This window comes from Polypterus senegalus, chromosome 2 (genome assembly GCF_016835505.1).
Source record: "Polypterus senegalus isolate Bchr_013 chromosome 2, ASM1683550v1, whole genome shotgun sequence".
Taxonomy (NCBI): Eukaryota; Metazoa; Chordata; class Cladistia; order Polypteriformes; family Polypteridae; genus Polypterus; species Polypterus senegalus.
In genome coordinates, this window is record NC_053155.1 from 97,413,228 (window position 1) to 97,557,406 (window position 144,179).

At 39.0% G+C, this 144,179-nt stretch overlaps 1 protein-coding gene across 2 annotated transcripts; it reads right to left on the bottom strand.

Moving 5' to 3' along the window:
* Positions 1 to 10,208: 10,208 nt before the first annotated feature.
* On the bottom strand, positions 10,209 to 82,769 carry alkbh8 (alkB homolog 8, tRNA methyltransferase). Of its 2 annotated transcripts, none has more exons than XM_039744200.1 (11): positions 82,548 to 82,765; positions 70,536 to 70,770; positions 66,247 to 66,378; positions 56,993 to 57,094; positions 55,253 to 55,357; positions 46,462 to 46,532; positions 25,014 to 25,120; positions 23,950 to 24,101; positions 18,387 to 18,652; positions 17,482 to 17,631; positions 10,209 to 10,801 (listed from the first exon to the last, which is right to left on the bottom strand). In XM_039744200.1, the coding sequence occupies exons 1-11, from the start codon at positions 82,683 to 82,685 to the stop codon at positions 10,280 to 10,282; spliced, it is 1,980 nt and encodes a 659-aa protein (XP_039600134.1). In that variant the 5' UTR covers positions 82,686 to 82,765; the 3' UTR covers positions 10,209 to 10,279. The 2 variants fall into 2 exon arrangements, with proteins under 2 accessions (XP_039600134.1, XP_039600135.1); XM_039744201.1 differs by lacking the exon at positions 10,209 to 10,801 and adding an exon at positions 11,874 to 12,294 and having other exon boundaries at positions 82,548 to 82,769.
* Positions 82,770 to 144,179: the final 61,410 nt, after the last annotated feature.

Sequence of the window (144,179 nt, forward strand, 5' to 3'; positions counted from 1 at the left end):
GCTGTTCTATTTCGCTCAGCTACTTCTAAAGCCATCGCACGGGAATTGGTAGGGGTCTTTCCGCGTGACGGCATTCCTAAGGAAGTCCTGATGGACCATGGGATGCCCTTTACCTCGGAGATGTTCAAGAAGACTGCCAAGTTACTTAAAATAAAGCATCTAAAGACTGTGGTATATCATCCCAAACCAACAGTTTGGTAGAGAGGTTCAATCAAACTCTCAAACAAATGCTTCGTAAGGTGGTCAACGAGGATGGAAGGAACTGGGATCAGCTCCTCCCCCTCGTCCTTTTTGCCTACCGGGAAGTCCCACAAGCCTCCACGGGGTTCCTTTTACATTATTGTATAGGCGACAACCCCGGGGCATATTAGATATCCTAAAAGAAGAATGGGAAGAAGAGGCTCTTCCCTCTACAAACATACTGGGGTATATCAAGCAATTACGTGATAGATTTGGTAAGAATCGGCCCCTCCTTAAAAGTCACATGGAAGAGGCACAAGCAGCACAGGTCCAATATTATGACCGTGACACAACTCTCCGGGAGTTCCGCTCGGAAGATTGAGTCATTTTCTTGCCCATTGGCAAGGTCCCTACAAAGTTAAGGAGAGGAAAGCACTTGTCGACTATTTGGTGAGTCAACCCAATCGTCGGCTGAGGGAGCGGGTTTATTATGTAAATCTGCTGAAACCGTGGAAGGACAGGGATTCCGATCCCTCCTCCGTTCAGCCCCACTCACTCTTTGCTCACACGGCTAGCCTTAACTTCGGTGTGGATTTAAGTCCCAGATAACGAGGGGAGCTGGAAACACTTATCCTGTCTGTCCTGGAGGTAGTGAGTGAAAACCCCAGAAGGACCTCTCTGATTAAGCACAACATCGTGACAAAGCCCGGGGTTATAGTCCGAGAACATCCGCATTGTCTTCCCGAGGCAAAAAGAGCTAAAGTGGAGGTTGAGATCAAGCACGTGCTGGAACTTGGTGTAATCGAGGAAAGTCATAGTCCCTGGTCCAGTCCCATTGTATTGATCGCTAAAGCCTGACGGGAGTTAGAGGTTTTGCAAAAACTTCCGTCGACTTAATCAAGTCTCCCAATTTGATGCTTATCCAATGCCACGAGTGGACGACCTCCTCAAGAGGCTTGGACAGGCTCAATATTTGACTATACTGGACATGACAAAAAGGTACTGGCAGGTTCCTTTAACACAGGGTCCCCAACCACCAGGTTGTGGACCGGTACCGGTCCATGGAGCATTTTGTGCCGGGCTGCACCGAATAGATAAGGAGGCTGTATTATTTTGGAAAACACTTCCATCTGTGGCTCATAGATGCCGATAAGGCAATGCACTTGGTGAATAGTTTATATATTGCGAGCTTCATTATCTTTTGTTACACTTCTCGGGACCCTCCCCCAACCCAGTCCGCGGAAAAAATTACACAAATTAAAAAGGTCCTATGTCACAAAAAGGTTGGGGTAATTTTAACCCACAATCTAGAAAAAATGAGTAAAAAACAAACGTCTTTGGAGAGCTTCTTTGGAAAGGGAAAAAGGCCCAATGAGGAGACAGAAGAAGAACCTTCGACTTCCAAGAAAAAGAAAGCTGCATTTAATAGACAATATCAAGATTCCTACATAAAATACGCTTTTATATCGCTTATCGCTACAGGTGATTCTCACGCACCAAGCCCACTCTGCATAATATGTGGCGACATGCTAGCAAATGAGGCTATGAAGCCTTCGAAACTGTTTCGGCACATGGAGACCAAACACCCTGTATTAAAAGACAAGCCTTTGCAATTTTTTGAAAAGAGAAAACATGAACAAGATGGACAGAGGCAATTGCTAATGGCCACCACCTCAACAAATGCGAGTGCACTGAGACCTTCATACCTAGTGGCTAACCGCATTGCTAAGTTGAAGAAAACTTTTACTATAGGTGAGGAATTGATCCTGCCTGCAGCTAAGGACATTTGCCGTGAACTGCTAGGAGATGCTGCTGTTAAAAGGATAGCACAGGTTCCTCTTTTGGCTAGCACAATCACTAGACGAATTGAGGATATAGCAGAGGACATCGAGACACAGTTGTTGGAGAGGATTAATAAGTCACCATGGTATGCAATTCAGGTTGATGAGTCTACTTACAGTGGTGTGAAAAAATATTTGCCCCCTTCCTGATTTCTTATTCTTTTGCATGTTTGTCACACAAAATGTTTCTGATCATCAAACGCATTTAACCATTAGTCAAATATAACACAAGTAAACACAAAATGCAGTTTTAAATGATGGTTTTATTATTTAGGGAGAAAAAAATCCAAACCTACATGGCCCTGTGTGAAAAAGTAATTGCTCCCTGAACCTAATAACTGGTTGGGCCACACTTAGCAGCAATAACTGCAATCAAGCGTTTGCGATAACTTGCAATGAGTCTTTTACAGAGCTCTGGAGGAATTTTGACCCACTCATCTTTGCAGAATTGTTGTAATTCAGCTTTATTTGAGGGTTTTCTAGCATGAACCGCCTTTTAAGGTCATGCCATAGCATCTCAATTGGATTCAGGTCAGGACTTTGACTAGGCCACTCTAAAGTCTTCATTTTGTTTTTCTTCAGCCATTCAGAGGTGGATTTGCTGGTGTGTTTTGGGTCATTGTCCTGTTGCAGCACCCAATATCGCTTCAGCTTGAGTTAACGAACAGATGGCCGGACATTCTCCTTCAGGATTTTTTGGTAGACAGTAGAATTCATGGTTCCATCTATCACAGCAAGCCTTCCAGGTCCTGAAGCAGCAAAACAACCCCAGACCATCACACTACCACCAACATATTTTACTGTTGGTATGATGTTCTTTTTCTGAAATGCTGTGTTCTCATCAGTCCACAAGGTATTTTCCCAAAAGTCTTGGCAATCATTGAGATGTTTCTTAGAAAAATTGAGACGAGCCCTAATGTTCTTTTTGCTCAACAGTGGTTTGCGTCTTGGAAATCTGCCATGCAGGCCGTTTTTGCCCAGTCTCTTTCTTATGGTGGAGTCGTGAACACTGACCTTAATTGAGGCAAGTGAGGCCTGCAGTTCTTTAGACGTTGTCCTGGTGGTTCGCTGGAGTCCCAAAGCTTAAGAAATGGCTTTATAACCTTTACCAGACTGATAGATCTCAATTACTTCTGTTCTCATTTGTTCCTGAATTTCTTTGGATCTTGGCATGATGTCTAGCTTTTGAGGTGCTTTTGGTCTACTTCTCTGTGTCAGGCAGCTCCTATTTAAGTGATTTCTTGATTGAAACAGGTGTGGCAGTAATCAGGCCTGGGGGTGGCTACGGAAATTGAACTCAGGTGTGATACACCACAGTTAGGTTATTTTTTAACAAGGGGGCAATTACTAGACATGGCACGATACCACTTTTTTATGTCCGATACCGATACCGATATTGTGAATTTGGATATCTGCCATCGTCCACAAATCCGATACAGTCATTGAGTCTTTTTTTAAACAGAAAACAAAAATTAATGCTTTCAAAAAAATGTCCAGATACATTTTATATACCTCAACACAAATACAGAAATCATAACTGTGATATAATAAGGAAGAAACATTGCAAAGAGAACATGGTTTAGTAACCGCTTCTTTTTATTTAAATGTCCTCAGTTTTAGCAGCATTTGACGGACCAGCACCATCCAAAAAATCCAAAAAGACAAGAGCAACTGTATACGAAAATAAAACATAAGATGACATAAAAGCTTAGTATCTAAAGAAACATTAATAATGAAATTCAAAGTGCTTTTTAATGCCAAACCAACACAGGAACTGCAATTTAAAATAATGCAACATAAAATATATACTTTAAAAAAATCTAGAATTGACCCTTACTTAATGGTTAACATAAATATACACCTACAGTGGGATGTCTTACTGAACTTGTGGAACTCTTTTCTTGCTTCACTTTAACATAAGGGGTAGGTTTTTCTTTAGAAAGATCAGCATTTCAGCCTTCTCAGCTGTCAGCCTGCTTCTCCTTTCATCAATAATGATGGAGGCTGTACTGAAGAGCCTCTCGCTCTCCACACTTGTTGAAGGTGCACAAAGAAATTTAGCTGCTGTACAAACCAGAGTGGGTAATCTAGGCTGGTTGACTTGCCAGTACAACAGTGGATTGTCTGAGCTGAATAGTTGGCTCACTGAGGTAGGTTTGCACTTCAATACATGCACTTGAGGTGGTTAACTGAGGAGCAGGCTCTACAGAGCTTTCCTTTAGGATTTCATCAAAATACTTTCAAGTCTGCTGTGGCTTGCAGTTTCCATCCGTGGAGTCTTGCTTGCTGGTTCCACAGCAGCTGATTCACAAGATGTCCCCTCTGCTGGCTCTGAGGAATCTGATGTGCTTCTTTTAAACACTTCCTCCATCTTTCTCACCCTACGATCAAAGCTGCTTTTGCCTGGTTTGAGATTTCTACACTTGTGAAGTATCTGAACGATAATAGCCAAACCACAATATTAAGAGATTATTATACTGTTGGCTGATGAAATATTACAATTTAACTTAACTTCCTCACAGTCAAGTGTGGGATTTGTGAGTAAATGTCTTTAGCTCTCTCTCACTGACACACACACACACTCTCTCTCTCTCTTTCTATCCCATTCTTTCTCTCTCTCACCACACACTCTGCCCTCCTCACAAACGCACACATTAAAAAAAAAAATTCCATACCTGTCTTTATATCTTGGATCCAGCAGTGTTGCAACTGCATATAGTGGCTCAGATTCTACATCTTTGAAGCGCCTGTTAACAGCCTCGAGAAGGGTGATCTTCATCGCCCTTATCCTGTCTGTCCTGGAGGTAGTGAGTGAAAACCCCAGAAGGACCTCTCTGATTAAGCACAACATCGTGACAAAGCCCGGGGTTATAGTCCGAGAACATCCGCATTGTCTTCCCGAGGCAAAAAGAGCTAAAGTGGAGGTTGAGATCAAGCACGTGCTGGAACTTGGTGTAATCGAGGAAAGTCATAGTCCCTGGTCCAGTCCCATTGTATTGATCGCTAAAGCCTGACGGGAGTTAGAGGTTTTGCAAAAACTTCCGTCGACTTAATCAAGTCTCCCAATTTGATGCTTATCCAATGCCACGAGTGGACGACCTCCTCAAGAGGCTTGGACAGGCTCAATATTTGACTATACTGGACATGACAAAAAGGTACTGGCAGGTTCCTTTAACACAGGGTCCCCAACCACCAGGTTGTGGACCGGTACCGGTCCATGGAGCATTTTGTGCCGGGCTGCACCGAATAGATAAGGAGGCTGTATTATTTTGGAAAACACTTCCATCTGTGGCTCATAGATGCCGATAAGGCAATGCACTTGGTGAATAGTTTATATATTGCGAGCTTCATTATCTTTTGTTACACTTCTCGGGACCCTCCCCCAACCCAGTCCGCGGAAAAAATTACACAAATTAAAAAGGTCCTATGTCACAAAAAGGTTGGGGTAATTTTAACCCACAATCTAGAAAAAATGAGTAAAAAACAAACGTCTTTGGAGAGCTTCTTTGGAAAGGGAAAAAGGCCCAATGAGGAGACAGAAGAAGAACCTTCGACTTCCAAGAAAAAGAAAGCTGCATTTAATAGACAATATCAAGATTCCTACATAAAATACGTTTTTATACGTTTATCGCTACAGGTGATTCTCACGCACCAAGCCCACTCTGCATAATATGTGGCGACATGCTAGCAAATGAGGCTATGAAGCCTTCGAAACTGTTTCGGCACATGGAGACCAAACACCCTGTATTAAAAGACAAGCCTTTGCAATTTTTTGAAAAGAGAAAACATGAACAAGATGGACAGAGGCAATTGCTAATGGCCACCACCTCAACAAATGCGAGTGCACTGAGACCTTCATACCTAGTGGCTAACCGCATTGCTAAGTTGAAGAAAACTTTTACTATAGGTGAGGAATTGATCCTGCCTGCAGCTAAGGACATTTGCCGTGAACTGCTAGGAGATGCTGCTGTTAAAAGGATAGCACAGGTTCCTCTTTTGGCTAGCACAATCACTAGACGAATTGAGGATATAGCAGAGGACATCGAGACACAGTTGTTGGAGAGGATTAATAAGTCACCATGGTATGCAATTCAGGTTGATGAGTCTACTTACAGTGGTGTGAAAAAATATTTGCCCCCTTCCTGATTTCTTATTCTTTTGCATGTTTGTCACACAAAATGTTTCTGATCATCAAACGCATTTAACCATTAGTCAAATATAACACAAGTAAACACAAAATGCAGTTTTTAAATGATGGTTTTTATTATTTAGGGAGAAAAAAAAATCCAAACCTACATGGCCCTGTGTGAAAAAGTAATTGCTCCCTGAACCTAATAACTGGTTGGGCCACCCTTAGCAGCAATAACTGCAATCAAGCGTTTGCGATAACTTGCAATGAGTCTTTTACAGAGCTCTGGAGGAATTTTGACCCACTCATCTTTGCAGAATTGTTGTAATTCAGCTTTATTTGAGGGTTTTCTAGCATGAACCGCCTTTTTAAGGTCATGCCATAGCATCTCAATTGGATTCAGGTCAGGACTTTGACTAGGCCACTCTAAAGTCTTCATTTTGTTTTTCTTCAGCCATTCAGAGGTGGATTTGCTGGTGTGTTTTGGGTCATTGTCCTGTTGCAGCACCCAATATCGCTTCAGCTTGAGTTGACGAACAGATGGCCGGACATTCTCCTTCAGGATTTTTTGGTAGACAGTAGAATTCATGGTTCCATCTATCACAGCAAGCCTTCCAGGTCCTGAAGCAGCAAAACAACCCCAGACCATCACACTACCACCACCATATTTTACTGTTGGTATGATGTTCTTTTCTGAAATGCTGTGTTCTCATCAGTCCACAAGGTATTTTCCCAAAAGTCTTGGCAATCATTGAGATGTTTCTTAGAAAAATTGAGACGAGCCCTAATGTTCTTTTTGCTCAACAGTGGTTTGCGTCTTGGAAATCTGCCATGCAGGCCGTTTTTGCCCAGTCTCTTTCTTATGGTGGAGTCGTGAACACTGACCTTAATTGAGGCAAGTGAGGCCTGCAGTTCTTTAGACGTTGTCCTGGTGGTTCGCTGGAGTCCCAAAGCTTAAGAAATGGCTTTATAACCTTTACCAGACTGATAGATCTCAATTACTTCTGTTCTCATTTGTTCCTGAATTTCTTTGGATCTTGGCATGATGTCTAGCTTTTGAGGTGCTTTTGGTCTACTTCTCTGTGTCAGGCAGCTCCTATTTAAGTGATTTCTTGATTGAAACAGGTGTGGCAGTAATCAGGCCTGGGGTGGCTACGGAAATTGAACTCAGGTGTGATACACCAGAGTTAGGTTATTTTTAACAAGGGGCAATTACTTTTCACACAGGGCCATGTAGGTTTGGATTTTTTCTCCCTAAATAATAAAAACCATCATTTAAAAACTGCATTTTGTGTTTACTTGTGTTATATTTGACTAATGGTTAAATGTGTTTGATGATCAGAAACATTTTGTGTGACAAACATGCAAAAGAATAAGAAATCAGGAAGGGGGCAAATAGTTTTTCACACCACTGTATATTGACAACAAGGCAATACTACTTGTTTATGTGCAATATATATATCAGGAGACATGTTATGTGCACTGTCACTGCCAAGCAACACCACTGGCACAGAACTATTCAAATCTTTAAATAATTACATATCAGGAAAGCTGGATTGGTCCTTTTGTGTCAGCATATGCATGGACAGAGCTGCTGCCATGACAGAACAGACTTCTGGTTTAATTGCTCGAGTTAAGGAGGTTGCACCTGAATGTGAGTCTACACACTGTGTCATTCACAGGGAAATGTTGGCTTGCCGAAAAATGTTACCTGAACTTAACAGCATATTAAATGATGTCATTAAAGTCATTAACTACATCAAAGCAAATGCCTTAAACTCACATCTGTTCGAGCAGCTTTGTGATGAGATGGATGCAAAGCACAAAAGCCTTCTCTTACACACAGAAGTAAGATGTCTATCTAAAGGGAGATCGTTGGCCAGAGTTTTTGAGTTACGAGAGCCACTGCGGAGATTTCTTTCAGAAAAAAAAGCCACAGCTGGCAGAACATTTCAGTGACATGAACTTGGTTGCAAAACTCGCTTACTTGTGTGACATATTCAATCTGCTTAATGAACTCAGTCTCTCACTTCAGGGGAAAATGACAACGGTCTTCAAGTTGGCAGACAAAGTAGCTGCATTCAAAGCCAAACTTGAATTGTGGGGACAGTGAGTGAACAGAGAGATATCTGACATGTTTCAGACATTAGCAGGGGTTTTGGAAGAAACTGAGCCCAATTCTAAATTCTCACAGCTTGTGCACGACCACCTGTCTCTGCTTTTAAACGAGTTCAAGCGGTACTTTCCAACCACAAAAGACCCCCGAACTTCTAAAGAATGGATACGCGACCCATTTGTGAACAAATCAGGTGAATCGAGCCTGTCCATGCAGGAAGAAGATCAACTGCTAGAGATTGCAAATGACTTACTTACTTATAACCTATTTATGTATTTACTTTTTTATATATACTTTTTAAAATATTTATATATAAAAGGTAATCAAAAGGAACTACTCTGGGCATCTCTCTCCTAAGAGGTTTTGTTTTTTCAATGTGCTCGCCTGCAAATGGTGGCCTTAAAAGTGTGTTTCAAACAACAACTCTGTCAGCGTTCTGGATTAAGATCAAGGCAGAATTTCCAGCGATCGCCAAAAAAGCAGTGAATGCATTGCTTCCATTTCCAACAACCTATCTTTGTGAAACGGGATTTTCTGCCGTGACAGTGACCAAAACCAAATTACAGAGTAGACTTGACATAAGTAACACACTTCGGGTGACATTGTCTCTCCCATTACCCCCAGATGGGACCGGCTCATAAAAGGGAAACAAGCTCAGGGCTCCCACCAATTCTGCGGGATGTTGAGTTGTATTTTTACACACTTTGTTTTTAGTTTTTTTTTATACCGTCTGTGAAAATATTGTTTTATATGAAACTGGTTCATGGCGCAAAAAAGGTTGGGGACTGCTGCACCACAACACACACTTCAATGTGTTTTGTTACACATATATCATCCATCCCCCACAGTTTGGTCCGGTCCGCGGAACTGTGTATGGAATGAAACCGGTCCATGGTTGCGAAAAGGTTGGGGACCACTGCTTTAACGGACTCCACGAAGGTTAAGGCTGCGTTTAGCACCCTGAGTGGACACTGGCAGTATCGTGCCCTTCCATTTGGGTTACACAGAGCTCCAGCAACCTTCCAGTATCTGGTGGACAAAGTGCTCAGACCTCATAACTCATACAGTGCTGCCTACCTGGATAACATGGTCACCTATTCCAGCACATGGATGGAACACCTACAGCAAGTAAAATCGGTATTGCGGACACTTGGTGAGGCTAGGCTTCGGATTAATCTCAAGAAATGTTCCTTTGGATTGAGCGAAGCCAAGTATTTGGGTTACCTTAAGGGTCGGGATACCATGAAGCCACAGTGCTCCAAAGTAGATGCCATTTTGAAATGGCCCTGTCCGCAAACCAAGCGGCAGGTCCAAGCCTTTCTTGGGTTAGCAGGGTACTACCGCCAGTTTGTGCCCCGGTTCTCGGAGAGAGCGGCACCCTTGACTGATTTGACAAAGAAAAGGGCCCCAAACATTTTGGTGTGGACTGTAAAGACAGGCACTGCATTTAGTGACTTGAACCAGGCACTTACGTCCGCTCCTGTTTTGAAAGCACCTAACTTTTCTTTACCCTTCATCCTCCAGACGGATACTTCAGACACAGGCCTGGGGGCCGTGCTGAGCCAAAGCGTCAATGGTGTAGAATACCCCATCATGTTCCTGAGCCGGAAACAGTTGGACCCGGAGACCAGGTATGCGGGGGTGGAGAGAGTGGCTTTGGTTTGATTAAATGGGCAATTACTGAGCTGAGGTACTACCTGTTGGGCCGGGAATTCATCCTTGTCACGGACCATGGACATTTACAGTGGATGGCCCTGCACAGGGAGTCGAATCCGCGGGTCACCTGGTGGTATATACACACACATACACACACACACACACACACATATATATATATATATATATATATATATATATATATATATATATATATATATATATATATACATACACACCAGTACACACACTTTTGAAATATAAATGAAACACCATGTGAATATGATTTCCATCATTCTTTAAAGTTTATTTGGACAATTATTAAAATGTTTTTCAATGATTCATGTTAAAATAGTTCTATAACAATTTACCAATAATGACACACCAATTACCCTGATCATAGTAGCTACTGAGAATCTGAACACATTCAATTTTAGCACATAATTCCTCCAGCTCTCCTTTGCTGAAAACGTGATAATAGCGATGAAATACAGCAGAGTTTTGAGGTTCTATGTCAGATTCAACACTTGGCTTATCAGTTTCTCTGCTATTCTTGGAGATACCTTTGAGATGCCACGGCACAAGCAAATCCTTTGACAGAAATGAAGTCCTATTGGTGTGAATAGTTAGTTCAGCTTGAAAAGGCTCCTCTGCAGTGTCCTCACTGGTATCTTCCATGTTGTGACTGCAGGTTGTGGAAGTCAGCTCGTTGTGCTTGGATTCTTTCATATCTTTTTGGCTTAATTGACCTTTATTTACTTTCAGATACTTAGACTTCTTGTTATTGTACTCCTGTTCCAAAGCCCAGACATAAATCAGAGCTTTTCCTCCAGGCTTCAAAATTCTCATTAGTTCCATAATAGCTGCCAAACGTCGTCCCTAAACATAAAACACAATTAGCATTGTTTTTCCCTAATACATCCGTTTACTTATTTAGATTAGCAGCTTTTGTCAAAACCCAACAAGCCATTAATGCAAAATAAGGCTAAATCTGTACATATTAATCTTAATTTTTTTTAGCATTTTACTAGTGACAGAGCAGTCAAGATGCAATGCAATTTTGCAATGCAAAAATCATTAATGTTGTACAGAATGTTTTCAAGTTACAGTAAATTAAATAATACAGAGATTATACAGTGACAGGTTGCTGCATGAGTAGCATGAAGATGAAACTTGTTAATTTATGTTCAGCATCCATTCACGCAAAAATAAACAAAAAAAGCAAACAAAAGGTGGAGAAAATAGTACATATTTTAGAAGGATAACAGTGGTTGGTGTCTTATTTTTCTGGAACAAATTCTAGGTTACTGGCTTTTCTAATTATCAAACACTCAATATCTTAAGATTTACTATTTGTAAATTTGTATTTACCCTGTTGTTCTATTTTTCTAGGTTTATCTTTTTCATTGATTGATTTTATTTAAATAGTTTCTTAGACTTTCTTTGATATCTTATTAAAAAATGCATGTGAATGGAAATCTACTTTAACTGTACGTTTTTCCCTCTATGATTTTAAACACTTCGAACTTGTCACCTCTTAATCCTCTTTTGCTTAAGCTGAAAAGGCTCAGCTCTTTTAATCTTTCTTCATAATTCATCCCTTGTAGCCCCGAAATGAGCCTAGTCACTCTTTTCTGGACCTTTTCTAGCGCTGCTATGCCCTTTTTGTAGTCTGGAGACCTAACCTGCTCTCAGTACTCCAGATGAGGTCTCATTGGTGTATTATAAAGCTTGAGTATAACCTCCTTGGACTTGTACTCCACACATTCTGCAATATAACCTAACATTCTGTTAGCCTTTTTAATGGCTTCTGAACACTGTCTGGAAGTTGACAGCATAGAGTCGACTATGACTCCTAAACCCTTCTCATCAAGGTGTACTCTTGATTTTCAGACCTACCATTCAAACCTAACATTTTTACTTCCTATGTGTAATACTTTACATTCACTGACATTAAATTTCACCTGCCACAAATCTGCCTAAGCCTGTATTCTGTACAAATCCTACTGTAACGATTTAATGGAGTCCATATTATTTCCCAATCCCCCTATTTTGGTATCATCTACAAACTTAACCAACTTGTTACTTATATTCCTATCTAAATCATTTATATATATATATATTAAAAATAGCAGCGGCCCTAGCACTGGCCCTGTGGAACACAACTGTTAACATCAGCCACGCTCATGCTTCCTGTGTCTGAGCCAATTCTGCACTTCTAAAAACATCACCCTGAACTCCCACTTCTTCATGTGGTACATTTTTTCATTAACTGCCACTTTACCTGAAAACAACATTGAGATCCCTTCTTTATTTTTTCCTCTTTGAGCTTTGATTTGCAGACTTCTGAACAATAAAATTATTTTCTTTTGCTATAAGAATCAGTCAAGGAAAAGATAACACTGAATAAATTTTTTTTGGCATTTGAACAGCAGCAACATTTAAGAAAAAACCATTTAATGTGTCAAATTTTGATTTAATTACACCTTTTCTATATTACTGATCGGGGCCTCATGTATAATGCCGTGTGTAGAACTCACACTATAACATAGCGTGTGCTTGATGCTGTATACCGATAATTCTCTTTCTCAGCTTCTGTAGATCTTTGATTCCCCACTCAGATACAGTGATATAAATACTCTGAGTGGTGCAGTGAGAGTAATATGGAAAAAGATGATCTGCTGTGGCAACCCCTAACAGAAGCAGCTGAAAGAAGAAGAAAGTGCAGTGAAAGTAACAACGCTAAAGCAGCTATTGTATTTAAAATAGTTTGACCATTCCATGCACCCGATATTGTTACTGGGTAATTACAGTAATCCCTCACTATATCGCGCTTCGACTTTCGCGGCTTCACTCTATCGCGGATTTTAAATGTAAGCACATCTAAATATATATCATGGATTTTTCGCTGGTTCGCCGCTTTCTGCAGACAATGGGTCTTTTAATTTATGGTACATGCTTCCTCAGTTTGTTTGCCCAGTTGATTTCATACAAGGGACGCTATTGGTGGATGGCTTAGAAGCTACCCAATCAGAGCATGTATTACATATTAACTAAAACTCCTCAATGATATAAGATATGCTTCCCGCGCGGTGCTTGAGATTGTTTGCTTCTCTCTATCTTTCTCACTCTCTCTGCCTGACGAAGGGGGTGTGAGCAGAGGGGCAGAGGACACGGACGCTCCTCTACAAAATGCCGCTTTATCACGGTGCTTCTGTATACTTATAAGCACGTTTGATTGATTGTTTGCTTTTCTTAGCGAGCGCTCTCTCTGACATTCCCTGCTAATGATGGCACTCCTTTGAAGATAAGATATGTTTGCATTTTTTTAATTGTGAGAAAGAACTGTCATCTGTGTCTTGTAATGGAGCACAGTTTAAACGTTTGACTAAAGGGTGTTATTTCATGTCTAAAGGGCTCTAATAATGTTAACAGGGTGGGAGAGTTTATAAGGGCTTAAAATATATAAAAATAACCATACAAACATATGGTTTCTACTTCGCGGATTTTCACCTATCGCGGGGGGGGGGGGGGGGTCTGGAACGCAACCCCCACGATCAAGGAGGGATTACTGTACTATTAAACTAATAAACAATATGTGGTTAATTTCAGTGTATTTATAAAGCCGCGTCAGGGATGTGGATCTGAAAAAGAAAGGATAACCACACAGGAACTGTAGCACTGCTTCAACGCTGGGTGCCGCCAGTCTGCAAAACCGAGCGGAGAACTTGCGTACGCCAGGGTATGAGGTACCGTGGAAATGTGCGTGGCTTTATGCCAAGTTTAGGTTTTATACATCACGATTTGAACGTGGAAACGTTCTCATACGCACTGTTTATACATGAGGCCCCAGGTGTTAAAAAGCCTCTTATTCAGTGGATGTGCAATGGTTATAATCTCAATACCTTATAATGCAGTAATAAAGCCTATTTAGTTTATTTTAATTTAGTTAATAATACACATTACTAACTATTGGACATAAAATATATAGTTATTTAATAATTACAATAGTAATCATTTTCCTATACTCTCCTCTTTTAGGATATTCTATAAACAGCATATAGCCTAAGTACCAGAAAATGATAAATCAGATTTATTTACAGCACTTCAGGAAATAAGATAGATTAAAACTTTATTTGTGTGTGACTGAGTAAAGATTTAATATCTTTAGTAAGGTTCTCATTAGGTAACCTACAAGGGTACTAATTATAATATACTGTATTATGATTAGAAACTTGTAAGCAGCTTTATCTCAGAATTTAGCAATTCATTTCATGCAAACATCAACTGACTTATCTATTCTACTACTATATTTTCTAATAATGTTTATTCCAGGCTACTTAAAAAAGTTGTTGTATGCTTCATCCAAAGCAGTAGGCCAAAATGAATGTCCCACTGACAAGCTTCTCTGTGTATCCAGCAGCTCATAATTTAAAACATCTCAAGAAATACTGGCATTGCAAAATTCATTTTCTAGGTAAACTGATTTTAGTTTGATATCCTCTGAGACAACTACAAAAGTATTTTTTACAGCACACTTTTATATACCAGATGTGCATGTGCTTTAAAAGATGTCAAATAAAAAGATGCACAAAAAAAAGTAAATTAGGTAAAAATAATAATGAATAAATAACAAAAAATGAATCAATATGGGCTGACATAAAACATATTTATTATTATTATTATTTAAGGAAATAATGTATCATACTATTAACATTAGCAATTAAGGTTTTCCATTACAACAAGGTGGATCAATTAAACAATAAAAAGTCTAGCTATGCACTAAAAACATGGATTTTCTTCTGAAACATACCTAGCACTTGAACTAGAATGCACTGGTAACAAAACTGGCAGTTAAACAACCTTACTTTTTTTTCTGGGATGATTTTGGAGATATTTGTTATATAAAACAGGCTACACTCACACTTTGCATTTGAATAGTACAATTAGATGAAGCTAACTTTTAGTATTATCCACTCAACATGAATACATTTTTAAATACCTCATACATATGTTTAAGGTGAACTCTCTTAAGAAAGGATATCATATAAGGAAAGCTATCCCTTATGATTTCCCAGGTTGTTGCTGGTGCAGGAACCCTACGAATATGGAAATTCAGAAATACACTTTGGGCCCATGATTACTGCATTGTCTAAGTTTATTACACTAGATAAAATGAAAAATGTTCTAAGAAACACAAGAAAGAATGATTACTGTGCAAGACAAAGATGTGCGGCCGCCCCCATGAAAAAGTGTGTAGTTAAGCCGTTCTTTAATGAACTGTAACTTTTTACAAAATGTAACTTATTATATTAAAGTTGTGTGAACTGTTTATTTATGGTATTAAATTACAAAGATGATTAATATTACACATACAAAAAAAATCCAATAAAATGCTAAACATGACAAAGTTCATAGATTCAGATATTGGTGGTGTACAGTAGTTATGAAATGAAATCCCCTATGAATGCGTCCTGAATCCAATTGTTTAGTGAAGTGTTGAAACAAAAACACACCACCATTTGCGATCCTCTTGACTTCTTCTGGCTGACTTTTAAAACCAACAACCTCATCTTTCACACAGAAGCCCTAGCGGCAACCACCAACGCTGCCCAAAGATGCAGTACTTATGGGAATGCTGGGATTTGCAGTCCATTTAAGCAGTAATACCACAGTGTCTGTGGATTTCTGCAATACTCGCAAAACAATTTCCACCTAAACATTGAAAACAAATCTGCAAATTGGCAGACCCATTAATTGTAAACCCACGAATCGCAAGGGCTGATCTGTATAATGCGAAAAGTGAGTATATGCCAATAGAAACACCAGGAGTTTAGCCCCAGTGCTTCAATTACAACTAACAGAATCCCTGGAAATGAACTGCCAAGGGATTTAGATATCTGCAGCATGTCTAATTAGTACACCTCTTACGTATGTATTCAACAAGTACAAGTTTTTATGTTACTTTCTTTTCTGAATGTTGTTTGTGTTTCTGACATGTTTTCATCTTGGTAGCAACCACAAAGGCTCTACATCATCATCTTTAAAAGAATTTAGTGGTAAAAGGGCACATAAGGCACATTTCATCCAGTTTTGCCACCCTGTAGTACTTCTCTGTAATGAATAAAACTAAACTCAGTGCCTTCACAGAAATATATGGAGATGCCACTGCCAGCATAGCTCAAATTGTCCCAGTATAATTATACACATTTATGCAGAGAAAATGCTAAGAAACTGTTGAAAGTCAAACAGTATGGATATTCTCCACTGGTAATGTTTAGCATTATTAACAGCATGCTTATTTTATACAGTATCTTGTGTCAAATAAAATATAAAAACATGCACACAATAATAAAAATTAATTTCTAAAACTAGGTAGTTTGTTTGTTCTGTCTGTCCACAATGACTAAGGTGGAGGCACAGGGATAATGATGCAAATAATCATAGCTTCAGATACCTCAAATCAAACTCTTTTCAAGATATGATTAAATGTGTCGCAATGCACAACTTATAGTTGTAGGGAATGTTAAACTTGATGACTGCCATTGCCAATCTCTTTGACTGAGCATGTCATGTTACATGACTAGAAACTGCACAGTATGTCAATGCATAGTGACAATCCAGTATAGTTTCACTTTTCCAAATTGTCACAAGTTCACCCATTTTTCTGATGGCCAACTCTCAGATTGTTTGGACTGAGTCATTGGGTATGTCAAACATAAAAAATGCAATAATGGGAGCGCATCATGACAGCCTCGAACTTGTTAAGATTATGTAAATGAAGTCTGCAACTGAAAATCACTGCAAACGTTGTGCAATGTGATATGACCTTAAGGACTGACAACCTCTGGAAAGGAACTGAAAGTTCCAGGGAATCTTCTAAGCCTAGTGACGCCTAAACCAAAAACTAAAGTGCAGCCTATTCTGGGTGCATGAGACCAAGGGTCCCCATAAGGCAGAAGGAGCAGCAATAAATGACAGCTCTAAGAACTGAATTTCACCCAAGAGAATAACCAGAAGTTTAAGGACCAAATTCATAAGAGGATCCCTAGCATTTGAGCAAGGGCACATGGTAATATAACCTCCTGTTTTAACATAATAAAGGACAGATTGCATACTTATTATGAAAAGACATCACTCAGAATAACTAAATAACACACAATCTTTATCTTATTTAGTTCAAACTATTTATCTGGCATTATCTGTACAAGTAAACATATTCCTTACGTTTCGGATTGAAATATTACACATGCACTATTTTAAATGGCTGAGTGCTTCCTCAGTGATCACAACATTTTAATTTTAATTGCAATGTTGTTCAATTATGTTTCAGTTTTTGAAAAGGAAAGTTAAAAAGTTAAGTTATCCTGAATTTCATTTTGTTCATTTCAGTGAATTTCCACAGATGTTAGATTTAATGATACAATAAAAGTAAGAGAAATAACTTAAGTAACTTTAAAAAGCTCCTCTGTACAAGACCCAAGCTTACCTTCATTACAACGAAAGCAAAACAAATCACACACAAATTAATAAAGCAAAAACCTTTTGTACCAACTTACCTTAGTTGAAAAATGGTGGATCACAGCAATAGATATACATGCATCACAAATTCCATCACGAACAGGAATGGACAAAGCATCAGATACAAAAGCTTGAAATTGTCTTTCTCTGCAGATTTCTACAAGGTTCCTGCTACGATCACAGCCAATCTGTCCATATAACAGAATAAAATTTTACTTCAGTATTTTTGTTTCTATTTCCTTCAAATTGTATTTTGCAAAATCAAGAGCCAAGAATTTTTTTATAATTTTCTTCTTATATCCTTAAAATTCCATTGTTATCCAGCTGATGGCAGCTGGATACACTTGATATGCCCCCAGAGATATTCTAGCAAATGTTTTTTTATTTCTTGAATGGTATTGCATTTTCATTTGTAAACCACACAGATATCACTGTATGTTGGCTTAGTGGTATGTGAGTTTGATATAGAGTTAGGTTCCCAGCCTGTTCATTAATTATAGTATATGCAATCTACACAATATCCCATATATCAGTGTGGGTTAATATAGGGTATTCCAATTATCCCACATCCCCATGATACTGTATTCAGTTAGGAAAATTTGGCAAGTCAAAAATGTCTCAGCATCAGTGTGTCCTGTCAAGGATTGTCATTGTGTCCATAATTTATGTTTTGTCCAGTGCTGCAAAGGTTAGCTCTTTGTGTCCGTGTCTTCGAAATGCAGTTTCAAGAAATCTATGATGGAGAAGGGCATTATATAAAAATGACTGAAATAATAGTACTCAGCCATACAGTGTCTCTGAAAAGAAGGAATTTCATGTTAGCGATGTAAGTAGAAGGGATGGTCTAAATAACAGCTCTTTGACACTATTACACTTGCATTTTTAAATTTTGCTGAAAGTAAAATGTACAGTATACAGTAAAACAACCGTTGCCCTTGCTTACCATATAAAGATCCTTATTGACACCTAGGTATTTACCATTTCCACAGCCAACATCTACCACCAAGGCACCACTAGGAAGGGATTTCAGGAACCCGACTACCTTTGGCCAAGGAGAGTGCCTGGTGCTACTGAAATGGCCAGCAATTTCTTCATAGACTTTGTGCACAAAATCTTGCTCGAGACGTGATGCATCCACTTCACTTTGTGGAACTGAAGGAGGAACATTTAATTTTCCAGTACTTTGACTGTCACATACTGATGGATAAACTGTAAATATAGAAACTTAATCAATTTGCTGTTCCTGAAAGAGTAAAATGTTAAAGCAAAACTCAAGCAATAAACTAAAGTAACTGAGGTTAATCATTAATTAGTGAAAGAAGCAGTTTTTCCACACATAAGAAGAATATGCCACTCTATGGTTTCTTAATACTTTGGCAGAAGTTGAAACAAGGCTATTACCTAAGGTTTCTACAAATTTACATTGCACTCCTGGATTTTTGTCAGAAACATGGATGAACAACATAAATATTGTTCAGCTGGAAGGCAAATATACCCCCATTTTAGCTCTACAAGAGAATAAAGTAAGGTTTTATGTACAATTTACTTATTTCAAACCACTTTAAACCAAAAGAAAAACACTTCTCCGACCACAAACCTTTGTGTCATCATCACATAAACTGCTATAAAGGTCAAAGATTTTTATTTTAATGATGGCCTCCGTCATAGCCTCAGATCTCAGTCACTGAGATCTCTTCTTTGAGCTATGGTAGACAGCACAATGAGATAATGGATCTGTCTTGTATTACTATGTTTAATACTTGTATAATAATAAATATAAATAAATATATTTTTAAATGTTTAAAAATCTCACTGACCACAACTATGCGCAAACACCTACTTTTAGTAAATATGAGGTATATATTATCTTTATTTTATACTAGGGGGCTTCGCTTGCCAACCTCCGTGTTTGGTTTTCTGGATACACACATTTAAGATTTTTTTTCTTTTGAATTGTTGTTATTTCATTAGTTTCACTTTTATTTCAGAACTTCTGTAAAAACAATATTTGGAATCTTTGGAGTCCCAATATGCTGAATCTTTTTAATGAGATCAGTGAGACATGTGTTTAATGACTTTGTACCATAATCCAGGATAGGTTTCTCTGTTTGGAATCTACATCATCAGCAGTTAATCATTTTTTTTGCAAAGTAACTAATAAATGCATGTAAGGTAAACTCAGTTTTTGAAATTCTCCGATTTAAACTTTAAAGCCTTACAATATTTACATACTTCTGACATATCACCTAGGTCCATATATTCAATCTCTATTCGCCTTTTTGTTATTTCTCTTTCTTTGTGCTAATGCAGCATTTACTTTCTTTGTTTTGACACTGTCACTTTTTTCTGCTTTCATATTCTGTATCTTACTCTGCATGTGTTTCGCGCCTATGTTTTTTTTGAGTCTTTTGAATTCCAGTTTTCATTATTTTTAACCTGTTCTGCATGTGTTTGGCCCCCTTGTTTTTTAACCTCTTTATGACGTTTTACTTTGCTTTCTACTCTATCTTTTATTTCTGACCTCGCTTTGTCCTGCTTTTTTTCCAATGACACCTGGTCCATGGTGATTATTTTCCCTTTTTCAAGTAATAATTTCCATTTATTTGCGCTCCTGCAATCTTTACTTTCTTTTTTTATACTTTCCAATTTTCCTACTTCATATTCTTTAACTTTCTCCACGTGTATTGCGCCAACGATTTTTTTTGAGCCTTTCGAATTCCACTGCTTTCATAATCTCTAACCTGCTCTGCATGTGTATAGTGCCAATGTGTCTTTTAATTCTGAGCTGGATTGGAAACACTTTTTTTTTTTAAATTCCACTTGTTCCGGGCTGACAATTACTTTCCTTATTTTCTGAATTAGTACCTTGATTCTTCTTTTTCTTTTTTTTCTCTCCAACGCTTTTGAGTCTCTTTTCTCCATGCTGCTTTCTTCTTCGCTTAGTCAGCTACATTTCATTTATAACGTATTGTCCTTATATGCTTTATATGTGGTGAGAGCCCTATGTGTGCTCAAAGCCTCCTTTACACAACTGAGTGTTTTGCTGCCTCTAGGCTTATTTGATACTGATTGTAAGTAGGGCATGTCTTGCAAGAATCTTATGTTCCACGTCATCGCGAGACGGTCCTGGGTCAATCTGTTGGCCCAAAATCTCATGTTTAAGGTCCCCGCGAGACACTCCGTGGCCAATCTCTTTCATCTTGTGTTTTCTTTTAAATGTCTTCCATGATCTTCTTGTGAAGATCACGTCTCAACGCCCTAGTGTTTCTCTCCAGGATTTTTTTTTTTATAAAACAGAGATATAGTATTTTATTTTTATTTACTTTAAAATTTGTATCCTAGATCTGTAGAAAGTCTAGTTTTTGTTTTTTTTTCCCTGGCTGAAACTGGTAAATAAAGAAAAACAGCTACTTTTTGGAATGTATTTGGTAATGTGTCTGCTTTAACTAATAAATATAAAATATTACATATACAGTGGTGTGAAAAACTATTTGCCCCCTTCCTGATTTCTTATTCTTTTGCATGTTTGTCACACAAAATGTTTCTGATCATCAAACACATTTAACCATTAGTCAAATATAACACAAGTAAACACAAAATGCAATTTTTAAATGATGGTTTTTATTATTTAGGGAGAAAAAAAATCCAAACCTACATGGCCCTGTGTGAAAAAGTAATTGCCCCCAAAACCTAATAACTGGTTGGGCCACCCTTAGCAGCAATAACTGCAATCAAGCGTTTGCGATAACTTGCAATGAGTCTTTTACAGCGCTCTGGAGGAATTTTGGCCCACTCATCTTTGCAGAATTGTTGTAATTCAGCTTTATTTGAGGGTTTTCTAGCATGAACCGCCTTTTTAAGGTCATGCCATAGCATCTCAGTTGGATTCAGGTCAGGACTTTGACTAGGCCACTCCAAAGTCTTCATTTTGCTTTTCTTCAGCCATTCAGAGGTGGATTTGCTGGTGTGTTTTGGGTCATTGTCCTGTTGCAGCACCCAAGATCGCTTCAGCTTGAGTTGACGAACAGATGGCCGGACATTCTCCTTCAGAATTTTTTGGGTAGACAGTAGAATTCATGGTTCCATCTATCACAGCAAGCCTTCCAGGTCCTGAAGCAGCAAAACAACCCCAGACCATCACACTACCACCACCATATTTTACTGTTGGTATGATGTTCTTTTTCTGAAATGCTGTGTTCCTTTTATGCCAGATGTAACAGGACATTTGCCTTCCAAAAGTTCAACTTTTGTCTCATCAGTCCACAAGGTATTTTCGAAAAGTCTTGGCAATCATTGAGATGTTTCTTAGCAAAAGTGAGACGAGCCCTAATGTTCTTTTTGCTTAACAGTGGTTTGCGTCTTGGAAATCTGCCATGCAGGCCGAACACTGACCTTTTGGATGAGTCGTCTTGGGGGGTAATTTTGGTCGGCGGCCACTCCTGGGAAGGTTCACCACTGTTCCATGTTTTTGCCATTTGTGGATAATGGCTCTCACTGTGGTTCGCTGGAGTCCCAAAGCTTTAGAAATGGCTTTATAACCTTTACCAGACTGATAGATCTCAATTACTTCTGTTCTCATTTGTTCCTGAATTTCTTTGGATCTTGGCATGATGTCTAGCTTTTGAGGTGCGTTTGGTCTACTTCTCTGTGTCAGGCAGCTCCTATTTAAGTGATTTCTTGATTGAAACAGGTGTGGCAGTAATCAGGCCTAGGGGTGGCTACGGAAATTGAACTCAGGTGTGATACACCACAGTTAGGTTATTTTTTAACAAGGGGGCAATTACTTTTTCACACAGGGCCATGTAGGTTTGGATTTTTTTTCTCCCTAAATAATAAAACCATCATTTAAAAACTGCATTTTGTGTTTACTTGTGTTATATTTGACTAATGGTTAAATGTGTTTGATGATCAGAAACATTTTGTGTGACAAACATGCAAAAGAATAAGAAATCAGGAAGGGGGCAAATAGTTTTTCACACCACTGTAAATGCTATGATCATCACAATCCATATTCATTGGGTATATCATTCTGCAAAAAATAATTGCTTTTTTCCTAACAGTCTCAATTGTGTATCTCAATCAAAATGTTATTCTGTTGTTGATTTAGAAGTAAAATCTGCTTTTTCCAAAATCTAATTTTAAAACCACATAGATAATCTGCATTCTGGCATTATAATACTGGAAATTCTAACTACTTTGTGATCCAGAGCACATTGTCCTTGAGACACATCATTATACTAAAGTAAGCCATGATTTTTCTTTATAAACAGTGAGGAAAATTTAGAACAATTTGCTTCATTAATTTTTAAACCAAAAATCTGTGAACACCTAAAAACTATATATAGACTTAAATGATTTTTTTTCTAAATGAACCTTACAGTTAAGCTACGATTTTGAATTATATATCTTTTCAGACCAGTAAGGAAAAGTGCCAGGTGGCCAGAAAGATAAGCAGCTCCCAAAGTTTCTGAGGCAAGGAGATTATTATTTCTTTATGTTTACATTTCCAGTTCTGCTTGTGGTTCAATATGTCCAACAACCATTCAAACAAAACTCAACACAAAAATCATTGAGAGTAAAATCCATAAATAAAATGGTTGAAATAAAAAGTATGCCTTAAGGATTCTACTAATGTTGAACAATTGATAAGGAGCTTAGACAAACGCACGTGGATTTCAAACAAATGTGTCAATATATTAAAATAGTGCCATAACAAGAAAAACAAACAGAAATGTTGAGTATTTTCCCCATTTTTAGAATCATCTTATTTCTGATTTCAGGGTAACAGTTAAGGACTAAAAGCTCATTAACTAAGTCAATTAACAACAGCATTAGTAAATGCCCTTACGGTTATAAAAGATAAAATTTAAGACATTGCTCTTAATTTTACATTGGACAAGAAAACTCACTAACAATGAATAAAATATTTATATAATGAGAAAAACAGAAAGAAAAACTGTTACAGCTCTGTATAAATGTGGTGGCCATGCATCTGTTTAAATAAGCTGAAAACAACTTATAATGTAATAATATCATCATGTGCTGTAAAATTTTCAAACTTGCTTAATATACTTTTGTGTCACAATGGACTGCAGCCTATGCTGACAGTACTAGGCATGAGGCAGTAGTGAACAGAGAACAGGGCACCAGTCCATCACAGAAGAAACCTAAACAGACCTGTGTTCACTTATACAGAGCCAATGTAGAGCCACAATATGATTTATCCTGCCTGTATTCAGGACATAAGAGGAAACCCAGTGTACGTGGAGAAAAATCCAATGACACCACCCAAAAACCATCCACGTGTTACACAAATTAGCTATCACGCAAACAGTACTTGAAAATGAAAATAAAAACTTCACTTTCAGGAACATATATAGCTTTATGCTTTTGTTTAAGCAAATGTTAACATTTAATTTAAACACAACAAATACTTTATGATGTTAAATATTTAAAGAAATGCTTTACCAATGAAATAACAATACATTTTGGAATATCATACTTACCACAATTGCAAGGAGTTTGCCTCACTTTCCGGAATGTAAAGGAAGTTCTGGTTTCTCTCTTGTTTAATGTTAAGTTCCCGAGATCACTGCTAACTATCTGTGCTACATCAGCATTAATAACTGGAACAACATCAGATTTTCTGGGAGTAATCCTGTCAAAAAAAAAAGAGTAATCCATCTTAACCTGCACCAGTAGCTTTAGGTTCGAATTAGGAGCTAGTTCTTGGTAGAACAGAAGTGCACTGCATAGAAATATATTATACAATTTGGATATTCAGTATTTGCCAAATGTTTTCTCTCAACAGAATTTGGAACAAAATGGATAATGAAAAATGTAAATAATGATGATGTTAACAAGTAAATAACATTCCAGTTATTAAGTAAATCATTTCTATCAGCTACATGGATAAAAAGACTGTAGGCCCTTGATTTATTTAAAGAAACACAAAGCATAATTACAAGCATTTAAATTAATGTTGCTTCCATTTCAAAAATACCTGGATAAGACAGCAGTGCAATACTTTTAACCTAACATGAACATTAGTGGCCTGTGAGAGGAAGACTATGAATGAACTCAACTTAAGTATTCATGGGAAATGAGCAAACTTCACACCCAAAGTAACTGGGATGGCTACCAAAATCACATTCCTAAAGCTGCTCAGGGAATTCCCTTCTCTACCGTGACATCATTTGACACCATGGATCTACAAAACAGACAAGGGCCATAATTAAGATAAACAGCAAAGCAACCAAGTGTTCTGCTATCTCACTGTGTAATCCAGGACACGTTTCTTAACCTGAAAGCAATGCTCTAAGATGCTCCTTTGTTTAAGCAGGCACATCTTTCAATGCTTTACCACACAAGATTTTCCAGTAGTGCACAAATAAGTGAGCCAAGCTAAGCCAGTCCTTAGAAAGAACATTCCATGCCAGTACTATGATTGTAAAAAATATTTAAAAATTACACAGTACAAATGTGATCTATAAAAGTACATCTAGAATAATAAATGTGTAAAAAATACTGAACAGCCTAAACCTCCTACTGACAAGAAATTTATTTTTACCCATGACTCCACAGATATCTAGACTCTCCTTTCATCACCAGTAAACTTCTCTGAGGCAGAAGAACAGACACATTTTGTCCATCAGGATGTTTAAAATCCATTACTATCTGAAATGAAAAATTTAAAATGTCAGGATGTTTAAAATCCATTACTATCTGAAATGAAAAATTAAAAATAAGTATAATTGCTTTTCATAGGAAAATTATTCAAAGTATTACATAGTGATTGCTCTTTTCAAATATTTGTTTTCAAGAAGTTCAAATGCATCTTCCTTCTTTTCCCTCTGTCAAAAACATTAGAAAATACATGTTGCATAACTGTTATGTCTAACAAATGTGCAAAATAAATTGTAAATATAAAAACAATGGAACACATCACCAGTTGAAAAAGAAACAGCTATATACAGCATCAACAGCATCCTGTAAAAGGTACCAAAAAAGCATCCTGTAGAAGGTACCAATAAGGTAAAAGTAATGTTAGCTTACTATAGTACTATACTATAGTAACTGAACATAACAAAAAGTACTGATCAATGAACTCATCATCACTATTAGAATGGATATTAAGAAGGAAAAACTTTAACATGGTGACAAAATTACTGTAGACTCTTTGAAAAAACAATTATTTATTGTGCCTCAAACAAATACTGTAAATTGCTGTTATTTATTTGTATATGATCTTTATCATAATATTTTGATCAGTAGCAGTTTATGTCATCATGTACATGTTGTAATGTGCACTGTTAAAATGTAGGTAGTATAAGAATCAATGCCTCTTCATCTAAATGCATGGCTTTCTTACCATTAAAGAGTTGCATTATTTAGCCCTCACTCATGCATTCAGAAAAAAAAGCTTTTACACTAATCAAATGAAACCAATTTTATGGTCAAACAAACCCAGAGTGGACCAAAAGCTCTAGAATGAAAAAACAAACATCCATCAGCTTGTTGTCCAATTGCTTGTAACTCTGTTTATTTATTTATTTTTTTAAAGCTCAAAAAGGAAAAGAATCAGTAAACTAGATGATGGTATCACTGCCACAGTACAGGCTTTTTCAACGTAAAAGCTGCATGAGTACCTAATTAAAATTGAAACATCTATAAAAGTTAAGTGTTTACAGGAACAGCAAGTAAGAGAAAATCACTGGTTGCAACAATGTAAAATTAAAAGCAACAACCGAAGAAGACATTTCAGAGCAACACTGTCAGATTAAAACTAAGAAAGATGCCTCTTCCAGTTTACTCAGTGTCAAGACTTGCACAGTAGTTTGCACAGTGGACGGACTAAGCAACCATGTTGCAAAAATCTTCCACGGTACACCAAATAATTAAACTAACATGTAATAGAAGCATACAGATAAGGGTAAAGAGTATACCAGGAAAGGTGGGTTGTGTTTTCTGTTAATTGAAATGAAGTTACATATTTTAGTATGTTCTTGTTTATCATTCTCTTAACAGATTAGCACTGTGTTACATGTTGGTCAAACATAAGAATTTCACTATTCTGCACAACTGACAATATTGCTTCTACTATTAATATCATTTGACTGTGCTAGAAATGCATCATGCATCAGCTTCACCTGGGGAATTTCATAAGACAGTGGGCCTTAGTTATAGTCCCTTCAGTTAATGATATATTAGAAGTACTACATAACTTCCTACATTTATATATACAATATTTGCAGTTTTTTTTTATACTAAAGTTTAATATCATTGGCAGACAGTGTGGTGTAGTAGTTAAGGTTTTGTACCTAGGACTTTAAACCCTGAAAATTGGGTTCAAATCCCACTATGTGACCATGAGCATGTATGTCACTTCACCTGTTTTTACAATTGGAAAAACAAAAGAAATATAATCAATTATATCTCAAATGTTGTAAGCTGCCTTGGATATAGGCATCAGTAAAATAATAGGTAATAATAATATTATTAGGTCACTGGAACTGCTTACTCTTGAACATGCTATTTACAATTACACAGGCGTAATACAATTCTACTGTAGATCAATTTCTGCTTAGACACTAGAATTCCTGAAGCCTACGAAAAAACTAGTAATCCCAGCCCACCTTAAATCCATTCACACCTCTACTATCAGCGTCTTTTGTTTTGTAAATGCGTCAATCAGCACAAGCAGCAAGCAGCCTGCTGTCCCATCCCCGCCTTGACAGAGCTTAGCTCACAGGCAAAAAGGTCTCCCAGCTCAAGCCAAGGCTTCTTATCTGCGTGTGGGGCGCCTGGAGTTGTATAGGGTAAATAATACAGTATATTGTTATTTGGAATGCATACATTTCATGTGTGATCTGGGTCTACAAAGATCTGGGTAAGTGTAGGATGAAAGGAAATGCGAGAAATGCAAGAAATGCTGAACACATACCTAAAGCAGAAACTTTTTTCCATGTTATACTAATAATGATGAAAAGTGTATAATGTGTGAAGACTTTAGTCCAAATATCAAATACCGTGTATGCTCCCGGCGCTTAATAGAGACCGGCCATTATTAACAAAAACCTTCAGAATGCAATATTTTTTTGTGCGTGTCGGTACAGCTAGGTACACATAAATATTGGCTAATATTACAAACAGCTACTTTATTTGAATTTCACATGCTGCTTAAGACTGTTAAAGATAAATGGCAATGCTTTTCTGTACCTTTCGCTGCTATTCCGAATCTGAATCTGCAGTGACGGCTTCTTTGTTGTCTAGTTCACTATCGTCTTCCTCTTCTTTCAGGTTTGTCACGACGCTTTGAATTCTTGCCGCCGACAATTTCTCTCTTCCTTCAAAACATGACTGATTTTCTTTGAGGCAATGAATTAATGAATCCTCACTGCCGTCAGTAGAATTGGTGATGCCACAATTTTTGAAAGATTCCCGAATCATTTCATTTGAGATTTCATCCCATGCAGACATGATCCTTGTCACTATCAGACGCTGTGAAGGTGCGTGCAAATTTCCGCCTCGTGTGAGTTCTTTGTCATTGTCACCTGCCATCCGATTTTCATAGAATGCTCTGATCTTGTCCTTGAAAGATTTGTTCCATGAAACGTCTGCTAGCTGCATATATTTTGTGCAACCTCCTGGAACAACTGCTGTGTCCATGTTGTACTTTTTGAGCTCCCGTTTAATGTTTGCACTGATATGGTAACGATAAGAGTCCCAAACCAGAAGTCTCTTGTGGAATGAAAATTTCCCACAAACTTTTTGCAGCCATTGGATTGTGAGATCATCGTTCATCCATCCGTTTTGGGAACATGTTATGACGGCTCCTTGAAGTTAAACATCTTGCTACAACCTCGTCACTTCTCGTATTCCGTGTCTAAATACGATGAACGGCTTCATCTTGGTTCCATCACTCTTGGTCGCAAGAACTAACGTAAAATGATCTTTCTCATGGCCAGTAGTTTTGATAGAGACTGTTTTTGCTCCGCTGGGATGAACAGTTGTCTCACCCGGCATGTCAAACCAAACTGACATCTCATCCATTCCAATAATGTTGCATTCTCGGATACCTTTGGTCATCCGCAGCTGAGAAATCCAAATCACAAAAGAAACAACTTTGTCAATCAGTTTATCTGGATCTTTTTGAGCCACAGTTGTTTTTTGTCTGAGAGATAATGAATTACGTTCCATAAATTTTTGCAACCAGCCGGAACTCGCAACAAAAGTCTCCTTTCTCTTGGATTCTTCATCGATCTCGGTATTGAAAATCAGTTTCGCTCATTCACAAATTATCTTTCTGGAAACGCGGACAGATTTTCGCTGCTGCTCAAGAATCCAGGACAATAGATGGTCTTCAAGTTCTTCACTAACTTTCTTGGTTCCTCCTCCTTCTAACCACTTTCTGCTTGCACCTTTGTCCTTTTTCGCAGACACAAGACTCTCATATTGTTTCTTCCACTCTCCGATTCTTTTCGAATCAACACCATAATGACGAGCGGTCACTTCACCAGAAGTTTCTTTCGCGTATTCCACCGCACAAATCTCAAAGGCAATGTCAAATGACTTTTTTCTTATATATGCAACGTGTTGACATGCACATGTATTATACACGTCTATAAAGATACAGACGACACAATGTACTGTACGCTAGTAGGCAAATATCAAAGACCCAGCTACTGTTAGACACCGGCTACTATTTGGCAGCGTCCCCTCTGAAGCCCGGCGCTTATTAGAGACCAGCAACAATGAGAGACTTGGTGTTTATCGAAGCAAATACGGTAAACATGAAGCATTCGATTTACATATGGCTGCCAACGAGTTAAAAACTCAAGCTCAAAGTTCAATCGACAGGAAGTTTACAAGTATTCTTGAATGGTGTAGAGGTAAGAACTGATGCATTATAACCTGAAGGTCCCAGGTTTGAGACCAGGCAGGCCATGTTTTTAGTAGTGACCTGCTATTATTATTATTATTATTTCTACAATATAATAAAAACACATTTGATTTAAGTCTGTAACACCCGCTGTAAATTTTGGCTACTTGTAAAAGTTAGCACTTGTTTTTTTATTGTTCAGTTTTATTCTCTCAGTGACTTTCAAGTGGTAAAACGAACTTGCCTCTCCCTCTTTGAGTTGATGTCATTTATCTCCATTTTTTTCACAAGAGCAACACTGTGGCTGATGCCTGCTTAGAACTGTTTATTGTAGCGACAATCAAAGATACGATGTCCCATGACTGCTATCAGACTGGACAAAGGCAGGACCATAGCAACAGACAGCTTCTTCACAGTGCTTTCGCCGGCTGATAGACTGTTGTAACACAACGCAACTCTGCTCGGCACCATAAATAAAATGGGACTTCCACCTGCAGCTAAAGTCACTTCAGTACATGACACTAAGACTGCTGTAACACAACGCAACTCTGCTCTACACCATATGTAAAATGGGACTTCCACCTGCAGCTAAAGTCACTTCAGTACATGACACTAGTGTTTAGATCTGACAGCGCCGTGCTGACATTGTATGCACCCAAAAAGAAGAAGCCTTTGATTTCAATCTGTAACAGCAGGCTGCTTGCGCTGATGTACACATTTACAAAACAAAAGACGCTGATGGTAGAGGTGTGAGGGGATTTAAAGTGGGCCGGGAGTACAAGTTTTTTGCGTAGGCTTCAGAAATTGTACTGTTAAAGGTAGGATTTTCTTTCTCTTAACAGTTATGGTATGCAAGTGAAAATTTTACAATAAAAACAACTCTAAAATAGCATTCTTTACTGAGACACTATGTACAGTGTAAACTAGCTTTAACAATCCCACTTTGTTGGCAAAGAGTCTTTGTATGACTGAAAATGATAGAGGGTGAATTAAGTTTTAAATAGTTGTGTTAAGCAAAAAATTCTCCATACTAGCAAAATAATAGTTTGCTTAATGTGTTGAATTATGTTCAGTGTCTGAAAGTATAATGTGCCACAAAGTTGACAGAGCACACTCTATGGTAAGTAGGCGTGTGATAAGACATGTGGAAGAATAATTTTAGGGTAACATAACTTCACCTTAAATAAACAGCATAAAGGGTTAATAAATGTCAGAAACCTTTACAGGCATATCAAGAAACCAGATAAAGGTCAAGTGAACACAAAATGTACTGAAAGATGACTAAGAGATAACTAAGAAATCAGCAGATGTCCTGTAAACAACCAAAATGGACAGTTGTTATATGCACAGAAATTCCAAGAGTGGTGGCTCAACTCAAAGGTATAAGAAGAACCAGAATATAATATAATAGTTCTTTATTTTATACAAGTCATTTGGGAGTAAACCAACCAGAGTAAATGAATGCATTGATTGACACTGTATGTAAATTTAATAGTTTATAAAATGAACCTTTATTCTTTTTTCTCTGATCATTCTGATGCTGTAACAAATTGCATTCTTTTATAAGTTGTTTAATCTCTACCATAGACATCATAAAAAAAATAAGCGCAAGCATACACTTGACAAATCAGGAATACAATTATTTCTACACAATAACCAGTTCAATTTTTACTCTCTAAGCAAAGTTGGTAATATTTCAAAACTGCCCCAAAAAAGGATGATCTAAATCTACTTAGCTCAGGATTATACTGTGTTTGCGGGAGAGGATAGAAGCTGATCAATCATTTTTTTTATTCAGCACATTAAAGGAATTTTTAGGTGACCTCATGGGCTCATCAGATGAACAGGTGTACTGTTTTAAACTGGGCTCATACATTTTAGATCAAGGAAACTTTATCTCAGTGTAAAATTAATTTGGTTAAGTACAATAGTATTGAATTATTAAACTATTACAGAAGAAGAAATTCATAAAACAGTAACCCACAGAACAAAAGTAAAAATGCTTACTGTACTTGCTGTATTACCCAGCTTCACCTGGGGAATTTCATAAGACAGTAGGCCTTAGTTATAGTCCCTTCAATTAATGATATATTAGAAGTACTACATAACTTCTTACATTTATATATACAATATTTGCAGATTTTTTTATACTAAAGTCTTATATCATTGGCAGACAGTGTGGTGTATTAGTTAAGGTTTTGTACCTAGGACTTTAAACCCTGAAAATTGGGTTCAAATCCCACTGTGACCATGATCATGTATGTCACTTCACCTGTTTGTACAATTGGAAAAACAAAAGAAATATAACCAATTATATCTCAAATGTTGTAAGCTGCCTTGAATATAGGCATCAGTAAAATAATAGGTAATAATAATATTATTAGGTCTGCTTACTCTTGAACATGCTATTTACAATTACACAGGCATAATACAATTCTACTGTAGATCAATTTCTGCTTTTCCTAGTGACTTGGCTTTTGTTAATGGTCATTGTAAAACACAGTTTTATAGGAAAGTGTATTATTTTGAATTGAAATGGGTAATCAGTAGGAATAATGTGAAATTCGGGTATACATTATTAGATATTTATGATTCTTGTTTTCGTCATTCAGTCAAAATATTTATTTTCATGTTTTTGTCAGCTGTATGTTGAATTGCATCTTACTTTAACTTATTACAAACAGCAATAGCATTTACAAGCTGCATATTTATGCTGACCAAGAAATTAATTTAATGTTTTTACTTTTGGAGATGTTTCTTTAAGTGGAGTTTAGAAGCTTATTGAAACAATCAAGGCCGCCCTTTAAAGTCATTAGATACAAATGTATATTGTCGCATTTGGGTTTCTGAGTTGCACAAAAAACAAGCCAGGAGTGAACTGGGCAAAGAGACTTTTATTTTACAAACCGGTGTGAACGATAGGGGGCGCCCTCGCTCCCTTGAACCCCTGTCCATAACTCCAGACACCATTTAAAAGTCCAAATGTTGACTTTATTTTTCTTCCACAGTGCACAAAGCGCACTCTCTACCACAATACTCATATAATAAATCACAATAATACAATAAACCAATCCTCCAGCTCCCAGACACGTTGCCACCCTTCCACCCAGCTCAGCTCGTTGTCTGGGAGTTCCCATAGTCCTTTTATAATCCTTGACCCGGAAGTGTTCTCAATCCCCAGTCCACAAGTCCTTATTCCTTCCGGGTCAGGGTAAATAGTCCCTTTCTTCAACCCGGAAGTCCGTCGCTCTTCCTGTGATGAACCTCTGGGTCACAGGGCACGAAGAAGCCCTCGGTCCTCCCTGCAGCTCCCTCCTGTGGCCCCCACGGCATCCAACAGGGCTTTGCATAAAAACTCCAATGTCCATGATGCCCTGCTGGTCTTCTGGGGACCTCCACGCTGCAAGGAGGGCTCCACCTGGCGGCTTGGGGGTATTGGCCGGGATAAATGGCCGGCCATCCATCACACCGGATTCCAAAAAAGTTGGGACACTATACAAATCATGAATAAAAACTGAATGCAATGATGTGGAGGTGCCAACTTCTAATATTTTATTCAGAATAGAACATAAATCACGGAACAAAAGTTTAAACTGAGAAAATGTATCATTTTAAGGGAAAAATATGTTGATTCAGAATTTCATGGTGTCAACAAATCCCAAAAAAGTTGGGACAAGGCCATTTTCACCACTGTGTGGCATCTTCTCCCCTTCTTCTTACAACACTCAACAGACGTCTGGGGACCGAGGAGACCAGTTTCTCAAGTTTAGAAATAGGAATGCTCTCCCATTCTTGTCTAATACAGGCCTTTAACTGTTCAATCGTCTTGGGCCTTCTTTGTCGCACCTTCCTCTTTATGATGCGCCAAATGTTCTCTATAGGTGAAAGATCTGGACTGCAGACTGGCCATTTCAGTACCCGGATCCTTCTCCTACGCAGCCATGATGTTGTGATTGATGCAGAATGTGGTCTGGCATTATCTTGTTGAAAAATGCAGGGTCTTCCCTGAAAGAGATGACGTCTGGATGGGAGCATATGTTGTTCTAGAACCTGAATATATTTTTCTGCATTGATGGTGCCTTTCCAGACATGCAAGCTGCCCATACCACATGCACTCATGAAACCCCATACCATCAGAGATGCAGGCTTCTGAACTGAGCATTGATAACAACTTGGGTTGTCCTTGTCCTCTTTCGTCCGGATGACATGGGGTCCCAGATTTCCAAAAGAACTTCGAATCGTGACTCGTCTGACCACAGAACAGTCTTCCATTTTGCCAAACTCCATTTTAAATGATCCCTGGCCCAGTGACAACGCCTGAGCTTGTGGATCTTGCTTAGAAATGGCTTCTTCTTTGCACTGTAGAGTTTCAGCTGGCAACGGCGGATGGCACGGTGGATTGTGTTCACTGACAATGGTTTCTGGAAGTATTCCTGAGCCCATTCTGTGATTTCATTTACAGTAGCATTCCTGTTTGTGGTGCAGTGTCGTTTAAGGGCCCGGAGATCATGGGCATCCAGTATGGTTTTACGGCCTTGACCCTTACGCACAGAGATTGTTCCAGATTCTCTGAATCTTCGGATGATGTTATGCACAGTTGATGATGATAGATGCAAAGTCTTTGCAATTTTTCGCTGGGTAACACCTTTCTGATATTGCTCCACTATCTTTCTGCGCAACAATGTGGGAATTGGTAATCCTCTACCCATCTTGGCTTCTGAGAGATACTGCCACTCTGAGAAGCTCTTTTTATACCCAATCATGTTGCCAATTGACCTAATTAGTATTTATTGGTCTTCCAGCTCTTCGTTATGCTCAAATTTACTTTTTCCAGCATCTTATTGCTACTTGTCCCAACTTTTTTGGGATTTGTTGACACCGTGAAATTTTGAATCAACATATTTTTCCTTTAAAATGATACATTTACTCGGATTAAACGTTTGATCTGTCATTTACGTTCTATTACAAATAAAATATTGACATTTGCCATCTCCACATCATTGCATTCAGTTTTTATTCACAATTTGTTTAGTGTCCCAACTTTTTTGGAATCCGGTTTGTACTCAGATACACAGAAAAATGTCTTATTTGGTTTGCATCGTTGGCAATTTCTTCAGATCAACAGAACTCAAAGGCATATTCCAGAAAATGAGTACAAACAGTTTGCATGAGATAGAGGACAAATTACTGGGTAAATGAGCTGGCTTTAAAGCCATATATGACTTACAAGCTATTAAATGCAGCTGATCCTGTAAGGGTAAACTTTAAAGCTGCTTGAAAGCGTGTTTTCTCTTTTGTATATCAGGCCCCAATGGGCTGTGCGAATGGTCACAGTATGTAAAAAATTTTGCACAGTGTGCAGTTAGACAGTGCATTTGGGGTTGGGGAGATTTCGGCTATGGGATTTGGGGAATCCCTGTTCTAAGTAAGCAGATATGCATGTACATTTAAACCAGTGCATGTGGTGAGGTGGGGGGTCATCCCCTTCCAAATTCCATAGATGCCAATGTATATTACAATGTGAGAACTACTAAGTTTAAAGTTATGTTTTCTGTCCACCTTGTCTTTGATCTGTGCAGATCAGATAGTGACTTTCTTTCCCTGCCTTTTTGCTTTTAATAAAGAGACACTAACACTCACAGTCACAGTGGCTGGCATCCTCCCTGCAACTTTATAGCACTTACTATCCATTGAACTTTACACCTTCCTTGAGCTTTGCTGAACTTTCTCTTTCCATTTCATACATGACTGTAGATGGCAAATGTGATTTTGTCTGGTTTTTCCTGTCCAGGACACCTCCTCTTTTTCAGTCTTCCGACCACCGAGTTGGCAAGTGCTGCTTGTGCTGCATCTTTTGTTTGCATGAAGCCCCTGTTAGCGCTGCACAGAGCATGTAAGTTAGCAGAAATTTAATAAATATTGATAATATTAAAATTTAGGGACAAGTAAAAAAAAACACTTCTGTTGGATAATTTTTTTTCTATATTGACACCAAGGCTCAACCAAATTCATTAAGGTATTTTTGAGATTTTAGAGTATTTAGTATTTCTGTTGGGGGTGGATGCGAGGATTAACCCTAAATATTGATATATCAAAATGTCCTTTCTTAAAAGATACTGTATCTATTGGCCTAAATATACAATCCTGACAAATTTCAGCTTTTTGACTGAAAAGGAAATAGTGTTTTTGTTGAGGAGGAAGGGAGTGAGTCAGTCTGTCAACTTCAAATTTTACATACAGTATTAGATTTATTATAATAATAATAATAATAATAATAATAAATTACATTTATCGAGCACCTTTCATTCCATTACTGTTTTATTTTTCACTTTTCTTCGTTATTTAATTACTTATCTACTGATGGGTAAATGATCTCATATTGTACAAGTTTCCTGTTCATTTTACAGAATTCATCATGGTATACTACCAAAAATGGATTTATAGCGCACCAGACCAGGTTTGATTAAGTTTTGTTAGGACAAGGACTACATATTGTTGTCCTAATGATTCCTGATCAACCAAGATTACTCTGCTTTCTGATTTATATTGCATTGTAATACAACTTTTGTGAGCAAGCAGGGGTAATTCATTGAATATTTCTTAACACTGAAGCCATTCTGTTTATTCAAGAAAAATAACAGGACACAATCATAAGACCTCAACTGACCATCTACTTGGATTTCCAAATGCTTCAACGATGTGATTCACACAACTACAGTAATTCCCCTTTAATTTCTGAGGGTATGACATCTTCTATAGTCTATAATATTTCTTGTTTGTTTTTTTATTTACCTTGACTAAATTATCAGAGCATTAATACATAACATTAGATGTTTCACTGTTAAGATACAGCATTCCTGGAATGAGGGGTCAGACTTTAAAAGCCCACTACTGCTGTATCATCAGTATATTAAAAATGTTACTCTGAAAACTAAAATTTCCTGTTCACTTTTTCCATATCTTCTTTCACCAAATTTTATTGTGTGCTTTTCTTTTAGCATCTTTTTTGATGCTATTTAGAGTTCAATGAGGAAAAATGGTTATCTGAACCAGAGAATTGTTATTTTTATGTAGAAAAACAAAGATCTGCAATAAATTATTAAAATGGAAAGTTGCAAAAACATGTTACTGAATCTAAAAAAAATCATACTTGCAAAGTGTTTTTTATTCTAAAGAAAGATTGTATATTTAATGATGGCAAAGTTAGTGAATGTTTTCTTTACAATGTAAGCATAATAGAGTTTAATACAGTAGTTTAGAACGTGAAGATGCTTGGGTCTAGTAAATCTACACATTTCCCAATACACAGGAATTTTGGAAAAAGAACACATATTCTTATCATATTACTTAACAGGGTTCTGCACATCCATCTTCTCTAAGCCAATTACTTCTAGAGTGGTGCAATGAAGTGAAGCGAGACATGACACAGTGTGTCAAGTTTTAACGGAAACCAACACTCATCAATATTATTCTGATTAAGTTTGGCAGATACTTCAAAGAAATGTAGTCAATAATCTAACAAAAAGAAAAAATAAGGATCTGTTGCAAAAATAAAAGAAAAGCTCTAATTCTGTCATTGGCTAATCTTTAAAATGCTAGCTTCCCTTTCCTAATGCCTCCACTTAAACAACACCAAATATGAATAATGAGCAACTTTTTTAGTTTTATTTTATTCAAGTCCATTAACATTCACAATATCAATAAAGCAAAAGTGTCATAATAAAGGAAGTGATGTTCCAAATAACATACTTTGGCGGGCATTTTGTAGTGACATCAAACTACCTGTACCATCTGACAGCTTGCATTGGAGGGGTGGAGATGGAAGAGAGCTTACCCCAACATTGCAGATATGGACGCATGCTACTACAGAATAAATTCCTAAATGGAGACAAGTGGTGCCATGAACCAGACTCATTCTGTGTGGTCAGGTGAAATACACTAAATGTCTGGCAGTGTGTAGGAGTGTGGGCATAGAGGGAGATGCCCTGTGCAGGTTATTATCTATACTATTCACAAGGAAATGGGAGATCTACTATTGTTGTCTGTGATGCAAACCGGTTCTTTGAGACTTTATCGCCAAAAGGTTAATCATTTGCAGTTCAGAAGCAGCGCCTGGCCAGTAACCACCAAAGAGCAAAATCTTAGATCGAGACCAATGGTTCAGTGACCCACATTCACTTTGTTAGGAAACGGAAAACATGCAAACACCTCATGGATAATTCAGGATTCAAACCCAGTGAAGCAATAGCATTAAAAAAGTACTAAGATGTTGCCAAAACATTTGTAAAACTTAAAACTGACTAATGAGCTAAACTGTTAATTGAAATGGTGCTTTTCTTCAAAACTGACTAATAAGCTAAACTGTTAATTGAAATGGTGCTTTTCTTCAGTTTTCTACCCACTACATCTACAATGAGTCCTCTTTTTGTTAACTTCTTACCTTCATTTACTTATAAAAAGTAAGCATTATTATACTTTGAGTGAAAACCTGTCTTACTTGTGGAAACCAAGTATGTGCTAAAATATTTTTATGCTTACTTTAACAAAAATGCAGAATACAAAAAATAATTTAAACAAAATTCACAAATTCTTAAATTTACTTTTTTATTAATTTTAAAATAAAACTTTTTTTCAATTACTTTACTACCAAAATAGCTACAACTTAAGTTGCATATATCAAGTGATTTTTTTTGGCTTTTACAGTTATTAAAACTGAGAAATGTAAAATAATATAGTTACTTAGGATATCTTATAATTCTGAAATACACATCAACAAAGGAAAGAATGATACCATCTGGACTGAGCACTCTTGTTGAGCAAAAGTTGAGAGGCATTAGGTTACTCTCAATGGATTTCAGTTTTATGAATTACTCACAAATATTTTATACTTGAAGACTGGATGATGGTGTTAATATACATTCAAATATATCCATCTAAAAAACAAGAACAAGACAACTGTTTTTAAAAACTGGGCACCTATGAGATCTATATAATATAGATTCTATTTATCCATCTATATAGATAACTTGTTGATTAATAAAAATCACATTCCAATGCATTTCTACTTGCATATTGCAGTAAATGTCCAATTTGCATATCAGCCAGTCTAGAACAGTCTTAACTATGTACAGTGGAACCTCGGTTCATGAACATCTCGGAACACGTACAAATCGGTTTACGACCAGAAAGTTCGCCAAACTTTTGCATCTGTTCACGACCACAGACTCGGTATATGAATAAGCCAGCTTCCCTTTCAGTTTGTGCGTGCCGATGATTTCCACACGTGTTCAGTCTCTCCCTGTGCATTCCCTGTGCAGCGAGAGAGACAGACAGACAGGCAGGCAGGCACACACGCATAAGAGAGAGAGAGACACACAGAGACACACACACACACACACACACACAGGCGTGCACGAGAGAGAGACACACACAGGTGCGTGAGAAAGACACACACACACACACAGGCATGTGCGAGAGAGACACACACACACAGGCGTGCTAGAGAGACACACTGACACACACACACACATGCACGCGAGAGAGACACACACAAGAGAGAGAGAGACGGCTGGACTCATAAGGACGAGAAGGCAGTTAAAGAATGCACCAGACTTGTTTTTAAAGAGACAGATCCGAGCATTGTTTTAACCTCGTTGCACTTAATGAAGACTTTTTTCTGTTGGATTTTAACCTCTATTTCACTGCTGTTTACAGCGATCGGTTCGTAACGTACATTGTTCCAATGTTACTTTTTTGGTGGTTTATTAAATTGAGTGTTTTTAATGAGTGGTTCGTAGCGCTATAGCGCAAACTCTTGCAGTGTTAGTTTTCTCTGTTGTTCAAGGTTTTCTCAGTGTTATTCAATGTTTTTACATTTAGTTTACTATTACGCTATGCATTCTATGGTATAATTAACTATATTTGTGCTTAATAACTTAAAAAAATATATATTTACATACAGTTCGTATGGTCTGGAACGGATTAATTGTATTTACATACAATCCTATGTGGGAAATTACTTCGGTTCATGACCAGAGTTTTGGAACGAATTATGGTCGTGAACCGAGGTTCCACTGGAGTTGATATTCTTATTTGGAACATATGTCTTCTTAATTTCAATATCTGCTCAATCAATTGCAGGCAGAAGGAGTTCATGGACGTGAAATTTAAGGGGAGAATAAGAAAAGATAAAGACCTAATTGCCTTTTGTCAAGGCTGGTTCTTGGCACTAGAAATGACTGCCTGAATATACCAGGAACAGCAAGCCAGTTGATTTGAGAACCTGACAACCAAAATACAGCTGGTATTTGTCCTTTGATTGGAAAATGGCTATTAATATAAGCTGAAGAATGATGAGACTTGTATAGACAAGCACATACTCATACATTCACTGAGCAAATTATTACAAACACCTGTACACCTGCTTATTTATGCAATTATCTAATCAGTTAATCATTTGGCAGCAGCATAATGCATAAAGTTACACAGATACATGTCAGGAGTTTCAGTTCATGTTCATATCAAACACCACAAAAATGTGATCTCTGGACTTTTAACTGTGGCAGGATTGTTGGCAAGCTGTTTTGAGTATTTTTGTTACTTATGGCATTTTCACTCACAACAGTCTAGTGGTTACTAGGAATTGTGCAGAAAAACAGAAAACTTCCAGTGAGAAGCAGTTCTGTAGACTGAAACACCTTGTTGATAAGAGAGGTCTGAGGAGAATGGCCAGACTGCTTTGAGCTGGCAGAAAGGCTACAGTAACTCAGATAACCACTCTGTACAGCTGTGGTGAGCAGAAAAGCATCTCAGAATGCACAACATGTTGAACCTTGAGGTGGATGGGCTGCAACAACAGAAGAACATGTTGGGTTCCACTCCTGTCAGACAAGAACAGAAAGCTGAGGCTGCAGTGAGCACAGGATCACCTAGTCTGTTGAACCTCAATTTCTCTTGAAGTAAACTGATTGTAAGGTCAGAATTTGGTGCCAGCAGCATGAATCCATGCACCCAACCTGCCTTGTGTAAATAGTTTAGGCAGGTCATGGTGGTGTAATTATGTGGGGTATGATTTCTTGGTACACTCTGGGCCCATTAACACCAATCAATCATTGTTTGAATACCACATCTTATTTGAGTATTGTTGCTGACCAGGTACTGTATATCCCTTCACGGCCATAATTTACTCATTTTGTAATGGCTATTTCCACCATGATAATGCACTATTGTCACAAAGCAAAAGTAATTTCAAACTGGTTTCACGAACTTGAAAATGTGTTCAGAGCTCTTCAGTGGCCCTCCATGTCACTGAATCTTAATACAATAGAACACCTTTTGGATGTGGTAGGACAGGAGGATGAATGAATGTCTATCTGAAAATCTGCAGAAATGACACAGAACCTTAAAGGAATGACTCCAACATTTTGCCAAGGCTCTACCCAGTATTACAATATTGTTCCTAATAGTCTGCTCATTAAGTGCATGACAGCTGAGCACAGCAGTAGTGCCAAAAAAACCAAGCAGTTCTTATCAGGGATAATCAGGGATATCAGGGGGTATGGCAGCCAACAATTAAATGGAGTTTAACTCTTGTCAACTAAAAACAAGATGTGGTTATAGCGAGGTAAGGAACATAAACACTAGACAATGGAAAACTTTCCTGCTGATTCACAACTGCTGGATGTCGAGAATGCAGAAGGTTTGGGATGATATAATGGCATGTGGTGTGTTTTAGTGGCACCTATTGGCTCCCTTTATACAAGTAGAGGCAATAATTAATTGCAATAGAACAGCAATTGATGTGCACTCCCTCATGACAGCAGAATAGCCATCTGCAAATGGGCTTTTCCAGCAGGAGAAAGCTCTATGTCATAAGGTTAAGAAAAGTTCTGGAGAAGCTCCAAGAATACAGAAAATTAATTAGCTTGATGCAGTTCCCTTCCCAGTCCCCAGATACCCAATTTGAAGCCAATTACACATCTAAGTGATAAGAAAGAATGACCTATTCATTTGCCAAAATCCACAAGCAACTAATTTACAAGATTTATGGAACATGCTGCTATAAATATGGCAGCTGATTCTTATGCCATATTTCTGACAAACTCTTGAGTCCATACGCAAACAAATTCACGGTGTTGAAAAGAAAGGGGTGAAAAAGTCAGTATTGGGTAGGAGTTACTAATAAACGGGACAGTTAGTATATTTTCAGCAGGAGGGTATCCCACACAAAACCCAAAAAGCCTGCAGCAGCAGTAGCAATATTGCATATACAGATTACTGTACAATGAAATTCTTACTTGTATGTACATTTACAAGCAACATGCCACCACAGTGCAGAGCTTTGACAAACAAGCATACATTGAAATGCAGAACTTTATTTTCTTGAATAGAAAATACAAATTAGTTTATATGACATACACTTTACTTGTGTGCAGTTACGTATGCTCCCATAACCTGAATCCTTTTGCAAAAGGAGATAGTCACTATATCATGCTGCTGCTCTCTATCTATATTACGAGCACAGATAAAAAAAATTTTGCACCTTTCACAGTACTAGATGAACACATTTCTTTGATTTATTTTTAACATAATTATAGTAGCAAATGCATGGAAAAATGGTACCCTTTAAGATAATGAAATCATTAATGTATAAAGAATAGGAAATGCTTATATAAGTTCTACAAAAAGCAGTAGCTGCACTCCTTAAATAATAGTTTCTCTTGAACACACAATATAATGAAGTAGGGTACAAGCATTGAGAATATCTATGGTTCTCTGCAGCATCCATGAATGCAGGCAGAATGTCCTTAATAGTCATAATCAATAATGGTAAGAGTATAAATAAAAAGCAACCAAGACTGCATGTAAAAATTACTGATAAAATTAATATTTTAAACTCAAAAAATAAACTAAAATAAAAATGTAAACCATTCTACATATCAAATTTTATTGCAAAAACTGATCCTTGGGGTAGCCACAGCAGTTAATAAATTACTGCTTCAATAATGGCTGGCACCATAAAAAATATCAATAACATTTCGAGTCATATTCTTATCATCATAATTTGAGTCAAAGCAGTTATTTTTTTGCTTAGACAATGCTTTTATTCAAAGCATTACCAAGCTGCATTATTACAATATACTGTATATGTGCATCTGAATTTAGTGTTTTCCTGTTTCATAAAGAAGGCTACTCTTTAAATACCAAGTTATTCAAATAACCTAGTACATATTTAAGATTTAATCGTTCAAATCAGAAACATGTTGGTCTATAACCCCTGGATATGAGATGAACCGCATCCTACGTTGAAACAGCATGAGGCAATAGTCAGAAAGGGGACAATGTTCTGGGTCAGAAACTGATTACATTACATTACAAGAAGAACCAAAGCATCCTAAGTGTACTAAGTATAAAACAATAGCACTCTCACTGCTGCACATGACCTAGACAGGTCAGCTGAAAAACATATGGGCAATATAAGACAGACTAGCATGTATTTTTCCTATTACAGGATCCTAACAAATGGGAACCATGGAATTGAGATCTTGCCAATACAATTAACACCTTCTGTGACTATGTGACTTAAGTAATAAATGAACCAACATACAGAAGAACATTTATTTTTTGTGAATATTTCATTAATTCCCCTGTTGTTCAACTGAGTCAAAATATAGTCAGGATTCCTCTTGATTGCTCTTTTTCTGGCACTAAATGGCGAATTAGTAAAAATTTCAACTGCAAAAGAAACTAAATGCCATGGGAAGATTTAAAAATATCACTATCAGAAATAACAGATGATTTTTAATTAACTAAGGACTCATAAGCAGCTGAGTTAGGCAGCTGAATCACTGCAGAATCTATTACTCTCTTGAAAGTTAAAACTGACATATTTTAAATAATTCTTTATGCATAGTACCTTTATTTCTCCTTCGTTCTTCATTAGGAAATATTTATTAAACACTATAGTAATTAACAGATTTTGACGATCATGCATAAGACCATCAAAGATGGTGCTTAACTTTCCAAGTAACTAGCATTCTCTCTCACACACTGTCAAAGTAAACTTTGTGAAAGAAGAATGAACAAACACACCAGTTTTTAATACGATTATTATGTTTGCTAATCAGTACTAAAAAGTCTCCACATGGAACTATAGTTTGTCAAGCAGCCTGAAGTTTCAGACTTTCTTATCTGTATGTACCTGTGCATTATCCCCTGTCCTAGAATGCCTTATGATATTTTATCTCTCTGTTCTTTGCTGTTAGGACTTTTCAAATAGAGTACTAAATCAGAAATTTCCAGAAAGACTTCCAATACCTAATTAAACAAAATGTCTGGAAGTTATTTATGGTTAATTTTAAATGTCTTGTTTGCTGTCAAATACCTCACAACAATCATTGTCCCAAATACAAATGGATAACAATGTGCATTTTAAACAATGAGCAGTTTTTGAATTTCATGTGGTAGAGAATCAGAAAACATTTGTAGGTGGTTAAAAATATAGAAGTGTCACATGCACAAGCAAAGTGAGCTTTTTCCCTAAGATTTAATGTAAACAGCACATGGGGAATGAGACAGAGGTTACACAGTGGCTTACTCAATTCTCCTTCCACCCTCAGACAGGAAGACCTTGAACGGTCAAAGGATACTTAATGCAATCAAAACACCAACTCAGCTCCCATCTTTGCCATGTTCTTCCAAAATATAAAACTGCAACAGGAACAGGAATTCTTCCGCAATTGGAAACACTAAGTGGATAAGACTGATGAGCTTTGTTGGGCTGAATGGCCCGTTCTCCTTTAAATTTTTCTAATGTTCTAATATCAGGAAGAAGTCACCTTTTTAAGCAAACACAGACATGAGTCGTGACAATGTTAACTCCACATGAATAATTATTTTCAAGACCAACAAAACCTTACACCTAATATTAAACGGGTAGCCTATGGTGCTTCAGCTCTTCTAATGTGCTGTCTGTATTCTGTTGTGGAATTTACAGGAGATAATGCTGTTGATAAAATCACTGTCAGTCACTGGGCTTCCCAAATTGCAGTTTATGAGAAACAGAAGAACTTACTAATTTGCCTCTCTCTTGCTGTATACTTCAGTCACTCTGGCACTGCTTCAACATACTGATCAAAAAGGACACACTGAGTAACTAAGCAAGTATGCTTAACATTAATGATGCCTCAAGAAAATGCATGAAAAACTGATTCCATAAAGCCTAATGGTTGATAACAAAATTGTGTGGCAAAACAATAGGACTCCAGTAATTCTGTGAAAATGTGAAAATCAGGCTGCAGTGAAGGATAATCCCAAGGGTGGTCAAAGAAAAGGATGGATGTAATTGGCAGAACTGAATTTCTTTGTCTATCTATTCATCCACTACCTGAGCTAGCTTCATTCAACCATTGGGTCTCAGGTGGCTGAAGACTTTGCCATAAGCAATCCAACATGGAGCACTAGAAAATTGCAGAACATACTGAATATAAAATAACCACACTAACTCACAACGGGCAACTTTAGCATCATCAATTACCCTAGCATACATGTTTTGGATTGTGGTAAAAGATGCAATCTCCAAACAGACACTGCACTAACAAAAGAGCTGTGCTATGTCCTAATACAGCAAACAAATGGAATAGGCAGTATACTTACTAGCAGATAAAGCAAAATACAACAAAATCATATTCTTCCAAAACCTAAAAAATATCACATTGTATTACTACACACAATAGATATCAACATTATTTGTTTTTCATCGCTAACAAGAAAAAAAATTTGTTTGTGTACTGCTCAAACATATCAACTAAAGGTAACTTTTTTCAAGAGGATGATGGTGCAAGTTTTCCAGCTCATCGCACAGGTATTGAACATCTGAACCAAAGATTTTCAAGAGCTCTGCAAAGTATACTGGAAATTAATGTAGTATTGAATTTAAGTTATAGTCTAAAATTGATTGTTTTGATTCCAGTTGATAAAATACTAATAATTCAGTCAGATCTGGTGACATCTGTTGTAGGAGGTGATGGCAACAGGTCTGCCTTATGCATTTAAAATATTTTTAAACACCTTGAAACCAATACATACTCAATGCAATCATCGCTCAGGTCTGTTAGCATTTAAATTAAATATTTTGACAGTATTTCTAATTGGTCTGATTAAAAATCATAACTTAGCAAAAATTTATATTTATATGTTTCTAAAACGTTATATAATAAGCAAACCCAGTACGTTAGGATAATGGCAGCCACTTTAAGATAAACACTGAAAAGAGGCTAAAATTGTAAATGCTTGTAATACAAAATTAGAAATTAATCAAAGTTAAAAACAAGCCTCCTCGAGTCCCGATCAATGTGGCCAACCCCAACCAACCACTGCACCCAATAATAATATCTTACTACAATGCAACAAGAATTAAACTGATTTTCAAGTGATAAACTGCTTTTACAAATAAAAACATTAGTAGTGGGAAAATTCACCAGGATAATCTAAATGCAAACTCAAAAAGGGTTCAATCAAAATATTTCTATCATGATAGCTTAAAAAAAAAAAAAAGCTGGCATTTAATTTAAATATTTTGAGCTCACTGAAATGGGAATCAGAGAAAACACTGCACAGTTCATCAACTAACAAAAGCTCATCTAAGGCAGAAGATGCTAAAAAATGGTTACAATAACATAACAGAAAGAGGAGCAGAAAACATTCTCCCACTTTCAAATAGAAGAGCTAAAACTTTTAAAACACAGTTTATTAAAAACATAAACTAAGATGTTCTTAAAACAGAGAAGATGATTTTTTTTTCCTACAGAAAATTCATCTCTGTTACTAGACCCTATTAGAAGTACTTTCTTGTGAAAACCAAGTCAGAAGAACCAGGGGATAGGTATACAATTAAGAAGAAATTAGCTTACAGGCTGTTGTCTGGAACCAAAGGAATGTTGTGTACTATTCTGAATCCTCTGTTGTTTGCTCGATTGTTATACTCTTATGCAGTATTTGCCAAGTGAATTACACAAAAGTCATTACATCCCGCACCCCCAAGTTTCTTTTGAAGCTCAGATGAATAAGAAGCTCCAGCTGAAGGGTTTCAAGCACTACAAAATCCACACTCAGTCACGCATAAAACAATTACACCTACCTTTGCTCCAAGACTCAACGAAATAATAACATCTTCAAAGGCTGAGTGGGTGTCAATATGTGGAGGTATTCCTATTGGGGCAAGAGCAAAAGATTTTTGACATGGTACATTTACAAAATTATATTAATTTATCTGGTATGTCTCAGTTTACACAAAAATTCTGCATCAGTAATAGTTTCATTGAAAACTGTCAAGGACAAAATGGTTATAATAAAAAAAAATAGTTCCTGAAACTAAAATGTAGATGCATATTAGGTTTCAGGGCTTTTATATCAATTGAACAACTTTGTAGGGAAATTTGAGAAAGTTATATTTCTGGCAACAGCAAATTGCTCAGTTTTAGCAGCAGTAGGTGGGTTAACCTTGTAAATGCTGAAAAGACACTCACTGGTTTTCCTACTCAGCTATCATACTACAAAAGGGGAGTTTGTTTACATAGCTAACACAATAATCAGTTGAAAACAATTACAGTATGAGCTGGATATAACACAATCACTGGAGGGTTTAGAGAGTTTGTTAAAATCACACACTTTGGGGACATGGAAGAGTCTTATCTTCAATTTAAAAACATAGTATTATGGGAATGCATTTTCCTGTTTAAGATGTGCGTTAAAAATTCCATAAGTATCCATTTAACAGTATTTTGCCAAAAAATATATGTGTTTTGCACACTTTGTAGTATGTAGCTAGATAACTGACATGTGGATTAATGAAGGATTATATTTTCCATGAACATTTTTGTCATCAATTTCAGTTGTAAAATTATATCATAAACATTTTCCTCTCCATTCTGCATGAAAACATGAGATTCAAAATTTTCTTGCCCATCACTGTAAACTACATGGGGTAAGTAACATATAAAAATATATAATTATTAGATGGACTATTCCTTTAAGGTAGGCAAGTAAGTCAGCCACCCCACCAGAGATACAGGATAACCTATTGTTTAGTTAGTCTCGAACAGATGCATAGATTTAATATTTTCCCCCTGGTTTATGCTATTGTTTCAAGTACCTGCTCCTTTGTCTGTTGTGTTTTGTTTCAATAAATCCCTTTCTTTTAAATAAATTGGTTTCATTTGGATTTGGGGGTTTGCTCAAGACCATCTAATTCGGGTTACATTTTATAATAATGCAGATAAAAATGGAAGTAACAACTTAATTAAGTTTGCAAGTACAACCGTAGCTGAAGTAGCACTGAAATATAGTGATTAGCATCACAACATAATGGACCCAGCATCTTATGTTCAAATCCCATACCAAATTATTGTCCATATGGTAATTACTTGTTTTTGTCTACACGTACTCTGGTTTTCCTCACGCATCCTAAAGACATAAAGTTTATGTTAAACGGCGATTTCAATTTGACATTTCTCTGAAAGGGGGTATAGCTATGTGTGCTGTGGTCTTGCACCCAGTACTGCAGAAATAGGTTCCATCTCCCTGTGACCCTCAATTTGATTAAGTGGGATTGAAAAATGAGATTAAATTTAAGTAGCTGTAATTACATAGTTTTAAAGCAGGCAAAATCATTACTGACAGACCTGGACAGAGTTCGCATGCAAATAGTGTATATAGCAAGTTAAGTTTAATACAAAGAATGTTTTGCACATACAAAGTAAAAACATTATGACATGGTTTTGCAGATAGAATATAAATATAAACAGGACTAGGGTAATTCTGCTTAAATTAATTCAGATTTTAAAACAAAATGCATTTCGGAACATTGTTTAATTTGAAATTAATTAGTTCTAGACTAGGGAATCCCAGACTAATGAAATTAAGGACTAATCACCTTATGTTTTGAAGCCTGATTAAACTAAACATATGCACATGTTGCTTATCTGAGGATGCTTTGAAAAGCCAGTGTGTGTCAATAAGAACATAAGAACATAAATATTGTGTGGAACTGGAATAAAGTCTGTAACACTACATGATGGGAATAAATGTCTTTTTGTGACAGAAATAAGACATAAATAATATATACAGAATACTAATATGATTTCTATTTTGAACTATTGGTACTATTGAATTAAAAAATGAAAACTTCTGGTATAAGCTTGTTTGTATAACTGTTGTTTAGGTCTAACTGGATAAAGATAGGGTGTAAACAAGAATCTGTTTTTTTTATATACCAAATGTCACTAAGTGAATACTTGAGTTATAAGCTGACAAGCAACAATGTTGGAGAATTCTTTAGTGGGAGAATGCAACCATTTACTAGACCCCTCAGTATCTGTTATGGAGGGTGTCAACGGCACCCGGGCACAGACAGGCAGACATCTTGTTTTGCACAAACCACCACACGTTTATTTACACTATTTACAAATTATGGTCACAAAGACCCAGAACAATGGTCACAAAGACCCAATCCACACCGTGCACAGTACCCCAAACAGTCAATAATCCTGGCCACAATGCCTTTCTTCGGGACGCCTCCACTCTCCACTGCTTCGTCCTCCTTCCACCCGACTCCAGCCCTGAATGAAGGGAGACGGCCCCTTTTATAGCTGACCCGGACGAGCACCTGGTGTTCCCGGCAGTCCGTTGGCCGCCCCAGCGTGGCGGAAGTGCCGGCTGTCCTCCCGCTGCTCTCGGGCGCGTTATAAATCTTCCCCCCAGCACTTCCTGGTGTGGCAGGAGTGCTGGGGAAACAAGTCCCCAAGGCATTGGGGCCTCCTGGCGGTGACCACGGGCTCCTACAGGAAAGGCTTCCATGCCCTTGACCCGTGGTCCCCAAAGCAACCGAAGGCGAACCCCCGCGTGATCCAGGCAGGGCTCTGACCCTCTTCCGGTCCCTCCTGGCGCCCCGGCGGGTCATGGCCCCTGGCATCCCTGACAGTGCCCACAGCCAGCGAAGACCACTCGTGGGAAAGAGCGACCCGTCCCGCGAGGGCAGCAGAGTCCCGAAACGGGTCCTACCTGAGGATAGCCGGGGTCCGGCCCCGCACTCCTAGCAGGGACAGGGGCGGAGACACAATCTGAGCACCAACCCATGGTGCATCCCTGTGCCTTGCACAGGTTGTGCTCCCCCCTTTTACCGGCACCCCGGGGCCTCCTCGATCGGCACCCCCTCCGAGACCTCCGCGCCCCTTTGTTCCGAGCCACTCGTTCCCCGTAGGCTCCTCCAGCTGTGAGCGCAGCTGCGCACCGCAGAGAGATCATTCCGCTGGCGGCCCGACATCAGAGGGCTGTTCCGCCACGAGGGTTCCTTCAGCCCGCCGGGTCCGTCCCTACAAAAGAGAACACAGGGCAGAACCGCTGCCAGCACCCAGCTCGTGCCATGCACGGGCGTTCCCCCTCCAATCACCCGGCACTTGCCTGATCGGCACCCTCTCCGCGGCTTCCGTGTCCCTCTCGATGATGGAGGCCGGCACCGCCTGCTCTCTCTCTGCCTGCCTCAGGGATTCCCTCTGCTCCCCCAGAGGGCAGCCAGCCATACGCGTGCACCCAGCAACGCTGTCTCACTATATTGGAGGAAGCAGCACCCAGCCGCAATCCTCCCTTCACTCTTGACGCCTTGACGGTACGCGACTTTGTATTAACAAACACAAGCCCCTTTCCGTCTGCGTCCCTACAGTACAGCGAGGCCGCAGCCAACTCGGGCGGGCTTAGGACCCGGGCACTAAGCAGCCCGTGTCCATTCTCGTCCTCTCGGACTCCCCTCGCCGCGCATACAGCCATTAGCGCCGACACTATTTGTCGGAGGGCTGCTTACTGAAACTGCTCATCGTTATCACAGCCATTTTCGGCAGACCCTCCCAGTTGCTGTCGGAGTCGGCTGTACTCACCAAATCCGCCCGTATCTCTCCGGCTGGAGATTCCAGCGCGCCCGTCCGCTGTCAGTCGAAACTTCCGTAAGGTCGCGGCGCCTTCTTCTCCAGATCCCGCACTGCAGCCCGGAGACTGCGTACTTAACTGTAACACACTCTGCTCTGCAGGCTGAAGGCACGCCCCAGCTCCGTCAGAGCAGCCGCAAGGACAGAAAGTCAACCGACGCTGAGCCTACCTGTACGTCAGCCTCCGGCGCCGGCCACTTCCTGTGGGCCCTCTCCTCTGGCCCAATCGGGTCTCCCCCCGGCCCGTGACGAACGTTCCTTGGTCCCGCCTCTCTTCGGTCATTGGCGGGCACCCAAGACACACCGCCCAACCAGCGTGCCTGTCAGGGGAGGGACATCCGTCCGGCCATCTTGCCTCCCTTTTCTCGGCGTCGATATGCCTGCGGCAGCTCTGTTGTTGCCAGCACTCTTCGAGGCGCAGCGTCTCCTTCTCCGCAGCCTTCGCTGCTGCCGCCCGTGCTGCCAGCGCCCTGCAGACCGGCATCGCCCGCCACCGGCGTGAATCCGGGAAGTCCCTGCCTGAGAAAGAAAAACACGCCCGGCCCTCCTGGGCCGGCTGCCCTAGGCAGGGGACTCACCTTCCCGGACCCGCCCAACCGAGGCTTCTTCCGGCGCCATGCCGCCTCGCGCACACGTATCCTGGGACCCCGGTCCGTATATTAGGTTTCAGGGCTTTTATATCAATTGAACAACTTTGTAGGGAAATTTGAAAAATATTTTTCTGGCAACAGCAAATTGCTCAGTTTTAGCAGCAGTAGGTGGGTTAACCTTGTAAATGCTGAAAAGACACTCACTGGTTTTCCTACTCAGCTATCATACTACAAAAGGGGAGTTTGTTTACATAGCTAACACAATAATCAGTTGAAAACAATTACAGTATGAGCTGGATATAACACAATCACTGGAGGGTTTAGAGAGTTTGTTAAAATCACACACTTTGGGGACATGGAAGAGTCTTATCTTCAATTTAAAAACATAGTATTATGGGAATGCATTTTCCTGTTTAAGATGTGCGTTAAAAATTACATAAGTATCCATTTAACAGTATTTTGCCAAAAATATATGTGTTTTGCAATACATTTTAAGTATGTAGCTGGATAACTGACATGTGGATTAATGAAGGATTATATTTTCCATGAACATTTTGTCATCATTTTCAGTTGTAAAATTATATCATAAACATTTTCCTCTCCATTCTGCATGAAAACATGAGATTCAAAATTTTCTTGCCCATCACTGTAAACTACATGGGGTAAGTAACATATAAAAATATATAATTATTAGATGGACTATTCCTTTAAGGTAGGCAAGTAAGTCAGCCACCCCACCAGAGATACAGGATAACCTATTGTTTAGTTAGTCTCAACAGATGCATAGATTTAATATTTTCCCCTGGTTTATGCTATTGTTTCAAGTACCTGCTCCTTTGTCTGTTGTGTTTTGTTTCAATAAATCCCTTTCTTTTAAATAAATTAGTTTCATTTGGATTTGGGGGTTTGCTCAAGACCATCTAATTCGGGTTACATTTTATAATAATGCAGATAAAAATGGAAGTAACAACTTAATTAAGTTTGCAAGTACCACGTAGCTGAAGTAGCACTGAAATATAGTGATTAGCATCACAACATAATGGACCCAGCATCTTATGTTCAAATCCCATACCAAATTATTGTCCATATGGTAATTACTTGTTTTTGTCTACACGTACTCTGGTTTTCCTCACGCATCCTAAAGACATAAAGTTTATGTTAAACGGCGATTTCAATTTGACATTTCTCTGAAAGGGGGTATAGCTATGTGTGCTGTGGTCTTGCACCCAGTACTGCAGAAATAGGTTCCATCTCCCTGTGACCCTCAATTTGATTAAGTGGGATTGAAAAATGAGATTAAATTTAAGTAGCTGTAATTACATAGTTTTAAAGCAGGCAAAATCATTACTGACAGACCTGGACAGAGTTCGCATGCAAATAGTGTATATAGCAAGTTAAGTTTAATACAAAGAATGTTTTGCACATACAAAGTAAAAACATTATGACATGGTTTTGCAGATAGAATATAAATATAAACAGGACTAGGGTAATTCTGCTTAAATTAATTCAGATTTTAAAACAAAATGCATTTCGGAACATTGTTTAATTTGAAATTAATTAGTTCTAGACTAGGGAATCCCAGACTAATGAAATTAAGGACTAATCACCTTATGTTTTTGAAGCCTGATTAAACTAAACATATGCACATGTTGCTTATCTGAGGATGCTTTGAAAAGCCAGTGTGTGTCAATAAGAACATAAGAACATAAATATTGTGTGGAACTGGAATAAAGTCTGTAACACTACATGATGGGAATAAATGTCTTCTGTGACAGAAATAAGACATAAATAATATATACAGAATACTAATATGATTTCTATTTTGAACTATTGGTACTATTGAATTAAAAAATGAAAACTTCTGGTATAAGCTTGTTTGTATAACTGTTGTTTAGGTCTAACTGGATGAAGATAGGTGTAAACAAGAATCTGTTTTTTTTATATACCAAATGTCACTAAGTGAATACTTGAGTTATAAGCTGACAAGCAACAATGTTGGAGAATTCTTTAGTGGGAGAATGCAACCATTTACTAGACCCCTCAGTATCTGTTATGGAGGGATACTTGATGAGAATAAGAATGAGAAATCCATCAATACAGCCAATCAATGTATGGAAGTTCCCATTTTCATAAAACTCTACCTTGTAGCTGCCCTTGGTTGACGCACTGGAGACATGATATAATTGCCTTTCAGTTTATATGTAACATTGCAAATTTTCTGTTTCACAATGAAAGGTTCCAGATGACAAAAATTTCAAGGCTATCAATATGACAAAAATTTCAAGGCTATCAATACTTGTAAGAAAGGGGGGATAGGCCAGTCTTTAACAAAGTCAGATGAAAGCCTTGGTTTAGGCAAACTAATAATGTCAGCTGCATTTTTTGTACATACAGAAACATTTACAAAAATTGATTCATTAAAATCATTGAGTGGGTTGCCTCTGCCTTTAACCAACCTTCTGTATGATCTTGGTGCTGATCATTCAGGATCATTTAAATATTCCAGGTAATTCACTGTTAAGGTAAACCTGCATGAACATCCACTTAAATAAAGATTAACCGGCCTCCCTTATTTAGTTTTAACTGTACACAAAAAAAAATTAGATTTGTTAAATTCAAAATTAGGGATAATCTTAGACTGTTTTAAATCACAACACAGAAAGGTCAAGTCCAGAGTAAAAGTGATTAAATCAGTGTCACATTATGCAACTTCTAGTCGTGGGGTATGTCAGATTTGATGATTGTAGTCACTGATCTTGTCACTGGACCATTTCAGTTTAAATGACTGAAAATCACCATATTTACTGACTGAGTGCCAACAATGTGCTAGCAGGTTTACAGGTACAGCAAGTTCAGCCGTAGTCTCTGCTCTTTCCTTCCTTTTTTCCATTCCGTTTTAGTATGTAAAACACAAGGCAACAGAAAGACAAGCCTTTTTCTATTTGCAAGGTTCATAACATACATGTTTTTTATTCCTCATTGCTACATTCTATGCACTGTACCTCCATATGAGCATTAAGTGGTTGTCAGCTAAAATGTACACAGAGCCTGTTCCTATCACTAAAGACAAAATAAGTCATGGGCTAGCTGGAGTGAGTTGCTGGATACATCACATTACATAAATGGCATTACAACTGCCTCTGACAACTGAAAATTGCCAGAAATGTCAAGTAATGCGATATTGGCTTTAGTCTAAGATTAAGTTCAATCTGTCTGCAAATTCACCCCATATCTAACTATACACGATGTTAGATATAAAATTACTATTACTAAAATAACAATTGCTAAAAATTGCTGCCGTCTTTGTAGCAGTCTCTCCTACTACTGGGTTGTTACTATGTATTTAGGAAAAATGTGAAATCACCAAAATATTACTTCTAAAATAGTAAAACACACAAAGTAAGCATTAACACAATAAAAATGTATAATAAGAAATTGAATGTGAAACGAGAGGCAGCTGCATCACTCCTCTTGCCTGCTTATCTACTATTTCAAACTTTGTCCTGCAAGCTAAATGGCATCTGCCATTTCTAACTGAACATCTGTAGCGCAAATTTGATAAGACTTTTAACAAACATAGTCATGTACACAAACACCTTGTCATGGTCCAGAAATTAACAAAACTTTGAACTTTCACCTAATATTCTTCTACCTAAGACACAAGATAATGCTACCTAACAAATATTATTGGATATAATGCCTCTAGAATGAGGTAATTGCATGCTTAGCCAGTGACACTTGATCAATAATTTCTTTGGCACTTCTCCCATCTAGTAGGTCACATTCTGGCCATACTACAATTTACAAAAATGTTCTGCAGATACTTTTATAGTCCAAGACCGAATCTTTAGGATGCTTTGAAGTACCACTTTAATAACATTCCAAGGGCACTGACAACTGAGGAAATTATGTATTTTTGTTTTGAGCTATTTTATGTTTAGTGAACATATATTTTATGACAACAATAAAATGATGTCTGTTTATTATATGTTAAATGTAATTAAATTACATATGAAATTTACATTTCAGGCAAATTCATCTACAATGCAGTCATTATAGAAAAGAGTATGCATGATTAAATAAACACTAACCTTACACCTAAGTGAACTGGAAATACATTTTTAAATAAAGTTTATAAGCTAATCTCCAAATTTTTAAAAACAAATTAGATATGGACACCAGTACAGATATATAAATTATCCAATGTCAAATACAGTGTGTGTGTGTGTTTTTATGTAGTGACTTATTAAAAACCATACTAAAGCATCCTGCATGTTAGGTTGCTATAGTTTATTATAAAAGCTGCCCCCTTCTTTAAAAAAATAAATAAAAAATAAAAGTGCATTTAAAAAAGTAATCTTACCTTGGCCAGGTTCATACTGATTTATTGTGAGCTGATCTGGTTTACTTTTCAGATACCCATTTTTCATACATTTATCTATCACATCATCACAGATTGTGGGAAGGCCTGCCAAAGAGTAATCTCCATGTCATCATTTTCAAAATAAAATTAAATAAATAACTTCCTGATTTAAAAATTTTAAAAATTCTTAAGTGGCATGAGTTGTAAAATATAAAACAAAAACATAAAATGTTTGTAAGCAAAACACTGTTTACAGTTATAGTCATGTTGTTCAAAACTTCAACTAACACCAGTGCTGTGTATAAAAATGAAATCCCACACAAGGAAAACAAACATCTTTTGTGGTGTGAACAAATGTATCTTCATTGCTGATAAACAGTCTTGCTTCAGATGATTGACATAAAAAAGAAATAATGGTGGCTACTACACGCAAACACTTGTACAGAGAAACATGATTTTTGTTATTTTTATAGTTTAATAGCAGGTAACAATAATAGCAAGTTTTAAGGCAGCAAAGGATGTCTGGCTAAAGAAACTACAGTGAAACAAAAACAGATGCCAATTATTAGGGTGTCAATTCTTTGTGTATGGCCCCATAACTACAAGTTAGTAGCAGAAGGATGACCCGCATCTACAAACAGTATTCCAATGGATAATGATGAGAATTAACACTCAGAAAAAATAGTTTAAAGAGATCAGGAGATGCATATACCCAAGTATGATAGTGTGAATGTCATGTTGTGTACTAATTCAGTCCAAGTATGTATTTTTTATTTACATGGGAAACTGATGAAGGTCTTACTTGATTTTTCAAAACACCTGCTTAAATACTTGTATTTCAGCAATGTTAATGTTTTATATGGCAGTGTGGTGTGGTGGTTAAGGCTTTGGACTTCAAAACCCTGAGGTTATGGGTTCAAATCCCCCTACTGTCTCTGTGTGACCATGAGCAAGTCACTTGACCTGCCAGCGCTCTAATTGGAAAACCAAAATAAATGTAACCAATCTTATATATAAACATCCACGTGTGAAAGTGTGTGTGTGTCTGTCCGGCCCAGAAGTGCGAGGTGGAGTCTGGGTAAGGGCTCCACCTCCGAGGATACACAAGCGAGGCATCACGTCAGCAAAGCGAAACCTCAGAAGAAAGAGTAACTCACTTAGTGGCTAATACAGAAGCGAGGCGAGCACATCGGCAAAACGGTATCCCTTTTACTTTTCCTCCCACCACTAATACACAAGTGAGGTGAGCGCGCTGGCAAAAGGAAATCTCCAAAGACAGACAGTTGTTTAACCGCTAATGAACAAACGATGCAAGCATGTTGGCAACACGAAACCTCCTAGGAGAGAGATGCCCAAAGTAGTACCTTTTAACCACCTGACATCTCTACATTTCAATTTTTTTTCTGATGATTTCAATAGTTTCTAGGATCCCATGCTTTTTAAAGCATGGGCTTACACAGCTAGTTGTATCATAAATGTCATAAGTCATTATGGTAAGTGTGTCAAAAAAGTAAATGTAAATAAGGTACAAGTCAAAATATATCTAAAGGTGTAAAAATAATCTAGTAAATAAGGGGTCTATTACTTATTAAAATATACATAAACTTTAAAATGTAATTTAAAAGATTCTCAGTGATAATCTGCATAATTTAAAAGGTTTATAATTTCATGCTTTTTATTTCATAAGATGAAAGGGATGCTAACAAAATTCAAAATAAGTGAAAAAAATAAATTCTGTACCTCCTGGTAAAGGTGCACTTAAATCCACATTATTATTATCATAACAAAATTCATAGCCATAGTGCTTCACTTTTCGGTGTTTTAATGACTTCTGAGGTGCAGCTGAAATTAAAAAACACAGCAGGTTTGTAAAGAGAAACCAAGACCAAACATACATGTATGGAGACAAAGAAGGACCTTTGTCTTATTTAAAACATAAAATTCTTAAACGTGCTAAATAATATTTTGGGCCACAGGGTGCCAGAGCCAACCCTAGACGGAGAGTCTGTTCCTCACAGGCTCCACTTATGCATACACATGGTAGCATTTGGCCTATTAAGAATTGCCAAATTACACATATATATTTGGAATGTAGGAGGAAAACTGGAGTATTCCAATAAAAACCCAATGCAATACAGGAAGAACATACAGTACGTGCTCCACACAGAGACATGATTCTGGAATTTGAACCTAACATACTAAATTTGTGAAGTAGCAACCCTAATTGATATGACATTATACTCTAATTTTAAAATGGGTTAATTCAGAAAAGAGTAGTATTCACTATGCAAGCTGCTATCTATAATGGGCAATGAACATCACCCACTATACACCACCATAATTAAGCAGAGGAGTTTGTTTATTGATAGGCTGCCATCACAGAAATGCAATGTAGACAGGTACAAAAGACCTTTTTGTCCCCAGAGCCATTAGACTCTTTAATTCCTCCTAACAGGGGCAGGGGTGAGAGGTGGCTGAGTTCTGGGTCTGATGCTACTTCTCTGCACATAAACTATATTAGCTATGCACTACATCTGATTTCTCACTTCTTGGTCACTACTTTATAAGCTTTTCAGAATGAGTCACTTTAAACAATACCCTGTTAGCTTAAGCCATGTCACTTTATTTCATCATATTTTACTTTAATATTAATTTCACTTTAGTATCTGTCACTTTAATTTTATGTTCCACCTTTCTCTTTAGTAGTATACTACTAGTATAGTATACAATTCCCACTGCACTGGCATTATTGTATGCACCAGCTTGTGATTGCAGTATTTGTATATTTGTATACTAGTTGTTATTTGTATAATGTGTACTTAAATGTTTTTATTTAACTTGGTATTTCTTGGCTATTGATACTTAAATGTCCCTAGAGATCAATAAAGTATCTATCTATCTATCTATCTATGTAGTAGAGTATCTATCTATCTATCTATCTATGTAGTAGAGCTGAGAAACATCAATTATGTATTCTATCTCCATGTTTGACATAGCATATTACCACTCAAAGCAATGTACTGTGAAGAGTTCAAGGTTTCATTCTATAAACTATTAACATCTTCATCACCAGTTTAACAGTCATTTTTTGGGGTTTAGCAATGTTAGCAAGTTTAACAGTCACTTTTCTGGGTTTAGCAATGTTAGCCAGTTACCCTCTAAATCCTTTTCTTCCATTCTCAATGGTCCAGGTCACCCTTTGGGACAAAAGTCATTTTTACATGTCATCTAAAACCATCTCCAACCACATCTTCCTTGACTTCCCTTGGCCCATCGTCCCCTTCAACACCCTCTTCACCTGATCATTCTCAGCCTTACAAGGCATACATACTCCAACCACCTTAGTCTTTTTTCTCATCAGCACAACTTCTATCACCTCCATACTAAGGCTTTCTGTTACCTCAGCATTCAGCTTTCTCTCATTCTGTTACTGTCCTCACATTTATCTGATAATTCTCATCTCTGTTCTTTCCAATTTTGTTTCATGTTCTAAATGTATCATATCAGCCATTTCTCTCTCCCAAACAGCATACAGCTTTCATAAGATTTTCTTTTTTCTTCGGGTAGAATAAAGCCACTGTCAGTACTGCTTGTTGTAAAACTAAAAGAAGCCAGCATCAGTATGAGATAAGATTTTTATATACAACGTACTGTGTGTGTATATCTATTTATTTATAATATATATATATATATATATATATATATATATATATATATATATATATAGTAGTAGATTAGGGTTTTCGCACCCTTGCACCCTCGGACACCACGTCAGACACCAGGTAAAAGTCCAATAATTATTTATTATAATAATTATGTGCACAAAGCACGCTCCTCTCCACAATACTCAATAAACAATCACAAATAACCAATAACAATCCTCCTAACTCCCAGACGCTTAGCCACCCTGCCTCCCAACTCAGCTCCCCGTCTGGGAGCTCCCACAGTCCTTTTATATTCCCTGACCCGAAGTGTTCCCTATCTCCAGTCCATGTGATTCTCAATCACTTCCAAGGTCAGCTAAAAGTTCTTTTCTTCAACCCGGAAGTCCGTCGCTCTTCCTATGACGAACCTCCGGGTCACAGGGCACGAAGAAGCCCTCGGTCCTCCCTGCAGCTCCCTCCTGTGGCCTCCATGGCATCCAGCAGGGCTGTGCATAAAACCACATTGTCCATGATGCCCTGCTGGTCTTCTGGGGACCTCCATGCTGGAAGAAGGGCTCCACCTGGCGGCTTGGGGTATTGGCTGGGATGAACGGACGGCCACATCTTACAATATATATATATATATATATATATATATATATATATATATATATATATATATATAGTGAATGGTAGGGGTCACTGTTGCCAGACACTCAGGACACCAGGTAAAAGCACCAAGAAGTATTTTTAATTGTTTTCTTGACCCAGAAGTGCTTCTGCTCTTCCGTCCATGGGTCAAATGGAGAATTAAAGTTCTTTAATCAGCCCTGAAGTATTTTGGGGCTTCCATCCTCATGACTTCCTAGTAAGGGAAGCACAGCTCCCCCAGTCCTTCCACAGCATCCCCTGGCGGCACCCACCAGGGCTGAGATAGCAAACTCCAAGTCCCAGGATACTCTGTGGGAATCTGGGGCACTGCTATACTCCAAGGGAGCTGCCATCTAGTGTCTTGGGGGAGGTAGTGTCCAAAAGTAGCTGCCTTTCCCAATTTTTCCATTCTCGGGGTGTCCTGGCTGGGTTGAGCTGCCAGCCGTCCCTTAATATATATATATATATATATATATATATATATATATATATATATATATATATATATATATATTGTCACGCACGCGCGAATAGGAGACCGCGGACGGACCTTAAACCACTTCGAAAGACTTTGGCGGCAGGGAGGGGCGGGTACTAACCTTTCTCCTTTAATGTCTTCCAGGAAAGAGGCGGCTCAGCCATCATAAGCCTTCCCGCAGTATGTCTACTTCCGCCCTTCCTCCGCCATCTTTCCTGACGTTAGCAGTCCCATCCTCCCTCACGGTTCCTTCCCAGCATTCCTCCACTTCTGGCTCCTCCCCTATAAAATGGCCGCCGATGCCTCAGAATGGCGCCGTGCATATGAACCTGTTTTTGTGTTTGTATTTTGTCCTGAGTTTTTTGTTGTGGAGAAGTTTACAATATACAGGGCCAGAAAACTTCAAACCTTTATGCTGTTTGCTATTGCATCTTTTACAGTGGCGTAGCCGGCAGGATACTAGTCCGTGCAACATGACAGAAGGACAAGACCTCAACACAGTGCTGCAGGGAATGAACGCCCAGATCCTGGCCCTGCAGCAAGCGCAAGCCGCTACCACCCGCGAGTTGGAGGAAACGAAGTCCAGGTTGGCAGAAGCCCGAAGGGTAAGACCCGATCCGCCTCGTCCAACGCCCCCGCCTCTGGTACCTATGACAGAGGCGGATGACATCGAATCTTACCTGGGCATATTCGAACGGATGGCCACCCGGAGCAGTGGCAGCGGTCCAGTGGCCGTCCATTCTGGAGCCCTACCTGAAGGGACCAGCGCAGCTGGCTTATTACGACCTCCCGAGGAGGAGGCCGCGAGTTATGACCTCCTAAAGCAGGAGATCCTGGCACGCTACGGCATCACGCCGGGCCAGCAGGCGACCAAATGGCGAAGCTAGCAGTTTGACCCGGAGAAGCCGGCCCGTGCACAGGCCTTCGACTTCTGGGGGAAGATGGGACGCTGGTTATGGCCCGAAGGTCCCCAAGCCTGGAAGGTCGTGGAGCAGGTGGCCTGTGAGGGCTTGGTGAACGCCTTGCCAAGCTCCCTTGCCCAGCAGGTCCGGCGCCACCCCTATAAGGATATGCCAGGCCTCCTGGAAGTCCTGGAGCGTCAGCTCGCGGTCTACCAAGCCGGGGGGTCGGAAAGGCACGCTCGTGGGAACCGACAGGGACGGGCGGCCACCCCGAGCCCTCTCGACGGCCGCTGCGGAAGCACCGCAAAGGCCCAAAGAAAAGCCGGCTTCCCCTCGCTGTTACAAGTGCGGCGATACCGGCCATCTACTGCCGACCTGTCCCCTCAACACCCCCTCGGAGCCGATGGACTGCACCTGGGCCACCGTGGAAAGGTACTGTACTCCGTCGCACCCGCTGGCAAGTCCAAACACGGGAGTGGTGTTATTGAACGGGCACTCGGTGGTGGCTTTATTTGACTGCGGCAGCAACATTGCCATTGTTGCTCGCCATTACGTATTACCACAAAAGTGGCTTACGCAGCATTTGCAAGTCACTTGTGTGCATGGGGAGACCAAGTCTTACCATTCCGCCTGCTGTTACATCACGTGGAAGGGGCAGGTATCCAACTTGACGGTCGCGGTGTTGCCCGAACCCCCCTATCCAGTAATTTTGGGACAAGACTGGTCGCACAGAAAACGCGGTAAGACGAACACCGCTCCCGGGGCCTCACTAGGTCTAGTGATGAGGGGACGAGGCACCCCTCCTACGGTCTCCACGCCGTGCTCTGGGGCAGGCCCTAGTGATGCAGGCCCATCGGGGGACGTTTCTCAGGCGACGGACCCTGACCCGGAAGTATCCGCCGGAGAAGGGACAAGCCAGGGAACACTTCCGCCAACCCGCTCACAAGACCCCCTGAGCAATTTGGACCATCAATTTCGGTCCACGCCTGCCTCATTTAAAAGGGAGCAGTGGAATGACAATTCCCTGCGGTTTGCCCGGAATGCGATTGTTCTTCCAGGCAGCTCACAAGCTGACGGTTCCATGCCACGTGAGCCCTTCTTTGTGCTGGAGAATGATCTGTTGTATCGGGTGGCAACCCACGAGGGTGAGGTGCGGAAATTGCTGCTAGTGCCACGTAACTTCCGGCGGGAGGTATGTGAACTAGCTCACGCTCACCTCCTAGGCGCCCACCTCGGGGCCGAAAAAACATTGGAGAGAATCAAGCTCCGCTTTTACTGGCCTGGGATCAACGACGAGGTCCGCCGTTTCTGTCAATCCTGTCCGGAATGTCAGATTCGCCAGATTCCTAGGAGGGACCGCCGCTCCTCTCGTCCCAATACCCTGATAGAAATCCCGTTTGACAGAATAGGGGTGGATTTAGTAGGACCCCTGGAACCCTCTAACCGTGGCCATAAATACATATTGGTCATGGTGGATTACGCGACCCGATACCCAGAGGCAGTTCCCCAGCTCTGCTAATACCAAGAATATCGCACGGGAATTAGTCAACTTATTTTCTAGAATGGGTATCCCCAAAGAAGTCCTCACGGACCAGGGTACTCCCTTCACCTCAGATACGTTCAGGGAGGTTGCCAGATTACTGCGAATAAAGCACCTGAAGACGTCTGTCTACCACCCCCAAACAGACGGGTTGGTGGAGCGCTTTAACCAGATGCTTAAACAGATGCTCCGCAAGGTAGTCAGCGCCGATGGCAGGAACTGGGACCAGCTCCTACCGCTTGTGCTTTTTGCCTACCGGGAGGTGCCCCAGGCCTCTACGGGTTTCTCCCCTTTTGAATTATTGTACGGGCGACAACCCCGGGGACTTAGACATACTAAAAGAGGGCTGGGAGGCTGAGGCCCTTCCCTCCTCCAATATATTGGAGTATGTGGCGCAACTACGCGACAGGCTCGCTAAAATCAGGCCACTCCTAAAGGACCACGTGACTCGTGCGCAGGCCTGGTGTTACAACCGCAACTCCGTCCTCCGGGAGTTCCGCCCGTGGGATCGAGTGATGGTGCTCGCGCCTACCTCCCACTCCAAGTTGCTAGCTCACTGGCAGGGGCCATACGAGGTTAAGGAAAGAAAGGGGCTCGTCGACTATTTAGTTAAACAACTTAATCGTAGACTGAGCGAGAGGATCTACCATGTCAATTTGTTAAAACCTTGGAAGGACAGGGAGGAGTCTCCCGACACTCATAGATCCCTCTCCCTATTCGCTAGCACGTCTGCCCTTAACCTCGGTGACGAGCTGACACCCTTACAGCGGCGAGAGATAACCCAGGCTATCCACGCCATCCCCGAAGTAGTAAGCGAGTCACCAGGCCGGACCTCGCTGATTGCGCATGATATAGTCACGGACCCCGGAGTAATCATCCGGGAGAGGCCCTATAGACTCCCGGAGGCAAAACGCGCTGAAGTGGAACTGGAGGTGCAACGAATGTTGGATATGGACATTACTGAGGAAAGCCATAGCCCCTGGTCCAGTCCAATCGTCCTCATTTCCAAGCCGGACGGCTCCTGGAGGTTCTGCAATGACTTTAGACGTCTGAACCAGGTCTCGAAGTTCGACGCCTACCTGATGCCCCGCATCGACGACCTACTTGAGCGGCTGGGTGCGGCTCGATACTTGACTACCCTTGACATGACAAAAGGGTATTGGCAAATTCCCTTAACGGCATCTGCAAAAGAAAAAACGGCCTTTAGTACCCCTAGTGGACATTGGCAATACAAGGTCCTCCCATTTGGGCTGCACGGGGCCCCAGCGACCTTTCAATGTCTGGTGGATAGAGTGCTGAAGCCCCACCAGTCCTATAGTGCCGCCTACCTGGATGACGTCGTCATCTATTCCGGCACCTGGGAAGAGCATCTATTGCAGGTCTCTGCTGTCCTCGCGACACTGGCTAAGGCCGGCCTCCGCATCAACCCCCGTAAGTGTTTCTTTGGCTTAAAGGAGGCCAAGTATTTAGGCTACCTTGTGGGACCAGGACAGGTGAGACCCCAATCTTCCAAAGTCAAAGACATCCTGGAATGGCCCCGTCCGAATACCAAGAGACAGGTGCAGGCTTTCTTGGGGCTGATGGGGTATTACCGCCGGTTCGTACCCCGTTTCTCCGAAAGGGCAGCACCCTTGACTAATTTAACAAAGAAGGGCGCTCCCCTACATGTGGTGTGGAACGACAAAGGCGGAACACGCATTCAGTGACCCTAAAAGGCCCTAACGTCGGCACCTGTACTAAGGACCCTGATTTTGGGCTGCCTTTTATCCTCCAGACCGGACGCGGACACAGGCCTGGGTGCTGTGTTGAGCCAAAGCGTCGATGGTGTCGAACACCCCGTGATGTACCTAAGCCGGAAACTGCTGGACCGAGAGACCAGGTATGCGGCAGTGGAGAGGGAAGCCCTGGCCATTAAGTGGGCGGTAACTTATCTCCGGTACTACCTGTTGGGTCGCGAATTCACTCTAGTGACTGATCACGCTGCGCTTCAGTGGATGTCCCTACACAAAGAGTCGAATCTGCGGGTCACCAGGTGGTTTCTGGACTTGCAGCCCTATAAGTTCACGGTCACTTATCGTCGCGGCGGTCTTCATGCCAATGCCGATGCCCTCTCTCGCATCCACGACCTCTCGGCTAGGTCCGCCCGACCTGACGGTCTTGGGCTGAGGGGGGGGTCGTGTCACGCACGTGCGAATAGGAGACCGCGGACGGACCTTAAACCGCTTCGAAAGACGTTCGCCCGGCAGGGAGTGGCGGGGTACTAACCTTTCTCCTTTAATGTCTTCCAGGAAAAGAGGCGCTCCGCCATCATAAGCCTTCCCAGTACGTCTACTTCCACCCTTCCTCCGCCATCTTTCCTGACGTCAGCAGTCCCATCCTCCCTCACGGTTCCTTCCCAGCATTCCTCCACTTCTGGCTCCTCCCCTATAAAATGGCCGCCGACGCCTCAGAATGGCGTCGCGCATATGAACCTGTTTTTGTGTTTGTATTTTGACCTGAGTTTTTTGTTGTGGAGCAGTTACAATATACGGGGCCGGAAAACCCCAAACCTTTATGCTGTTTGCTATTGCATCTTTTACAATATATATATATATATATATATATATATATATATATATATATTGTGGTATATACTTCGAATTCTAAACACTAATATTGGACTTCATGCTTTACAAAATATTTTTTCTGCTAATAATTTTTCTGCTACCCATCATACCCCTTTTCCCACAAGTGTTTTGAAGAGATTTTTCCCCACCACCCTTTTCCATCAACCATGAACAAATTTACAGAAAAAAAATCTTTTTTTTTTATAGTTTTACTCAAGATATGCAACCTGCAGTACACCATGTCAGTAAATCATTTAATAAAAACTGATATTGAACTTATCCTGTATATATCTTCCACCATTATATCATTTCTGAACAACATAACATAATAACAATGATCTAGGAGTAAAAATGTCAAAGCTACTCATTCACACAGTTATCTTACCAACAGCAATTTCTATTCTAGATTCATTTAAAACTCTTTTCTACAGTTCCTCAGAGTATGGTGTAACTATAAAAGGTAAAACAGGCTTCCATAATGAAGTACCAAGGATGGAAAGTAGTTCATTACTGATGAATATTCTGCTTGCTTTGCTAAACAATGCCCCAGTGAACCACTCTCTTCTAAAAGTATTAACATTTTTTGCACTTCACAGAATTGTTCTTTGATAGAAATTCTTCTTGTTTTTTTTTTTTTTTAAACCTACTCATAATCTTCTCATGCTGACCACCTAGCAAATGTAAACATCTATTATTTACTGTGTTTTATTTCTTTGACTAAAGGATTTAAGATCTCCCTAAGCCTACTGTAGCACATTTCACTTACCTTGTTCATGAAACACTGATCTATCTGCTTCTCGGTATACCAAGCAAGGAAAATATTACTATCTAAATTTATTCTTAAACTTAAATACATATTCTTAAAGGGCAAAGCAACTGATTAATCCTTAATTCTCAAAATGTATCTATTTATATAACTGTCTTTCCCCCTTAGTGCTTCTTTGTCTTTTCTTTCAATGCCATGAAATTTATTTGCTATCTGGACTCTCCATCTCAGACACACAACGTGTAAGAGATTTATGAACAAACGTTTATAATGCTATGTATTTTTATCATTTTGCTGTTTTCCTTATATCATTGCATCATTAGGCTTTAAAAAAAGACAACAGAAATACAGTACTTTGGCTCCTCTTTAAAATGCACCAAACCATAACCACATTAAATGCTACTTACTTTTTGTATCTTGAGTATCAGTGTTCAGTGCCATCAAGTGTAAGAGCTCCTGTTCATACTCCAGTGACACAAAATCCTCTACAACCAGCAAATCAGGAGGAAGACTTTGAGTAGAATGTTCTTTAAAATCAACTGCAAAGACATTTGGAATAAATTTTCAAAATGAACCACTTACAACATAGTCATTGTAGATTGCATGCTAAATTAATATTTAAATAACAATTTTCACTGAATAAACAGTCCATTTTATCACAATATTCAGTTTACTGTCCAAATGAAACACTTGTAAACAGGATGCAGCCTAATGTATATGGCATTAACATTAAGGAAAAACATATAATTTTTGTGTCACTACTTATGAATTCATGTTAAAACTGGTGTTCCTCTCTCCACCTACATATACTGTAAGATTTAACATACTATTTTATAAATTAGAGTTCAACAGTTTCTATTATCACCACGCTTGCAAACTAAATACAGAACTCTAGACAAAAAAACATATATATGTATATATACACATATATATATATATATATATATTATATATCACACACACAAAGAAGAAAAACACTAGGATGAAGATTAGCAATGCCAAGTTAAAGTTGGTCATAAACTGCAGAAGACAGAAAATTAACAGCATGTAAAAATCTTGTATTCACTTACCATTAAGAGAGCAGAAACATAGGAACACAAGAGGTTCCTATTCAAACCTGAAAAGAATTTTTAAACTTTTATCTAAAAAAAAACCTTCAACCTGTTCTATAGTTTATTTTGATGTGCTACATGGAAGCTGAATACACAAAATTTTCTTTACAAATGAATTGCAAGGAAAGACATTATAAAAATTTAATTAAATTAAAATGTGCATAATTTTTTGTATTCTTCTCTAATTGTACACTGCTACATTTAAGCAAAATGTAATTTTTGTTTCAGAATGTGCTGGGTTTTAAATTTTATAAAAACTGTTCAGTTTAAAAAAATTAAACTGACATAAAATTTTGCATGCACATGTAAAGGACTACTAATTCCAATCCACTGAAAAATTCACATACAGTATAAATTACAAGCATGGGCTGAGATTAGATTAGATTAGCTAGATAGATTAGATAGATAGATAGATACTGTATCTAGGGGGAATTTGGCTTTTTACAGAAGTTCTTTAAATAAATAACTTGATAAATAAACAAACAGGGGGTCCAGAGTGCATCCTATAACTGAGCTTGCCATATTGATGGAGCCATAATGACTATCAATATGTTTGGAGGAAAAGGGTGAGGACTGAAAGCTAAAGAGCACCATCAATACAGGCAAACATGGGGGTGGGAGCATCATGTTGTGGTGGTGCTTTGCTGCAGGAGGAACTGGTGCACTTCATAAAATTCATGGCATCATGAGGAAGGAAAATGATGTAGATACACTGCAGCAGTATCTCAACAGCTCAGCAAGGAAGTTGAAGCTCAGTCACAAATGGACAATGACCCCAAGCATACCTCCAAAGTTGAGGCAAAATGGCTTAAGGACAACAAGGGCAAGGTATTGGAGTGGCCACCATAAAGCCTTAATCTCAATCTGATTGAAAATTTTGGGCAGAACTAAAAAAACATGTGCGAGCAACGTCTATAAACCTGTCCCAGTTACACCAGTTCTGTCTGGAGAAATGGGCTACTATTCCAGCAACTTGTTGTAAGAAGCTTGTGGAAGGCTACACAAAACGTTTGGCTCAAGTTAAAGGTAATGCTACTGAATATTAACAAAGTGTATGTAAACCTGTGACTCATGGGAATTGTGACTTTTACTGATATAGTCAATAAAAAGTTACATAATCTGTCTTTGAACACTGCTGGAAAAAATTACTTTTGTCCTGCACAAAGAAGATGTTTTAAATAAATCAAATTTATAGTTTGTTAGTATAAAATTGGTGGAGAGGTTATGAAGAGAGTTTCAAAGAATTCACCCTAGTGTATGTACACCTTTGACTTCAATTTTATATCCACCTCTTGAATAGTGACCAGATATAGAAGCTATTTGGTGTGGCAAAACTCAATTAACCAGTTCCTTGGTTTTATTGATGTTTATTGCACCAAGAAACAAACTTCTCCACCTGACTCCTATACTCTGTCTCCTCCCCTTTATTAATACACCCAATAAGTGCAGAGTCATCTGAGAATTTCTGCAAGTGACATGACCTGGTGTTATATTTATATTCAGATGTGTACGGAGTAAAGAGAAAAGGAGAAAGGACTGTTCCTTCTGGTGCTCCAGTGTTGCTCACATTTTTATCAGAACCTCTGTTCTTGAGTCTCATAAACTGTTGTCTGCCCCACAGATAGTCCATTATCCAGGACATGATAGTCTCATCCACCTAAATATCTCCAAATTTACCAATTAACAGGGACTGCTGGATGGTACTGAAGGCACTGGGGAAATAAAAAAAAACAATCTTCACAGTGCTGCCAGCTTTCTCCAGGTGAGAATAAGCCTTGTGGAGCAGACAGGAATTTGCATCCTCCACTCCAATCTTTGTCCAATAGCCAATCTGCAGTGAGTCCAGGTGGAATAAACAAGAGGACTCATGCAATGGTAATAATAATACATTTTATTTATATAACACCTTTCCCAGGACCAGCCTCTAAAAGGTTTTCATGATGTGAGACACAAGTGCCACTGGTCTGGATCAGTTAGGTGAACAGTCTTCTGCCTACTTAGGAACAGAAACAATGCTGGATATTTTCCACATCAGTGGTACTTTCTGGAGCCTTAGGGACAGACTGAACAAGTGACAGAGGGCATCAAAAAGTTGGTCAACAAGGGGCTTAAGAACTCAAGGACTGACTACATCAGGTCCCACAGCTTTTCCTGTGTGTAACTTCCTCATTTGTCTCCTTACCTACTCTTCAATTTTGGGCAGATCACACTGATGGCTAGGTGGATTCATCACTGGTAGGAGTTGCTGGTGTAGTAAGGATCGTGTTGGGAGATTGGTCATTGAAAAAAAGGTGGCTGTGGAAAATCTGTTTAAAAATTAGATCAGGGCATTAGCTTTGTCCACATACACTCTAGCACCAGATACCACTGGGATGACAAAGAAGTTAATACAGTCTGTGATGCAGTGGCTCAGTCCCTCAATATTGTGCCCATGTGAATCGCACATCATTTCCCAGTCTGTCATTTGGAAACCATCATTCAGAGCCATTTCAGCCTTCAGGCTCAACTTCCTTACTATTCTGGTGGTAAAAGGATACTGTCTAATAACAGGTGTGTAGCCTGGAATAAGATTAATCAGATTGTGGTCAATTTGCCTAAAGGTGCCAGTAGTTTACATTTAAAGGCATCTTTACCATTTGAATACAGCAGGTACAGCTTGTTATTTCATCTAGTATATGAAAAAAATATGAAACATGAATATGAAAGAAAAAATTAAAATACAGCAGGCCATCCAACTCAAAGGAGAACTCTTCAGCAATCAATGAGTAACCAAAGGCTTGAGAGATGATTCATACTTCACTGGGTGGAAACTTATGTATCATCCAAACACAATGATGTTGGCTGGAACAGCCCTAAGGTACTGTACATAAATCTGTCCTTAAAGTTTGGAACGATCTGCCAACAATTACAAATGATGACATTCTGTTTGCCTCAGGATTCAAAACAAAGCTGATTATCGTATAGTATGTTAATCTGTTGTAGCAGTGCAAAAAATGTAATCTTTGCCTTCAGTCTGTGTATTTAGTTTATCATAATCATAAACTTTTGTCTACTAAGTTTCCTGGCTTAAAATATACTTTGACTCGCATTTGCAATAAAAATACCAACTTCTACTGGACAGAGGCTATTTCTTCTTAAGGAGTTGCAGTGTTTTGTCAAATAAATCGCAAAGTTCCTGCTGCTACCTGTTGTTACTAGTTATCACTACAGTCTTTAGATTGAGTCAAGTGACTGCCTGGCTTAAGTCTAGGATTTTTATTTCATGCTGGAAATGTTTATCCACAGGTCTTCGTCATTCCCTATGATTCACACTGTACAATACAAAAGTTATTTTCTTCCTTACCTTTAATGCCAATCCTTGTGAATGAGCTGTATATTTACAACTTGTTCATTTTCTGCATTACAGAAAGCATTCCCAAAATAAGAACTATTTTAAATTATTGTTCACACTACCCTTCAGCACTAAACAGGAAACTAAATTTGTTTAAGATGAGTAGGGGCTCCCCGAGGTTGTGATCTTACAAATGTAACACTAATTAAGAGTGCAGTATTATCTTTGCCTTCATTAAAAGCTGAAAACTCACCTTTATCCACAAAGTTTACGTATAAGGTGACTGGCTGGCCTTCTGCTTGAAGTTTGCATCCATTAAGTGTTAAAAATGCCATCTTTGCATCTTCAAACGAGTCATACTTTACAAAAGCATAAGGTTTGTTTGGAGGCATAAGAAGACAAAGCACTGATCCAAATCCCTTCAACATATCAAGGAGGCGCTCTCTGCTCACACCATTTCCAAGACCTCCATTTGCTATGACCAGGCTCTGAAAAATAATGGAAAATGTAATAATACTAGGTGATAATTTGCATTAAGCTGCTCTTCCTAGTCCTATATACATACGTTTTTTAGATGTTTCGTAGATTTAGGGAAAGTTTATGATCAAGTACAGAAGGTTTACTTGTAGGATGTGCTACCAGAATAGGATAATTCAGTATTTCTGTTTCATGCTAAGCTTTGTATTAATAGAGAAAGAAATAGAGAAATTTTATTTTAAGAATACGCCTGTTAATGACATATATGTTCAGAGATTTTTTAGGTAAAGAACACAGAAATTTGGGGTAAGGTACTTATACTCACTAATCACGGCACCAGAAAGTGACGTGTTGCATATTGATTATTAACAATTTCACTGTACTATCTGCATGTGACAATATTGATCAAGTAAACTTTATAGAAAAGAAACCAAAACTATGACAATTGTAGTGACTGTACTAAATGGCAACTGCTAAAAAACATATAACAGCCAAAGTCAAAACCAGGAAATCAAAAATTGAGATAAAGAAGCTCAGAGTATGAAACCAAAAATCACAGTCAGGGCACATCAAGACTGTCAAAAACCAGTAAATGCAAACTAAGCCAAGTACGCAAGGCAAAGGTTGAGATCATAAAGGACAGTAAAAGAGTTGTAACCAGAAACCAATGGTAATGCAGACAAACCAACACTAGGGTTTTTGTGTTGATTCCAAACATGGGAACATTAGGATGTGTACAAATCACACACTCCCGACCACCCTGCCTACCAACAGCACGTGAACCATTAAAACAACTGTCTAATAATGTCAGCAACCACTAGAAAAATAAAATAGCGCCACAGGAGAATTTAAGACGTTTCATGTGCCTACTCAGATGGACCGCCTCAAACTGGGACCAGAGTGCTACCATGCAGCAGGCGATGCCTCAGCACCACACCAGTTCTGATCCCCAACAGACCTGACACCCTTGGGTTTCCAACAGTTTCGACTCTTCTGGGGATGGGGCTCCCAAGGGCTTTCCCCCAACCCCTTCATGATGCAAGCAGCATTCCTATGGGTGGCTACAGCAGAGCTACTCCTGCAGAGAGTAAAAAGGAGTCCTTTCTGTTGTCTCACATCAGTATGAAGTTATTTCCGGAGGGTGGGACTGGACCATGTGTCTGCCTGGGGGTTTGCCAACTGAGATCCCAAGCTGTTTCGTCATGTGGCGGGGGCGGCAATGCACTGTACCAGTGCATGCTCCCCAACTTTAATGTAACTATTAAATTGATTGCTCTCCAAAATTTAATACAGCAGCCAACCCTGAATATAGGTATGATGCCAAACCTTCATAGGACCCTTACAACAAAGCCACACTCACAACTAACTGGCCATTTATCTCAAGTCTTGGAAGCTGAAGAAAATATATCTGTAGTAACTCCCAAATTCCAGACATGTAGGAACTAACCAGTATGAATTAATTCTAACATCAGGCATTGTACATGGTTTACAGAATTCTACACTTTCCATTGGAGTTTACTAAAATATTACTTTTATATTGACATACACAGTCCCAAGGCTTTTACACTAAGACTGAGTAACAGTTTTTTTTTTTTTAAGTACACTTTCAGCTACTGTTAAACTGTTTTCTGCTGCCCCAGGTTTTCTGCACTCTGCTTCATCTTACACCACTCCATAATTTTTAGTTCCTACTTTTGTAGGGAGATGCTACAACACAAGCAACTATAATAGTTTAAGAACTAGCTTCAGCAAGTGGGCTTTCTGCTGTATTATTCAAGCTATTAAGGACATCCAGACAATGATGACTTCTGGCAAATCAAATTAATGACAGCAGACTAGAATCCAAACTCAAAATATATACTTTAAAGAAATCTTATTTTAGATCCAAATAATCTCTCTTTCTCGTGACAACCATAACAAAATACAAAAGGACACTGAAAAATATTGTATATCCTAGATAAACAAAAATGACCTTACTGTTGTGGCAGACTCATTTAGCTCTAAAAGCCTTTAATAAATGAATCTAAAAACATAAAAAGGCAATGTGAAATTAATCCAGCACAGTTTGTGCCAAAATCAATACTATTTAACTAATGGCAGCAAAGCATTAAGGCTGAAACTAAAGTCTGATCAGACTGTGAATAAATCTCTAGGTATTAATGCTAAAAAATGAACAGTTAATGTAAATCTGTGCTTTGTGGGCTCTCATAAATATCTATCTGACATAACGCTTTATTTAAATATATTTTACTTGTCCTTAGACTTGTACATTTATCACAATTAACAGCAGATATCTAGAGGATATCACAATGCATACAGAACAGAGGAACCAGAAAAACCTACTCCATAACACAGCTGAAGATGCTCTTATCCACCTTAATAAAAGGACAAGTGTCCGTGTATCTGTGTGTCTGTCCATTTGCTATGTCTCTATTATTTCAACTGATGGCACATCTCAAACATTTGTGGAATAAAATGCATTACATTTGTCATTCCAACAGATATTACATCACAAACATTTGTTGTAAGGAATTTTATTACTATGAATGTTTGAGATGTGCCATTTATTGGAATGACAAATGCAATGCACTTTACTACTACAAACCCCATTTCCAAAAACGTTGGGACACTTTCTAAAAATGCAATAAAAACTAAAATCTGTAATTTGGTAATTAACTTGAACCTTTATTTAACAGGCAAAAGGACAAAGAAAACATTTTCAGTGTTTTCACTGACAAACTTAATTCTACTGTACTTGTTAAACATAAAACAAATTTAGAAATTGATGCCTGCAACACACTCCATAAAGTTGGGACCTACAGGCAAGTTTACCATTGGGCCACATCCCCTTTTTCTTTGAATTACACTTCTTAATCATTTGGGAAATTAAGAAACTAATTGTTGCAGTTTTTCAAGTGGAAATTTTGCTCATTCTTGCCATACACAAGACTTGAGCTGCTCAACAGTCCGTGGTCACAATTGTCTGATTCTCCTCTTCAAGATGTGCAAGACATTTTCAATAGGAGACAGATCTAGACTGCAGGCAGGCCAGTCAAGCACAAAGACTCCATGTCTACATAGCCACACTTTTGTAATTTGTGCAGAATGAGGCCTGGCATTGTGCTGCTGAAACATACATGCAGTTCCTGGGAAAAGATGTCTTCTTAACACAGGCATATGTCTCTCTAAAATGTTCTGCACAAATTTGATGTATGGCTTCCTCTTTGCATAATACAGCTTCAGGGAGCATGTTTTGATGCAGCAATGGATTGTGTTAAGTGACAATAATTTTCCAAAGTGCTCCCAAGCCCATGTGGCTATGTTTGTCATGGGAGTATGACGGTTTCTGATGCAATACCGCCTAAGGGCTTGAAGGTCACGCACATTCTGCAGTGATTTCCGCACAGAGATTTCTCCTGACTCCCTGAAACTTTTCACAATGTTATTAACTGTAGATGGTGGCTGTTCTGCACCGAGAAACATTGTTTTTAAATTGACAGACAATTCTCTTCATGAAGTTCAGCACAAAGTGGTGAGCCACACTCCATCTTTGCTTGCAAAGACTAAGCCTTTGGTGGATGAAACTTTTATATCCAATTTTGATTAACTGAGGAACATTACAGAATGTTACTTGTATAACCTTTACAGTCTTACTTTGCCTCTGTCCCAACTCTTTTTGCATCAATTTCTAAATTTGTTTATGTTTAACAAATAGAATTAAGTTTGTCAGTGAAAACACTGAAAACCTTTTCTTTGTCCTTTTGCCTGTTAAATAAAGGTTAATTATCAAATTGCAGATTTTTATTTTTATTGCATTTTTAGAAAGTGTCACAACTTTTTTTGGAAATGGGGTTTGTACATGTATTACAAAATACACTCCAGTAGAAGGTGTACAGCGTAAATGTTAACACTGAGGTCTATATTGATTATTTAAATTACAATCTGTCTTAGATGGGTAGCACTTAACAAATAAGTAATAAAAAAGCTGTCTTGCAGACATTATATTAGACTGTGGTGGTGAAGACGGTGGCATTTCCTCATACAATAAACAACAACACACAAAAATTCTTTAAAGATTTTGCAAAACAAATAGGAATAATTATTGTGTAACCTCACAAAGATAATATGTTCAGCAAAGTGTACAGTAGAAAGTACTTTTTTTCTACAGGACGTTACATCTTAACACTACATCTTACTAATTATCTTGCGGATTCTGCTCAAGCGTTCATATTTTGGTTTTTGGGAGACTGAACAGTAAGATGATATGCTTTCTTATGCTGGTTTTAAATATGAAGACAAATGTTATGACTTAAATGTAAACCCTAACCCTGTTCACAGTTGGTACCTCCGTGCCTTGTGCCTGTGAAAGAATATGTCATCAAACTGCATTGATATTTGGGCAGTCAGTCTGTGCAAAGAGCAAAAATATTTTACATTGTGTAATTTTCCACCCTGTTCTACCTACTTGGTCAAACTTTGATGTTTTCAGGTTTTAATAATCAAATTATTTAATTTTCCTTCTGAAAGACACACATGGTAAGCTTGTAAACAAACTCACCCCTTACAGGGCATGTTTTGTAATTAAAGGGATCAAAGTGTAATATTGCCATTTCACCTGATGGGTCTACAAGTACAACATGTGGTGGAATAACTTGGGCTGAGTTATAAAAAGCACCCTATGACATTTACAAAACGGGACTCATCATGGTATTTGAATCCCCTTTCTTTTTTTAAATTATTTTTATTAAAAAAGTTTTGCAATCTCTCACCTGAATTAAGAGTGAAGCTCATTTCTTTTATATGTCCATACTGCTAGGACAAAATTTTATCATCCAGGACCCTCAAATTGGATTAAGCCAATAAAAAAATGAATGGACAGATAACAAGCCGTATCTATTAGACTAAGCATATTTTACAAAAAAAAAAAAAAATTTTGGAAATCCCTAAAGACAGACAAACAGTATTACATTTTACTTCACCTCTAAGGTAAGTAATGAGAGGTATAGTTTTCCAGATAAGATGTTACTAACTTATTCTAAATTCATGTACAACACACAATATAAAACATATTTCTCTGAAAATGCAGTTAAAGATGGGCAAACAGCTACAACTTTTGGAAAAAGAAACAAGAATTAATTTTAAAATGAAAATCACCTATTTGTCAACCAAACATATAAACAAAAGATGGTGAGCCAACTGTAGTGAATTTAGAAAGGAGGAACGAAGTGCCAAATAAGCCATTACATTATTATGGAGATTCTCCCAAGTGATGGGCTTAGCTGCATTAATAAAACCCGTGCAACAGAGTTAGACCAGTTGTTTCCATGTTTACTACAGTACAAAAGATTGAGCATCATTCTTTTGACAACCACTTCCTAGATAGAATGCAATAAACATGAATGTCATAAGAGGGTTTTGGCCACTCTGTGTATGTATGGACTAAATATTATAATCAAAATGTATGTTTATTGTAAGAGTTACACATTTTAAAAAACAAGTTTAGAGCACTGCACACTCACAGTGGTAAACGTGGTTCTGTTCATAGAGGGGTGTTCTGTATGCAGCGTTTGCATGTTCTCCCTGTGTTCTTGTGTGCTTCCTCCAAGGATTCCTGCTACAGTCCAAATTAAAATAACAATAACATATTTTCTGAATCTAAAGAGGCTCGATGAAGTTGAACATGGAAAATGTATAGAGCTGGAATGTAATTTTTATGTTTATTTAGTCAATGTACTTATAATGGATACTTAGTATCATACAATGGTAAGAATGCGACAGTGATAGGCAGAAACATTAATATTTGACTTTATGAACAACTCATAACAGAAATGTTGTAAATCTTGGTCAGCAGCAAGATGTTCATTTACAGTTGTATAGCATTGCACCCTGAAAACCAGCAGATGGCAGTGTGGGTTCATTTTGGTTAGTTTAGGAACATGTTTTAATCTGTGTTTCCCACGTTTGTTATAATGTATGTAACCGCACACTTTAATCTACAGTACAGCTGGAAGAAACCTGACAAGTATCCCAAATCAGGGTATTACTTTGGGTTTGCGGTATTTAATCATATGTACCTGATCAAAACATCCATCATAGAACTGAATTGTACGCCAGCAAATGAATTAAAGCACCATACAGCATCTTAAAGCCTAGTTAAGGTAACTGAGTAATGAATTTAAAATACTAGTACTGTATATGATGTCCACTGTACAAGGCATATATATTGCAATTTAAGAATGAATTACAAAACATTACAAATGAGAACAAAAAGAATATGAAATCCTTTTAAATAATCTGTTCACAACAACTCAGAAATCTTTTAAAAACACAATGTGCCTTATTCATCACTTTCTCCACCTTTGCCCATTGACAGGAATGACTGGTGGGATTCTACACAATATACTTAGTGACACTTATTACCAACAGAGTCACACATTTTACGGAAAAAAATGAGCAATTTTTGGTTACAAGTTCACCCCAGGGCTATTGATGTATTTTCAAACCTCACATTTAAAAAGTCACTCAGACTTTTGGTAAACCGTTCACAGAAAGACTGTTTCATTTGAAGTCACAAAATCAAAGAGGATGTATTGACACAGTTTTGTTAAAACTGTGTAATTTTATTTATTTACTTTTATTAATTCATTGAATGAAATATTGGTTTGAAATTTCTGAGTAGCTCAGTTCACTTAGTGATATATAAAAATGTATCTAGTTAAGAGTGCATGAGTGAGTGCGTGGAACAAAATACCGTCCAGGATTGGGTCGTTAAATGTGCCCAATACTCCTACAAAGGGCTCCTCACAACCACATAAAAAAACAAACCAAAAGCATTTTTTTCAGAAAATGAATAGTGAATAGCTTGTACTTACTTGAAAAATTACTTGTCAAGTGCTCTGTAATCATGTTTGATTCAAAAGGCTCGACATAACAAATGGACATACATATCTTACAGTAAAAATGTATCACAAATCCAGTGTCCAATGCTCCATTCCCATACCAGGCCACTGTCTTTGTAAAGGTTTATCATTCTCCCTATGTCTGTGTGGGCACTTCAGTTAAAAGGTGTATGTTATGTTAATTGTCAGCACTGTGAAATTGCACATGTCTGTGTGCCCTGAGATAGACTGATGAACGGTAAAGGGCAGTTTCCAGACGCCATGACCTTAAGTTGTATACAGTATATGAATTTTTTTACATTGAACAACACATGATGATTAAGATCATGTTTACTAGCTTAAACCACTGAAGTCTCCCATCATTTTGAACTAAAAGTTCAACTCAAAAGTGCTTGGCAAAACCTCAAGGAATAAAAAAAAAAAAAGTGATCACTTGTAATAAAAGCTCTCTTTCTGAAACAGGACAGTATCCATGTTACAATTTTTGGAACTTTACAAACACAGGAAATTGAATATGCATACACTTGAAGTTTCTAGTTGATAAAGAATACAGAGAGACATTTGGGCTTCCACACACTGATTTTTTTGTGATGCACAGTACTCTTCAAATAGCAAAACATTTTAACAGTTCTGTGAACGTGCATTACTGAGACAGTCAAGTAGGATGATGAAGAAGAATAACGATACAAAGGTTTCTGCACACATGCAGTTTACAATGCCGACCAAATGCTGGCAGGAATAAAAACAACAGTTAGAAGTCAAGTGCAGGGAGATGGGCTCCTCAGCAAAAGTTACCTGTAGGAATGTGTGATCTACATTCTATTCCAGGAGCAAAGACCAGTAGTGCTCAAGTTCAGTACTGGGAGACCCCCATGGCCATGTGTCTGACATTTAAGTAGCTAGAGCCTTTCAGAATCCTGTGGTGTTTACCTGGGTGTCTACTCTGCTTGTCATTAATAGGATACAACTAAACGAGCAAACTACACAGAAAAAGGTGAATTAATAGTCCAGCAGTAGTGTGATTTGAACTGGCAACCTTCCGGATACAGGCACAGCTCCTTAGTCTCAGATCCAACTCAGTTTTGTGAAACTACCTGACGTTTATGCAAATCTTTCTGCTATGTGCTGGCAAAAAATGTAATTTTTATAAATGTGGTGGTCCTGTTTTTTCAAACATTCATTTTCTCTAAAATTGGATGTTAAATTAATTCCTTGGTTGGTTTTGGGACAGACAATTATCTCCCTACCAGTAACGGCGCACTGCACAATAATGTGCAGTGAATACACTTGACTTGAGCATTCCTAGTTTTCATCCTCTTTCTCTGTACGTTTACCATTCGTTTGCTCAGAGGTTGATGCGCTTGCTGCTTCCTGAGCAGCTCTTCTTTTCTCCACCCTAGCGGCCCGCTTCTTCTCTTTTATCGTCTGCATTTTTTCACATTAAAACAGATCAAGTCAATATTTGTGTTACAATCACTTAGTACGTTATCTTTCATTTTTCACTTAAGCTGGCACTTAAGTCTTCAATCTGCCTCAAGAATGATTCAAGACATGAAGAGGTAGGGGAAGTGACAGCGAAGGTGGTAGGGAATGAGAACGGCACCCCTACACATGTGTTGCACAGCCGCCCTGCTGGCCTCTGCCAAGAGTTGATTCTACAATAAAATAAAATAAAAATAAAAAGAGGAATAAACTTGGAGGACAATCATCACACTGAAAGCGGATAGTAGATGTCACGTAGTATATTTGTACCAAATTTCAGGTCAGTAGGTCAAACGGTTTGCGAGCTACAGGTGATTTAAAATCCTGGACAGACAAACAAACAGCCATGGTAGCGTATTATATAAGAAGAAATGTGACATTTTACTTTTTCAAACTTTACTTGCCGCTATACATTATAGTACATCATTGAAAATCAACTACTGTCTTAAATTTTACTGAGATCTTGGAAGAAACAGCCCTTTGTGCTTCTTTGAAAAAACTATTGGAATTAAAAATGACTTTTTCCCTTGATATAAAAAGGCTTGGTCATATTGATATAAAGGCCTATACATTAAATAAGGATGTGACTTTAATTGCCTGTTTAAGATATCTTTTAAACTAGAGTCTGATATTATACTATTTTACGAATTATTATACTCTTAACAATTATTCAGTAGATTTAAGAAGGAATTACTTTTTCTTTTTTACTTGTGCTACTTCAACTGTATGTTATTATTGGTGAAAAGTTTCCCCTCTTTAGATTTCTGTATTATTGATCTATGTAACTACTGTGTTTTGACTTTTCCCTTGAATTAATGTTTTGAATAATTTCAAAAATATTATCATACTCACGAGCAGCCGCCTTGAAATAGTATAAAATGATACTCCACATGTGCATATTACTTATCCCCATACTTTCAAAGTTTTGTGAAAACAAGCAGCTTTGACCTGTTTTGTCCCATTAGTTGGTGAACTCCTGATGTGGCATGCAGAGCTTCAAGTGCTTCTGATCATTTTTGCTAAAGACATCAATACGTTTACTGTTTATCATTGCATAAAATTTGATACACAAAATATGGTCCAAAAATGGCCTACAAATGAGGGGTTCTTCGGTCTAGAGAACCAAAAGCAGGGGTGAGCCCCAAAAAGCTTGACATCTTCCCTAACTAGACATCAAGACAAGTCAAATGGTATATCATATGTGTGAGTTTTCCCCTTATCAGTGATCACAAAGTGTTCAAGAACACAAAAAAGTTATATACATCAAAGTTATTATTAAGCAAGTAATTAGACGAGAGTTGTGTTTTTAAGAAGCTGTCCTCTTAAAAGGACACTGGGACATAATGGGATCATGTGAATTTCACAATACTGTTTAACTATTTTCTAAATGAAGAATAGTACAACAATGAGGTCAATTACAGGTAAAATGAAACTGGCTGGAACAAATAATCTGCAGCCACAGGGACTTAATTTGGGAACTACTGGATTAGATGATCCTATTGACTCCCATGCACCTTGTTATACATTATGTGTCTTTATGTTATGTGTTGTGTATACTTCGTTATCCTGTGTTTTATGTAGCACCATGGTCCTGCAGGGATGTTGTTTCATTTCACTGTATGCTGTACTACTGTATACTACTGTATATATGGATGAAATTACAATAAATACTCTTGAATCTATCTGTAAAAAAAGATGATGGAGTGTACTGATGATATTAAACTTTGGATGGTGCAAAACTTCCTCCAATTGAATGAAAATAACACACAAGTCATTATCGTTGGCCCTACTTCTTTAGCTAATGAAACTGGCACTCACTTAGGCTCGCTAACATGAAAAATTCATAATGATGTCAGGAAGCTGGGTATCGTTTTTGAATCGTGGTATCATCACCAAGTTTCGACAAACAAATCTCCGCAGTGTAAAATCCAGCTTTTACTAACTAAGGCAAATATCAAAATTGAAACCCTTTCTTTCCCTTAAGGATTTGGAAATAGTGATTTATGCTTTTCTTACATCAAGGCTAGATTACTGCAATTCCCTATATGTAGGATTGCCCAAATCTGCCCTGTTCTGCTTTCAACTGGTTCAAAATGCAGCAGCTAGATTTCTAACCAGCACTACAAAAAGAGAACATATCTCACCTGCACTGGCTTTTCTTTACTGGCTATTAGTGAGATGTCAGATTGAATTTTAAATTTTATTATTTGTTTTTAAGGCCTTGCATGTTTTAGCCCCAAAATACGTCTGTGTTCTCCTTCATCCCCTCTCAGGAACGAGGGCTTTGAGGTCATTTCCTTGGCTACTCCTTGCAGTTCCCCGATCACAGCTCAAGTCTAGAGGTGATGGACTTTGGAATGATCTGCCGCTCCACATCTGATCATCTCCTTCTACTGGGGTTTTTAAGACTCAATTAAAACCCCATTTTTTCTTTTCCGCCTTTCACTGTGGGTAAGGTCGTCAGGAGCGGGAGGAAGATATTAAACTGTAATTAAACAAACTGTTTTACATCATTGTTTGCTTTACAGTAGTCTTGTATGTTCCTTTGTACAGCACTTTGATGCAACTTGTGTTGTTTTAAAATGTGCTGTTATAAATACATTTGACTGTCCATTGTATGGACATATTGAACGATAATACAGATTTATCTTGGGTATTCTAAAAGAGGTTGCCTCCAATACCCTAACGCTGGGCATTTTCGGTTAATTTGTGATTCTAAACTGGCAGGGTCTTTGTGTGTGTGCGCCCCTGTCTAGAGTGGCTCTCCGCTTTGCACCCAATGATGACAGGACAGGCAATCCTGAATTGGAAAATTCATCGTCACAGAGATGGCGAAGAGTTGATACACTATAAACGGTATGTTTTCAATTGCTAGACCAACACTGCGTACACATTAAACGTTCCTGGTAAACAAGCGTGTATGTGTTTGTAATTAATTGCCGACTATAAATTGGCATCCTGTCGGGACTATCTGACGCCCAGTATTGCCAGCCGTGACCCTAACTGGATTGTGAGGGCATTTGAACATTATGTGATGTCTAGAATTTGGTTTCTCGAAACATAATCGTGGAAAAAAGGTTTCAACCAGTTCCCGTCAGTGCATTTTGTAATAAAAGTCAACCAGATATTAGGTAGGCTTGAATAACACAGGTCACAAAAAGTAGTTCACTTGACCTTCTGACTCCGTCTGTCACGTTGCACTTACGAGGAGTTTTTCGTACAGTATTTCTTTATCGATTCACCAGTACGGTTAATACTTATCATGCTTACGACATACGTATCACAGGTTAAACGTAGTATATTTCTGGGTTCATAGCGTCTCCCTGGATGTGAGCGAGTATACTTGCCCTCTCGTTTAGTTGCACCCGGTTAATATTGTACGGCGCACCGTGGCGGCGACTGCTCACCTGCGTGGCGTAAGACACAGTTGAAATGCCTGCGTGCCTTAGCACAGTATGAGCGGCTCTCATCTGCTTTCTCGCTCGCTTCTTGCTTTCTTTATCGTGTTTATCTCGTTCCACGGCATGTTGACAAGTCCTCTCCATTGTCCCGCACTGTCGTCGATCCGTCTGGGAACCCCTACTGTCGCATTTGAGTTCCTAAACTGTGCGAGGACAGAATGCTCCCAAGGCAAAACGTTAGAGAGCGCGTGAGCTGTTCACACTGGACTTGATCTCCTTTTTTTGTCATATTTACTTTTGGAATATTAAGCTAAAGTGTTAATTCGTTATTTTTAAAATCAAGTAAAGTTTTTGAACATACTGTGTTCATAATACTTACATTATCCCTTTATGTCCCAGTTAATTACTTTTTAAGATAACTCTGTAAATATATTTTTTGTGTGTTCATAGCTGTGAATTCGCTTTTTTTTTTTTGTCCGGCACCTTCCGACTCACCGGTACCACAGAACTCCTTACGATATACCGTTCGACTCGTCTTGATGCCTATATAGGCACGACATCAAGGTGTGTGGGGTTCCCCCCTATTTTTAGCCCTCTAGATACGAAAGCCCCTAATTTCTGGAGTAATTTCTGGAGTACTCCTACATATTTTGTGCAGGAAATAGACTTCCTTGCGATTAACAGCAAACCAATCGGTGTCTTTGGCACAAATAATCAGAAGGATTTATAGTCCATACCAAGGATCCACCCCGTAATTGGATACAAGGGGTCAAATCTACTCCTTTTCACAAAACTTAAAGCAAAATCATGTTGACTTTATTCTCGACATTTCCACTTTATTCTCGACATTTACATCGAGATTAAAGTCGACATGTTGACTTTATTCTCGACATTTCCACTTAATTCTCGCCATTTATGTCGAGATTAAAGTCGACATTTACACTTTATTGTAATTGTTTATTTTGTCAGTAGAATGTCGCAAACTAAACCATCTTAAATGAATGTTTAATTTGCTAGATTTTTTCAAACCTCGTCATTAATTAATGTAGCACATTAAATGCTTTATATTAAGTGTTCATCGACTCAGTTGTTAATCTCTATGCGCTTCTTCAACTGACTTCCTCTTGCACTGAGAGGCGCAGACAGCGATCGCCGCACATTGACTTCATGATGTTCCTGCTCTAAGAACATTCAGAATACTAAGAGAAATACTTGATATCTTCTTCACGATGAAATGTATTAAACATGGGTGGCGGGGTGCACGGTGGCGTGGTTGTAGAGCTGCTCCCTTGCATTAAGGGGTGCCCAGTTGTATGTTCAGTGTAGTGAACTTTATGGCAGGTGTGACGAGGCTCCAAAAAACTGGATATATGAATGGGTATCGCACTGGTTTAACTTGAATATTATGTAAATGTTGGGTTCGTGATGTGGTGACACGAACGCCGAATTCAATGGATGTTCTTCTGAGCAGGGCTTTCTTTATTGCATGCGTGCTCTCTCTGTCTGACGTACTAAACCTCCAGTTCCTATTCTTGCTTTTTCTTTCTGCACATAAGCAATCACCACAAGATAAACGTCTTTGTGAAATTAAAACAAGTTATAAACTTGTGTTTAATGCATGCTTTAATGCATTTCATCGTGAAAAAGATATCAAGTATTTATCTTAGTATTCTGAATGTTCTTAGAGCAAGAATATCATGAAGTCAATGTGCGGCGATCGCTGCCTGCGCCTCTCAGTGCAAGAGGAAGTCAGTTGAAGAAGCGCATAGAGATTAAAAACTGGGTCGGGGAACACTTAATATAAAGCATTTAATGTGCTACATTAATTAATGACGGGGTTTGAGAGAATATACTAAATTAAACATTCATTTTAAGATGAAGTTTAGTTTGCGACATTCTACTGACAAAATAAACTATTAGAATAAAGTGTAAATGTCGACTTTAATCTCGACATAAATGGCGAGAATAAAGTCAACATGTCGACTTTAATCTCGACATTTAGATTTTTTTTTCACCGTGGTCCTAATACGCTTCCGTAGACATGTCATTTTATGTTGTTGATAATATTTTAAATATTAGATTCTTTACCGATGGTTTTAGCAGTGTCACTCCGAAAAGCGTTAACGATAACCAGTTTCAACATAAGCACGTGGGATATTGTTTTAGACTTTTTCTGGGACCTTGATTATGAATATGATGCTACATAGTTTATATAGTTGTAAGGCCAAGTAGGCACTAGGTCTAAAGACGCCAAAATATAGTTGCGGCAAAGCCCATCAAACAAAATAATAAATTTATAATGAATAGTGTAAATGAATAGACTAATAGCTACACCGTGGAGGTAAATGGCACTATTATTTTTCTTTTCTTTTTTTTTTTACAAAAATTACATTTTAATGTAGTGTTGACAATTTTTTCTTCAGTGTTTGTAATAGTCATTATTCACTCCTATTTGATCTATGCTGGAAGAAAAAATAGTTCTAAAAAAATACGTTGCTTAAGATATGTAAAAAAATATCTTTTCGCTTTACTTCCCTTTTCCCAAACATGGCATATGTCATTTTCTTTTCAGGTATAGATATAGTTAAAAAAACAAAAAAAATATTGATATCATCAGGACTCTTGGGTTTAAGATGCTTTTGAAATTGCACTGCAGCACCAATGAACCTCTCAAGAAGTGTATGGATTTGGAAATACTTTTAACAAGACACCTATAAAGTTCTTATTCATATGAAGAAATGTCACCCATTAAAGTCCTCAGATTCATTTCACAGCATGGAGAAAGTGTTCTGTCGCAAAGAAGTGTATATGAATGTTCAAGAAAGACAGCACAAGTGTCAGCCATGAAGAATGAGCTGGACGCACATCTACGTCCAAGACTGATGACAACATTGAGCTTGCAGGTGAAATGATTCTGTTGAACATACGACTGACAGTAGATTATGTGGCAGAATATTTGCTAGTCAGCCATGTCTCTGCCTATGCAATAATCCACAACAGACTTGGGTTTTCGAAAGAAGCCCTATGATGATGAGGATTCATGTCTGATGAAGAGGTGAAGACAGTGGTGCATTCATGGCTCGCAGCTCAGCCTAAACCATTTTTTAATGAAGGAATACGAAAGCTTGTTAGCAGATGGACAAAGTGCATTGAAAAGCAGGGAAATTATGTTGAAAAATGACGTATTTGTCTTGTTTGAAAGTTGATTAAAATAAATTCTACAGCCAGAGTGCAGATCATTTTTGACTCACCCTTATATATCTATAATAATAAAAGGCAAAGCCCTCACTGACTGACTGACTCACTGACTGACTGATTCACTGACTCATCACTAATTCTCCAACTTCCCATGTAGGTAGAAAGCTGAAATTTGGAAGGCTTATTCCTTACAGCTTACGTACAAAAGTTAAGCAGGTTTCATTTTGAAATTCTACACGTAACGGTCATAATGGTCGACAACGTCTGCCATGTTAAACTTTCTTATTTATGGCCCCATCTTCACGAAATTTGGTAGGCGGCTTCCCTGCGCTAACCGAAACCGATGTACTTACTTATTTAGATGGTATGACGCCACTGTCGGCCGCCATATAGAACTTTCCAACGTCACCAATTTTCAAACTTCCCGTGTAGGTAGAAGACTGACCCCATCTTCACGAAATTTGGTAGGTGGCTTCCCTGCGCTAACCAAAACCGATGTACGTACTTATTTCAGTGGTATGACGCCACTGTCGGCCGCCATATTGAATTTTCCAAACGTCACTAATTCTCCAACTTCCCGTGTAGGTAGAAGGCTGAAATTTGGCAGGCCCATTCCTTACAGCTTACTTACAGAAATTAAGCAGGTTTCATTTCGAAATTCTAGGCGTAACGGTCATAATGATCAACAACGTCCGCCAAATTGAACTTTCTTATTCATGGCCCCATCTTCACGAAATTTGGTAGGTGGCTTCCCTGCGCTAACCGAAACCAATGTACATACTTATTTCGGTGGTATGATGCCACTGACAGCCACCATATTGAACTTTCCAACGTCACTAATTCTCCAACTTCCCGTGTAGGTAGAAGGCTGAAATTTGGTACTTATTTCGGTGGTATGATGCCACTGTCGGCCGCCATATTGAACTTTTAACGGAAACCGATGTCCGTACTTATTTCGTTGGCATGACACCACTGTCGGCCGCCATATTGAACTTTCCAACGTCATTAATTCTCCAACTTCCCGTGTAGGTAGAAGGCTGAAATTTGGCAGGTCCATTCCTTACAGCTTACTTACAACAATTAAGCAGGTTTCATTTCGAAATTCTACGCGTAACAGTCATAACGGTCAACAACGTCCGCCAAGTTGAACTTTCATATTTACGGCCCCATCTTCACGAAATTTGGTAGGTGGCTTCCCTGAGCTAACCAAAACCAATGTACGTACTTATTTCGGTGGTATGACGCCACTGTCAGCCGCCATATTGAATTTTCCAACATCACTAATTCTCCAGCTTCCCGTATAGGTAGAAGGCTGAAATTTGGCAGGCTTATTCCTTACAGCTTACTTACAACAGTTAAGCAGGTTTCATTTCAAAATTCTACGCGTACTGGTCATAACGGTCAACAATGTCCGCCATGTTGAACTTTCTTATTTACGGCCCCATCTTCACGAAATTTGGTAGGTGGCTTCCTTAGCTAACCGAAACCAATGTACGTGCTTATTTCGGTGGTATGACGCCACTGTCAGCCGCCATATCGAATTTTCCAACATCACTAATTCTCCAGCTTCCCGTATAGGTAGAAGGCTGAAATTTGGCAGGCTCATTCCTTACAGCTTACTTACAACAGTTAAGCAGGTTTCATTTCGAAATTCTACGCATAACGGTCATAACGGTCAACGACGTCCGCCATGTTAAACTTTCTTATTTATGGCCCCATCTTCTTGAAATTTGGTAGGCGGCTTCCCTGCACTAACCAAAACCAATGTATGTACTTATTTTGGTGGTATGATGCCACTGTCGGCCGCCATATTGAACTTTTCAACAGTCTTTGTTACTTATGGGCCCATCTTCAAGAAATTTGGTACACGGGTTCCCAACACTAACTGAATCCTACTTACGTATTACATATATACGTCCATAGCCTGCAGCTTGGTCACCGTGTGAGGCGGCGTTGGGTCCCCCATCCCAACGCCTCCCACGTTGTTGGCTGCCTGCCTATATAAGGCCGTCCGTCTCTCCAGTCTCTACATTCCCTTCCTTGCTTCGCCACGTGATTCACGTCTCCCTACTGATAACTACAGCCTTTTTGTTTAATCCACAGCTTCTCCGCTGTTTTATTGTTTGTTTATTACAATTATAGTTATTGTATAGGTATTTTACACTTACTTTACATTGCTCAGTTACCCATTTCCTTTATCATTCCAACCCCCATTACCATGTCTATCGAGATGATCACTATCGATCAAAGAACTATCACTTACCGAGTGGTTTCCATGCCCGGAGATACCACCTACCTTTTCCGTTCTCTTTGTTACATATTACACGGCCATATCAGGCTCACTCTTGATATCCGGAGGAACATTGTGTCTTATGTATTGAATGACTGGGACAGGTTCAAGGTGTGGACTGATGACGGTACAGGAGATAATTATACTACACAGGAGCACTAGAAGAGTGAAATGCTTAAGCCCTTCACCTATGGTTCTGCATATGAATTGATGGCTGCCGCTGAATTGTTCGGTTGTCGCTTTCAAGTATACCGAAATGGCCAAATATTTTACACCTTTCGACAACCGCCAATGCCTCTTAAACATCTTAAATTCACAGGTGACGATTTCAGTAGTAGACACTTTGATGTTTATGAATGTTTAAACTCTCAAAAGCTGGATGTGATTTTATCGCTGAAACTGGTTGTGTGCTTACAGCGCTTGACAGATGCCGAATGTCTCTTCAACACAAGTCCTACAAATACTGTCGTAATTTAAACAAACCATGAAGCTCACACCGATTATGACAGCAGCAATCCAAGCTGTGAGATTTGAGACAAGATTACTGTTCACATGGCCAACTGTAAGTTGCATGCTCAAGAGTAAGCTCAGCGCACAGCTTGGTCATGTTACAACCGGAGGGACGAACTGACAACATGGTATACAAAGAGATCCTTAACAAATAATTATTGGCATATTTTCCCTCAGTTTAAAAAGATAAAATTTTCTTCTTTATAAAAATTTTAATGCAGTACTTTGCCGGGTATTTTGCTAGTTTATATATATATATATATATATATATATATATATATATATATATATATATATATATATATTGTGAACGTTACCCGGGCACAGACAGGCAGACATGTTGTAAATTCACCACCACACGATTATTTACAATATTTACTTATATTCTTATGCGCACACAAACCCCCCAAACTCCTGGCCACACAACACCTTTCTTCGGGCCACCTCTACTCTCTGATCTTGCCTTGTCCTGCCTCCACCCGACTGCAGCCTCGAATGAAGGGAGGCGGCTCCTTTTATTAGCACCCGGATGTGTTCCAGGTGAATTCCGGCAATCATCCACCGACACGCCCCTGTGTGGCGGAAGTGCCGGCTGTACTCCCGGAAGCTCTCTGGGTGTCCCTTCTTCTCTTCCCCCCAGCACTTCCTGGTGTGGCAGAAGTGCTCAGGTCCAGGGCTCCAAAGGCATCGGGGCGCACCCTGGTGGTGACCACGGGCCCCTTCCAAGCCCTCTACCCGTGGCCCCCAAAGCAACCAGGGTGGCAGCCCCCACGTGATCCAGGGTGGGCATAGACACTCTTCCGGTCTTTCAGGGCGTCCCGGCTGGGTCGTCGCCCCTGGCATCCCTGACAATATATATATATACATTGGTTCCCTGTAGCCTCACATATTGAGTTCAAATCCTTCATGCTTACCTGCAGTAGATCAACACCTGTTTATATGGAGACACTTGCGAGGTCCTATGCTCCTTCTCAAGCACTCAGATCTGGTGCTATCTATGTGTGGTATTATATCTCAATCCAAACTCTTTTTGTGTGCAGCTCCTGGCTGGTGGGACAAGCTCCCCATCTCCATTCAGAATTCTCACTCCCTCAGCGTGTTTAAGAGACATCTGAAGACTCTCTTGTTTAATGAATTTCTGTCTAATTAACATCACCTGTTAGGCTTTCATTATCTCAGAATTGTCATTCACTTGTATTTCTGTACTGAGCTCTTCTCTTGTGATGATCATTTTTGTACCCTTAACGTGTAACACTTGTTCCCAAACAGTTCACAGACTGATGTATACTTGATTATGTTGACCTCTTTTGTAAGTCGCCTTGGATAAAACCATCTGTTAAGCAAATACATATGAATATTACTTGTCCAGGATGAAGGACTATTAGAGCTGATCATGCATTTTGAGTGTCTTATTTTGCTCCATTTTGTTATAGGTAACAATAAAGTTTGTCCAAAAATAAATATGCTTATTTCAATTAACTAATAATTAACACTGAAACATTTTATCACATTCTTATTCTAAACATGTTTTTATCATCCATCCCAGCAGTATCACACTTAAAGAAGGATTTGTCCCAGAAGGAGACAGCAGTATATTGCAGGATAAGCTCATTTTTTCTCTTCAGTTTATAGAGTCTTCCTGATGATTAAGGAATAAGTGGATTCAGAAAATGGATAGATTGATGGGTACATGACTGATAAAGCTATACAATCTGTACACATCATAGGATTAGAATAGTGATATGGGTGAGTCTGCATGATCCTTTTTATTACAGCATATAAATTATGATGGAAATGTGCATATTTATCTTCTTGGTGGTATGACCAATTATAATAAATGTTTAGCCATTTTTCTTATTTTTTTTGCATTGGTGGTATAAATCGCATTAAAATAAATAAATTACAAGCCAGTCAGTCATATAATGCAACATCCAAAAATCAGAAGATTCAGTAATTCCTAAGCTAATTTGTAGCACAGTAAAAGGAAAAGTGACTCTTAATGTTTTAATTTTATCTATTTATCCATTACTAAAACTTACATATCCAGGATTTCAGTCTATCCTGGCAAAATTTGGCACAAAGCATGAATCAACTGTGATCAATGTGCCACAGAATGTACACAAAGTGTAAAAGATGACTCTAACACACCCAACATCCAGTTCAGGGTGATGGGATTTCCACAGCCATCAAGCACACTGTAGAAAACAACCCTGGACAGGATAGCTGTCCATTCCAAGACTCTCTCATAAACAGACACCCACCCATGGAACCAATTTAGAATCACTAATTAACACCCGACTCTTAAGGGTTTTTAAAGAAAATGAGCATTCAGAATGTAACTCCACAGAGACAAGGATAAAATGTCCAAAGTCCACACGAATGTCTACTGGGCCCGGGTTTCAAATTCACAGTGTTGAATTTGTAATGCAGTAGCGCTAACCATTCCCCAAATATGCTGCCCTCAGTTAAGGTTTCCCCCCATACAATATTTAGTGAATTTATGCAGGGCAGTTATCTACAGAGGTCCTTTTCAGACTCAACATTTAATTTGCTGACTATCAATATAGACACTTAAATAAACGGCTGATTGGAAAATCCTGAGTTATTGCAAATATATGACCTGCAGTAGGCTGATTTGCCAGGAAAGAAGAGTGCCTTTGCTTTTTTAAATAAATCATAAGGTTTAATGTTTACATTTAGTTTACCTACTAGTATTTTGGAGGAATACCTGAAATCTTTCCACCATGCAGGTGAGCAGTCGCCGCCATGGTGTGCCGTACAATATTAACCAGGTGCAACTAACCTCCATAAATGCCTGCAACATGTCCAACTAAATCTCTTTGTTAATTTGGATCATAAAAAGGTGCTGTTGATTTTATTATTATTAAATCAGAAATTGGAAATTAGGTATTAGTAATCAGACTCTGTGAAAAAGTGCTTTCAGTAGCAAGCACTGGGGTATTGCATGTTGGCAGAGATCTGTTGTAGTGGGCTACCAGCCTTGGTCCTTGTGAAACAGAAGTTTGATCCTACAAGCTGTTTTCTGCCTTGCACGTTGTTTGTATGGAGTAGATCTGCAATCACTGCAAAATAAGTGATTCCATGGCATCTTCTTAACCTCTGTTCTGTAATCTTACTCCTTGCTTAATCAGTAAGCTCACCTCTGTACTTTTTTGTAGAATTCTAAATCCTCATAAAAAGTTTGTAGCTACATGACCATTCATTCATGCATTTTTAAAACCCACTTAATTCTCATGTGACAGTATCAAGCAATGTAACTTTATGTATTAATCTGCAGTCTTCTCATTTATATTTAATGCTGCTAGTTTATCATCATTTACTTAGAAAACCTGATACAGCCTCCCTTTATGAGATGTGCCATGCATCAGATGCTATCTTAATAAATTGATGACTTCCTCTTCAGAAGTATCCTATCAACTACTGATGCACAAGTGTGGTACTGAACTTGGTGCGGAGTCTGAATGTTATCATTTACTTTTGTAAAATCAGTTGGCAAAGGTATTTGCAACCATTTATTATTGTTTTTGTAATTCACCATTTTAAATTTATCATATAACAACCTGATTTTCTGAATTGTTATCCTTTTTTGGATATTTTCTTATGCAACTCCATGCAGAGTATTTGTAACTATTACGCAGGGTTTTAGAAGTCATTGAACTTGGGTAGTACCAGTATACAAGAGCTCTAGTCCTCATGCTGAAAGAAAGAGTCACAGGGAAATGGCCATTATCCAGACTGCACTGGGCACAAGGCAGGAGGAACCTGCCGAAAATAAAACAATATCATACAAACAAACATACTGGGGCAGTTTAGAGTTGACCTAACATGCAAGTTTTAGGGATGGAGGGGCAAACTAGACTACCCTAAGAAAACCCACAGGAGCATGAGGAGGACATGTAGAACTGACACAGGCAGGGTCAGTATTTAGATGTTAGGTAGAAGCACTAACTACTGCACCACTCTACTGCTCTGAGTGTGTTTAATATACTTCATATTCAAAAGAGAAGCTTTATAAGAGTGACAGGTTTGGTTTTACCAAAGCATTAGTATTATCTGAAAAAAAAGTAAAAATAATACATTTTATTTATATACCATACAAAATACAAATGTAATTTATGGAAGCCTCGAATATCTATAATTCATGTAAAAAATAAAATACAATAAAATATCCATCCATTATCCAACCCGCTATATCCTAAGTACAGGGTCACGGGGGTCTGCTGGAGCCAATCTCAGCCAACACAGGGCGCAAGGCAGGAAACAAACCCTGGGCAGGGTGCCAGCCCACCGCAGACAATAAAATAAGTAATACATATTTAAATGTGGAGAATAAAATAAATAACCACTATAGATCATTAATAGCATTTCGAAATAAATGGATCTTCAACCTTTGCTTAATAACAGCCAATGATGATGTGGCACTGATGGACTGTGACAGTTGGTTACTTAGGATCGGGCTAGTGGAGCAAAATGCTCGATCACCTAGTGTGGAGCTTTGTGTATGAGACAACCAAAGGCCAGAAAGATGCAGACCAGAGAGAGAGAGCTAAAAGAAGTGGACGGAATGAGTAAATCTTGGAGATATGTAGGGGCAATAGCAACAATGACCAGAGTTTTATGATGGGTTCTTAGTGATTATTGGAAAGCAGGCAAAATTAACAGGTTAGTAAATATCAAGCAGCAAAGTGCTGTAGTGGTTAGAGAACTGATCTTCATACCAGAAGGTCGCTACTTTGGTTCTCACCTCTGAGATACTGCATGACGCGGACTAAGTCACTTAACCCGCCTGTTCTTCAACTATTAAAACAAAATGATGCCAACAATTGTTCTGCATCACAATCTTGTAAATCACCAGGGATAAAGGTATCACCAAATATATAATTATAAATCATTTTATTGTCAGTGTAATTACTAAGACTCTGAGAACATTTTCCCCACCAAGGGGTGCAGAGCTTCAGTTCAGTGTTTTTTAGTCTGTACTACCTCATAATAATGACCTTGTAAACCTATAGCAGGCTGTAGGTTATACTGTATATCCAAATTATGTTCTTCTAATGTTATCTCCACTTTTCTTGCGCTTTTTAAATTGGTGATCTTTTAAACCACATTTGAGTCATTGTCCATGAGTCCTTTGTCAATGATTTAGTGACACTTAGAAGCTAGTAAAAGAAATTTCTTTCTCCAGATCCTCCATCTCCAAGTGACCACGCAGCCTCTGCTTCCTGGGATTCCAGGTATGAATTTTTGGCAGTCAGTTTAAAATCAAATTTTACATGATCTTATCACTTCTCACCTAAAATATAAACGAAAGTTTAATTAATTGATTAACTTTGTGAATGCCTAAGGGTATGTCTTCCCCAGTGCTTGCAAAGGGAAAGAAAATCTTCCGTATCAAAAGCTGTAGGAGGCTTGCCAACTTTTAAGTAGTAAAATGGTTATTAGTTTCTGCTATTTATTTTTTTTTTTTTGTGATATCTAATTGCCAGACTCTGTGTTCAGTTGCTGCAGACCATATCATGAATCTAACATTACATTAGACTGTAATCCTGACCTCTACAACCCAGAGGTTAAATTAAATGAGTTTAGAAAACAGGTAAATGGATGGATGCAGGAATTTTCATAAACACCTTTGTATATTATTCTGCTAGAGCTCTACTATTACCATTACATTAGAGTATCTGTTTATTGGATTTATAGGTTCATTACTGTCACATGTATAGATCCATCCATCCATTATCCAACCCTCTGTATCCTAACTACAGGGTCATGGGGGTCTGCCGGAGCCAATCCCAGCCAACACAGGGCGCAAGGCAGGAAACAAATCCTGGGCAGGGCACCAGCCCACTGCAGCACATGTATAGAGTACAGTGAAATTCTCTTTTTTATATATGTAAAAGCAATTAAACAAATAATGATAAAATAGTAAATACAGTGAAATTCTTAGTTGCACGTGCTAATCAACATGTAAAATTTCCCACTCTCTACCTCCATGATTGGTGAGAACTACTTTAAAAATTCTGTCTGTTGACTTGTTCTTAATTCTACTTTTTGTAAAAATTGATTGATTTGTATGGAATGATTGCATTAAAATTAATAAAATTTCAAAAAAAAATTCTGTCTTCCTTACCTTTTCCTTAATTTATTCCACAATTAAGAAAAATATAGTGAAGTGGGTGTGAGACTTGAGCCTTTGAGCTCTAATTTCAAATTTGCAGATGATACTAAAATTGGAGCAATAGCAGACAGTAAGAAGGCAGCAAAAACAACTCAGATTTAAAGCTCTAGAACTGTGCGAACACTTTAAAATATAATTTAATGTAAAAAAGTGCAAAGTGCTACACGTGGGCAAAAGAAAAGTTAGTTATGAATACAAGATGGGAGACATTATCCTAAAGGAGGAAGTGACATGGTGGTGCAGTGGGTAGCGCTGCTGCCTCGCAGTTAGGAGACCCAGGTTCGCTTCCTGGGTCCTCCCTGCATGGAGTTTGCATGTTCTCCCCGTATCTGTGTGGGTTTGCTCCGGTTTCCTCCCACAGTCCAAAGGCATGCAGGTTAGGTGCATTGGCGATCCTAAATTGTCCCTAGTATGTGATTGGTGTATATGTGTGTGTGCCCTGCGGTGGGCTGGCGCCCTGCCCGGGGTTTGTTTCCTGCCTTGCACCCTGTGTTGGCTGAGATTGGCTCCAGCAGACCCTAGTGACCCTATGTTAGGATATAGCGGGTTAGATAATGATTGAAAATGAACTAGGGGTTTATGTTGACACAAAATTTTCATCATCTAAATAATGCACAGAAGCTATTAAAAAGGCAAATAAAATGTTTCTTATATTTTAAGTACTGCTGAACATAAATCAATTGACGAGAGAGTCTCGCACGGTGTGTTGCCTTCCGGGAGCACAGGTGGTAGACCTCCCTGGAAGGGTGGATAGGCTCTTGGCCAGAGCAGGGGTGGATCCAGTTGTCATTGTCCACGTTGGAACAAATGACATACATAAGGGTAGTCTGTCAGTTCTGCGATCCAAATTCAAAGAGTTAGGTACCAAGCTGAGGAGCAGAACTGACAAGGTAGTCTTCTTCGAAGTTCTGCCTGTGCCACGCGCCAGTCAAGGTAAGATTGAGGAGATTAGAAGGCTTAACGTGTGGCTCAAATCTTGGTGCAGGGTAGAAGGGTATAGGTTTATGGGGCATTGGGACTCCTTTTGGAACAGATGTGACCTGTTCCGCCGTGACGGGTTACATCTGAACCGGAGGGGCACCAATGTATTGGGGAGGCGTATGTGTAGGCTAGTCGAGGATTGTTTAAACTAGGGAATGGGGGGATAGGGAGTTTAGGACAGGCCAGATTTAGATCTATACATGGAAGAACAAACAATGGTGTAGAAATAAAAATGCATAGTAATGTAAATTCTAAGCAAACACGTAAATGTAGAAGGATTAACACATTAAAATAGCTTGCCTTAATGCTAGAAGTATCAAAAATAAGGTAAGTGAGTTGGAGTTGTATGTAGCAGAGCATAATTATGATATTATAGCAATAACGGAAACCTGGCTAAATAACAAAGATGGGGATGAGTGTAACATAGAGGGATACACATTTTTAGGAAGGATAGACAGAACAGAAAAGGAGGTGGGGTTGCTGTTTATGCCAAACAGGGTTTAAATGTAAGTCATCTTCAGTTGGATGATGAGCCCCATCTTAGTGAGGACATGTGGCTTCGCCTGGAAAATATTAGGGAAAAGGTCTATTTTAGGAGTGTGTTATAGACCACCCAATTCAGACAGTAATTTCAACACACATCTTTTAGTAATATCAAAAGGCAAGTTTACAGGGGATATTATAGTCATGGGGACTTTAATTATCCAAATATTAACTGGGATAACCTTACAGATGGAGGAGCACAAGAGCAGGAGTTTTAGAAGTAATCAGCGACTGTTTTTAACACAGCATGTTAAAGCACCAACAAGGGGTGAAGCCTGTCTGGATTTAGTATTCTGTAATAATCAGGATAGAATTGAGGGTGTAGAGGTGATTGAACCACTAGGGTCAAGTGACCATAATGTAATACAATTCTCAGTATTTTGTAAGAGTACAGATGCAAAGACTAAAATTGTTAAGTTGAACTTTAGTAGGGCTAATTTTGAGCAGATGCGACAAAGTCTAAGTAGGATAGACTGGGATAAGCTTTTAAATGTGGAGACAGTCGAGGAGCAGTGGAACAGGTTTAAAAATGTTTTACATGTAATGCAGGACAGATACATACCTAAATTTGGAAGTAATAGGAAACTAAAAAAAACTCCACGATGGATTAATAAAGATTTAAAAAGAAGTTGCAAAGGAAAAAACTGCTGTATAAGGCATATAAGACTAATGACTGCAAAGAGAACCGTAGCGTATGAGAACATGAGGGCAACCATTAAGAAGGATATCAGAGAGGCTAAAAGACAGTTGGAGAGGAATATAGCAGATAAGGCGAAAGAAGACCCCAAGAGATTCTTTCAGTATTTTAGTAGTAAAAGAACAGTTAAGGAGGAGGTCAAGTTCATCAGGAATAGTAAAGGGAATTAAAAGATACAGACAATGAAATAGCAGATGCCCTAAACTTACATTTTTCTGAGGTGTTTACAAGTGAGCAAGTGGATAACCTGCCAGAGGTAAACTACTAAGGAGGTACTGAGGGATTTGGAAATTGTAGAGGGAGAAGTGCTGCTCAGATTAAATAAGATGAAATCAAACAAATCACCAGGCCCAGATAATATTTATCCTCGTGTTCTTAAGGAGGCTAGTGAGTACATATATAAACCCTTGACACATATTTTTAGGAAGTCACTGTGCACTGGAGAGATTCCAAAGGACTGGAAAATGGCAAATATCATCCCATTATATAAAAAGGGTGACAGGGCAGATCCAAGCAACTATAGGCCAGTAAGCTTAACAAGCATCACAGGAAAATTAATGGAAGGAATTATTAAGGATAAGATTGAGCAACACATGCAAGGACAGGAGTTATTCTGAACAGTCAGCATGGGTTCAGAAGAGGGAGGTCGTGTTTTACTAACATGTTGGAATTCTATGAGGAGGCAACAAAAGGATACGATCAAAGTGGAGCTTATGATATTATTTATCTGGACTTTCAGAAAGCATTTGATAAGGTGCCACATGAGAGGTTGGGCATCAAGTTAAAAGAAGTGGGAGTTCAGGGTGATGTTTTTAGATGGGTGCAGAATTGGCTCAGACACAGGAAGCAGAGGGTGATGGTGCGAGGAACCTCATCAGAACTGGCGATGTTAAGAGTGGTGTTCCACAGGGGTCAGTGCTAGGGCGCTGCTATTTTTAATATATATAAATGATTTAGATAGGAATATAAGTAACAAGCTGGTTAAGTTTGCAGATGATACCAAGATAGGTGGATTAGCAGATAATTTGGAATCCGTTATATCATTACAGAAGGACTTGGATAGCATACAGGCTTGGGCAGATTTGTGGCAGATGAAATTTAATGTCAGTAAATGTAAAGTATTACACATAGGAAGTAAAAATATTAGGTTTGAATACACAATGGCGGTCGGAAAATCGAGAGTACACTTTATGAGAAGGATTTAGGAGTCACAGTGAACTCTAAGCTATCAACTTCCCAACAGTGTTCAGAAGCCATTAAGAAGGCTAACAGAATGTTAGGTTATATAGCACGATCTGTGGAGTACAAGTCCAAGGAGGTTATGCTCAACCTTTATAATGCACTGGTGAGGCCTCATCTTGAGTACTGTGTGCAGTTTTGGTCTCCAGGCTAAAAAGGACATAGCAGCACTAGAAAAGGTCCAGAGAAGAGCGACTAGGCTGATTCCAGGGCTACAGGGGTTGAATTATGAGTAAAGATTACAAGAGCTGAGCCTTTACAGTTTAAGCAAAAGAAGATTAAGAGGTGACATGATTGAAGTGTTTAAAATTTTGAAGGGAATTAGTACAGTGGATCGAGACTTGTATTTTAAAATGAGTTCATCAAGAACATCGGGACACAGTTGGAAACTTGTTAAGGGTAAATTCCGCACAAACATTAGGAAGTTTTTCTTTACACAAAGAACGATAGACACTTGGAATAAGCTACCAAGTAGTGTGGTAGACAGTAAGACGTTAGGGACTTTCAAAACTCGACTTGATGTTTTCTTGGAGGAAACAAGTGGATAGGACTGGCGAGCTTTGTTGGGCTGAATGGCCTGTTCTCGTCTAGATTGTTCTAATATTCTAATGGTTTGACTATATAATGCACTAGTGAGACCATACCTGGAGTATTGTGTAAAGTTCTGGTTACCAAGCTACATGGCAGACATAGCAATAATTGAAGCTGGGCAGAGAAGAACAACCACGTGCATCCAGGATTTAAGGACATGTCGTAATCTGACAGGCTCCAAGAAATAAACCTGTTTAGTCTCAAGCAGAGGAAAATGCATGGGGACCTAATCCAGGTTTTCCAATTTCTCAAGGCCATCAATAAAGTAGATCAAGGAGAATTCTTTCAACTTAATGGTGAATCACATACTCAAGGACATCAGTGAAAAATAAAGGGAAGTACATTTAGGACTGAAACCAGAAAGCCCTTCTTTGCGCAGAGAGTTGTGGGAATTTGGAAAAACAACCAATCCATGTAGCTGAAGCGGAAACCATGACTACCTTTACAAGGTGTCTGGATGAGATATTGGGACTTCTTAGCTATTGACTAAACAAATGATAGACTGAATGGCCCCCTCTTGTTTGTCAAATTTCTTATGTTCTTATGTTCCACTCTTTAACAAATGGACTGTATTGCTTAAACACTAACTTATTATCCCAAAGGGACATGTGTCCATGTTTATCAAGTATCTCAGAGTAGGAAAATGGTCCAAACTTGCTCAAAAGTCTCAGAGTAATCTAAAGTGCTTCTACACTTAGGAGTAACAGTAAAAGCATTTTATCAGTTTTTCTAATTTAGAAAGCAGCTGCCAGATGGTGGTGTTTTGGCAGAGATTGGCATGCACATCCTGGGAAAAGCTGAATGTTTTTGAAATACATTGAACTTGTAAAAAGTTATTGGTTTGACAGAGGTGGAATAATATTCATAACAAATCTTGTACGTTACATGATCATTCCATCCATATGGAGAAACCATGAGCTGTTTGCCAAAATGAAAGTGTTGATGACATTATGTGTAAAGTGCAGCTTTGCAATAGTGATGATTTATGTTACAACCGACCATTTCTGGAATTTTACTCCATACTAAGGTAAAGTTCATATTTCAACATTTCCCCACCACTCCATGTGAGGTAATGTTAAAACAAGCTGCATTCACGCAAATGGGCATGCACATAAAGATTATTGCTCCAAATGTGGATAAACATACTGTACATAATGTATGTGAATTGCAAGCTATATCACAGTAACAACATGCAGGTGGTCAGTGATTCAAACTGTACTGTAGTGGCCAGCAGGTAGGAAAAGCAAGGCTGAATGAGTGATTGACAGTAAAATGTCACACAGGTACGCTGAGCTCTGCATTCCACAAACCCTGGGGACATTTGTTTAACACATTATCAGCCCAGGAAGATTTAGGAAGGATGGTGAATTGAAAAAATAGAAGAAGATAAGGGGGAACCAAAGAGACAGACAAACACATCATGTGACTTTGTAAGACAATCGGGAATACTAGAAGAGTTAATGTGACGGCACAAGTATAGTTGTGTCTCATTTCAATAACTGTTAGTTTATAAGGCATTTCCCTTAACCATAAAACCAGGAATGTGATTCTTCTGAAAGTATGGCTGTAGATCCTCCATTGTTAAATAAACTTGTCTTATATCAGGATTTACTCTCCTTCAGTGTGTGTGTGAGTGTGTCTCAGTCTCAGTGTTCATTAGAATATCATTCTTGATGTTGAAGTGGTAACAATTACATGCACCACAATATCCTACCTTATTATATTTTTCTTCTTGTTGTTCTCCTACTAATACTTAAATATTATTATTATTATTATTATTATTATTATTATTATTATTATTATTATTATTATTATTATTATTATTTTCTTTGTGGTGAAGCTGTGGCATTAGTATTAGAAAACTATGAAACGTCATTGTGATTTCTAAGGAAACTACAAAACACCTTTATAAGTGCCCAGTCATTCTGAAATGCTGGGAGTGGGTGTAGGATGCTTCATAACTACTTCTCATGTCTTACCCTGCAGTAGAACAAATTTCTATCCTAGTCAAACATTTAGAGCATTTTCGAGGAGGAATTCTGTGACGCCTGATAAATACAGGCACATGTAAGAGTTGGGCCTTAATTTAACTGCATTTCTGTGGCAAGTTATGCAACAAGTGATTAAGTAAGAGGAATTTTATTTAGTATCATCAGCACCCATTTTTGGTGAACCTTACATGTGATTTTTTTTATTTCAGATCATATATTGTATGCTATAAAATGTTTCCTCCAGGTGCTTATGAATCAAATTAATGTTTTGATAGTTAGTTCAAGTAGAATGTGTAAATGCTATGTGACGTTGTAAGTCTAGAATTTAAGAAATGCTTCTTTGTGGTGGTGTTTGCTGTAAAAGATAAACAAATGGATTTTCCACAAAGTTCAATTTATGTTGAAATACATCTACCACAAAAATGCTTCTCTTTAGCCTCCTGACTTTTTTGCATATAACCCCTGAAAACACTTTTCAGAGACCAAAAATTCAATAAAAAAGGCAAAGTGGTCTTGAAAACAAGATGACCACATCAAACCTAGATCAGTTTTATACAATCAGTAAATGAATTGATCAGAGATAAACAGTTGGGGGCGGCACGGTGGCGCAGTGGTAGCACTGCTGCCTTGCAGTTAGGAGACCTGGGTTCGCTTCCCAGGTCCTCCCTGTGTGGAGTTTGCATGTTCTCCCAGTGTCTGTGTGGGTTTCCTCCCATAGTCCAAAGACATGCAGGTTAGGTGTATTGGCGATCCTAAATTGGCCTTGGTGTATGGGTATGTTTGTGTGTGTCCTGCAGTAGGTTGGCTGGGAATGGCTCCAGCAGACCCCCATGACCCTGTGTTCAGATTCAGTAGGTTGGAAAATGGATGGATGGATAAACAGTTGGGGGAAGTGAATCCAATGATGCTATGAAGTTACTGTTGATGCTTAAACCAATGGGATGCCTGGAAGGACTAAACATCTAGCAGTACAGGGCTGTATGGTATTCACACATTATTTTGCTTTTTTAATGGCACTGTCTTTTTGAATAATGGTTAAAAATTGAAATGTATTAATGCCTGCTTTCCTACCTTCAAATCTGCTCTGTTTTAACCACCAGGGGCTGAGATCCAAGTTCCTTCCTCATCTAGATCTATCAGTGTGAGCGAGAGAGTACATTTCCAATAGGAAGGCTACAGTGACAGACATACTGGAGTGAAGTCTTAAGGAACTACTGACAGAAGGTAGTGGACTGCAGTCCTGGGTGCAAGTGCGTTGCCACTGTGAGCTATATATCCCCAAAAGCTAAGTGTTAAGAACAGGCAAATTAAGTAGTAAAAGTGAATTAATAATTATTCTGGTACTCCACATTGGAAAGGACCTGTATATTTGATAAAAGGAGAGGAGTCCCCAAAAGCCTTTCCACGATAAAGCAGTTAAGTTAATCATTTGATTAGGAATTGTATCAGACTCTATCAAGTCTTTTTGAAAGTCAAAGTTAATTATGAAAAAGTTGTTTCTTATGTCTACTACACCAGTTTCCCCATTCAAAAATTTTACATTGGATTCTTCCTCTCATAAATCCATGCAGGCTGTTATTTATGGCAACATATTATTTTCATATTATTAGTCTTCTAACTTATTTTTCATTAAAATGTCTATAATTTTGCACAGGACAGGAGTAAAGGTTATTGGACAAGTATGACTGGGATCATTTTGTCTCCCTTCTTCAGGATGACACTCACACTTCCACCTTTGTACAGGGTGGTCCAGATCTAACTATGCAGATCCAGATCGTCTGGATGACTTTGATTTATGTGGGGACAATATCAGTTTGACACGAAGACGATTTCTTGATGGTCCAGGATTTTTCTGGTGATTTTCTATGTAATAAACTTAATAAGTTATAGTGTAATGAAAATTGCATAATTAGATCTGGACCACCCTATATATGTTAGGTACTACTCACATCTTAAGTGATTGTCAGTGTATGTTTAGTAAAGACTTATAGATAATACCTTTAATTTGATTTAGCAAATTACATCAGGCCAAGGGATTTTAAAGTTCATTTATTTATCTCTTGCCTTGCACCACACACATCAAGCAGTGAATTAGCATTTACTTACAACTTTTTGCGGTTTATGAATGTGCTTACTTGTTTACATGGACATTTACTAGCTACACTGTTTTGATGTGACTACAACAGTGAACTGTGAAACAAAATTGTAAAATTCTGTTTGTTTTTTTTCAAAACTGTGTTTTTTTTCTCGCATATTTTTATAAGCTTCAGCATATTGCTAATTATGATCACATTCTGGCAAAAGCAACGGCATGTTTTTCAGCTGTTCTTTTTCTTCTCCTGCTCTCTGTCTTCACAGTCCTTCTTTGTAGCCAGAACAAACTAAACAATCCTCTCTCAGGCATTTTGAAAAAATGCTTTTTAGATTTCAGCAAGTCTGGAAGTAAGCCAGTCCTACTGTATGTAATGAAATGTGCCTGATCTGGCTTGCTTGCTGTCTGGACTTTAGCATCTCAAATATGTTCCTCCCCTCGATTGTGAAAGCATTGTGATGTATTAGAGTAATGCTGCCTACAAATAGTCACTGTACTAGATCATTCTGCATGGGCCACAAAGGTTTTTAGCAATTGATTCTTGTTTTTTCCAGGACATACAAAAAGCTTTTACATAAAATTCTGTTTTTATAGGAATTCCCAATGCTAGATTTCTTATTTTTAAATATATTTTTGCATTGTAAGTTCACTGAAGGATGGAGTTGTCAGGACTCATCATGTAGCCTAAACAGTTCAAGAGTCGGGAGTCACTCAGACCCGACATTACTTGAGGTTTTCTTGTCTTTGTGGATTTGCCATACCTTAGCAATAAATAAGACAGATATCTGAGTTTTTTCCATTGATTTAGGTTCAAATCCAACCCTAGATGTTACTATCTTCTTGGATTTAGCTATAGTTTTTGTATAACAGAAGCTGAGAGAATGTTATAAACAAGTAATAGTCCAATACAATTTGCAGTCTCCAAAAAGTAAGCTGAAATAGCAAAAAGTATGCATTATGGGATAAAATCCTAAAAGTAGTAATAATACGGGTCACAGTTCTGATTCCATTCAAAAATATTGTATTTCTGTCTTTCCTCCTCTGTCTTGTCTATAGCGATGACACCACTAGCATTCCCATCCTCAAGAAAGTTAATTAAAACTGTTACTGACAATCATCAGCACCTTAGCTGTTTGTTCTTCAACTGTCATTCAGCTTTTTTAATTCTTTACAACCATGGCATTGCGCTGCTAGATCCATTTACAAAACCAAATGCTGTAGAGCAGTTTTCGGAAGCCTATGTGTAAGTTTATATGATTTGCATCTGTTCAGAAACATCCAGTGAACAATGCTGTTTCCCCCAGATCATCTGTCTGTCAGCAAGTGGACTAAGCCGTCTCTGCACACTCTGTCTCCTATTAATAATTAGTGTCCAAAATTCTAACTACCGACACATTTATGAAATAGGAAAGCTGACTCACAGATGTGCAAATCTGCATATTGATGTTATTATTATGGCAAACGTTGTTTGACTTTGTGTGGAAGTGCGCAGGTCTTTAAATGGCAAATAAATTGTCCTAGATTAATCCACCAGATTATTTAACAGAATATTTTTCTTGACAGTACCAGCATCACTTGAATATCATTTTAATTCTTAATGTTATACTTTAGACATTTCCCAGGCTATAAATAACAGGAATACAATACACTAAAACTAAAGCATTTGAGTGGAAGGGGGGTTTCATTTGCTTCTAAGCCTGCATGAAGAATGGTGAGCTTTGTGTCCTGGAATTTCATGTCACCACCAGATAATATTAAAAAACCTTACTGGATAAGTAAATGTTTAAAACCATACCAATGCTGGGAGGTTCGTACTGTATCATGTATCATGGACTGAACTTAATAAGAAAACGCATTTCAAAAATACAAGAAAATGTATCATACCACACTAGGCGAAGTTCCCCTTGCTGTTACTGATATGGATGGAGATGTCAGAGTAACAGAACAGATATCATTGTTGTTTCACATGGCTTGGACACTGGTTTTGTTCCCAGATGAAATCCTTTTTGTATGGAGTTTATACCTTGTGTTCTCTTAATGATTATACAGGTTTTCCCTTGGGACTCCAGTTTCCCCTCATAAAGAGAAGGAAAGAAGCAGCATTATTTATTTGTAGATCCGGTGGGCATTAACTAAGCTAGGTGTGGAGGAACCGTTAATATCTGCAGTAATATCACTGCATGATGATAGCTTAAAACTCATCAGGACAGTTTTGATTTGTATATGGGACAGCACCATGGATCCATTCTGAGTACACTGCTTCTTATGTTAGTGATGGAGGTGGTGACCAGAGAAGTGCATGAAAGATTTCCATGGCAGCTCTTATGCACTGATCATTTTATTTAAATGACAAAAAGTGAACCAGAATTAAAAGAGAAGCAGAAGTTAAATGCAGGGAAGGCTAAGGTGATGGTTGGAGGTGAAGGGGCAGAAGACATGGTAGAGGGGGGTGCAGGACTGTGCAGAGTGTGTGTTGGTAGGAGAAACTTGATCAAATGTACAGCTTTCAGAAGTGGGTACATAACATATGTAGTGGTATGAAGGATAGTGAGCAGGCGGCGAGTGCAATCTTTGTTTGTTGAAAGTGCAAGAAAGTGGTTCAAAATGCTGATGTAGATCTTTATAGAGAATAGATGACATGTTGAGTGGCAGAAGGTGCAGTAATGATGGAGGGTGTGACTCTAGAAGTCTTAAGGACATAGGTCATGCCTAACCAGGTTTGGTCCAAGGGTACGAGGTCTAAATATGTGAGGGGAATCGGCCCCTACACTACAACACTCAATGAGTCAAGAGATGAAGCCGGAAAGAACGAGACCAGCCTAAATTTAGAGCTTTACAGAATCCCAGTGTCTCTCGCTCCATCCATTCCATTAAGAGACCACACACTGGTTTAGGAGACCAATCAGCTTACTACATAAGGCAATGTGAGGACCTACCTGGCCATCTGGGCACACTTAGTTCCAAGACTCCTAGGAAGAAGAATTACTATCCATCTAAGCTATACTGTATTTGTATGTTTTGTCACACTTATTTTATTTTGCTTCTGTTTTAGGCACAGTAGGAACCTTAAGTTAGAGAAGGTTAATCTGTAATGCATGAAATAAATTTTAAACTTTCGCTTCTGCTTGTTTTCATGCTGTTCTTGTCACCTGATGTCAAAGATATAAGAGAAGTGGGGAATATTTAACCACAGTAGCAGTCAAACCTGATGGAGACCATAAGGGGAGTTGCAGATTACAGCTTCTTTTCCATGACAGATGGTTGAGTAGAAATCATATTGGGAAAAGATGTAAAAGTCTGGGACATTCAGGACTACATAGTAAAAGGGTCTGAAAATGACAACAGGGACACCACAAGATCCTTCTATCATAGCACACTATCCGTCTCACTTGAGGGATAACTGGTCCACTTACTCTGCAAAAAAACTCCATGGTGTATTTTCTTTATCCCTGTCAGACATGATCATGGGTCAGTTCTAGCCTCTTCCTTAACCTGCAGTTTTCCCGTGGGACCGAAAATCTTTACCTGTTGTTGGAGTCACTAGATGTGAGGGCTAGCTGGAGACCTAGGCTTTGACATTATGTGACTTTCCATTGTGAAAAAACCTGGTTTTGAGTTTGGTGTTTTAGTGTTTCGAGCATAAAGTATATACAATGCATCTGGAAATTCACAGCGCATCACTTAAACATTTTGTTATCATACAGCCTTATTCCAAAATGGATTAAATTCATTTTTTTCCTCAGAATTCTACACACAACACCCTATAATGACAACGTGAAAAAAGTTTACTTGAGATTTTTGCAAATTTATTAAAAATAAAAAAACTAAAAAATCACATGTACATAAGTATTCACAGCCTTTGCCATGAAGCTCAAAATTGAGCTCAGGTGCATCCTGTTTCCCCTGATCATCCTTCAGATGTTTCTGCAGCTTAATTGGGAGTCCACCTGTGGTAAATTCAGTTGATTGGACATGATTTGGAAAGGCACACACCTGTCTATATAAGGTCCCACAGTTGACAGTTCATGTCAGAGCACAAACCAAGCATGAAGTCAAAGGAGTTGTCTGTAGACCTCCAAGACAGGATTGTCTCGAGGCACAAATCTGGGGAAGGTTACAGAAAAATTTCTGCTGCTTTGAAGGTCCCAATGAGCACAGTGGCCTCCATCATCCATAAGTGGAAGAAGTTCGAAACTACCAGGACTCTTCCTAGAGCTGGCCCGCCATCTAAACTGAGCGATCGGGGGAGAAGGGCTTTAGTCAGAGAGGTGACCAAGAACCCGATGGTCACTCTGTCAGAGCTCCAGAGGTCCTCTGTGGAGAGAGGAGAACCTTCCAGAAGGACAACCATCTCTGCAGCAATCCACCAATCAGGCCTGTATGGTAGAGTGGCCAGACAGAAGTCACTCCTTAGTAAAAGGCACATGGCAGCCCGCGTGGAGTTTGCCAAAAGGCACCTGAAGGACTCTCAGACCATGAGAAACAAAAGTTTCTGGTCTGATGAGACAAAGATAGAACTCTTTGGTGTGAATGCCAGGCATCACTTTTGGAGGAAACCAGGCAACGCTCATCACCAGGCCAATACCATCCCTACAGTGAAGCATGGTGGTGGCAGCATCATGCTGTGGGGATGTTTTTCAGCGGCAGGAACTAGGAGGCTAGTCAGGATAAAGAGAAAGATGACTGCAGCAATGTACAGAGACATCCTGGATGAAAACCTGCTTCAGAGCGCTCTTGACCTCAGACTGGGGCAACGGTTCATCTTTCAGCAGGACAACGACCCTAAGCACACAGCCAAGATATCAAAGGAATGGCTTCAGGACAACTCTGTGAATGTCCTTGAGTGTCCCAGCCAGAGCCCAGACTTGAATCCGATTGAACATCTCTGGAGAGATCTTAAAATGGCTGTGCACCAATGCTTCCCATCAAACCTGATGGAGCTTGAGAGGTGCTGCAAAGAGGAATGGGTGAAACTGGCCAAGGATATTTGTGCCAAGCTTGTGGCATCATATTCAAAAAGACTTGAGGCTGTAATTGCTGCCAAAGGTGCATCGACAAAGTATTGAGCAAAGGCTGTGAATATTTATGTACATGTGATTTCTCAGTTTTTTAATTTTTAATAAATTTGAAAAAACCTCAAGTAAACTTTTTTCATGTTGTCATTATGGGGTATTGAGTGTAGAATTCTGAGGAAAAAAATGAATTTAATCCATTTTGGAATAAGGCTGTAACAAAATAAAATGTGGAAAAAATGATGCGCGTTGAATACTTTCCAGATGCACTGTATATTCAATTCTGCCTCTGTCCATTGTTTTGGTTAACACTCCCTGTTTTGCTTTGTATTTTGAGTTCCTCCCAGTTCTGGATTAATGTCCTTTAAACTGAAGTACTAGAGTGTTGTACCGTGTTAGCCATTATGGATTTAATGTGAAGTCAAGCAAAATGACATCTTTTATTGGCGAACTAAAAAGATTACAATATGCAACAGGCAACTCTATTTTGCTTTTGTGCTCCATGGAGCATTATTGTAACTGGAATAATTTTTGTGAAGAATAAATCTTTTTATTTTATAAAGATTCGGTACTCACCCTTGCCTGAAGAAGGGGCCTGATTTGCCTCGAAAGTTAGTTAGCCAATAAAAATTGTCATTTTGCTTGACTTCTCATTACCTCTTTTAAACTATAAAATGAACTAATTTTTGTTCTTTTTTCTGTTGTTGCTGCTGCTCATCCTGATCTACAGCCCCACCATGGTACAATCCAACCTTCCAAGCATGTCAGCAAACATCAATGTTGATCACTCATGCTGATCATCTTTTTAAGCGTACTTAAATGCCAAGCAACCGATTCTTACTTGTAAATGCTTTTAGTTTCTAGCTTGCCCTAAGTAGCTAATGTCATTGTGCCATGCATCTCTGTAGCCCTATATCTGCCCAAAAATTTCACTTAAAGAAATGAGTATATAGTAATTTGATCCAGTTCATTCTTCTCCAACTCCCTGCTGCCAGGACTGGTTACTGGACTGAGGCTCCTCTGACAAGGATGAGATGTTAGGCCCAGCCTATGCTGCCTTGATCTTTGGGTGTCATTTCATTCTCTCTGCCATCTGAGATGCGGTTTAGCTAGCCCAGAAGCCTGTTCCAATATTGCCAATATCATGATAATTATGAATTTTACAGAAAATGTAACGATGCATTACAAATATGATACTTCTATACTGTGACCAGAACAGGGCACTTCAGAATCCTTAGCCCTCAGATGCAACTATGCAAACATAGTCCTGGGTTCAAATAAATGTTTATTTTAGATAAAATTCTTTAACTAAGGCTTATTTTCATCAAGCAATTCTACTTGTCTCTTTCTTGTTCCTTCTTCTCTGCTGCTTCCCAGGCCAGCATTGTCCTTCTTCTCTCCTGACTCCCAACTCCCCTGGGTGAGGTGGAGGGCTCCTTTCAACCCAGCCCTGAGTTTACTTCTAATCTCATAGCATTTCTCCAAAGTCAGGCTGCGCCTCCATAAAACAGGGGAGTCCTGCTCCAGCAGCACTACATGACAGGGCTGCCCTCCCAAACTATAACCCCCATGTAACTTTGTTGGTGTCTAAACTGGAGCCATACTAGAGAGGCACTGTCATCTAGAGCACTGGTGAAACATTTGGTCATGGGAGCCAGTCTCCTTCTGTCCATCCATTTTCCCTTCCTCCAAACAAAGGCAGGGAACAGCACCCATCCCAGTTGGGGTGCTCCTCCGTCCAAGTGGATTTTCCATTATACTGGCCTCCCAGCTGATAAGGGAATACAGCTCATCCCAGCTGGGGTGCCAGCATATCCATGACAATACACTGCAAAACTTTACTCATTTATTGGTTGAAGCCTTTGCAGTTCAAGCTTTTTGGTATACAGTCAGTCAGTCATTTTCCAACCTGCTATATCCTAATTACAGGGTCACGGGGGTCTGCTGGAGCCAATCCTAGCCAGCACAGGGTGCAAGGCAGGAACAAATCCCCAGGCATGGCAATTTAGGATCGCCAATGCACCTAACCTGCATGTCTTTGGACTGTGGGAGGAAACCCACGCAGACATGGGGAAAACATGCAAACTCCACGCAGGGAGGACCCGGGAAGTGAACCTGGGTCTCCTAATTGCGAGGCAGCAGTGCTACCCACTGCACCAACATGCCGCCCTATTTTGGCATACCGGATGAAATAAATGGATTATATTTCAATTCAGCATTACAGAAAATTAGCTTATCCCTCCATTTTGTATTTCAAAAATAAATAAATAAAAATGCACAGGCTGCATATTGCCTTTTCAGCATCTCAAAAATAAAAAAACTGACTGCTTATTGATGCATTGACTTATTTTAGTTTTACACAGGATTTTTTAAATGTGCAAAGCATGATTAGAAATATAAATACCACTCAGATGAAATTGTGCATGTGCAGTTTTGAAGCGATACATAGCAACTGCAGAGGGAGCATTAAAAGCCGCCATTATCCTAAAATTCTGCCTTCACACAGTTGCTCGATATGAGAATTTTACAAGGACAAGTTAGCTTCTTCATCAATGCATTAAGATCACACTGCACAGAAATGCGTAAATTCTTTCTCTACACAGATGTCGCTTTCAATCTCAATGCGACACACTGACATATTTTTTTTCTTTTTCTCTACTGGTTATATTAAGTGTTGCAGAAAATCAGATTGCATTGATGAATAGCAATTGAACAAATGGTGCTCTGAATAACAAGTCTGCCCAGCAAACACATTTCTAATGCATCTGCTTTAATCCTGTATCATCCATTCCTCATACGGTGACAGCTTTCAAGCACTGAGTGAGTTTAAAAATCAATGCTTACACGTGTTTAGAAAACATAAGCTAGTATTCTGGAAATGAGACTGTGTTTGTAAAATAAAACAAATTATCAGCCGTGGACTTGCAACACAAATGGGAGCAGGGCCTGAAATCGACACTGAAGAATTGCTTCTGGTGAATGTTGCCGCTTACAGGCTGTAAATGTTTCATATGAATTAAAAAAATAGCCTGTTGTTTTGTCACAACCATCTTTTTAAATATGCTCATTTTTTAAATGTGATTAAGCTTCGGTTTCTCAGACGTCATGTGTGCCATTAAATGCTGGCTAGTTTAATTTCCGTGGCTCATCTGTTACATTGGTCACGCTCTCAGTGATCTCGAGTCTCTTGTGTCTTGCTTTAGCTTACTTGTGTGATTGCCACCCATGAAAGACCACCTTGTGTATCTGATGTTGCTGAGCAAATTTGACCTTATTGTAAATAACAAATGACATTCAGTGTTTTTGTTTGGATCGGTGTGTTTTTGGACACAGACTTTGTTTTGGTGTTTGCCCTTTTGGATTGTGCAGTTGAACCTCTTTGCCAACTCCTATATGACCTTCTGACCTGTTTTTTGATCATCATTTTTAATAATGAATGTGTTTATTTTATTTTTTATAATGCCTGGTTTAATGTCAGCTCTCCTTTTGCATTGCCATTTATGCCTTACTGGGTAGCAACCATGCAGCAGTCTAACAGCTCATCTTTTCCTGAAGTAATGCTGGTACTAAGGGGATGTGTTGTGCACTCCAGTGCATCCAGGTGTGCGAAGGGTGACCAGAGATTTCACTTTGATCGGGGCAGTCCCAATTTCAGACTATGTGTCCTGAAAATATAACAATATGTCCCAGTTTTAACAGGCTGCACATCTAAAAAAGTTTTATTGTGCAGCAAAAATAGATTTAGCCAATACAGAACTCAAACCACCAATTGCGCAAAAGAAAAGCAACACACTGTATGCTTGGTACAGCTGTCAACCTCAAATGGTCATTTATACTCCAAAGAGGCTTGGATGTAGCCTTTTGGTGTTTCCATCTGCTGACAACAAAATAGATCTTTTTAATCATGGGCTGCAGCAAATGTCACCTTTTTCTCAAACCAATGTGAAATGATGCAATTAAAGCTTTTCTTTTTGGTTGTGCACAGAGGCAAGTCACACATTGATGGCCACCTGCCCACTTCCAATCCTCAAAAAGCTATTGAGAATCATCCGTTCATCAGGCAAATATTCAGTTTTACCAAGTCAATAAATTAAGCTAAAAGCTGGACCTGATGTTTACAAAAGGATACACTGTAACTCAATGCTTATAATAGTGCAATAACATTTAATGTGGCCCTCTGAAAATAGACTAAATACACTGGGTCTCTCCAAATGGAAACAGTGACGGTTTATGCACTATACAGTAAAATGCACTGAGCTGGTCCATGAATGTAATGTATTAAATGCTCTGCGATGTTTAAAGGAACTTCACAAATGTTCATGAAATATCTCAAATATATTTCTCTTCTGGTTCATTCTGCCAACCGGTCCCGCCCACATGTAGCCGACACAGCATTTCTCGATTCCTATTTGTCCTCTTCCAAACCTGTCCCCACGCTGCCTTCGGCCTCCCATACACCCCCACGCCGCTTTTCTCGAGTTCTATTTCTCCTTTGGACTACCGCGTTCCCCGCTCCTCTCTCATAACCCCATTGCTGTCACGTCACTGCCCGATATCTAGCCTGACTGCGTGACCTTTCACTTCAGCCATGTCTGTGCCTGGGAGTCTTTTCTGTAGCCTGCTACAGGAAGGTACTCTCTCGACCATTGGCATTGGTTTCGCTCCTTGCTATTTCCGTTATACTGTGATGGTTGTTCCCTAAGCCTTTGTTATAAAATGAACAACAGTATCTTCTCTGTTGACGGGGTTTTGTACAACGTCATCTGTATTCCGGGATCCGGCAACTGCCTATTCCTATCAGTGGGTTATTTCTTGACACAAATGGTTGACGAAGTCAATGCACTCTCACTACGACATAGGGCAGTAGATTTCATTGCATCACATTGGGACAGATTTGGAGACATTCTTCCTGTTGTTCTTTCCAATGCAAGTCGAGTTATCACAACAAGTCAGGAGTACTATCAATACATGGTAATATCAGGGGCCTCATGCATAACTCTGTGAGTAGAATTCACACTATAATATGACGTAAGCACAAAAGCCGAAATGTGCTTACCCACAAAAAAATCCAGATGCATAAATCTGCGCATTCGCCAATTTCCACATTCTTCCGCTACATAAATCCCGGTTAGCGTGAAAATTAACGCACGTGCCTGCTGCCCCACCCCAACTCATCCCAGAATTACTCCTCTTTGAATATGCAAATCAATATAAATAGCCCTTAAGCTCAGTTTCTGTGAAAAGACAATGGCAAAAGCAAGAGGGAAAATAAAATTTCAGCGAATACCAAGTGGAGGCAAGGAAAACCGTATTATTTGTTGGTTTAAACAGTGGTATAAACAAGAAAAGGAAGTTGATTGAGTAACATAGTGTCGGAGAAACTCGAAAGCTGAAGTTCACAAAGTTGCACAGTGCCTGAATTAAAAAAGAAGTTGTCAGATATCAAAGTCGCTGTAAAAAGGCGAGTCATAGCCGACCATCTGAGTGTCATATGAAAGCTTATTAGGGTACAGAAAAAAAAAATAGGCACACAGTGGGAAAAAAGCACAAAATGTCAACTTTAATCTCGAAAATTTCCACTTTAATTACATAGTTTATTTTGTCATTAAAGTAGAACATCATAAACTTAATCTTAAAATGATTTAATTTATTAGTTTCTCAAATTCCATCATAACTAAAGTAGCACATTAAATGCTTTGTTTTGTATTTGATCTTCGGTGTACTCTATGTGTGTGAATCACTACTTGCTTCTTAAACCGGCTCTCTTCCTCCAACTGGACACAGAATCCATTACATTCATGATATTACAGCTCTCTGAATAATTAAAATACTGAAATGTATATGTGATATCATTTTCATGATGATAGGAGTTAAAGCACGTTATTAAACATGGGAACACGGTGGTGCAGTGATTGTTCATGTCTCACGCAAGATGCTTGCTGCGCTATGCGTGACCTTCGATGAAATACTTTATTGTAGCAGTACTGTCTCTTTCAAATGTACTAACCTGCAAATCCTGTCCTTACTTTTCTTTCTCCAAATACCCAATCGCCACACAATCAGCTCTGTAATAGACGTTAAGCCATCTATAAACTTAGAACATTGATTCTTCAAAACTTTTAAGGAACATTGAAATATCTTTGTAGTACATGTTTAATTATACTATCCATCCAGTGTCACGCCAGCCACAGCAAGAATACAGCGCGAGGCATTAACAATCCGTGAACCAGTGCCAGTCCTCACTAGTGCTGCGGCATTGTGTCCTCACATGTTTAATTATTAACAATATAGATTATTTAAATGAAGTTAAAGTTTTATCTGTATAATATAATAAACATATTTTGCTGCATTTCATCTTAAAAATGATGCATTTCATCTTAAAAATGATATCATCATCATATGTAAATACGCGCTTTATAAAGTCCCTCAGGTTGTGCAATATTATAACTGTAGTGCAAGTGTCCTGTACAGTGAGGTAATTGTACTTATAAGTACAAACAGTTCTACAAGGAGCACTTGATGGACTGATTGAGTGCATTTTGAGTCATTGGGATGAAACTGTTTCTGAACCGCAAGGCCCGTACAGGAAAGGCTCTGAAGCGTTTGCCGTATGACAACAGTTCAATAGACAGCATGGCTGAGGCAGCATGTGCTTGATGCTGCATACCGATAATTCTCTTTCCGATCACCTGTTGTACAGCTGTGATTCCCCCCTCAGATACAGTGATATAAATACTCCGAGTTGGTTCAGTGAGAGTAATATGGAAAAAGTTGATCCGATGTGGCAACCCCTAACGGGAGCAGCTGAAGGAAGAAGAAGAAAAAGGTGCAGTGAGAGTAACAATGCTAAAGCAGCTATTGTATTTAGAATAGTTTGATCATTTTATTGTTACAGGTTAAGTTTACAATCAGATGCATTAAACTAATAAACGATATGTGCTTAATTTCAGTGTATTTATAAAGCCACATCAGGGATATGGATATCAAAAAGAAAGGAAAACCACACAAGAACAGTAGCACTGTTTTGACACTAGGTGCCGCCAGTCTGCAAAACTGAGCGCAGAACTTGTGTATGACAGGGTATGAGCTACCGTGGAAATGTGCGTGGCTTTACGCCAAATTTAAGTTTTATACATCGCAATTTGATCGTGGAAACGTTCTTACGCAACATTTTTCTGAGTATGCATCGTTTATACATGAGGCTCCTGGAGTTTATGGTGGTGAAGCTGAAATTCAAGCTCTTTACGAGATTAGATCTTGTCTCCAGGAAAACACCTATTCACAACTGCGTCTTACAAGAAGTATTTCTTTCTTCTTGATTTCTGAATTCCTTTCTCACCATTTTCCGTTCCTATTCTTACAACAGCGTATGCTACGGCAGGCGTCGGCTAGTAAAATTAAATTTAAAAAAACGGCAGAGACGCATCCCCCAATACCCCCTACTGGAGGCGTGCTTCATGCTCGCCACTTTGTGTCTCTGCCGCTCGCGTTGTGAAGGGGGCTGAACACACGCTAAGGAGATGTGGACGCAGTGTGCGTCAATCATTTAAAATCCTGTACAGAAGCTGTCCTTTTGTCTCACTTCCTTGCCTCCTGGGACATTAAAGTGTCTCCAAGAAATTGTTTGTAAGTAGGGCTTGACGTGCAAATAGTCTTGCGGGACTTCAAAGTGTCTCTCCGAGAAGATCACATCTTGATCCAAATTTTTTTTATATAATATGTAGATGTGTAGTGATTTGATGCAGAATATGTGTTATCTGCAAAAAATGCTCTTTTCTTCTGCCATAATTTGACTCTGATGATGATGAGACAAAGCAGGCATGAAACAAATGAGGTTGGGCATTTCCCGTGGGCATGCGGTAACACACATACATATGTGCTACACGACTGTTCCAGTTTGGGACTTTGAATATCTGGTCACCCTATGTATCTCCTTGTGAGGACATGAAACAGAGAGAGGCAGGATCTTCAGCATTTTTTCTCTGGTAACAGCAGGTACATCAGGTTGCCATGTAGAACCAGTGGTCAAAGAAACACAATGAAGGAACCAACTCTGAAATATAGATGTCAAGATCATCATATAACCGAAAAGCCATGTAACATAACTACTAGATTGCAAGTTGGCAACGGTTATGTAGCAGTGAGAAGATGTAAGACAGAGATTTAATAACCAAAGAATGAGACTAATCATGTATTTTCAATGATTGGAGGTTTACATACTGAATATGTAAAGCATAATTGGGTTCAAGACAGACGCTATATAAATGCAAGCCTCAACTTGTTTGAACTGGATGTGTCAGTGCAAGTCACGTATCAACCCACGCATTCCAATGATGAACCAGAGAACTGCAATGCCTTTTTTTCCAGTCTCAATTGGCCACATCAAATGGATTAACAGTTTCAGCTCAAATTCACAGCTTTTTTTGGGACATCCTTATTTGCATCAGATATAGATATGTACATTTTGGCACCCAGTGCACAAAAAGTAATGCCTGAGCCAGGATTCTAAGATTAAAGAACAGTAAATCCACCGTGGAAAATAAAAAAAAATAATCTTTTCTGTGGCCTTTATGCCAACATACAGCTGGCAGAATGAAATGTGCGTGTGTGGAAGGGAGTTCTTTGAGTATACCTCCACGTTTTACACATTGAGTTGCCAGTTTATTAGGTACACCTATCTAGTAGTGCCTCATTTGGCCTTCAGAACAGCATGAATTTACACTGTTGGCCTGCACTGTTGACCCCAAACATGATGGCTCCATGGACTCATGTTACTTGTAATTCTGATCCATCATTAGCAGGAAGCAAAAGAAACCTGGATTTGTCAAACCAAGCACCTTTTTTTCTACACATCAATGGTCTAGTTTTGCTGTTTCTGTGCTCACTGGAGATGCATTTTCTTGTTTTCTTCTGACAATACTGGCGCCTTTTATAGTGCATTCAAGATAATGTCAGGTAAGTGGTGCAATGAGATGTCATTCTACATATCAATATTGAATTTTTATGATTTGCCTGGTCGTGTCCCATGTGTTTGTTTCTACATTGCTTGCCATTCTTTTTTGATCCTTTTGATCCACAGACTGTATTTACCCACGGAATCAACTCATTATTAGTTTTTTTGCTTTTTGCACTATTCTTAATAAGGGCTTGATCTAGTTGTGCATGAAAACCCAATAATAACAGGAAAGTGCTTGAACCAACACACTTTGTGCCAACTATCATGTCACTTTCAAAAGTCACCAACAAGTTGCCTTGGTTTTTTTTTTCATTCCAATACTCAGGTGAACACTAAATGATGTTAGAAATGCTGGTCTGCCAGATTTATACTACACACATCTCTGTCACATGATATATCATGTGTTGGAACTGTGACTGTTGAGACTATTGGGCAGGGACCAAGGAACCATTTAAACACAGTCCAAGGGTTTATTAAATCAGGCCAATTACTGTTTTAACTGCTATGTCTTTAGTAACAATACCTTTGGCCTTCAGAGTTGCTTACTCTGAATCATTTTGGCCAACCTCTCCTGGACCTCATTTTCTCAGTAGGTCTGGATATACTCCCTTCCTCTTCTATCCGCAGCCAAATCAGTATTGCTGAACCCTTTGTCTTCTTCTTTCATGATTAAGGTGGCTGGTATCCTGCAGGAAATGGCATTAATGTTAATTAATTTGTTAATTTCCCCTTAGGATTAATAAAGAATCTATCTATCTATCTATCTATCTATCTATCTATCTATCTATCTATCTATCTATCTATCTATCTATCTATCTAATGCCACTTACTGTGCATAAGTGAGTTTAAATATAGTGTCATACAAATGAGCCAGAGACATCAAAAAAAGTTTGGGGCAACCACCCATATATTATGCCCTGGCTGCAAATGGGTAAATGGTTGAGTTGTTTATAGAACAGAGTGCAAAGCAGAACTGATTGTAGGATAAGAATATGGCTTTAAAGGCTGAGACAGGAAGTGACGTAATCGGGACCAGAACTGGAAGTGATATCACCAGGACCAGAAGTGACACCATCAACAGTCCCTGTACGGAAAGTGATATCATCTTAGGCACTGGACATGAGCAGGATTTCCCATGGATGGTCTGCAGAAGACTGAGAGAGAAAGTCAGTGCAGCTCGCCACACCTTGGTCTGGTGTGGTATTCCCATTATTCAGGCCACCTACCACCTATCTGCTTTAACTAAAACTTTAATAACAGCACTGCACACCTTATTTAACCCCTCATTTACTCTAAAACTTGACTTACTTCAAATACTTCAGTACTTCCTTTATACTCTAATGCTGTGTTCATGTGCTATCGAACAGACAGTAAATATGAGTTTCTGAGTCACAAAGTTCACACAAATGCCCTACAAACTCAGCATTACGATTTGGACAATTCATAAAAAAACAAAGCTATTTGAATTCTCTGAGTTGTGACATAACATTGACCTTTCATCTTAGTTTATTGTATAAAATAAAAAACATGGCCAGCCAGAAATGCATTTTTAATTAAATTGCATTTGAAGAGAAGCAATATACATTTAATCCATTTTATTTGCTCTTTATTTTCACAAAAAAATAGTTTATCTTTCATTTCTTTTTGTGCAGGCCAAGTAACAAAGCAACACTGACCTCACATTTCTCCAAAAAATTCAACTAGAAATTCATGTGAATGCACTGAAGTGGAAAGGTGAAATGTCACAAGTTGGAGTTTTGAAAATGGCAATAGCATGTGCAGACTCCATTACCCAGTGTTTAGATCAATCGATTAAAATATATCTTACAAAACACATAGTCCATTACCATATCCCTTCATAATAAGCACTGAACCCTTCTCAGGTTTTCCCCTTTGTTGTCTTGCGTTGCATGGCTGGAGAAGGCGGTCCTACTTGTTTCTTCCAGGTATCTCTTCAGGTGGGTCCTTATTTGTCTGGTTTTCCTGGACCTTCTTGGGCTTGGCATTTTCCTGCAGACTTTTAGTCCTTTCCTGAAAAGCAGACAGAACACACTTGGAGCTATCTAGAGCCATTCTACTTGTGTCTAGGTTTATTCTATGTGCCCTCTATTGAACATCTCATTGGGGTGGAGGCAACTGTGACAGAACATAGAAATTTGTGTGAAGGTAGTAGTTGTACCTAATAACCTAATACTCCACTTAAAGAATTATGCTCAATCTGTTGTCTTGCTAGGCTACAAACAATAATCTCTATACTGCCTTTTAGTCACGTATTTTTCTCTTTGCGATAATGTCGCACTGGACAAATCATAAATAAAGGAGATGTATCCACCCATGAGACAACTGTCTAGCACCATAGTTGCTCAAATGGCCTCCAATCACAACCCTAAATATTTCTTTATTTTTTCCCTTCTCACAGATGGTGAGATAAAGTATATTATTTTTATAAATGTAAAGCATAATGACTATTGAATAATTTATGGGTACTTGTGGTGGAATGGAAAAAAAGAACTCTTTGTAGCTTTGAAATCTCTTTGTAATAGATCTTATAAATGATCTTTGTTTCTCAACCCTGACATGATGCTGGTAACCCCAATACTATTTACTCTTCATAGCCTTGATGTTAAAATGTGCCCTAAGGAGAATTTCCTTAATAGCTATGCCCACTTTAGGGCAGATGGTGGTCTTTCCCAGTTATGCACATTGGCAAGCATTCTGTTCTGTTAGACATTCCTGTTAGAGCTAACTTCGCATTTAATCCCATAATTGCTTTTGGGCTCATATTCTTCTGAGGACATCCTGTTGACTCATTATCTATTTTTCTGTATTTCACTATTTAGTAATAGCAGTTGTAATGATATTGGCACTCTGTAAATTTTCCAGTAGCTCTCAGATTATTTTCATTTTGTTTGAGTTGATTTAAGTAGCAGAATACACACCAGTCAGACACATTTTACTCCTAGACATGTGAACACCATCTCAATAACTGTCATTATTTTAGCCATGGTCAAATATGTGAGTCAGGTGAGTCGATTAATTTCAACTCTTTTTATACTATGTAAATTAAGTTTTGTTTCATTTATTACATTTAATTCACATAATGTTTTGCTTTATTTTGGTTGTTGCCACAATTATTTTGTGTTCTTTTTCAGTGGCTGCATCAACATTTATTGTAACAAGAATTAGTTTCCTCCTTGTGTGAGAGGCACCATCTGCCAGCAACTAGAACCTATCTGTAGTTCTTGGGTTGCCGTAATGAACCTTAACATATTAGATTTTTTCATTAATCAAAAGCCATACAATGTCAAAGAAAACCTTTTCACTTCACTTCTCTTCACTCTCCATCCACATACCCTAGAGAAAATTGCAATGTAGAGGGCCTCATCCACCATAGTGATCCTTAGAGCTACGTAATCCAGAACTTTGGCTTCTGGTAGGATAACCTTTGGTGAACTGGTCTCAGGAATGTTCCAGAATTTGACTCTGCATGATGGTTCTAATTAAAACAGACCAGTCATCGCCTAGAAAGCTGACAACAGGACAGTCACCTTGGGCCAGACCTGTTTACGGAGTTCACTGCTGAGCATCTGCTGCACAGGTCACCTACATTACCCAGTCAGGCTGAAACCAAAGAAGCAATGTGGTCTTGCTATTTGCAAAAAAAAGGGGTGGCAGTAAGGTGAGATGCCATATAGATGAATAGCTGGTAACAGATCACTCACAATTAGATATTAACAATCAATTGAGAATATCCAATGTCTGTATAAGTTCACTTCTTTGTTATGATACACAGATGTATATTCTTTTCTTTAGAAGTCGCATAATTAGTTGAATGGAATGTACCTGTGTGCAAAATTCTCCAGGGTTTCTATCTCTTGGAAATCCCACAACTGGTTAGAAACATTGAAACCCAGCCTGAAATTACGTGAAAGAGCACTTCATATACTGTAAAATGTTCATGACAGAATGATGATTATAATAGAAATATCAGTTCTAAAGCACGGCTTTGCTTATTTGACAATAAGGTCAAATGGAAAAAGATTATCTGATTTATTGAGACCAACATTAACCTTTTTGGCATCAGTGTTCCCCATCATATATATTACATAATGGACAGGTTTTAAAAAGTTGAGAAGACAGAAAGCAAACGATTATTAGCAAAGCACAGACACAACCAGGAAGGAAGTCTGCAGCTGCTTAAAAGAGACCCAAGAGCTAAGGCTAGTTACCCAAAGCACAATGGAGAGGTATAATCCCAAAAACAATGTTCAGGAGAGGCTTAGTCCAAAAAAACTCAAACCTCAATCTACTGTACTGAGAAAATGGTCAAACAGATGAAAACTGTTGTCCAATAATACTACTGACCAAACTTTCAAAGAAAAATGAACATTATTTATTGGGTATATATGGTGTTGTATGGTGTAATGGAACCGGGGCACCAGTGAGCACCAAACTCCAAATACGATGACACAATACAGTCCTGGGTTCAAATCAAAGGGTGTTTATTCAGCACAATACCTCACAAAAGTTGACAAAAGCACATGCACAAAGCACAGGTTCTCACTCTTCCACAGTTACTCTCTCCTCTCACTACTCTACTACCTTACTCCAGTCGAGTGTTGGCTTTCTTCCTCTGAGCTCCGACTCACCTGGATCTGGGAGTATTTATGGTTCCAGAGCTGCTGCCCATTGGAAGTACTTCGAAGTCATATGGAAGTCCAATGTAGCAAGGCGCATGTCTCCCTGCAGCGCCCTCTTGCAGCTCCCTGGGTTGCAGCGGTGCCTTGAATTCCCGCAGGGCTCCATGGGAGCTGGAGTTGGATATAGCCCTGTTGGGATCCTGCACCATATGCTGAGCCCTTATGGGCAGTTCTTCCCCAACACCTGGAAGTCCTGGTAGAAGTGGAACAAAGAGCACCTGGAGCACTTCCAAGTGCCTTATAAAAGGAGCCAGCAGTCACTACTCCAGGAGCCAGAGTCGGGAGGTGGAGGACAAAGCTTGCTGGGAGAGAAGTGGAGGCGGCAAAGAAAACGAGAAGGAAGAAAAGAGAGAGAGAGAGGGAGAAGGGACTGAGCAGGATTGCTGGGCTGGGTGACTGTGTACAGTACTGTGCTCTAAAGTGGGGAGCGGGAAATAGAGCTGCTCCACGAAGAAATAAGCAGTGTGTTGTTTTTGCACTTGTGTCTCTGTGCCTGTCTGTGTCCGGGTTTGGGGAGCTGTACATTCCCATGGCTTTCATAACAGATACCACATCGAGCGTGCATGTCAGTTTTAAAATGTTTCCACTGCTAGTATTAAGTGTAGCAGTATCACTATGTCAAGGTGACTTCAGGACACACACCATGTAGGATACAGTGCTCAACTAGAAATTACTGGATTGGGAAAAATGAGGAGAAAATGGATTTAACAATTTTTAATTTAATAGTTTATTTATTTATTTTTTGAACAAGAGAGTGGCAAGTGGTGATTCTCTGACTGCTACAGTAACATCCGTCAGACAAGCAAAAAGGGGTTTTATATGTCTGATGTACATGGCTCAGATCATATGGTATGAACTGACAATAACACTAAGAACAGAAAAGTCACAAGCAGCTTGGAACAGGGGCCTTACAATTTGAGAACACTTCATCATTGTGTCATGCAGCAAAATTAAGAACCCAGTGCTGGTGTTTAGAGCTGACTACTGAGTTGCTGTTTCAAATTTTCTAACAATGTTGTTTTATAGTATTAAGAAAATATACCTTCCAAGTGTAATTTACACTTCTGGAAGGTAATGCTATGTTTCTTTTGCTCACTGAAATGGCAACTTCTGTCAGGTTAGGAGTGAAGGAAGTTTGTTTTTAATGCACTGGTTTCTACTGGGGTACATGATACGAAAGTGAAGACCTGTAATTTCATTTTTTAAATTGTCTTCTGGAGATAACAGAATAGTTTTCTCGAGATCTTTAGAAAAGAAAAACTTGTTTACTTCAGATAACTGAATACATTTTCTTGAGATTTTGCAAAAACTAAGCTTAAATTACAATAATTGATAACAGTGTTAGCAACTGATGGAAACCTCCTCTGATATGTACAAAAATGTAAGTCTGCTTCCCTCCTGCTTTTTTCCTACTGTGTAATTAGATGAATTTTTGCATATCTGTTTTGGGGTGGCACGGTGGTGCAGTGGGTAGCGCTGCTGCCTCACAATTAGGAGGCCTGGGTTTGCTTCACGGGTCTTCCCTGCGTGCAGTTTGCATGTTCTCCCCATGTCTGTGTGGGTTTCCTTCGGGTACTCTGGTTTCCTCCCACAGTCTAATGTCATGCCGGTTATGTGCATTGGCGAGTCTAAGTTGTGGGTGTGTGTGCACGCCCTGCGTTGGGCTGGTGCCCCGCCCAGGGTTTGTTTCCTGCCTTGCGCCCTGGGATTGCCTCCAGCAGACCTTTGTGACCCTGTAGTTAGGATATTGCGGGTTGGATAATGGATGGATGGATATCTGCTTTGCGTTGCTTTCTGCCAGACTCATTCAGCTAATGTAATGTATGTTTTTATTAAGTAAATTATATTATTAAATTAATAATTAAATTCATCCATCCATTATCCAACCCACTATATCCCAACTACAGGGTCACGGGGTTCTGCTGGAGCCAATCCCAGCCAACACAGGGCACAAGGCAGGAACAAATTCCCGGGCAGGGCGCCAGCCCACCACAGGGCACACACACCAAGCACACACTAGGGACAATTTAGAATCACCAATGCACCTAACCAGCATGTCTTTGGACTGTGGGAGGAAACCGGAGTACCCAAAGGGAAACCCAGACACGGGGAGAACATGCAACCTCCACATGGTCTCCTAACTGCGAGGCAGCAGCGCTACCCTCTGCGCCACTGTGCCGCCCTAATAATTAAATTAATAAATATATGTCAGTATATAACAGTGGCATTTTTGGCATGAAGACTCTGGGGGAGCCATACCAGAATTTTATTATATGTGTGCAGATTTTTCTAACATAAATATTAACTGACCTTATAAGGTTTTTGCTCATGACTAGCAAAACAGTCAAGTTCACACACTGTTTCCTTCAAAAAAATCAATCACACAATGGGATGCTGGTGCCTGGTATATCTTGCCTGGCATCAGATCATTGTGATACCATCTGACAAAATATAACCATATAGATTTAAATATTGAAGTGACTCACACTCATCCACTGATCTGAATATTCTTTTGGTTATGAATCGTCCAAATTGAAATAGCAGCACCTCACATTTAGAATTGTATGACTTTGAAGAGGAAAAGAACAAGCCACAATAACCCAGAAAGAACGTGCAGACTAAACACACTACATGACTTGAACACAAGACTTGGTAGCAGCACTGACTGCTGTGCAGCCATGTGTTAGCTGGACAGCATGAGGCCGGCAAATTAAATTAAATTATTTTTTCAACATTCATATCCCTGATCTTTCTTCACCAGGACTCTGTGCTTCTTTGAAACAGGGCCGTCAAACTGCTGGCTTCTTTTGCACAAGGTAGAATTGCCACTTATAAAACTTTAATGCTATATCTTTGTATCATTTTTGGCGGACACTTTGTCATGTGTAACTAAACAACTTGGGTCTCAACTTACACCTATGTAACTGAATTTCAAATTTTCTTACTAACAGAAAACATACTGTGCGCATGGGTAAGCACTTCTGTTTATCAGTAACACTGGGGTACCGCAGGGCTGTGTACTGAGCTCTCTTCTTTATTACCTCTTCACAAATAACTGCAAACCTAATCATGATACTAACATCACAATAAAGTTTTCAGATGACACCACAGTGATGGGCCTGATCTCCACTAATGATGAAGCAGCCATTAGAGAAAAAGTCAAGAATCTGGATTGTTGGAGTCAGAACAACAACCTTGCACTCAATTCCAAGAAAACAAAGGAACTGATTCTCGACTTCAGGACACTGAACTACAGTGGTCATCATCCCATAAGTATTAACGGTGAGAGGGTGGTGACAGTCCAGAGTTTCATATTCTTGGGAGTCCACATCAGCCAAGACCTGTCATGGACAACAAACACAACAGCAATAGCCAAGAAAGGTGCATTACTGAGTGGTACTCTGGATGCAACTCTGAGAACAGGAAGACCCACCATCCATCCATTTTCCAACCCGCTGAATCCAAACACAGGGGTCTGCTGGAGCCAATCCCAGGGCACAAGGTAGGAACCAATCCTGGGCAGGGTGCCAACCCACCGCAGGACACACACAAACACACCAGGGCCAATTTAGAATTGCCAATCCACCTAACCTGCATGTCTTTGGATTGTGGGAGGAAACCGGAGTACCCGGAGGAAACCCACGCAGACACGGGGAGAACATACAAACTCCATGCAGGGAGGACCTGGAAAGCGAACTCGGGTCTCCTAACTGTGAGGCAGCAGCACTACCACTGCGCCACCATGCCGCCAAGACCCACTAGCATATCATCAAAATGGCCCAGAGAATTACTGCCACTCAGCTACCATCCCTGGAAGGCATCTTCACTACCCACTGCAGCAGAAAAGCAAAGAATATTTGTAAAGACCCACCCTGGCCATAACATTTTTACTCCTCTGCCCTCTGGCAGGCACTTCAGAGCCCTGCATGTCCACACTTCCAGGCTGAAGAACAGGTTTTACACCAAGGCATTTAGCCTATTAAATGCATGGCGGTTACTGCCCCTTCCCATAACAGAGACCACCACTGAACTGAACATCTGCTTTAACCACACATAGTCGCCCACTTATACTTGACCCATGTGGAACTCTTGACCATTACATTGACTGTAACCTTCACTGTGACGCCATTTATTATTTACCTATTTATGCTTGCATGTTTACCTTTACTGTTACTCTGTGTATATTTGGAACTGTTAATTAACTATGTTAACTGTGCTTCTTATAATGTAATATTTACTTAGTTTATTATCTACTCTTATATACTTTTGTCTAAGACATCTATAGGTTTGCTCCAAACAATATTTCATCAAATTGTACAGCGACAATGAAGGTATCTCACATCTTGCATCTTGCTTCTAATGTCATCTTAAGTGTAGTTGTATAAATCAGAGTGATTTTAAGCCTACTTCAAATAAAGCTAGAGTGGACTTGACTCACATGTAATAGTCATTTGTGTGCACGTGTGTGCTACCCTACAGTATATCATGCAGCTGGTTATACATTCAGGATACTTGCCTGAGCTAGTTTTATAATGTAATGTGACTTGTGAAACTCATTTGACACTTGCTGTGAACATTTGTCAGGTACTTCATCAAACTCTAAAGCAGCAATATACCATTATAAACATAGCAAAAAATGCCTAGAAAATAAAACACATAACTAATCAGAAACAACAAAAACAACAAAATACATAAAAACATGTAATACTGTAACAGTGGCAAGTAAGGTCTTCATTCTACTTGAGCCTCTTTAACCAGATAATGACATTCCTAAGCTTATATAGACATTGATAAGAAATGATAGCTCAATAGTCATTGCTCATCCTGTTGAGTGTGAAGAGTTAAAAATGTAAAGTAATAAACTTATCACTATGTCTAATGTGCAGCATTATTTAGGTGAGGCTCAAAAATATCCTTAATTCCATAATAGCAATATGTAGGTGTATATGTATTATACATTATACAGTTCATCCGAAAAGTATTCACAGCGCATCCCTTTTTCCACATTTTGTTATGTTACAGCCTTATTCCAAAATGGATTAAATTCATTTTTTCCCTCAGAATTCTACACACATCACCCCATAATGACAACGTGAAAAAAGTTTACTTGAGATTTTTGCCAATTTATTACAAATAAAAAAATTGAAAAAGCACATGTACATACATTCACAGCCTTTGCCATGAAGCTCAAAATTGAGCTCAGGTGCATCCTGTTTCCTCTGATCATCCTTGAGATGTTTCTGCAGCTTAATTGGAGCCCACCTGTGGTAAATTCAGTTGATTAGACATGATTTGGAAAGGCACACACCTGTCTATAGAAGGTCCCACAGTTGACAGTTCATGTCGGAGCACAAACCAAGCATGAAGTCAAAGGAATTGTCTGTAGACCTCCGAGAAAGGATTATCTCGAGGCACAAATCTGGGGAAGGTTACAGAAAAATTTCTGCTGCTTTGAAGGTCCCAATGAGCAAAGTGGCCTCCATCATCCGTAAGTGGAAGAAGTTCGAAACCACCAGGACTCTTTCTAGAGCTGGTCGGCCATCTAAACTGAGCGATCGGGGGAGAAAGGTCTTAGTCAGGGAGGTGACCAAGAACCCGATGGTCACTCTGTCAGAGCTCCAGAGGTCCTCTGTGGAAAGAGGAGAACCTTCCAGAAGGACAACTATCTCTGCAGCAATCCACCAATCAGGCCTGTATAGTAGAGTGGCCAGACAGAAGCCATTCCTTAGTAAAAGGCACATGGCAGCCCGCCTGGAGTTTGCCAAAAGGCACCTGAAGGACTCTCAGACCATGAGAAACAAAACTCTCTGGTCTGATGAGACAAACATTGACCTCTTTGGTGTGAATGCCAGGCATCACATTTGGAGGAAACCAGGCACCGCTCATCACCAGGCCAATACCATCCCTATAGTGCATCATGGTGGTGGTAGTATCATTCTGTGGGGATGTTATTTAGCGTCAGGAACTGGGAGACTAGTCAGGATGAAGGGAAAGATGACTGCAGCAATGTACAGAGACATCCTGGATGAAAACCTGCTCCAGAGCGCTCTTGACCTCAGACTGGGGCGACGGTTCATCTTTCAGCAGGACAACGACCCTAAGCACACAGCCAAGATATCAATGGAGTGGCTTCAGGACAACTCTGTGAATGTCCTTGAGTGGCCCAGCCAGAGCCCAGACTTGAATCTGATTGAACATCTCTGGAGAGATCTTAAAATGGCTGTGTACCGAAGCTTCCCATTCAACCTGATGGAGCTTGAGAGGTGCTGCAAAGAGGAATGGGTGAAACTGGCCAAGGATTGGTGTGCCAAGCTTGTGGCATCATCCTTCTATATAAAAGCGGTCAGGATTGTCCTTCCGTCCCGTGAGTGCTACGCAGGCGTGGAGTTTCACACACGCCCCGTCCATTTTGCAATGCACGATGGGATTTGTAGTTTCGTTTTTCCAGGTAAAAGATGACTTTCTACTCCAGACTGTGCGATATCTTCTTCTTCTTTTTTACTATATAAAAGCGGTCGGGATTGTCCTTCCGTCCCGTGAGTGGAAAGCGTAGCGGTATTCTGCTTATCACAGACTGACTACTTGCAGCTTGCGGTACGAAGCGACATGATGTGAGCAGAGTTCTGTTGCTCCCATCGTTCCCTTGCATTTGTGCGCGATGCGCTGGAAAAATAGACAAAATTATGTCTCTGGAAATAATTAATGTTGATGGAGTACAAATGCCTCACCGCGTAGTAAATATCAGGGGGGTTCAAAAGGGCAACCTCAATATAGAAAAAAAGTTTAAATTTCATCACAAAAATAACAGAAACTACGAGTATTAAAGTAATACCGCTCAAATGCAATATAACCAAATTAATGAGTTTGTATAAAATATCAAATTGATCTACATATTGAATTGCCTTAAGAAGTGGTCAACTTAAAAGTCAGGCGCCTTAAAAGGCGGGTCAGCCTAGTATTCAAAAAGACTTGAGGATGTAATTGCTGCCAAAGATGCATCGACAAAGTATTGAGCAAAGGCTGTGAATACTTATATACATGTGATTTCTCAGTTTTTTTATCCTCTTTAATAAAAGCCCTGTGTGGGGTCCAGGTGTCCGTGTTTGTGTCTTCTGGTGAAGTGTGCATGGGCCCATGCGCACGGCACCTTGGACACACACACACTGGAAGCTGGGCACACAATGAATGGCCTAGCCGTGGCAGCGCATGATAAGCAAATAAAAGACATCATTGCTAGGGAGAGTGCTGATTAGGTAGTCGCCGCCGCGTACATAAAATCCGTTGCTCGGGAGACGCCATACATACAATAATTAGCTACACTCCAGCACAGATTAAAATACTTGCTGGGAAATTGTACAGTACTTGCTAGGGAGACGACACAGTCACAATTATCAACTGCACGCCACACATTACATCAGTTGCTTGGGACACTCTGCTGATTGTTGTGACAGAAAATTAAAGTCATATTACGGATATCAAAGCCAGAATTACTGTCAGAGAAAATTACAGGCATTTTATGGAAATATAAACCAGTATTACTGCAAGAGAAAATTAAAGGCACACAATACACTGACGCATATTACAGCTACATACAAGCCGGTATTACTGTAAGAGAAAATATTAATAATAATAATAATAATAATTTTTATTTATACTGCACTTTATATAAATGATCTCAAAGTGCTACAGAGTAAAATAAAGTAATAAAACAAAAAAATATTACGGACATATCTACTAACAACATGCCACCCAAAAAAAAAGGACACGTCAAGTAGGACAAAAGACACAGACAATCAAATCCTATATAAGCAACATCTCCTGGAAGAACGGTCAGCTCAGCAAGTAAACATCAACAAAAGAAAGGCTGAAAGACAAAGAAAAATACGAGCAAATAGATCGATTGAACAAAAAGAAAATGAGCGTCAAAAACGCTAAAAGAGAAAGACTCAGAAGAGCAAACCTTAGAAAAAGTTGGCATTTACTTGCCAGAATCAGTATTCAGCAACGGTCAGTTATATGTTGCATTATCAAGAGTTAGAAGTTTTCCAGATTTTGTTTTAAAGATTGTAGATGGTCCTGATCAAGGCAAACTCTTGCCAAACTCAGAATATTTACAAGAAATGTTGTCTGTAATGAAATTTTATAGAAACATTTCATGAGGTACAAAAATAGAAATTTTTTCCTAAATATCTTCTTCAGATATTGTGTCTTACAGATTGTTACAAAGTTTTACACTAAGACAATATTAATTATACTTACTGTGTTGTCATATATGTTTCTATTTTATTTTTATTATTATTTTACTTTAGGCTTCTTGCAAAAATATTTTTGACAAAAAAAAATTAAGACAAGAAACAGAATGAGGTCAAGGTCCCTTGCCATTTAATATAGACTGTTCCTACTAATGTTTATGCACTACTGTTCTAGTGCCCGTTATTGTAACGGGCTTAATGTCTAGTTTTTAATAAATCTGTAAAAACCTCAAGTAAACTTTTTTCACGTTGTCATTATGGGGTGTTGTGTGTAAAATTCTGAGGAAAAAAATGAATTTAATCCATTTTGGAATAAGGCTGTAACATAACAAAATGTGGAAAAAGTGATGCGCTGTGAATACTTTCCAGATGCGCTGTACATTTTTATATATATTGCTATGGATGGCAAGCATGGGTTGATGTTCCCAGCCACAATGGTTTAAGTCCTCTTAACCAGCAGGGAGGCCACCATGATAGAAGGACAAGGGAGACAACCTGCATGGATTATTTGCTCCCCCAACACACCAGGTGGCAGCCTCGCTGGGCTAAGGTATCCATATGGACACCTGCAGAGCAGACTGGGAACTGTAGTCCAGTGGGGCAGCCCTGTTGGGTTCCATGGGTGCTGCTAGGGGCACTGCAGGGATGAGTGATCCCTAATCTGTGAGGTGTCTGCCTCGCCCAGAAACCCTTCATATGAACAATGACCTGACACCAGAAGTACTTCCAGGTTCAGTATAGGAAGAGCAGCCATACCTCGCTTCAGGGAGTCATAGCCAGATGGCAGTGGACAACAAACACACCTCAAGGAGCTCCTGGGCAAGAAGGCTGTAAGGTCTTTCAAAACTTAAGCAGCAAAACAACACTACTGCAAATCCTGAGGACACTGAATGTACAGCTGCAAAGATCTAGAAGAAAACACCTTGGGTAAGTGAATTTCCCTTTTCTCCTGAGAATGACAGCAGGACCCAGAATAAATGTGTAGATTCTGTTAATAAATTATTAGAAACAGAACAGACTAACCCTCATCCTCGCTGGAAAAAATATTGCTCAATTTTGAGGAATTAGACTCCATCTCTACAATATATAAAATCATTTTACAATCCCTTCCTTTCAAAGATCCAAGAGGACACTGGGAAAATGACCTCTCAATTAATATATCAGAAAAGGAGTGGAAAGTAGCAATGCAGAGAATTCACTCGAGCTCCATATGCGCAAAGCATACAATTATACAACTCAAAATTATATATCGAGCACATCTGTCTCGACTAAAACTCTCCAAAATGTTTCCAGGGCATGATCCAACCTGCGAACGTTGCAACCAAGTCCCAGCCTCACTGGGTCACATGTTCTGGGCCTGCACCAAATGAACATTATTCTGGACAAAAATTTTTAATTACCTCTCAGACAGCCTTGGACTCACAATCCCTCCTAACCCATTAACAGCTGTGTTTGGGGTTCTTCCAGCTTTACCTCACTTCAGCGACTCAGAGTCAGGAGGCAATGGCCTACACTCACCCAGAGGGGCAGAAGGACAGGGAAAGAACAGCATATACTCTGTGTTGCACTGATTTGGGTTTGCCCACTTGTTAAGGTACTGGGAAAACAAACAGACTATTTGAACCCAGAACTGTGTTGATATGATTGTGCCAGGGGTTTTGGGGCTCAGTGGTGCCCCTACCGGTGATATATAATATATAACTACATTTTAAAAGTTGTTCATACTTTTGTGGCCTGCCAAGTTTGGCAGAGCATTACTGAATACTTTTGAAATATTAACTAACATTTCATATCCAAAACTAAATACTTGCCATCCCCTAGTATAGCTTATGGGCTAGGTAGGGTGGACCCCACATTACTTAAAACTGAAGATGCAGAGCAGTAGATCATCCATGTTGTCACTAATACATATAGCTACATAAACACCAAAGGTCTGTGCCACTTGCAAAAATCTTATGCCAGAAATAAGTGCAACACACTGAGGGACCAGTGTAAATAATGCAGCAAGAACCACTTGAAATTTCTCTGCTACTGTAAGTGGTGCAATCCAATCTCACACAGAGAGCATCAGTAACAGAGCAGGGAATATTCATGATTCATTTCTTAATATCTCTTTTCAGTACAGGTATCTGCCATAACGTCTTGGGCACAGAGAGGCTTTCTATTTTAAGCCATAGCAACAAAACTGGGAATGCAGCTGTTAAGGTTCTTACCTGGCAAAAAGCCTGGAAAAGCTAGTTTGTAGGAGATATGATCTCTCTATCTTGGGTTCCGCTGCGGTTATTCTGGTAAACATGCTCAAATTTCAAAACTTTGATATCCAAGGTAGTTATGACCTGTGTTTGCCAAAACTACATTGGAATAACACTGCAGTAGAACCCACAATAATGTGGCTCTAAGCGACATGCTGGATACACAATCTGCAAAAAAATGAATATTAGAATTGTTAACAGAAGTTTTTTTGGCCTAAACATTCTTGCAGGTATCATTTTGGTTCATAAACACTTTCTAATTGTAGCTAAAGGTTAGTCAGCCCTTCATAGAATGTATGTTTTCAAATGCTTTTGCAGGAAAGCAAAAAAATTGAGGTTCAAGTGACAGTTCAAAAGAGTCCACTTACTTATTTTTCAGATAATAAGTATACTGTAGGGTAACACAGCCTTTGTGAATGGAAAAAGTCTCCCTATTTAAAGGTCCAAATAGTATTACAAGAAGTTTTAAATCAGGTCACTCTCTAAACTCTCTTTATAAATACAGTACACTGAAATTACTCTTGATGATGTTTACAAGGCACTTTAGAAAACAGACGGTTAGTTACTTGTAACAGCACTGCCCAAAATATATTTATAATTCATTTCCTTGTGTGTGCCATGGTAGTTATCTCCAGCACGCCATAGTTCAGCCTTGCCACTGAAAATTCACTCTGGAGACAGAGAACATCATGTCATTGGTGGGAAAGAATTCAGAGCGTGGACAGCAATTGATAAATACTAGCTAGAAGTACGAGCATATGTGGACTCATCTGTACCCGTAGCATTGGCTCTGGAATCAGAGGAACTCCTTCACTTTAGATGCCCTTTGCTCTACTCTGATCAGCTACTTCTTGCGAGACCCTTGGTGCATGCGGGGTCAGTTCCAGCCAGCCAGGCTGAATGATACATGCTTGGAGTATGTTCTAATGCATAAGGGGGTTTCCTTGGTAAATCTTCCATGCTCAGATTTTTCAGTGCCCTCTGTTATCTGCCAACAATCTGTTCTCAAATGATTTCCCTTTTCCTGATTTGGAATGGTATTTAAAAGAGAGCATGATTGAGGCTTGTCGCCTAATTTTTGACCTCTGTTCCAGCAACCCATTCTCAGAAATCTTAACTCCGTATATAATATAAGCTGCACAAAAATAAAACAAACAAAAAGTTAAGATCCCTGTATTATGTTTTCCCTAATCCCCAATCAAAGTCCTTATTTTCAATTTTGTTTTTCTTTGTAGAGGAGCCACCTTTTTTTTCACTTGTGCTGTGCTTGGTACGGCACCAGGATTGGTTACACTGGTGCCTGTGATGTCCCATAGCAGTGTGTGCATTTCTATTTGTAGGGGATAGAAGTTGGAACATAAACAGATGAAGGGTGACAGCGGTGGGACTGAATCAGCATCCTTTGAGATTAAAGTCCATAGCACTACCAAGCCATTGTCAGACATGTGCTTTATAATTTGTTACAGCGTTCACTGTGATAACAGCTATATGACAAAGATGGATGATTGTGTTCTACATATGTTTGCAACATACTCTACATCTGCGGTGGGCTGGCGCCCTGCCTGGGGATTTGTTCCTGCCTTGTGCCCTGTGCTGGCTGGGATTGGCTCCAGCAGACCCTGTGTTAGGATATAGAGGTTTGGATAATGACTGACTGACTGATACTCTACATCACTACTCCCTGTAAAAGGTGCCACATCATCTAGTTCTATATTGTTGGTAATTTTGCAAGTGTTTTTTTTTTTACAACAAGAGGGCATGAAGGCAGAAAAGAGAGAGGCCACGGCCCTCCTCACGGTTGCGGTTTACAAGTTTCAATACTTGCTATTAATCTGAATTCACTATCCAAATATCAAAGGCAGAAAACAGAAGCCAAAGTCAAAAAAGAAATCCCAGCTAGTGGAAAAACAAACACACAAGTGAAGCCCATAAGCAAATGTCCCGAGTTTGAGCCAGTCAGTCTGTGTGAGGACATCAAAAGGAGCGACGCAGACCCTTAGTGAGTTCTGGTCAGTGGCTGTAGAGTAACCGGAACGTGCTCTTTATGGCTTTTTTTCTAAGTGATTTGCATCAGTGCTCATCATGGAAAGTGACAAAGAAGATCGATTGATGAGGATGTTGTTGACAGGTTAATTAGCAAACATCAAGAATGCTCCTTTGTGAAAGAAACTGTAATTATTTGGTCTTTTATTTCTAAATTTCACTGTAAAACACTACCTACGAATGTTTTATAAATGAAAGAGTGCCTGACTGAAGAATGCTCAGTGACATCCATGTTTTACAGCTTGAGGTCTATTCTTAGTGCAGACTTTCCCTCACTATTGAGGTTCGTGATGGAACACCACAGAGTATTTTGGGCTCAGATTAACAATGTGACCAGGGCTTGGATTGTCTTTGACAGAATGCACATTCCTGCAGTTTCTCTTGCATTACTCATGAAGGATATCACTGGCATCTGTGGTTCAACAAATAAATGTTGGAATTCCAACCCTATTTTTGGTGGACAAGCATTGTGCAGACAATAGATAAACAAAAGGTGGCTGAGACAATTGGCGGAATGAGAAAAGGGTTTTGTTTCTTTTCAGTTGTCGCTTGCCAGCTTTTCACTCTTCTTCTTTCCCACGCCCCTTTTACCATTACCTTCATACCTTACTGTCACACTCATTTATTCCACCTGTGTAACATTAATCGTATTCGCCCCTCCCTCACTCCCCACACCACTGCTATCCTTGTTCATAGCCTTGTCACTTCTCGTCTAGATTATTGCAATTCCCTTTTCTTTGGTCTTCCTTGCAAATCTCTTTATGGTCCGGAATTCAGCTGCCCACATCATTACTAGAACCCCCTCTATTCACCATATCACTCCCGTTGTGCAGCAGCTTCATTGGCTTCCAGTTCAGTTCCGAATTCAATTCAAAATTCTCCTACTAACTTTTAAGGCTATCCACAACCTCGCCCCTCCATGTCTGTCTGACCTCCTCCATGTTGCCATTCCCTCCCGCACCCTCAGATCCTCTTCCTCCATCCACTTGACTGTCCCCTTCGTCCGTCTTGCCACTATGGGGAGCAGAGCGTTCAGTTGCTCAGCTCCTCAGCTTTGGAACTCACTACCACCTGAGCTTAGAAATATTGAATCATTTTCACTTTTCAAATCTAAACTTAAAACTCATTTGTTTAAACTGCTTTTTCTCTTGATTACAATTGCTCTGTCTGCTTTTAACTTCTGTATTTTACTTTTGTTTATAATCTGTGTTTTGTCTATTGTTTGGTGTCCTTGAGTGTTTAGAAAGGCACCTACAAATAAATAAAATGTATTATTATTATTATTATTTAAACTATGTGCTCAGTTCTGGAGGGAGCCATAAAGCTCCTTGCAGGTGTAACGCCTGCTCACAAATACTCTCAAACAGTCAAGATTCCCCCTGCCCCAAGTCTCGTCTGTTAAGATTCTCTATCATTCACTCTAATATTCTTGTGAGCTTCTAGCTCACTTTCTCCATGGCTCTCCTCTAACCTTATTTTTATATTTTTATCAGCCAGCTATGATATTGAACCAATTTGTCCTTACTATTGTGGTAATGTCCCAGTGTTGTGTTCATTTAAATCAGAACAGACTTTGAAGTGGTTTTAGTTTCAGTGGTTTTGTATGCTTTTATGGTAAGAAGAAAGGGAATGTCATTAAAAAAGAAGAGGTCTGATACACATGTCTATTGGATACTGCATCAAAACGTAGACATTAAATAAAAGCTTTATTCTTTTTCCTGTCCATTTTATTTCTTGTTTTGAGGAGCAAAGAAAAAAGAGCAATCTGGTGAAGAAAAAACAAAATATCAATGTCAGAAAAAAAGGAAGAAAATTAAATTCTCATTTGGGCTACAGAAAGAAACACCACCCAAAGCCATAAGACACATAAACCTCCAGTAACATGAAGAATCAGTTCTCGCCAACATTCTGCTTCAAGAGACTGCATATTTGTAGTATCCAAAGGGTCTCCTGCACAATACTACTGGGAAACAAAAGGAAGAATCTTTGAAGATAAGCAGTAACAATTACCAATAAGCAAGGAATGCAGTTTGGGAAATGTTCAATAAATCAGTTTCAGTAAAGCAATTTGCAAATTCTGTGCATCTCAAATTCTTGTTTTTAAAAAGTCTTGCAAAGTTATGTGCTTTGCTATCTTGTACAAGATTATATTCCCTTTGTTGTCAGTTCCAAGGTATTTTGTTTGTTTCTCACAGATGACAATTCTATCACACACTCCGATCTTGAAATAGAGAAGGCCAACAGCCCAACCTGGCCGGGATGACCAAGAAGTGGATGGAAGGGAGAAGGCAGCCTCTTTGGGGCACTGCTTCTTCCAGAACATTAGATGGCAGCTCCCCTGGATTGCAGTGGTGCCCCAGAATTCCACAGGGCACTATGGGACTTGGAGGTCTTTATCTCAGCCCTGTTGGGTACTGTGGGTGCCACCAGGGGGCACTGTAAAAGTGTAGGAGCCACATATGGCATGGAGTTTATGCCTAACCCTGAAGTGCTTACAGACCACGTGGGCAGAAGAACAGAAGTACTTCCGAGTTGGACACTATAAAAAGACTTGCCAGCTTCACATCTACGAGCCAGAGTCGGGAGGTAGAGGACAAAGCTTGCAAGGAGGAGTGGAGGCAACAGACGAAGAGAGACAGAGAAAGAGGAAGAAAAGGAGTGTGATAAATTAGTTGGTGCTTGTGCACTGTGCTGTGGGGAGCAAGAGAAAAAACGCTTCCTCGACCGAATTAAACGTGTGCTATTGGGAAAAACTTGTGTCTCAGCCTGTCTGTGTCAAAGTTTGGGGAGCTGTACGCCCCCTGGTGGACCACAGTGTAGTGTAATTCATGAGGTCACTTGCCATGTTGTGCAGATCATAACCTCCATATGATCCTATTCTCTGATGTGCATTGCTCAGAACATGCCATCACCCTTTGCTTTGTTAAATAGTGAAAAAGCCATTTCAATTAGACAGATGTTTATAATCCCATAAATCATTCCTCTAATGAACAGTACTGCATATAAATGTTAGTGCTTAGGAGCTAATTTAAAATGAAAACCGGCAGATACAAATGATGAGAGTAGTGAAAAGCGGAATTGTGATTCTGTTACCTCAAGTGAATAGCACATCTGAAGTAAAGATGTCTACCAGCACATTAATAATAATGCTAGTCTCTCTCTACAGATGCACATGAACTAAAATTCTATTTCAGTTATGCTTTTTGTTCATTTGGAGCTCTTGATTTTCAAAAAAATCAGTATGTGCTTCATTGTCAGATCTCTTTTCATCAGCTTAATAGATGATCCATGGGCCCTGCACCTCAGGAACACAATACTTCTGCCTGTCTTTATGAAGAAATAACAGAATCTCATGGCCTTCCGGTCATTCCAATCAGCTTAACTGGAGTCAGCATCACAATGAAAGCTTCAACTCAAATGTGTACACCCTGAAGTGGACCACTAGAGCTACGTGCAACAGTAAGCATCCTGCCGTTGAGAAATTTATAAACTGACAACAGCTTTATATTTAGAGCAGCTGCTCTGGTGTCAGTATGCAAACTATGAAAAGAAGGATCCAGCATTTTTTTTTAAAGTTACAAAGTGAAAATCTCTTTAAGGATCTCTTAGTAATATAAGGAAAGCCCACTTTGCATGGCAATGTTCTTACTTGGCCTGTCACAGTCCTCTACCTATAGAAAAGTAATGGATACAAATACCTAGGCCTGCTCAATAGGAAGAAAAGTCATAAGCAGTATGTCCTAGCATTTTGTGGTTTGACTCGCTGTCCACCCTTTCAGTGATACAGTTGTGAAGGTGAATGGTGCGAGATACTAGGCGGTTCAGTCCTCTTCATTAAGGCACATGCTCCCAACTGAGATTATCATTTGTAAAATTTTTTATGTATCTAAACTTTTGAAATCTGACCATTTCATTTATAAAAATTAACTATGAATTTAAATGTAACAATAAAATAACTTTTGAGTAATGACAGTGCTACAAGGTCAAAATGAAAATGAAGAGAAAAACGTGAAAAGTGAGTGCATTTATCTGAGGGTGAATTAAAGTAGAAGTAAACAGCAATTAACATAAAAACATGAGATAGATAGATAGATAGATAGATAGATAGATAGATAGATAGATAGATAGATAGATAGATAGATAGATAGATAGATAGATAGATAGATAGATAGATAGATAGATCTAAAAAGAAAACTTTGCAGTCACAGTCAGTTATACAAGTGTATTGTTATTGTTATGTTGGCCCAGTAGTGTTTTTTGGCACACTTCTGGTGAAAAATTAATTGGCTGAAAGTCCTCAGTGTTAGTGTATCAGACAGAGGATGTGCAGTATTGTTCATAGTGGCACTTAGTTTTGTTTTAATTCTCTCCTTTTCTGCTACCTTACAGAGGGTCCCGAGTGTGTCCCATAACTGAACCTGGCTTTTTAATTAGCTTGTTGATTCGCTGGGCCTTTCTTGAAGTGATGTTACCAGTACAGCACACCGCAGAATAGACAATCACACTGGTCATCGCAGAGTTGTAGAAAATGTGAAGGATGTCACTTCCAACATTTAAGGAACACAGTCTCCTAAGGAAAAAAGCCTGATCTGCCCTTTCTTATACAGTTCTACTACGTTACAAGGCCAGTGCAATTTGTCATTGATGTGGATCCCCAAGTACTTGTAGGAGTGAACCACCTCTACATGAACTCCCTGGATAGTGACCGGACATAGAGGCTGTTTGGTGTGGCAAAAGCCAATAACAAGTCCTTTGCTTTTGAAGGAAAAAACATAAAAAGCTCATTGATGACACATATGTTTCTTCCATCACATACACCTGAAGACTAACTTACCCTTATAAATGCCACTGTCTTCCTGAGCAGTCTTACAGGATATCTATATTTTGGTAACCCACCCCCACCACTTAAAGGATCAGCTCCACTCTCATGCATCCAAAAGGGTAAGGATCCCTAAATGCCACCCATGGCATAACTCACATTCTAGATATGTTGAGAAGATGGGATTGGAATAAAACTGGGAAGTCTGAGCCTTTTTATCGGGTCATGCACTGAAGGCTCTAATACTCTTTTGCTTCTTCAGTGTTTCCACTCACAAAATTAATATGCATGAAACCTGAAGAAAAAGAGTCTTCTTCTTCTTCTTTCAGCTGCTTCTGTTAGGGATCAACACAGTGGATCATCTTGCTCCATATCTTCCTGTCGTCTACATCAAATGAAATAAAACATGCTTAGGTCTTTGGACTTTAAAGTCCAAGGCTGACGGTTCAGTTTCTGCCTCTAACTCGACTGTGTGATTCTGAGCAATCCCTTAATGCATTAGTAAAAATAATAAAACAATACTGTGTTCTTGTAAGTCACTTTGAATAAAGATATCAGCCAAATGGGCACAAATAATTACACTTTGTTTTACCACTTTGTCATTTTTTTATACTGATCGTCTTTTATATCTATTATTCCTATTTATACATTTATTTCAAATAACTACTGTCAATGTCAAAAAGAATAAAATGTGAGAGATTTCTTTTTTATGTTAACTGACCTTGGTTATGAAAGAGGTTGAGGTGAGTGGAGCTGAAACGCTTGAATTAATAGGTTGACAGACTGTCAAAGTGAAGGTGGCTCATGAATCTCTTAAATAAGTGAGAAAATGTATGCAGTGCATAACATTCAGGTGTGACGCTGAGCCTTAAATGGACTTCAGTTCAGAAGGTAGGTTCTAGAATCTTCTCAGTCCATTTCAGGGTTTAAGGAACCAAAGGCTGCCTCACCAGGACTGGGCAAAAGGCTGAAAACAGGCCTGGACAGGACAGTCCATCACAAGGACCACACAATTTGCAACTGCCAATTAACATAATGTAAATATATATCTTTTTTTAAATTATGTAATTAAGTCATTTGCTTGAGCATGTCTGGCCATTGTCATTTTTATGAAATTGGACATACAAAGCTATTCAGTTATGACAAATGTTAGGGAATAACAGAAGTGAAAGGCAAACTTTATTATAGTGAGTGACCATTATGGACATCAGGTAAATGTGATGAGGCACTTGTGGAACATATATGCCCAAACATAGAACCCATCCTCATTTGTTTTATGCCTGCTGTATCCCATTATCATCAGAGAGGGATCAGGGCAAGGGAAAAGACAACACGTTCACAGATGAACATTCTGATTTTGCACAATAGTTGATGTGGAAACAAATAAATAGTAGAACTGCCTGTCTGTCATGATTCTGTTCAAATTTATCAGAAGTTTTTAATCAACCTCAAAGTTTTTACTGTGATATTATAAGTATGTTACTTGAAACACTGAAAAATGTATTTTCAGAACCTCCCCTCCTGGCATACAGACAACCGCCAGTCCTGCAGCAAGTAATTGTCTGAAGCTCCCTAAGTGAACCAACAGAAAATGAAACATCTCCCTGTCTACAGAAAAGATGTATAACGTGTGCTCACATTTATAATACAGACCGTGTAATTATACCACACTGCCCGACTAGAACATCACACAAAGGGATCATTTTCCTGCAGATCTTCTAATGTGATCTACCTAATTCTCTGCATGAAATGTCCCAACACTGCACTCTGTGTGGAAGAAACTGGACAAACACTCCACCAGAGAATGAACCTACACAGGTTCCACATCAAGCATGGCAACAGAGATGTTCCTGTAGCGGCCCACTTCAACAGCCATGGGCACTGTGAGAGAGACTTTAAAGTCACAGTGCTTGTGGGCAACTTCAGAACACAGCAATGGAAAGTGAAACTCATACTAAAATGTAACACATTACAACATGGTTTAAATAGAGACAAGAGTTTTATGGCCAGATATGAGGACTGATTGCATCTCTCGACTGACACAGACAACCTGACTACAGACCCACATTGCATTGAAAAACTCATCGGAAACTTCAAGACTTTGTTGTTATCAAAAGATCTTGATCATACGTACATTGTTCTTTTCTCCTGCTAAATGAATCTTAGCCTGGATAGATCTATTAATTTTTTACATTTAAGATTTCTCATTTAAAGATTTACCAATGTTGTTTCTTGTCCTAGTGTGTATATAAACACAGGGTACTCCAGTTTCTTTATTACTTCTTGCCTGAAGAAGGGGCCTGAGTTGCCTCGAAAGCTTGCATGTTGTAATCTTTTTAGTTAGCCAATAAAAGGTGTAATTTTGCTTGGCTTTTCTCTACATTCATAATGGCTAACATGGTACAACACCCTAGTACTTCAGGTAAGTTATATCAAAGACAGGATGGGGATGGGGTATGGGTTATACCTTATGAAGCTTTGTATGCATTGTTTCAAATATATTGTGAGGATGTTTGTTTAGTCGGAGCAATATTTTGCTAGACAAGCATGCTTTTAAAATCAGAACATTTGGATATTCTTTGGTTCTTTATCAAGATGCATAACATGACATGGTGACCCTAGTAAATTATACTGACAGTAAAATAATGAAGCATTGTAATCTGTAGATAAAGGTGCTGTGATGGAGGTTTAGTGTAAGGTTAATACTGAGTAAATGTTTGTTTGCTCTTGTGCCGGAATACCACAAGGTGTTTCACTCTAATCTAGGTAACCTTTTGCTTTCCTTGCTTGTATTTATTTAAATTTAGGAGGATCATTTAACTTACTTGTTAAAAATTAAACCATCGGGAGGACTGATGTGTTGATGCACTTTGTCACATATGTGCGCATGGGGGACAGTTTACAGGTTCAAATATTGTTATTTGTCAGCCAGACCAGAGGCTGTTGCTTTTACCTGATCCTCTCTGCTCTAATTCTACTGCAGCCCAGCCGAGGACCCTGACTCTTAATCCGGCCCACCCTGATGACATCATTTCTGTTACCCAGAATTCCCCTTCCTGCCACATCAATTCCTATTCCGGCTGTCCTGACTCCACCTCTTCCTCCTACCCACCATATTTATAGAGCAGTCTCAATCTGTTAGTCAGTTCAGTTGTGAACTCCACTCCTGTAAAGACGTGTTTCTTTTCATTTGCTGATTTTTCAGTATACAGGGTGGCCATCTCCAAACCTTTTTCTGTCTGCTGCCTTATTTTTTATCACAACTTGTTCACTGCTGGGAATGCTTCATAAAGTAGAGCAATTTGGTTGATACAGAGGTTTCCATGCACATCTTGCTGGACTTGTAATTAAAGGATTGGAGTCCCGCGTACGGCCAAGCAGCTTGTGATCACAAGACAGTAAACTAATTCTTAGTTGACGTCGCATAGAATGTTTCTTCATTTTAAGTTAGACGAGTTCTACAATGTTTTTCAATGAGAGGTTTTAAAATTGTAAAAATGTGTACATCCCTTTCTGTTCAAGATATCTCAATGAAAATTGGACTGTCTTGACAAATTTCCTTGAAGGAAAGTGTTCCATATTTCAGCAAAATTCCTCCACGGGGACTTGAGTTGTTTCATGCGGACAGCCAGGTGGACAAACAGACAGAGAGACATGGCTGTCACAATGAGTGTTTCAAATGTGATAAGCAAACACTCCTAAAAAGAAATTAAAAGTAATATAAGAGCCTCAATCCTGTTTAACACAGTTCAGGGCTGAGAGAAGCTGGAGCCTTTCCTGGAAATATTATGTGCAAGGTAGGAATCAACTCTGGATGGGGTGGCCCACTTACAGACACTCAGGGCTTATTTACGATTACCAGTCATCCTAACCTTCACATCTTTAGCAGCTGGCCAGAAACTCAGAAGGCCTGAAAGAAACCCCACTCAGACATGGAGATGACTCTACATGATTGACTACTAAATGCAGAATTTGAACCCTGGATGCTGGATCCGGGAATATAATACTACAGCAGTAATATGGAGGTGACCTGAGTCAGGGTATAAATGGCTGCACTTATGCTTATGCAAGCTTGAATTAGAAGGAAGAGACTAAATGCTTGCTGCCAAGAAGGAAAACACTACTAGAGTTTTGAAGTTGGGAGTGGTGGGTGTTTGTAAGCTATTGACAAGTGGACAAGGAGCAAAACTGTCACTTTAATTAGAATAAAAGAGAAAATGGTAGCTGGGGGCCTGTTGTTCTGGATTAATATTTTGCCAAACTGTACCTTCTCCCTTTACTATTTTCACTAACTGTCAGTCAGTCAGTCTTAATCTTTGGCTGTCACCATATCTGTATTCATCTCCACTATCAGTTTCATAAATATCCTGCACCCCTTCTTCGGGTTGTGATATTTAAATCTTCATTAAATATTTATATTTTGCTGTCGAAAATACATCAAATGGCATAAATGGCATAATATAAATGATTATATATTACTCTGCATAGCCTTGAGTATAAGTGCCAGATAATTAACTTTCATTCCTACACTACCTTTCGTTTGCCACACCATTCCATGTTATTTAACTAGAAATCATGGCATCCAATGCCAGTCCTCTTTCACACAGCCTCATAATAGATTTTGTCCGATGGATAGCATTTCATCTTGTAGTAGTAGTTTGTTTGGGTAAATTAGGCAGTAGACTCCATTGCCATTGGAATTATAAAGCATCAGGCAGTATCGTCAAAAAGGAGCTAAGGCTCTTCTTCTAGCCTTTCATGTGCTGTTTGCCCTTGGTCCTGACTACCTGAATCTGTTGACATTATTCAGACAAATGATATTAAGGATAAAGAAAACAGAAATGGAAACACTGCTTTCTTTCAGTGCTTGAGCATTGTGCTTGTTATAATTTTAATTTGAGGATAATATATATCAGGGGTCTCCAACCTTTTTTAGCCTGAGAGCTACTTTTACAAAATGAATATGGCCAAGAGCTACTCATGTTTTCTAACATATCTTCTCATAGCTTATTTCAACCCAAACAAACTGAATAAGCTTGTTTTGCCTGAACATTTACAAAATGTTGGTGTCCACAACTCACATTTTGCGTTAAAACATGACAAAAAATATTTAGTTCACCTACAAGTGCATTTTGTATGTCTGTATGCATTTTCTAATGTATCTCACACTATTGAATTAAAACATGAATGCTGTCAAAACAAAACAATGCAATTACAAATACACAGATATTACTTATTAATTTGTCATTTTGTTACATGTCACTGTTTCAATTCAC

Bases quoted from the DNA above. Each gene is read 5' to 3' on its own strand.
- alkbh8 (XM_039744200.1), bottom strand. From the start codon at position 82,685: ATGGAGAGGACTTGTCAACATGCCGTGGAACGAGATAAACACGATAAA. The intron at 70,771-82,547 runs GTGAGCAGTCGC...ATTATTTTTCAG, and splicing joins CTGTGTCTTACGCCACGCAG to AGCCTGGTCATAGCAAATGG. The intron at 57,095-66,246 runs GTAAGTAGCATT...TTTTAATTTCAG, and splicing joins TGATACTCAAGATACAAAAA to CTGCACCTCAGAAGTCATTA.